The 140,449-nt window shown below is 47.9% G+C and overlaps 5 protein-coding genes and 9 non-coding genes across 17 annotated transcripts in view; 9 read left to right on the top strand and 5 right to left on the bottom strand.

Moving 5' to 3' along the window:
- The window catches only part of PFAS (phosphoribosylformylglycinamidine synthase), a 38,955-nt gene extending 19,078 nt beyond the window's left edge, over positions 1–19,877 (bottom strand). Inside the window, exons 1-15 of one of the 3 annotated variants that reach the window (XM_035135461.2) lie at positions 19,703–19,877; positions 15,260–15,407; positions 14,895–15,030; positions 13,813–13,918; positions 12,843–13,029; positions 11,335–11,440; positions 9,334–9,474; positions 7,880–8,004; positions 7,529–7,657; positions 5,573–5,704; positions 4,315–4,443; positions 2,507–2,580; positions 2,110–2,266; positions 843–904; positions 187–348 (exon numbers count right to left, since the gene is read on the bottom strand). In XM_035135461.2, coding sequence (XP_034991352.1) covers positions 187–348; positions 843–904; positions 2,110–2,266; positions 2,507–2,580; positions 4,315–4,443; positions 5,573–5,704; positions 7,529–7,657; positions 7,880–8,004; positions 9,334–9,474; positions 11,335–11,440; positions 12,843–13,029; positions 13,813–13,918; positions 14,895–15,030; positions 15,260–15,398 — 1,785 coding nt within the window. In that variant the 5' untranslated portion in view covers positions 15,399–15,407; positions 19,703–19,877. The other 2 variants (XM_035135460.2, XM_035135459.2) reach the window with 2 other exon arrangements.
- On the top strand, positions 18,613–18,684 carry TRNAQ-CUG (transfer RNA glutamine (anticodon CUG)). Its single transcript has one exon. It is a non-coding gene; the product is annotated as a tRNA-Gln (tRNA).
- A 4,159-nt stretch (positions 19,878–24,036) lies between the features above and the next one.
- LOC118095093 (uncharacterized) lies at positions 24,037–48,888 on the bottom strand. Its single transcript, XM_060281332.1, has 18 exons — positions 48,743–48,888; positions 48,220–48,278; positions 47,462–47,554; positions 40,544–40,671; positions 39,563–39,706; positions 38,279–38,353; positions 36,795–36,965; positions 35,335–35,431; positions 34,130–34,353; positions 33,245–33,398; positions 30,861–31,069; positions 29,169–29,286; positions 27,860–28,065; positions 27,633–27,750; positions 26,679–26,848; positions 25,863–25,960; positions 25,635–25,741; positions 24,037–24,173 (listed from the first exon to the last, which is right to left on the bottom strand). The coding sequence occupies exons 1-18, from the start codon at positions 48,886–48,888 to the stop codon at positions 24,079–24,081; spliced, it is 2,412 nt and encodes an 803-aa protein (XP_060137315.1). The 3' UTR covers positions 24,037–24,078.
- A 6,403-nt stretch (positions 48,889–55,291) lies between these two features.
- On the top strand, positions 55,292–66,079 carry RANGRF (RAN guanine nucleotide release factor). 2 transcript variants are annotated; one of them, XM_035135555.2, is made up of 6 exons: positions 55,292–55,343; positions 57,069–57,170; positions 58,206–58,322; positions 63,291–63,438; positions 64,382–64,476; positions 64,930–66,079. In XM_035135555.2, the coding sequence occupies exons 2-6, from the start codon at positions 57,079–57,081 to the stop codon at positions 65,057–65,059; spliced, it is 582 nt and encodes a 193-aa protein (XP_034991446.2). In that variant the 5' UTR covers positions 55,292–55,343; positions 57,069–57,078; the 3' UTR covers positions 65,060–66,079. The 2 variants fall into 2 exon arrangements, with proteins under 2 accessions (XP_034991446.2, XP_034991445.2); XM_035135554.2 differs by having other exon boundaries at positions 57,066–57,170.
- TRNAS-UGA (transfer RNA serine (anticodon UGA)) lies at positions 56,266–56,341 on the bottom strand. The gene has a single exon. It is a non-coding gene; the product is annotated as a tRNA-Ser (tRNA).
- On the top strand, positions 58,580–58,651 carry TRNAA-CGC (transfer RNA alanine (anticodon CGC)). The gene has a single exon. It is a non-coding gene; the product is annotated as a tRNA-Ala (tRNA).
- Positions 59,201–59,272, top strand: TRNAA-UGC (transfer RNA alanine (anticodon UGC)). Its single transcript has one exon. It is a non-coding gene; the product is annotated as a tRNA-Ala (tRNA).
- TRNAA-CGC (transfer RNA alanine (anticodon CGC)) lies at positions 60,381–60,452 on the top strand. The gene has a single exon. It is a non-coding gene; the product is annotated as a tRNA-Ala (tRNA).
- TRNAA-CGC (transfer RNA alanine (anticodon CGC)) lies at positions 61,777–61,848 on the top strand. The gene has a single exon. It is a non-coding gene; the product is annotated as a tRNA-Ala (tRNA).
- Positions 63,068–63,139, top strand: TRNAA-UGC (transfer RNA alanine (anticodon UGC)). Its single transcript has one exon. It is a non-coding gene; the product is annotated as a tRNA-Ala (tRNA).
- On the top strand, positions 64,123–64,195 carry TRNAK-UUU (transfer RNA lysine (anticodon UUU)). The gene has a single exon. It is a non-coding gene; the product is annotated as a tRNA-Lys (tRNA).
- A 905-nt stretch (positions 66,080–66,984) lies between the features above and the next one.
- On the bottom strand, positions 66,985–74,744 carry SLC25A35 (solute carrier family 25 member 35). Its single transcript, XM_035136835.2, has 5 exons — positions 74,367–74,744; positions 72,870–72,935; positions 70,752–70,904; positions 68,516–68,650; positions 66,985–67,167 (listed from the first exon to the last, which is right to left on the bottom strand). Exons 1-5 carry the CDS (start codon positions 74,739–74,741, stop codon positions 66,985–66,987), a joined length of 912 nt encoding a protein of 303 aa, XP_034992726.1. The 5' UTR covers positions 74,742–74,744.
- A 2,518-nt stretch (positions 74,745–77,262) lies between these two features.
- On the top strand, positions 77,263–77,336 carry TRNAI-AAU (transfer RNA isoleucine (anticodon AAU)). The gene has a single exon. It is a non-coding gene; the product is annotated as a tRNA-Ile (tRNA).
- Positions 77,337–80,980: 3,644 nt separating this feature from the next.
- On the bottom strand, positions 80,981–134,032 carry LOC118094779 (vigilin). The gene is made up of 28 exons (XM_035135448.2): positions 133,789–134,032; positions 112,922–113,001; positions 111,487–111,599; positions 110,096–110,244; positions 108,218–108,433; positions 107,782–107,988; positions 106,087–106,302; positions 104,711–104,917; positions 103,045–103,152; positions 102,189–102,293; positions 101,041–101,119; positions 100,728–100,867; positions 99,171–99,275; positions 96,580–96,693; positions 95,484–95,570; positions 94,594–94,725; positions 93,342–93,560; positions 91,697–91,918; positions 90,852–91,070; positions 89,957–90,095; positions 89,747–89,874; positions 87,886–87,990; positions 85,670–85,804; positions 85,362–85,505; positions 84,286–84,465; positions 83,981–84,097; positions 83,038–83,169; positions 80,981–82,759 (listed from the first exon to the last, which is right to left on the bottom strand). The coding sequence occupies exons 3-28, from the start codon at positions 111,560–111,562 to the stop codon at positions 82,667–82,669; spliced, it is 3,774 nt and encodes a 1,257-aa protein (XP_034991339.2). The 5' UTR covers positions 111,563–111,599; positions 112,922–113,001; positions 133,789–134,032; the 3' UTR covers positions 80,981–82,666.
- Positions 134,033–140,449: the final 6,417 nt, after the last annotated feature.

Raw genomic sequence — 140,449 nt, 5'->3', positions numbered from 1 at the left:
TGAGCCATCAAACCTCAGAAACAAACTTTTTCCAAAAGGTTTCCACAATTTTGGCCGCTAGTGTAGTTTATTGTTATGTCCAAATAACGCGCATGGTTTTCTGCACAGGCCTTCCCACATCAAGGCAGTCTGCATGGTTTGTTTCACCCAATCTCTCCACCCTTTCCCCTGCTCCTGCTGTCTTACCCGTCCATCGCCACTGATCTTGCCCACGAAGTCGACAGGGCACCTCTCACGGCGGGCAAGGCGTCGCAGGAAATCTGCATGGCGAGGGCGTAGCAAGAGGGCATTGGTTTCTTGGTACTCAGCACCCCAGATCTCCAGAACGCTCAGCGTGGGATCTCCTAGCTGGGAAAAGGAAGAGAGAGAGAAACTGAGTGACGAAGAACTGAATGAGAAGGCAGAGGGCCTTCTCGGCGGTGGCGCCCTCCCTTCAAATGTCAAGGAGATAAAGAACTACACAACTTTTAGGCAACCCTGTATCGGGAAGCTTGATGTTTTGCTATGTTTTTATACATGCTGTAAGAGTTCAAGGGCACATTCCAGCCAGGAAAAAACACTCAAGGAGGGTGCTAAGCGAGACGCACTGGGTGGGAAAGAGAGGAAGAGGATGCAGCCTAGACAAATACATCTGGAGGGCCACCTTTAGCCTTCAGGTCTGAGGTTCTCCATCCAGATGTAGATTTAATCTGGGATTTTTGTTTGAATGGGTTTGTTTTAAAATCTACTGCTCCCTGCTCTGTGCAGTTAGGAACAGGGAAACATCTATGGGGAAGTAATAAATAGATATAAAGGATGGTAGACAAGAAGACAAAGAGCTTGGTCATAAATGAGAAACAGACCTGGAAGCGGCTTGCGTAGATGACAGCCCCGGCTGGCTCGCTCAGTTCCTTCAGCACATTCCCTAAAACAGAAAGCAAAGAGTTTCTTTGGAGGCTTCGCACACACACACACACACACACCTAAATCCTTGGTGGTAGCAGCTACTATAATTCTTCCAAACTTATTATCACCCAGAGAAGCATCCGTCAATGGCCTACTGTTCGCACCCAGCTCAAAACATTCTTCTCATGTTCTTCAACGTTGGGTCTTCAGATACTGCTGGACTACAGCTGCCATCATCCCCTGATAGATCACACTAAAGATCAGGAATGATAGGAATTGTAGTCCAACAACACCTGCAGACCCAAGGTTGAAGAACACTGGCCTTGTCCATCCAGATAGAGTTTACCATCTCTACCTTTGGAGGTGGAGGGAATGGTTAACCACAGCCATTCATTCCCTGGGGGAACCCCTGATGGCCGAAAACTACCTTCTCATCTTCCATTTCCTCCTCCAAGAGCATCCAGGGAACAAAACCATTGCTATTCACAAATCGTTTACTGCCGCTTAGTTAATGTAATTTCTTTGTAACAATGTAAACATAAGAAGAGCCTGCTGGATCAGGCCAATAGCCCATCAAATCCAGCATCCTGTTCTCACAGTAGCCAACCAGAGATCTGTGGGAAACGAGAAAGCAGGATTTGAACCTAGGACCTCTTGCACCCAAAGCAAGAATCTTAGGGCCAATGAGCCAGTTACTGTACCAAGCAGGTATGGAATTCTTATAGTGAAGTTGGCTATGCTACAGGGGGTGGTTTGTCTTAAGGTCATCCCATAACCTTTGTGGTGAAATGGGACATTTAGGGATGTAGGGACACAGGAAACTGCCTTCTGCTGAGTCCGAACTTTGATCCATCTAGCTCGGTCACATCCTTGGTCTAGCTAGCTCAGAATTGTTGTGTCAACTCTCCAGGGTTTCAGGCAAAGGGACATCGCTAGTCCTACCTGGAGATGCCGGGGATTGAACTTGTGACCTTCTGCAATGCGAAGCAGGGGGTTTTACCTCTGAGCTACGGGCCTTCCCCAGTCCCCCAATATCACAAAGGAATATCCTGCCCAACCACATCTGGGCCACTAGAAGTTGTTCTGCTCTGCGTCCTGCAAGTTTCCCCTTCACCATAAGATCCAAACACTCTTCAGCCACCGTGTGGCCCAAATCAAACCACTCAGAGCACATATGGCTCAGCCCATAGCCACGTTCCCAAAAGCCTTCTCTGAGCCGCTCACCGTTGCCTCCAGCGCCTTGGTCGTGCAGGCTGCAGATGGGATTGCCTTCCCCGCTCTCCACGCAGCCTCGCAACACCCGGTTCATCTTCTGCTCCATTTCGGCGTCGCCACGTTGCACCGCCCCGAAATCCAGTTCACTGGCATTGTCCCCTTGCACCTGCACACAAAGGGAGCATTTGCAGGTGTGAAGGGCTTCGCGGAGGTAGCTTTGTCAGCAACGGGCAATCGCCAATTAAGAAGGCAGCCAAGGAATGAGGCCAATAAGCAGGGCCATCGTTGCCTACTGCCCAGGGCTCCTAAAAGGTACCTGCACCTCCGAACCTTCGCCTTAAGGCTTTGATAGGGAGATTCACCTTCACCTGCAAAGGTGAGGAGCAGAAGGCAACGCCCAACTTACCTGGATGGAGGAAGCAGCTCCTCCACCAACACCAATTCGATAGACGGGGCCTCCAACCTTCACAACGTTCATACCTAAGGAGGAAATGGGAACGTAAGTCGCAATTGTACAGTTGAAAAAAGGAAAGAATCTAATTTCAGGTCTAAATTCAAAATTCTGAGCATCTCAATTGTGATTTGTTTTCTTTTTCCTTTTCTTTTTTAAAGGCTCTAGTCCTCATGACTCCTTGGGAGCATCTGGTAAAATATCAGAGTACAAGTGATGGGAGGGTAGGATTTCCATGGGAGCAAATGCTTCAGCAGCTCTTTAACTTCCCCAAGCTCAGCAGAGGTAGCATAACACATTTTTGCAAAATAAGCAAGTACAGTACGGTACTCATTATTATGAGCCGACCCGGTTCCTGCAATCATCACCATCTGAGACCCTTCTCCATGTGCCCTATTCATGGGAGGTCCAAAGAACACAAGAACTGGACTTTTCAGTGATGCCCCCCCCCCAATTGGGGAACACTCTCCTCAAGGAGATACACCTGGCACCACCATCTTTAGCTGCTAGGCAAAAGCATTCCTTTGCCACCAGGCTTTTTGCTTTTAATGGTCAGTGGCCACCTTCAGCGGGTAGGAAGTTTATAATAATAATAAAAATCTTTAATACGGTCAAAGACTAGTGAGAGAATTATACAGTTCAGTTCATAGACTGGGTATCTACATAGTAAAATTGCAGTTAAAATGTTACAAATTTTAAAATTTTATAAAAGTTTGATATATGAATCTCAGCCACCTGTCGACGCTCCTGTTATTATCCTACGATAGATCAACTAGGTTATCTGTCACTGGTGTTTGCTGTTATGACGGCGTGTCTTATTCTTGTCACTATGTAGCAAAATTTTGCTAAGATCCTGGTAGTCTCTATGTCTTTGTCAGCTAAAAGGTGTCTGGTGTAGGCTTCCTCTGATCGGCCGGGCTGTTTCACTAGGAGCGGTTCGATCAGCTCTTTCCTCGTATCATGGTATAATTGGCAATATAAAAGGACATGCCCGATGGATTCAATCTCATTGTTATCACAGGGGCATAGCCTTTGGTCAATCAGAGTCTTGTTGTATCTACCAACTAATAAAGGTGAGGGGAGGGCATTAAAACGGGCCCTGGAGAATGCCCAGCAATGTTTGGGATTATCTAATGACTTGAGGTAATTTGCTAAGTGGATCCTTTGATGGTCATAAAGGTGCCTATAAATTGCTGAGAGTCGGGTAAGATCATTTTAGCTTTGCCTTTAAAAAATGTGAATGCGTTTTAAATGTTTATGCTGATTTTCAAATGAATGTGTTGTTTATTTCTTTTCGTAAGTCCCTTTGAGTTACGTCTTTTTTAAAAAAAGCAACTAACAAGTTCAATAAATACTACTACTAATAATAAGGTAAAGGTAAAGGGACCCCTGACCATTAGGTCCAGTCATGACTGACTGGGGTTGCGACGCTCATCTCGTGTTATTGGCCGAGGTAGCCAGTGTACAGCTTCCAGGTCATGTGGCCAGCATGACAAAGCTGCTTCTGGCAAACCAGAGCAGCACATGGAAACGCCGTTTACCTTCCCACTGTAGCGGTTCCTATTTATCTACTTGCACTTTGACGTGCTTTCGAACTGCTAGGTGGTAAATCCATCATTGCCAATCCATCGATGAATCACTTTTGCATGAGCAAAAGCAATAGCGCCAAAGGAATAAAGAGCATGTGTTTTAGATGCATTAAAGAAGTACGTGTGTCACAGCAAGCGCAATCTCCCAAACAGGGTAAATTAAATAAAAATTACCAGGCTGTGGGGCTTCCTTGCGGACGTGGGCATCTTCCATTGTTCCAATGCCACCACTGAACATGATGGGCTTGATCCACTCGTGCCGTTCGCCATTTGCCAGACGGAGACCGAAAGAGCGTGCAAAGCCTGGAAGACAGACAGGTGATGGGGGGGGGCGCTTTTCTCACATTTCCAAACACACAGCCTCAGGGCTGTCCTAAGCCTATCCAGGACTGTGGTTCAAGGAGCCCTCCGGCGCCCCCCCCCCGTTCCCATAGTTGCTGGGGCTGGATGAGCGGGCCGCACCCCCCTCTTTATTGGGGTGTGTGTGCGCGCAGAATACAGTGGAACCAGGAGTCCTGGCTCGGCTCCCCACACCCTCCGCCTTCTCTCTGCTCTGGCCCTTCCCGTCCAGCTTGGCTTCGCTGCCGCGCTGCGGTGCACGTTGCAGGAGCCGCTGGGGGTGCGCGCAACGAAAGGGGGAGGAGGAGGGCAGGGTGAAACGAAGGGAGAGCAGGGCCTGCCTCTCTTCCCCTGCGCGGCACCAGGTCCGCCAACTGGGACCAGCGCTCGCCTCTCCATCCCAGCTGGGTTGGAGGGCAGCTCCTCTGGCGGGGAAGAGGCAGAGGCTCCGGGCACGGCGCTGCTTTGGCATGGCGGGCGAGGGTGCTGCGTCCAGCCTCCGCCTCTTCCCCTGGCGCCCATGCCTCAGTGGCCACGTCAGGTGGAGGCTCCAGGCACAGCGCTGCTTTGGTGCAGCAGGCGAGGGTGCCATGTCCAGCCTCCGCCTCTTTCCAGGCACCAGGGAAGCCCTGCCCAGCAACGGCAGGAAAGTGAAAGTTGCTGAGGGGAGGGAGGGGCAGGGTCCCGAGCGCAGTGCCGGCATGTGCACAGTCGGCACAAAGACCGACAGGGCGTGCACAGATCGGGTTGCCTCCAAGCTCTCCTCCCCTTTTCTTTGCTTCTTGCAACTTTTTCTCTGCACGCCTGCCAGCCATATGGTTGACGGGGCGCAGCTGGCGGGTGTGCAGGAGGCCGCACAGCTCCCCCAGTTGCTGGGGCGCCCCTCAGCGCCCTGGCACAATGCACCAGTAAAACCAATGGGAAGGACGGCTCTGCACAGCCTTCCTCTTTCTCCCTCGCTTTGGCCTGTCAGCTGCCCTAAGTTGTCGCTAAAGGATGCCGTGGTATCAAAGAGAGAAACAAACAAACCAGCCGGACGCTGAACCTTGGAAGCAAGAAAGGGGCCAAATATCACCCACACCGCAAGTCTCACCTGCCAGGACAGGTTCCCCAAATTTGTTGCCGTAGTCTGAAGCGCCATCGCTGGCTCTGATGGCAACCTCCACAGGCGGGGCAAAGTTGTCCGGGTACAGCAGGGACGGATCTTCCCAGGGTAAAGTGTATCCTGCAGAGAGGAATGGGAAAAGAACAGGACAGATTTCTCCCATAGCCTAGGGCTGCTTCGAATCACCTTTGTGAATGTACACCTTTCTGCCTTGGCAGGGGCACTGGGTATAGGGGGCAGGAGGGCCTTCAGCCCCCCATACTGAGGGGGCCGCCATCCCCCGCTGCCCCCGGGTGAGCACTGGCTTGCTGGGCAGTGCAGAGGGCAATTTTTGCCCTCCATGATCTCCCACCACAATCACCAGACTGCCTTCCGGAAAGCCGCTCTGGCAATCCTCAAAGGGACAGAATGGATCACTCATGTAGTAAGCACAGCTCTACTGGTAAATAATAAATTACAGTGATGCCTCGCTAGACGAAATTAATTCGTTGCACGGGTCAATTCGTGTAACAAATTTTTCATCTAGCAAGTCCCAGTTTCCCATAGGAATGCATTTAAACTTAATCAATGCATTCCTATAGGCTCTGGGGGACTGGCGGCGGCATGCGACGAAGCTTCGGAGAAGGTCTCCAATGCCCCGTCTGATGCCAGCTGTGTGCAAGGCGGCGGGGGAGAAGCTCTCTTCTCCCAGCCACCGCCTTGCCTGCCTCCCCCGACATGGAGTGCAACTTTTGGAGCTGTACGCGGCGAGAGGCGGCGGCGGGGGAACAGCTTCTCCCGCGCTGCCTCCTGCCTGCCTCCCCCAACATGAGACGGCGCTTCGGAGACCTTCTCCGAAGTGCCGTCTCATGCCGCTGGTGCGCGGCGAGGCGGCGGGGGAGAGAAGCGCTTCTCCCGCCGCCACCTCCCGCCTGTCTTCCCCGGTGGTGCGGGGCGGGGCGGTGGCTTGCCCCCGCCTGTCTTCCCTGAGCCAAGGGGAAGACAGGCAGGGGCAGCCACCGCACCACTGCATTTCGGCTCTGTCCCCCCTGGCAAAGGAAGATTAGCTGTTAGCTTCCCGCGCTGACAGCTGATCTTCCTTTGCCGCTTTCTATGGCCGCGCTTCGTAAGACGAAACGGTGGTCATAGAAAATTTTGTCACCTTACAAATGCCTCTCGCAACGCAAAACTCTTTCGTCTAGCGAGCTTTTCATTGTGTGAGGCATTCGTAAAGCGATGCACCACTGTATTATTATTATTATTATTATTATTATTATTATTATTATTATTATTATTTATATGTCTCCTATCTGATTGGGTTACCCCAGCCATTCTGAGCGGCTCCCAACAATTTATAAAACCACAGTAAAACCTCAAACGTTAAAAAAAACCTTCCCCATACAGTGGTACCTCAGGTTACAAACGCTTCAGGTTACAAACTCCGCTAACCCAGAAATAGTACCTCAGGTTAAGAACTTTGCTTCAGGATGAGAACAGAAATCAAACTCCGGCGTTGCGGCAGCAGCAGGAGGCCCCGTTAGCTAAAGTGGTGCTTCAGGTTAAAAACAGTTTCAGGTTAAGAACGGACCTCCGGAACGAATTAAGTTCTTAACCCGAGGTACCACTGTACAGAGCTGTCTCCAGATGTCTTCTAAAAGTCAGACAGTTGTTTATTTCCTTGGCAACTGATGGGAGGGAGTTCCACAGAGAGGGCACCACTACAAAGAAGGCACTCTGTGTGGTTCGCTGTAACATCACTTCTCGCAATGCGAGAACCACCAGACCTTCAGAGCTGGACCTCAGGGTCCGAGCTGAACGATGGGGGTGGAGACTCAGAAGAGAGGGAGGAAGGAACCTGGGGCTGGGGGGGAGAAACCTGTAGAACACCCATCCATTTGTTGCGAAGCCAAACATCCTTCTGTGGCTCCCTTTTCAGTATGTTGGGCCCAAGCCACCACTACTCACCTGGGATGAGCAGATTGCCGAAACTGTAGCCAGCAGTGCCAGCGATATAGTGGGCCCCGCGGCCTGTGCACTGCACATCGCGGATCCGCCCGCCAGTCCCAGTGGTGGCACCGCTGAAGGGAGCAACGCCTGCAAGGAGAGTTGAAAAGCAACATCAAAAGCCACACAAATGCACTCCCTCCACGGAGCACCCAGACAGGTTATTCGTCGACTCCGTCAACGCAAGGGAGCCGGTCATTTTGTTCTGAGGCAGTAGCGGTCAAAAGGGGAGCCTGCCTGCCTGCGGAATTTGCAATGCACTTGAAATACACCCCTGCCCTCCAGACCAGACCCCCTTTCCCATCCACTCACCAGTAGGGAAGTTGTGGGTCTCGGCTGTGAAAATGACGTGCCGGGTGGACGTCCGCTTCTCAAAGGGGCTGGCGCGAGATGGGTCGCTGGGCCACATCGAGAGGACCTCCCTCCCTTGGATCGCACTGTGTTGGGAAGACAACACACACACACACACACTCAGCTTCAAGGAGCCACACGGCCTTGGTGTTACACCAAGTAAATTGGCAAAAATGTATAAATCTAAATCAAATGTTGGAAATGTAAAGAGAAAGAAGGTTCTTTTTATCATATGAGGTGGTCTTGTAGTAAGGTTAAAGCTTACTGGGAAATACTGTATATTCCTGCGTATAAGACTACTTTTTAACCCAGGAAAATCTTCTCAAAAGTTGGGGGTCGTCTTATACGCCGGGTCGTATTTCTTATACGGCGAGTATATCCCAAACTCTATATTTTAACTGGAAAAGTTGGGGGTTGTCTTATACACCCAGTCGTCTTATATGCCGGAATATATGGTAGTATATAATGACTTTAAAAAGATGTACAGAATAACTTTTTAAAAAAACAAAACAAAACCCAGAAGCTTTTCTTTTGGGAATTATAGGGACAGAACTACCTAAATAGTACAGAAATTTATGTATGTATGCTACTACAGCAGCAAGAATGTTATTTGCCCCAAAATGGAAAGAAGCAGAAGTCCCAGAAAAGGGAGAATGGATACAAAAACTTATGGAATATCCAGAAATGGCGAAACTTACCAGAAGAATAAGAAATCAAGATAACAAACTCTTTATAAAAGAATGGAAACGGTTCATTGAATCTTTTCAGATAAGTTGTAAACAGATAAAAACATTAGGAGGATTATTGTAATAAATTGCAGTTTTATAAGAGTATATATTTGCAGTAGATAATTAAATGAGTAAATTAAATGAATTTGGATATGCAGAAGGTATGAAAAAATAAATTTAAGGAAACGCAGAGAGGGGGAAAGAAGTCAAATTTTGAAATTTTGAAATGTTAAATGGATTGTAAAATTAATGAAATGAATAAATTTGAAAAGTATAAATAAAAACTAAAAAAGAAGCCACACAGCCACCAAAAGCCACACACGGGAAGGGACTCCCAGCTCCCATTGACCGTAGCCAACAAGGCCAAAAGCCAGGCGTGATGGGAGTTAAGAGTCTGCCCACCTCTGGAGTGACCAGAGTTCCCCAGCCAGGCCTTATGAGTTGGCTCAGAAGTGGTTGTGAACCTGCGTCCCTGCAGACAATTTGGGATGCCAACTCCCCTTGGCCTCAGCCAACAGTCGGGGATGGTGGTAGTTGTAGTTCAACCGCATCAAAGAGGGTCACAGATTCTCCACCTCTGTTCTAGGCCAGCCCCATTGCTTCTTCTCTGCTCCGACAGCGACAGAGGATGGAGGATGCCATTTTGCAGGCCACCCCCTTCTCCGGCTGGTTCCCGAGGATCCCCACCTGCTGTTGTCGCAGAACTTGATGACGTTGTTGGGGTTGCTCCGTTCCTGGGTCTTCATGATGGACTCGAAGAGGGACTCCTTCAGCTCCCGTCCATCCACCAGGAGACGCCCCTTGAAGAACCAGTGGCGACTGTGCTCGCTGCAGGAAGAAGAGGCGGGTTTAGGGAGACAGGAAGCTGCTGGGCGCCAGGTCAGGCTATTGTCCCATCTAGCCCAGCATGGCCTACAGCTTTGCAAGATCTCAACTAGATAAAGATCTTCCATGCCTACCATTTGCCTTTGGGGTCCTACTTGAGTGGCAGGGACTGAAGCATGTGCTCTGTTTGAGCCATGCTCTTATGATCCACTGTGATCAGGTTTGTTTTCTTCTACCTGCTACTGAACAGCACCTTAAGCTTTGGGAAAGGGGCTAAGAAAGCGATTTTAATGAACTTGTTAACGGTTCTTTGCAAAAAAAAAATCCCAGGTCAAACCAAAGATCGAGGGTCTGGAAACCAAGCCTTATGAGGAATGGCTGAGGGAGCTAGGCATGTTTAGCCTGGAAAAGAGAGGAGCAATGATAGCCATCTTCAAATATCTCAAGGGCTGTCATATGGAATATGGAGCAAGCTGCTTTTCTCCTGCTCTAGAGCAGGCATCCCTAACCTGCGGCCCTCCAGATGTTTTGGCCCATAACTCCCATGATCCCTAGCTAACAGGACCAGTGGTCAGGGATGATGGGAATTGTAGTCCAAAACATCTGGAGGGCTGAAGGTTGGGGATGCCTGCTCTAGAGGGTAGGACTCGAACCAATGGCTTCAAGTTCCAAGAAAGGAGATTCCAACTAAACATCAGGAAGAGCTTTCTGACAGTAAGAGCTGTTCAACAGTGGAACAGTCTCCCTCGGGAGGTTGTGCACTCTCCTTCTTTGGAGGCTTTTAAGCAGAGGTTGGAAGGTCATCTGCCATGGATGCTTTAGTTAAGATTCCTACATTGCAGGGGTTGAACTAGATGACCCTTGGGGTCCCTCCCAACTCTATAATTCTATGGTTGAGCATCCCGTTTCCCAGAGTGATGCCCATGGGAAGCTGAAATAAGCCCCTTCCTGTTATCATTCCCCATCAACTGTTCACCAATTGCTCCTCTGGACTTAAGAGGCAGCATAGAGCAGTGGCTTTCAACCGGTGTGCCTTGGCACCCTGGGGCGACTTGAATGACGGTCAGGGCTGCCGCAGGCAACACTGGCCTCTGTCCCTCTTTCCTTCCTTCCCTCCTCTGATGCGCTCTTGCATCTCTGCTTCCCAAAGGCTTGTACAGCTGCTTGTTCCAGCAGCCCTGGCTACAAGTACCACAGGCGAATGATGGCTCTGGGGCTGGCCAGGGGGTGCTAGTTGCCAGGAGCCGAGGTGGCCTCAGAGAAAGGCAAGCAAACAGGCAGGCAGGCAAGGGAGCCCAGCCAGCTAGTCCACCAGCCCTTGCTGTTGGGAATGGACAGACAAGTCCTAGGCGCTTGTGGGGCAGTGTGGGGAGAAGCTCAGAGACCAGGGGTGGTGGCAGCGGTTGCCTGGAGGACTCCCAAGCAGAGGGGAGAGGAGTGGAGGAGAGGCTTTGGGAACATGTCACAAGGGAGGATGTTCAAAAAAGGGTGAGAGGCTGCCAGCTCTGCAGGCAAGGATTGACATAATTGGGCTCCTGAGCCCCAGATGGGGGCCGCAGAAAGCATGCAGTTCATCAAGGGAGCCAGCCCCTGGCATAGGGTTATCCAAAACCTATTTGTTTGCTGTTGTTTTTAATGAAGTTACTATTGACCCAAAAAAGGCCTTCTTCCCCCACCCACAAGGCAGCTTGCAGTTTAAAAACTTTTACTTTATAAAAACTTTGCATACTCCTCACCAGGACATGGTGAAAATCTGCAGAACTCAATGCTGTAAGATAGCTGCCCTGTCCCCTGGGCCTCAAGCAGGGAGGCTTCTCCCAGTTCCCCACCTCACCCCTCTGCACCCCATAGCCAAGCAGACACCTGTTTGACTGAGCGAGATCAAAGCATTCCACGCTGGTGGGATTTCTCCCAAGTTTCTTGAAGAGGTCGGTGTAGAAGTCCAGATCCCAGGAATCGAAAGCCAGACCTGTAAGGCAGGGAAGCATCTATAGTTTATCCTAAACACATACACACAAACCCAGCCAAATAAAGAATATTGTTTCTCATAATCAAGGGAAGATTTCCACTTTCAGAGGTAGGGCCAGAATACTCTCTGACGGGGGCGAACACAACTTTATCACCTCCCTCAGAAGGTGGTGGACTCTCCTTCCTTGGAGGTTTTTAAGCAGAGGTTGGATGGCCATCTTTAGTTGAGATTCTTGCATTGCAGGAGGTTGGACTAGATGACCCTCGGGTCCCTCCCACAGCTCCAAAATTATACAAAACCCTTTAAGACCAGAAGGCTGAATCCCTCTAGATCTGTGTTTCCCAAACTTGGTTCTCCAGCTGTTTTTGGACTACAATTCCCATCATGCTTGACCACTGGGTCTTGCTAGCTAGGGATGATGGGAGTTATAGTCCAAAAACAGCTGGAGACCCAAGTTTCAGAAACACTGCTCTAAATCCATGTGGGTCTCTGCAGCTAAGTGAAAAGGAGAAAGGATCCGAGGAGCTATTTACCAATGCTGTGCTCACGCAAGCTCAGGTTAGACAATAATAAATTCAGAGTTAGCTTCCAGAAAGTGGCATTCATAGAATCATAGAGTTGGAAGAGACCACAAGGGCCATCCAGTCTAACCCCCTGCCAAGCAGGAAAAACCATCAAAGCATTCCTGACATATGGCCGTCAAGCCTCCGCTTAAAGACCTCCAAAGAAGGAGACTCCACCACACTCCTTGGCAGAAAATTCCACTGCCAAACAGCTCTTACTGTCAGGAAGTTCTTCCTAATGTTTAGGTGGAATCTTCTTTCTCGTAGTTTGAATCCATTGCTCCGTGTCCGCTTCTCTGGAGCAGCAGAAAACAACCTTTCTCCCTCCTCTATATGACATCCTTTTATATATTTGAACATATCACCCCTTAACCTTCTCTTCTCCAGGCTAAACATGCCCAGCTCCCTAAGCCATTCCTCATAAGGCATCATTTCCAGGCCTTTGACCATTTTGGTTGCCCTCTTCTGGACACGTTCCAGCTTGTCAGCATCCTTCTTGAACTGTGGTGCCCAGAACTGGACACAGTACTCCAGGTGAGGTCTGACCAGAGCAGAATACAGTGGTACTATTACTTCCCTTGATCTAGATGCTATACTCCTATTGATGCAGCCCAGAATTGCATTGGCTTTTTTAGCTGCTGCATCACACTGTTGACTCATGTCAAGTTTGTGGTCTACCAGGACTCCTAGATCCTTTTCACATGTACTGCTCTCAAGCCAGGTGTCACCCATTCAGAAGCATCACTGCCTGCAACTGTGGAGGCAGAGCATGGCTATTGGAAGCCATTGGAAGCCCTGCATCCTTATTCCAAGCCCTGCTTTGCCCTGCTGATTCATACCGAGCTGGTTGTTGGCCTTGACCAGAGCAGGTCTCCCTTCTCCCAAAATATCGACATGGAACACAGGCTCAGGGCGGGTGGCTATAGCAAAGCTGACGATGGGTTCTGGGTAACACTGTTCCGTCATCCGATCATACAGCGTGGATGCTAGGGAGGCCTCCTGGGATGCCGATGGCCGTTGCCCGCACTGAAAGAAATGGGTGTGGAAGCTATCGAGTTAAACATTTCCAAATCCCTATGGAGTTCTTGTGTATGTGCTGGCGTAACGAGTCTACAGGACTGCAAATCAGTGAAATGTTCCTAAGCGCCATCCTAGACTGGTGACTGGGAGTGGCCGCCATATAACACCGGTCCTGAAAGACCTACATTGGCTCCCAGTACTTTTCCGAGCACAATTCAAAGTGTTGGTGCTGACCTTTAAAGCCCTAAACGGCCTTGGCCCAGTATACCTGAAGGAGCGTCTCCACCCCCATCGTTCTGCCCGGACACTGAGGTCCAGCGCTGAGGGCATTCTGGCGGCTCCCTCATTGTGAGAAGCCAAGTTGCAGGGAACCAGGCAGAGGGCCTTCTCGGTGGTGGCGCCCGCCCTGTGGAACGCCCTCCCATCAGATGTCAAAGAGAAAAACAGCTACCAGATTTTTAGAAGACATCTGAAGGCAGCCCTGTTTAGGGAAGTTTTTAATGTTTGATGTTTTTATTGTGTTTTTAATATTCTATTGGGAGCCGCCCAATATTATCATCATCATCATTTTGGGATTGGGCAGCCAAGTGGATTAAGGATGAGTTTAATCCATCACCATGAGCAAGCTCAACCTCCAACAAAATATTGCAGCACACTATAAACATGCAACACCAGATGGCGCCAGAGAGCAGGAAATTTAAAAATGTGTTTTTCCATAGAGATTTTTTTCTTTTGTTAAAACGATTTAATAGCGGTTTTCTTCCTGTGTTTAGACCCACCCACAGTCACCTTGAAAAGGTATCGACGGGAACATTCAATTCGGTCAATCTTTTCTAGTCCGGCTGCCCAGCACACTGACACTGCATTTGTGGAAGACGCAGTTGAGAAGTTCAAACTACAAACATAAAACATTGGTTTCAGCAAAACCTGCTCCCTCCTTCGGCTGGTCTATTTTCACCTGGCTTGGGAGGTGAGGAACCTTGCCTGACTCCAGAGACAAGCCTGCTTCTGCAGTTTAGGATCCCTGCAGAACTTTGAGGTGTGTGGGGGGGGGCATTGTTAAAGCTCAATAGTCAGTTTGAATTATTAGCATACAGTTCACTTTTACTGTATATTTATTAATAGATGTTTCGTTAGCCTAGTCGTGTTTATAACTATTTAAATTTTCATATGGCTTATAACAGCAAACTATGTGAAATTATTTTGATGTGGCCTACAAATAAACAATGGTGTTGGTTAAGAAGCTTAAGTTAGCAAATGAAAGCTTTCATATAACATTTGATTCAGCTGTAAAGGCTGAGTTTCAGACATCACAACTAATCCATGGTTTGTCTGTTGTGATCAGCATTGGGGGAGGACACTCCTTCCTACCAACGCACTCTGATTTCCACCCTGTTTCTCAGTAACCAGTTTGCCCCGACATCAAAATCCACAAAACCATAGTTTGCCGCCAAACACAAATTGCAAACCATGGTTCTTAAACAAGAGTTTCCAGTTCTGGTTTGGAGGCAAACCACAGTGATATGTTGCCATCCCCCCTTCAGATTTCACAGCAAACTGTGGTTAGCGTGAACCAGGAAACGAAGAAGGGAACTGACTTGCTTGGAAGGTGGTGGACTCTCCTTCCTTGCAAGTTTTTCAGCAGAGGTTGGGTGGTAATCTGTCATGGATGCTTTGGTTGGGATTCCTGCATTGCAGGGGGTTGGACTAGATGACTCCTGGGGTCCCTTCTAACTCTGCAATTGTATGATTCTAAGCCTGAGGCCTGTTCATGATGCCTGAAACAGGTCAATACACACATTCTCTCTCTTCCCCCCCCCCTTGCCATTCCAGTAGGCAGAGTGGCTTTTCTTCCTCAGTTCAGGACGTACCGAGGGCCGATCTCTATCAGCAGATCGGAAGGAGTTGGGCTAAGGAAGGACTTGGTTGCGATGTTGCCGTGTTCGAAAGGGCAACTAAAGATCCACAGCAGCATCTCCGTCTCCTCAGAGTTTGGGGGTGTTCCTCCTGGCGAGGAAACAGAAGGGAGAAAAGATTATAGCTTCCCACAATGCAACAGGGCAATCACCCAACAGGCAACTGGCTCTGCGACAAGAAGGGATGGGGGGGCAGCCCCATGCTAAACCTCTACCTACTCAAAAGAGGGAAAAAAAGAATCAATATGCACACTTCCCTCCATACCTCCCCATTCGTTTCATATCAGAATCCAGACACAGTCCGTGTCCCATTTTCGTACCTGTCCAGTTGACGTTGAAACATACTTCCTTCTGCACCCCTTGGACGCCATTTCCCAAGATGGCTTCAGCCGAACGCAGAAGTGTGCCCATATCAGTGTCCGCCTCGCTGGGCCGCTGGTAGTAGTGTAGGACCCCCATGGCGGAGTCCTGCCAAGGAAAGAACAGAAAGCAACTGTGAGGGACTGCTTGGGATGGCGTTTTTGTAAGGGGCCTCCATTTTCCTTCTAAAAAAACACAAAATGAGATGGAAGGTTCCTTGGGGAAAGGAACCGAAGTCAGTGGCAGTAAAACTGCCTTTCATGTAGAAGGTTGAATACGAACATCAGGCTGAATGCCCATCTAGTCCACCACCCTGTTCTCACAGTGGCATGTGGGAAACCAGCAAGCAGGATCTGAGCACAAGAGGACTCTGGTTTCCAGAACGCGTATTCACAAGCACTGCTGTCCCCAACTGTGGCAACAGAGCACAGCCATTGCAGCTAGTAGCCATCGACACCCCTCTCCTCTGTAAAAGGTGCATCCCGGCAGGGTTGTGGCTCTGAAACCCTGGAGTCGCTACATAGAGCTAGATGGATGGAGGGTCTGACTCAGCTTCCTAGGTTGGTCTACCCAGGGAAAGGAAGGGTAGGCAAAGGGGGCAGATGCCACAGAATGGCAGGAAGTGACCCGTGGCAGGCAAAGGACCACAGTAACGGAGGAAGCAGGCCTTGCCAGGCATCGACTAGGCCTGCGATTCAAGGCACGAAAGGGTGGTCATCCGGATGTTGAACTCCACACCCCAGCCAGGAACCAGGGGTGGTGGGAACTGTAGCCCAACAACTTCTGGAGGGCCAGAGTTTGCCAATCCTCGGCATAAGACACTGAGCCAGATGCCAGGGGAATGAACATACAGACAAGAGCTTACCAGTGTGTGTCTGCCAACAGATGAAGAGGCTTTGGTGGCAGGACCAGCCCAAGACATTTTGGCGCCTGAGGCAAACCACAAAATGGCGCTCTCCTCACCAGGGAAGAAGGGTGAAGATGTCTATTGGGAACAAGGGTAGGACCAACAGCACCTCCTATTTACCAAGAGGCCGCTGAAGAGGCGGCGGCGGCAGCAGACAATACATTCCTTGGAGGACAGATCTGCTGCCCCTGTGGATCCTGCCGCCTGAGGCCGTTGCCTCACCTTGCCTCATGCGTGAGCCGGCCCTGAGTGGGCTGAATCAACCCAAGGGTTTCCCACCCACCCCCTTTTCTCAATGTCCCTCTCCACCCCAGAATCCACCTTGCTCTAATCACAGATGTCCCAAAGGCCAGCTCGCTGGAGCCAAATATGCCAGAGATAAGAAGAAGCAAATAGGTCAGTGGCCTCCGAATCACATGTCTTGCTTCATCGTCCAAGTTTTAAAAGGCTCAGGGAACATCCCCCAAATCTCCGCCTCTCAAACGGCAACTGAGAACAAAACGGCAAACCGCACACCGCGTGCAACCAGCAGAGATTGGCTCTGTGAACGTGGCTTGATCCTTTCTTCTTTTCACACCATCTAGCTAAAGTTAACTGGGACTTCATTGTCACTGCCATCAGAAGTCCTGACTAAAGTGTTGATGCTCTTACTGATGATTACCGGTAATAACGTTCTCATTAAAGCGCCAAGATGTTTTATGAAGTGCAAGAGGGGCAGTTCCCTGCCCCCAAAGACTCTACAGTCTAAAATTCAACTCAAAGGAGCCACTACAGGTAGGGAAATGGAGGCAAGGATAATCAAGGGAGGAGGATGCATTTAATTCAGGGGCATAGATTAAGGGTTGGTTAGTCTTGGCTAATTTCAAGCATAAAGCATAAAGCTATCTACTGTAAAGAGAAACACGGGGTTGGTGCTTAAGGGCCCCTGCAGACACCCTCTTTATTGTGCATTCACAATTATTTGTGCTCATTATGGTAACATTATGCACTCCCACTTTCAATACTGTTTGTGGCTGCAAAAGGTTCAGCACAGATATTATGCAGTTTCCCAACCTGCACATGCCCTGCAACTCCCTGCTAAAATCCTGTAACTGGAAAATAAACTTGTATACGATTTCAGCAAGAAATTGTCTTGCTCACATGTTCTGACTACAGCCACAACCTGCAGGTAGACACTGGTCACAAGCATTTGTGTGAAAGGGGGCACACGGGCCGATTTTTAAAAAGATCGTGTGCTACCCTCCCCCCCCCTTTTTAAAGTCGTGTTTGGATCACATGTTGCTCTCTACGCACGGGGCTGCGTTTGCATGCCTCTGTTCACCATCCCTTTCTCCAACCGAGGAATCATCACGTGTGGACAACCCACACGCGGGTTCGATATTATTTCTCACAGGGATGTGAAAATTAACATAAGCAGGAACAAAAATTAATAAATCTGTAGCACCTTGAAGATGAACCGTTGCAGAAGCCTGGAAGCTATCCCGGGAAGGATTGGATTCAGCCCTGCGAAGTGGAAACTCACCAACAACTTCCGCACACCACACATAGCTTCTGCTAGTTATACCCAACATGTCCGCAGCGGTCTAGAGTTCGAATCCCGCGCAGAAGCACTTCCTACCCCACCAGATCGTAGCGCGCGGCCGCGGAGCAAATGATTGATATCCACGCGCCCCTGGATCTCGCAAGGGGCCAGCCAGCCTTCCCCCTGGATTCCCCGCGTGCCATCGAGATAACGATTACCTGTGGGTCCCGCGGAGAGCCTCCTCTCTCACACGCTCTCTGAGCCCCACAACAACGCGATCTTCTACCCCGGCGGGCCCTTGACCACGGGGGGAAAAGAGGGGCGCCTGCCTTCCCTGCGCTGGGGGGGGAAGTTTCTTGCGCGCTGCCCCTTTGATGGGAGGAGAAAAGGGGGACGTTCCGCGGGGGAGGCGGCGACTCGAGGCAGCGCCCTCCCCATTGGCCGATCCCCCTGCCTCCCTTCTGCCTCCCTCCCTTCCGGCCTTGAATGGAGGCACGTGGGGGCAATGGCCAAACTTTGTTGCCGCGGGGGCGTAGGGGTAAGGAGGTAAACCCAGGAATTTTGACCCCCTTCCTCCGTACGATTTCCCCATAGAGAGTCACTAGCTCCACCCCTCACCTCGACATTTTGCCTCCTAAATGCAGTCCTTATCCCCAAATCACCTATTCTTGAGATCGGAGTCAGGAAGAGAACCCAGGAGTCCTAGCTCATTCTCCTCCCCTCCCGCGCTGAGAATGCGCTCTTCTCCTCGTGCCCCTTGTTGAGCGTCGTTCAGAAACTTTTTTTATCCTTTTCTTTCTCCAAACCACTTAACTTTCTGGGGGTTACGAGGTACCAGAGCCAGGTACCTAATTCACTTGTAACCAGGGAAAGTTCTTGTGTAAGGTTCCATGGTGTAATGGTTAGCACTTTGGACTCTGAATCCAGCGATCCGAGTTCAAATCTCGGTGGAACCTACTCCTTGGATTTTTTTGTGAAGACAAAGAAGCTTTGCAAGATCCCTTGTGGGCAGAACCCACGCTTGCAGGCAGAACGGGTTCACAATCCATCACTGGTTGTCCGAGATTTATTACGGTATGGATAGCTTCATTGAGGTCCAACAGCAATGGCAAGAGACTACAGAAGGCTGCTGCTGCCAGCCAGTGTAAGCAGTCCTGGCTTAGATGGACAAATATTCTGATGGCAATTTATTTCTGTTTCTTTAGATACAGACTAGCAGTATGCCCAGAGTAACTATATAACAGACTAAGCTACATTCGTAAAGATAAAGCGCTTTATAATGCGTTATAACACTGTAACACCAAATGGTTGTCTTTCGCCAATGGGATTTCCCTGTATGAAGTTTACAATGCGTTTAACCGATTCGCTTTTGTGTGTGTGTCTAGATTCAGCCTATAACTAGGGATATACACAAGTAGCTAAGTCTAATGCCAGGAGGGGCAAGCACAAAAAGAAAGGAAAATTCCAAAATCCTTATTAGGGTGACAGTTTCGTTAGAGCAACCAAAATCATAGGTCGGTTCCCGCGAAAACCTGCCCAGGGCACATCCAGAATACTGTATTGCTATTTTCTGGTGGGATTCAGCCACATACCAACAAATTAAGGTATTGCAGTTAAAGTCGATCAGGTGTGCTGGGTGATTTGCACAACGAACTACAGTGATATCCCCCCCTTCCAATTTCACAGCAAACAATGGTTAGTATGAACCAGGAAACACAGAAGGAAATTGACTCTCTTTCCTTTGATGTTTTTAAGCAGAGTTTGGGTAGCCATCTGTCATGGATGCTTCAGCTGAGATTCATACTTTACAGGGGGTTGGACTAGATTACCATACCCTCGGGCCCCTCCCAACTCTACAATTCTGATTCTAAGTTATTGCAGGATTTGGCTTCTGCTACACACGGTGCCTTTACTGTGCTCTTATTAGCCTGAGCTGTTGCTTTAATAAATAACATAAATGGGTGTTTTACTTACCCCTCTGCTCCGCTACTTAAATTGCCCAAGTTTAGGCTTTGCCACCTGCGGCTTCCTGTAGCTTGTGGAGCGCCTTCCCTTCTCAGCCCATTCTAAATTTATATGTGCAGATTTGTGATCAAAGTTCAGATTTGAGCCAGAGTGTGCATTTCAACATCCAACCACAGAGGCACTTTTAAAATTCTTTAGAAATATTGTTCCCTGCCACATCATGATCAGGTTTAAACTAGCTAAGACAAGACCCAAGTCTCCCAAAATTAATTGGGGTTGGGGGGGGGGAGATAATTGATCACTTTTACCTTTGTGGGGTTCAGTGACCCTCCCTCCCCAGGGTGGATAAGCAGATGCCCTCCTGTCATTGAACCTTTGATGTGTCAGTGATTAACAGTTCCCAAATCTATTATTAACCAGCTCCTGGTGAATACAGAAAAAGCCATATGGGATCAGACCACCAGTCTGGTTCAGCAGGCAGCAGAGTCTGGAGGCAGCAGCTCTGAAAACACTGTTCGTTAGCCACACCAAATAAATAAATAGTTACAGGTACACTGCCTCTGAACATGGCAGTTCCCTTTATCCATAATGGCTGATAGCTATGGATAGGTATGACTTGGGCAGAGTCCCAAGAGCCAGCTAGAGACGGCGGGGCACAATGGGCCATGCTGTTAACTAGAAGTTTGGTTGTTCTAGCCCATCCAGGGACAGCTGTGGGCAGGATTCCTGCATTGCCGGGGGTTGGGCTAGATGACCCCTGGGGTCCCTTCCAACTCTACAATTCTATTATTTGGGCCCTAGGCCTGAGTTTCTGCAACTAACTATAAAACCAGCCTTCGACAGTTAGGGTCCAATTCTCTCTATCCCAAGGCCTTCTGCCAGAATTGCTTGTTTCTTTTACCAACTGAAGGTCATCTTCCTTCCTTCCTGACAGACAGACAGACAGACAGACAAATAAATAAGGTACTGATGGGAAAATTACTACATTAGACAAATTCATGCAGCATAAAGCTGTCAGTGGCTACTAAGCTTGGTGGCTAGGTTTTACCTCTACTGCTTCTGAATACTTTTGCTTGTCTGCTTCCAGCAGGAAGGCACTGTGAGAATAGGATGCTGGACTAGATGGGTCACTGGATCTGGAGAAGTGGATTTGCATTCAGGTCCTGCTTGCTGGCTTCTTCTGGAGGCACCCGGTTGGCCGCTATGCAAATGGGACGCTGGGCCAGATTGGGGCACTGGCCTGAAACAGGCGGCTTCTTTTCATTCAGGACAAGCAAAAGGAAGAGATTCTAACAATGCAAACTTCAGCAGGTGGGGTTTATAAGCGCTGCTGGGGTGGGAGCCAACAGATCAGATTGGATGTAGGGAAACCTAATGGTGGAGAATGGTCGTTTCCTGTACTTTTCATTATCGTCATTATTGTTTATTGAAAAATTACAAGGACGCAGAGTAAGACACAAGAAAGAAGAAAGAAGAAATAGTACCAACATAGAAAACAAAACAGAGAGAGAAAAGATAGTGTACGTTACCAAAAGGGGGGGGTATTGTAGTTAACCTAATGTGGATTTCCATACTTGAAAGCTCCTGAGCTTGCTCAGCAAAAAGCCTTCCGCAGAGCAAATGTGGAGCTGCCGCCACCTCTCCTTTAGTTGCTCTGCTGACGTCATAGCAGCAGTGAAATACCTCATCCAAGGCCATGGGTGTGTGAGAGGGAAGGGGTGGGGACAGCATAACCCCCCCACACACACACACCATCCATTGGCCTCCTTTAAGAGCCCAAACAGGCCAAATCAAGTCACCATAAGCGTAAAGCTTTTTTTTTTTTTGGCAGTTCAGAGAGTGCGTTGCAGAGAGTTTGAGGACTCTGTGTCCCAGCCATGTGCAGATGATGACCTGATTGGCAGGCCAGCAGGAGTTTGGGGCTACGCCAGGGAGAGGGAATCTGCGGCTGCTTTCACATGTTGCTGGACTCCCAGCTCCCCCTCAGGGCCAGCCGGCATTGCCAACCACTGGGCTGGCTTTGCAGGCCTCCCCATTTGTCCCGCAAAGGTCTCTTTTCCCGAAGTCACATCCAATGCGATGCTGGGTAGCGACACGGCAGCAGGAAGCTGGAGTAAACATCCCACGCGTCAGTTCAATCCTGCTTAGGGCAGCATCTCTGCCCTTCCTCATGGGCCAACTTTGACAGGTGGGCAGGAGGACCACTCACCTGACATCATCCATCAACAGGTGTGTGGTCCTCTTGCCTGCAGGGATGGGACGGGAGAAAGACCTGGCCAAACAGGTTATGGGATTTGTAGTCCAGCAACATTCAGAGGTCCATCAGTCCAGACTGGGTTATGTGACAGTCTCCCTAGAGCAGAAGTAGCATGAAACAGCTTTGTATTCGACAACATTGCCCAAAGGCAATATGGAGGGCAGGCAAGTGAATCTGCTCAGCTGCCTTCAATTTTGCAGGTAGCCTGGCACCCAAGCTACCTGGGGCAGTTCCACACTGCCCCTTCCCTGTCTGGTAGATGGCAATATTTTTTCACTAGCCTGCTATGAAGCTAGGGGCTTGCATTTCCATGTTGCTAGCCTTCTGGCAAGCTAGTAAATAATTTTGTGGGTTCCTCATGTGGGCTTGTTTAGGATACTTGGAATACTGTGTCCAGTTCTGGGCACCACAGTTCAAGGATACTGACAAGCTGGAACATGTCCAGAGGAGGGCAACCAAAATGGTCAAAGGCATGGAAACAATGCCTTATGAGGAATGGCTTTGGGAGCTGGGTGTGTTTAGCCTGGAGAAGAGAAGGTTAAGGGGTGATATGATAGCCATGTTCAAATATAGAAAAGGATGAAGAGGGTGAAAGGTTGTTTTCTGCTGCTCCAGAGAAGCGGACATGGAGCAATGGATTCAAGCTACAAGAAAGAAGATTCCACCTAAACATTAGGAAGAACTTCCTGACAGTAAGAGCTGTTCGTCAGTGGAACTTGCTGCCAAGGAGTGTGGTGGAGTCTCCTTTGGAGGTCTTTAAGCGGAGGCTTGACAGCCATCTGTCAGGAATGCTTTGATGGTGTTTCCTGCTTGGCAGGGGGTTGGAGTGGATGGCCCTTGTGGTCTCTTCCAACTCTTATGATTCTAGGATTCTAGGATATGCAATTGATGCCACCCACCACTTCCCAGATGAGATCAAGTATAACCACACCTGTGGCTACTTAGCCTCAAGCGAGAGATTTTGGAGACGTATGTTGAAAGATTATGCCAAGGAAGTGGTGCAGATTTCCAAATCAATTTGTCTATTAGAACACACAAACATCCATACACGTAGCAGCTGTCTACTAGCAGGTCAGGAAGGAGCCTTTTCCCTGACATGCTGATTTTCTACATGCAGTGATTTAGTTTGCCGTCCCATAGTTGAGACCTATAGGCTACGGACTCATTGTTAAAACCATGTTTATGGAAGACAATCTTACTCGGCTACGAGTGATTGCCAAAGAAGATAGGCTATACTGAAAAACTCCAACTCATAAGTCGTTTGAAGCCTTTTATTTGTTTTCTCTTTTTGTTTTCAGAATATTGTTTTTAACAACCAATTAATCCAACAGGGAGGATCATGCCGATTGCAGCAGCTACCCCAAACAGAGCTATGGAGATGGCTTTTGCAGCTGCTCCTGCAACAAAGGAACAAGTAGTTAGCGTCTATTGAACTGACTCAGGGCCGCAGAGGCTCTTCCCTAACAATATAGCAAGTGGTCTTGTTATATTTGAAGTCAGACTATTTGTTCATCTACCCTAGTGTTGTCAAGGTCCGACTAGCAGTAGCTCATCGTAGGGCAGAAGATCTTTGCAATCACCACCTGCTCCTCAAAGCTTTAAATGGAGACAGAGACCAGCGATTGAACCTGCTTGGGACCATCGTGCATGCAAAGTGTGTTTCTCTACTACACCACTGAGTTCTGTTCCCTCCGTAATGAACTATCATGAAACACGAGCTCCCCAAAGTTGATACGCCACCAATTCCAGGTTGTAGTATTAGCATTTACTTTACATTTGGAGGTGACAATAGTGGTGGGGGTTTTGTAGTGTGTTTTTGTTCTATTTTTGAAGAAGCAGATTTTCAACATGCCCTGATTTTAAGTCAACCAGCTGCAGACAAGGCTGGTTCAAAATTTCAGCAGCCCATGGGACAAATGAGTGTCACCCGCAGCATAGAGCTCTAGCTGCCAGTTGGGAAGCTTGGTATCTGCCTGAATATACCTCCCCTCCCCTCCCCCCAATCCCACCTTCTTCTCTCCACATAGTCTGGATCCTTGGTATCTACCCAAAGTTACCAACCTCCCTCTCCTGCAACACAGTCCCTGCTGTGATATCTGGGCCAGTGAAGACCAGATTCTTATTCCTGTCAAAGTGGCATTCCACAGGTTGAGATGATGGTCGAGGCTTTACCTGATGACGAGCGGCCTGGTATCTGATTTGCAGACCTCTTCCGCTGATACGCTGAAAGACAGGCACACCCCAGTTGTTAGGAAGCAATCAAACATTACACAAAAGGAACACAAAATAGAGTTGTTCCTACACCCACCACCACAGATGTGATGTGTTAAGTCCACATTACGTTCTAGCATAACACTTTGGGGTCCTTAGAAATGGGACCAATATTTGAGCAAAAGCCATGCTTTCAAGAAGTGGGGAGGCAGAAAAGTTTTCCTATATCTTTGTTCCAGAGGAGATTTCTGGGAACTGAAAACGGCCCTTTTCAAGTCCAGGGGTGCCAAGTTGAATAAAATATGTGGGGGCAGGTACAGGGCTGTCCCTAGGTCCGGGCTGGGTGGCGCAAGGCACCAGGGCGCCTGGCCATCAGGGGCGGGCAAGGGGTGCCGAACGCTAGTGTCTGCCTCCGCGCGCCTCTGCTGTTGAGCGGCTTCAGGCAGCTCTCCGGAGGCGCACAGGGAGCACTGGCCTGGGGCCGCCTGAACAGCTGAGAGGTGCAGCGTGGTGGCCCCAGGCTCGCGCTCCCCGCATGCCTCCAGAGCTTTGCGCAGGGAGCAGGAGCCTGGGGCTGCCTCCTCCGCGCCTCTCAGTTTTTGAGTGGCTTCAGGCTGCTTTCCGGAGGCGCGCAGGGAGCGCGAGCCTGAGGCTGCCTCCTCCGCGCCTCTCAGCTCCCTGCGCGCCCCTCCTGCCCGCCTCACTCACAGGGGGCGCCAGAGGGATCTTGGCACCAGAGCGCCAGATATGGTTAAGACAGCCTGGGCGGGTAAGCCCCACCCTCCCACATAATCACAAGATACAGCACACACTCACCATTTGAATGGCAGTGTCCATCAGTTTTGGGGAGGCCCAGCCCTCTCAAATATTTTGGGGGGCGCGAAGGTACCTCAACCCTTAGGAGTTGGCCAAAGGCATCATCTAGTCAAGCATCTTGTTCTCTTTTCCAATTACATTTTATTAAGTTTCAACATGTACAATCAAAGCAATTTCAACTTTCATTTTTGTCGACTTCCCACCCTGTTTTCCATGGCGTTGTTGTTTCTCTTCTTCTGCCGCACCTTTCTGTCTATTAAATCATAACCACAGTATTATAATCCAGTTACTTCCTTGGCTCATTGCTGAAATCCTGCTCGTGAGTTCATCATACTATATACCAAGCATCCTGTTCTCACAGAGGCCACCCAGGTGCCCACAGGAAGCCCCAAAAGCAGGATGTGAGCACAGCAACATTCTCCCCAACTGCAATTCCCAGCAACGGGTTTTCAGAACTTCTGAGTCACTCTGACAGTGGAGGCCGGACACAGCCTTTGTAGCGAGTAGCAAATAGGCAGCCACATCCCTCCACGAATTTGCATTCGCTGGGATGCCACCGAGGTTCTTGCATTACAAGGGAGAAAAACTTCTCCCGGATAGGCAGTATGCATGCCTGATCTGGGAAGGAGATGCCAGCAGTGTGAGTGACCGGCTTACCTTTGGCTTCAAGAGCGTAGGGTCGAGGTGTTCCCTGCCCTCCCTGCAGTTGGCGGGCCCACACCCGGAGCACCTCATTGAGGGGGTAACGGCAGCGCAGGGTCAGCCTGGAGAGAAAAGCCAGACCTGTAGTCTTACACAAGCCATGTGGTCCATTCCAGCACCACCAGAAGACGAAGAAAAGGACAGCATCTCTCCTGGAACATTTTAACTACAGAGCCGCCTCACCTGTACTGGGAGTCCCTTGTTATAACTGGACTTGCTTCCGGAATCAACTCTCTCCTGAAGGTCACTTCGTTCTCATACACCAAGTAGCTACCGTCAAACTGAAGGGTGGAGAAGAAATTCAGTGCAAGGGGGTGGGGAGGCTCCGTAATTGGGGGAGGGGGCATTGTCTGTGATGGGGCAGCCCCCCAGTTGCAGAATTGTCTCTCTTACAGAGGTGTGTGTGGCCCCTTCATTATGTTGCTTCCACCTGAAGACACACCTCTTTACACCCTGGCCTCTTCACGCCTGACTGTAGATAAATACTTCCATTTATTTATTGAACTCTTATGCCACCTTTCCGCCAGCCAAGGTGGTTTACACTAAAACCACTCGACAAAACAAAGAATGACGAGAGTCCTCGCAGGCCAAATGGGAGCCAATGTGTTTTCCTTGGCCTGTGGCTCCTTTGCTTCTGCTACCCCTCAGGGGAATGCAGGCCTTTAGCAGCCCCAAAGAAGGTGCTAGAGAAGCTGCCCCAACAGTTATTAATAATACTGCTAATACTTTTACTGCTAAATTATTACTAAATACTATTTTGCTACTTAATTTATTACTCGCCCTCCACCAGTGGGTCCCAGGGCAGGTTACAAATTTAAAATTCAGAATTGAAAGCAGTTTATACAGATTACAGTGACAAGAATAGGGTTGGTCTTGAAAACACACATCTCAAGTGTCCCCAGCCCAGGTAAAGAAGTGTGTCTTCAGCATTTGCCCAAAGCTGTACAGTTCTGTCAGGAGCTGGTAGCATGGGTGCTCCCTGTCCTGAGAGCTACCTACCCTCCTTGTGGTGCCGCAAGAAGCCACTGGGAAAGAGAAGAGGGCCTTGGACTCATCAGCAGCCACTGGCCCACAATTCTTGTCCCGTAGGTGGGTTTTCCTGGGGTCCAAAGCTGGCTTTGTGTCCAGGCCGAGGACCGTGGCCATTATGGTTCCATTGGGGAGGCACACTGCAGGAAGAAAGAGAAAACACAGCAGGCTGCCTTTGACTGAATCAGACCATTGGGTCCATCTGACTTAGCATTGTCAACACTGACTGGCAGCAGCTCCCCAGAGTTTCAGGCAGGAGGCTCTCCTGGCCCTGCCTGGAGACGTCGGGGCTTGAACCTTGGTGCCTTCTGCACACAGAGGCAGATTTTGGGTAGCATGACCGGTTCCCCTGCACAACGGACAAGCGGGTGCCTTCCCACATGCTTCCCAAAGCCTAGTATGTGTTGGGCTTTGGCGAGGAGGCGTGAGGGCTCAAACAGGGTCCTAGAGTCCTCCTGTCTTCTCCTCAAAGCCTAGTTATCACTTGCCCAGCTTTGGGCTGGAGGAAGAAGGGCTCTAGGACCCTGCCAGAGCCTCGTGCCTCCTTCTCAAAGCCCAACACTTCCTTTACCTGGCTTTGAGAAGGTGACATGAGGACTGGCCTCACACAGGGCACCCTTTTACCAAGCATGGGTTAGAGATGGGTCAGCCAAAGTTGTTGAGCTTTCTGGGGAACATTCTGAGGGGCAGAACCCCGCTTCCTGCCCCAGCTGCATACAGAGCAGATACTCTACCAAGCTAAGATCCGTCTCCAAAATTATCGTTCGTCATATTCTACAAGAAATCTCTCCACTTTTGCCCCTGGCCCTGCCTGCTACAAGCCCACCCACCCCTTCCATCAGGGAATGTGCGCCTTGAGTTGAAATAGGTTGCCAAACAAGTCTTACTCCACACAAAACAGAACAGTCATGCCAAATTCCTTACCAAGCAGTTTTCCGGTGGGGAAAATACAACCAACGGGGAACGCTATCAGTGTCGCCGACGTCTTGTTATCCCTCAGGGTGAAGTCGAGTCGGGCAGTTAGTCCTTGGAGGGAAATATCCTGTGGCAACACACACACAAACTCACATCACACATACCTGATCGGGTCGGCTCCTGCGTCAACTCAAGGCCAAAAGTGGTGGCAGGAGCCTTCCCCAACTCAGGCCTACCTCGTACACCAAGCCAGATGCCAAAAAGGGCACTGAGAGGTAGTAGGAGCTGCCGTCATCCTGCACAGTGTAGTTCTGCGATGCGGCCAATTCGTTTGTCAGCTGCAAATTCCCCACGTACGGGACCCAGTAGTGATCCAAGTTTCCGCGGGTCATTACCAGTCCAATCCTCCCCGTCTCACAGAAGCCCTCGAAGGTCGGAAGAACTGAAGAATGGTGGGTGAGGAAGAGACCATCACCAAATATATCTTGCTACGTATACAGAAGACGTTAACAAGGCACATCCTCTCTCAAAACATGCAGTTTTGCAACAACTGAGATTTACTTGCAAGAGAGGCAATTTTCTCCACAGAGATTCCAGACTTAATTTTAATACATTTCATTAGGAATCTTTGTGGTCTCTTTCAGCGATACGCAACATGGACGCCCTCAACACGCTGTCAACGCCAGCTCTCGTGGTTCCTGACCATCATTCATGCCGGCCGAGGAGTGTCCAAAATCTAGAGAGCACCATGTTGGGTAACCCTAATCTATTACAGTCATACCTTGGGTTACAGATGCTTCAGGTTGCGCATTTTCGGGTTGCGCACTGTGCTGAACCCAGAAGTACCAGAACAGGTTATGGTACTTCCGGGTTTCAGCGCTCGTGCATGCGCAGAATCGCTAAATCGCACTTTGCGCATGCACAGAAGCGCCGAATCGTGACCTGCGCGTGCGCATATGCGGCACTGCAGGTTGCGAACGTGCCTCCCGCATGGATCACGTTCGCAACCCGAGCGTCCACTGTATAATGCTTGCAATTATGTTGTGCATTTTTTGGGCACACCTGCATGAAATAACTTAAGAGCAGTTCTGCAAAGTGAGGAGGCCAGAGGCCCCTATTCTTAAGTCAAGGACTTAAAACATACAGATGATAAGCACAAACTTAAAAACAAAAAGGTTTCCTAGGAGGGAACAAGGCTGTCACTATACATTTAAAGGCTCCCTCATAAAATCCTGGGAACTGTAGTTCCTTAAGGGTGCTGGGAAACGTAGTTCTGGGAGAGGGTGAGCTACAGTTCCAAATACTTTTTGGGAGGAAACCACATGCTTGAAATGTGCTTCAGACATATGGTGCGTACGCAGTCCAAATCTTTCCGAACTATTGCTGATTTCTAAGAATATCTCTACAGATATAATTTACACTTGATAGGCAATCATACTGGATTGACTGAGCAACACTGCATTTCTTCCCACATATATATATTTTAAAATGCTTTGAAAGACAGACACTTCATATCCCAATCCCACCCTACTCAAGTAGACTCACCAACATCAGGGACGTCGCATTCAATTACCCCAGGGTAGGTGAACGGCTTGCCCTTTGGGACCAGGTTGAATGTGTACTCTAACCGCAGGGTGTATCTTCTGATGTTGTCATACAGGTACTAGAGAAGAGAAGGGCCCGTTCACGGCACAATGAAAGCTGGAAGCCCCTCCACCCCAAATGTTACGAGTTTGAATCTCCCATCATTCTCTCCATCCAGCTTATTATCAGCATGACACTATTTTTTAAAACTGTGATGCACTCTACATGGGGCCACCTTCGAAGGGCGTTCTGAAACTTCAGGTGGCACAGAACAATGCAGCCAAAATATTGACCGGGACTAGTTTTATAGGGAGTATGGTCGTACCTCGGAAGTCAAACAGAATCCGTTCCAGAAGTCTGTTTGATTTCCAAAGCGCGGCTTCCAAAAGAACATTCGAAAACCAGAACAATCACTTCCGGTTTTTGATCGTTTGGGAGCCAAAACATTCAACTCCCAGGGCGTTCGGGAACCTAGGTACAACTGTATGTGACTTGCTTGCTACAGTAGCCTCACCAACTACTGGCCAGTTCCCACACACGATTCAGAGTGTGGGTTGTGAGCTCTACAAACACAATTTGAGAACAGGTTATTCAAAAGACCATGTTCTCCTATAGGAGCCTGCCTGGGTTTAAGCTGCTTGGGAGAAAGCCTTCTTTTTAATAAATAACAATATTGCCTCTCCCACCAACATCTAAGGCTCATTTGGCAGGAACTCAAGAGAGGACCCTCTCAGTGGCTATTCTGAGGGTCTGAAACTCCTTGCCATGAGAGGCTTTGCCAGCTCAGTCATAGGAAGTCGCCTTATACTGAGTCACACCATGGTCCCATCTAGCTCAATACTGTCTACACTGACTGGCAGTAGCTCTCAAGGGTTTCAGGGAGGGCCCTACCTGGAGATGCCAGAATTCGAACCAGGGACCTTCTACATGAAAAACAGTTACTCCGCCACTGACTTCAGCCTTTCCCCATGTCTTCTGCTACCAGGCAAATACATGTTTGTTTAAACCGGTCATTGGCCCATAACCCAACTTGTAAATATAATATAGTTGGTTTAACTTCTTTTTAAAAATAGTGGTTTTACCTGCTATGGTTACGGATAGCCAAATTACAATTGGGAAGGTCTCTTGTTTGCTTGTGTGATGGAGAAGTAAGAAATATAAGATATTCTAGAAAAAGGGTCCTCAGGGGCCAAAAGTGGCCCTCAGCAATCCCCATGCCACATCCTTCACAGGTCTTACACACCAAGGGCTTTTGTCTGGCTGGAATATCCCGTACTTAAAATTCTGCTTTCCTGGATAGAGGACAGGTGGGGGTATTAGAAAATAAGCAGCTATGCCAAGGCAAAGTTTACCTTCATCAAGATTGCTCAGAAGGAAAATGCTAAAGGACAAGAGCCCAGAGTAAATGTAAACAGGTCCTTGACTACCTTCCCTGCATGGAAGAACTTCTACGCCTTGCCTCAAAAGCCCAGCAAGCAGACACATTCTAGTCTTTCTGTTTCACAAGACCATAATTTCCCTGCTCAAGCTCTACTATGCAGCAAGGAGGACTAGTCTCTTATCACGGCCTCTGAAAACTACACTCCGCCCCGACCCCAGGTGCCTGTGCAACAGAAACAGTCCTTCAAAGCTGATCGCAAGTTAGGCCCCTACCTCCTGCTCCACCAGAGAGTCAGTGAAAGGGACCTGCAGGATGAAGACCCTCGTGTTGTTGGGGTTGGGGGCTTCACCCAGGCCGAAACCACGCCCTTTGAGCTCCGCGGGCGTTAAGGGCTTGCCGCCAACCGCGATGGTGACCAGCGCCAAGTCTGGGAGGAAGTTGCCTAGGCTGATGTCAAAGTAACCTCTCTCAGCGACTGTGTCTGGAAGAGAGATGGTGCATTGGATAGTAGATGGCGTCAGCTAAGGCAGAGACAAAAGCAGCCTTCAAAACTCCCATTCTCCTAGGCGCATTTTGCGACAGGGAATCTCATTCGCAAGAGCAGTTTCTGGGCTCTGGGCGCAGTGCTGTGCCTGAGATTTCAGATTAAAACTGCAGAGTGGAAGGAAAGGAGGACCTTTTTCTGCCTCCCCACTTCCAGCTACTTTCTGAAGACTGGAGAAGAGACCCTTTTAATAGTATCAGGAGGGGTGGTCAGGGGACGGACTAGACCAGGGATCCCCAAACTAAGGCCTGGGGGCCGGATGCGGCCCAATCGCCTTCTAAATCCGGCCCGTGGACGGTCCAGGAATCAGCATGTTTTTACATGAGTAGAAGGTCCTTCTATTTAAAATGCATCTCTGGGTTATTTGTGGGGCCTGCCTGGTGTTTTTAAATGAGTAGAATGTGTCCTTTTATTTAAAATGCATCTCTGGGTTATTTGTGGGGCATATGAATTCGTTCATTTCCCCCCCCCCCAAAAAAAATAGTCCGGCCACCCACAAGGTCTGAGGGACAGTCGACCGGCCCCCTGCTGAAAAAGTTTGCTGACCCCTGGACTAGACCATGTGAAAAATGAACGCAGTATTTTAGCTGCAGTTCATTCATTTTCAGCTTTGTATTCTTGTTATTTAAAAAAAGGGGCACCTAGACATTCCATTGTTGTGCCCATATAACCTAGGTTTAAGGTGTCATTTACCTCCTAGATTTCATATCTCGGTTTCTAACACTGGTCAAAATTGTCCCCCATGGCTCCACTTCCCTCAAGAGAATGGAAGTTTGCAAGGGCCTATGACCAATGGTAGCTAACATGGCTCCTTCAGATGTGTTTTACTCCCATCAGCATGGCCAGTCCTCAGAGCCAATAGGAGTTGAAGTCAGGATGGGCGCCATGTTGGCTGGGAATATTCTGGAAACCTTGCCAAGGCCCATTCTTTGTACCACAATGTTCAGTATTGGGGTTTCCTCCCTGAATATTCTACATATTGTAGGGTAGGAGAGCTGTAAAAAAAATTCACATCTGGCAACCAATGTGCCCCTTGGGTTTCAGATAGTACAGGGATAGATGAGTCTATAAACCCTGGTACACAAATTTTCACAGCAGCTATGGTGGCTCAATTACCAGAAGTAGTTACAGGTAGGTAGCCGTGTTGGTCTGAGTCGAAGCAAAATAAAAAAATTCCTTCAGTAGCACCTTAAAGACCAACTAAGTTTATATTTTGGTATGAGCTTTCGTGTGCATTTCGTGTGTGTATCTGAAGAAGTGTGCATGCACACGAAAGCTCATACCAAAATATAAACTTAGTTGGTCTTTAAGGTGCTACTGAAGGAAATTTTTTTATTTTACCAGAAGTATTTAGTGTTAACTCTAGAACTGTACACTCGATTCTGACCAAACTAAGCACCTCCCCGCAAGAGCGGTACCTATTTATCTACTTGCACTTTGACATGCTTTCGAACTGCTAGGCTGGCAGGAGCAGGGACTGAGCAATGGGAGCTCACCCCGTTGCGGGGATTCGAACCGCCAACCTTCTGATCGGCAAGCCCTAGGCTCTGTGGTTTAACCCACAGCGCCATCCGCATCCACGTTGTGAAATATACTGGCATTGTTTTCAGCTCTCCTACCCCACCAATAGGGTTGTAGTGTTTGTTGCCCCACTGGAATTAACGGGCCTATTTGAGCCACAGCCATTCATTTCAATGGGTTTACCCCGAGTAGGGCTAACATTGACTACAACCCCACAGGGCTTCAGAGCAGGGCTTACAAACATCATGTCTGCCCTCAGGCTTTTGCGGGTGCGAACAACATGGGCTCGAGTATAACCGCCCCGGCGCTGTCATGAGTGCGGATCATCACGAATGCACAATAAAAAGGACATCTGGAGGGGACCTCTAAAACTGCATTAAGTACGGATGGGTGCATTCGTTTTATGTGCTGCTTTTTTAAAAGACACACTAAAAAGTGGACAAGCAAAGGATCAGGAAGCAAAGAAGGACTAAGCCAACGTTCAGCTTGCTAGGACGCAAATAGGATTTCAGATGCAAATGTGATTTCTCTTGCCTAGACAGGGGTATATTTCAAGCTCTTAGAGGAAGGAACAACAAGGCCTGAGCTTACTGTCAACCAGCACAGGTACAAGAGGAGCAAACGGTGTGCGGATGGCCTTGAGGCTGCGGTGGCGTGTCCGGTCACTCTCGTCTCCCTGCCACCTGCGGTCCAACAGCAGCTTTACGCTGTAGGTGGTGCCATAGTGGTTGTCAATCACGTCGCTCTGGAAGCAAAAAGTGGGGGGGGGGGAGGAATGCTAAAAGCCTTGCAGCCAGGTCTCTGGGGAATGTTAATGCAAGATCTCTCAGGACTTGAGTGGCTTGGGAAGAAAGATCCCCGCCCCCATCTTCTTTGGCTGGCGAGGAAGGGTTGAAGGTCAGTGGTAGAGGATCTGCTCTTTGTGTAAAAGGCCACAGATTCAATCCCCAATGGCAGGTAGGACTGGAAATGTCTCCTGTTTGAAACGCTAGAGAAGATGCTGCCAGTCAGTGGGAGCAGTATTAAGCTAGATGGAACCTCGTACCAGCTCTGTATAAGCCTGCTTTCCTAACTTCCTATCTTCCTTCACTGCCCCAAGCTTCTTTAGAAGCAACCCTGGCATTAATCCCACCCACCCACCCTTGAGTCTATTAACCTCCCCCCTCACCATCTGCAGATAGTCTTGCAAAAAGCTGCAGGGACAGATTTCTGCCAGACATTAGGATAAACTTTCTATTGGCGACAGAAAGTATAAGAAACGGCGCAAGAGCAAAAAGAAGTCTTCCTTGGAGAGCAGCCAGATTCCCTTCGTTAGAAGAATATTAGCTAGGGCTGCGCCAATAATAATAATAAATTCTCCCATTTCTCAAAAGTTTATTTCTTCTGCAAAAGGGGAGATGCCAGGGATTGAACCTGTGACCTTCAGACGCTCTGCCACTGAGCTATAGCCCTTTGCAAAACACAGCAGATACTGACCTCCATGAGACCTCCTGGGGCCCCAATGGGCACTGTGATGCTGACGAATTTGGTGTCTGCCAGGAAGCTGTATCCATTTGTCAGGATGGTGGCTGCGTCAATCACACGCCCATCCAAGCCCATCTCAACAGCTTCATCCCTATAGAGATGTGGGAATCTCACCAGGGACGGCAAGATCCGGGGGGTTCCCCACCTTAAGGTGGTGGTGGTGAAAACGGGGAGATCTGCAAGAGACAAAGATTCCCCTTGTTATTGGCACTGCATCACATCATGAAGGGTTCGACAAAGACATGAGCCAAATTTGACAGATGGGAGGGACCTCTCAATCACCTGGTGTCACAGTGAGGTCAGGTGATTGGACGCTTAGAAGTCCCCCAAAACTGGGACTTCAAAGCACCCCATAGGGCTTCCAAAGAGCCCTGCATGATGCTTTAAAGCAGGGTTTCCCAAACTCAGATCTCCGGTTGCTTTTGGACTACAATTCCCATCATCCCTGACCACTGGTCCTGCTAGCTAGGGAGTTGTAGTCCAAAAACAGCTGGAGACCTGAGTTTAGGAAACACTGTCTGAGCCTGCTTTCTTCAGATCAGTTTGCCTTGGAGGAAATCGCTAGCATAGTCAGTCCTCCAGGCTGTGTGATCTTGTGGGGAATTTGCTCACACAGCTCACCCAACAGCCTTCAGCTCTACTATCCAAATGGATTTCACTGTCCCCGTATCCATTGCACCCATCTTTTGATGTAAAGGAGAGGTAAATTCTCCAGAATCGATGCCAGACGTTAAGAACAGGGACAAGTCTATTGAAAAAGAGTGCCGTCATTTTTAATCCGTTAAATCAGAGCTGGTTAATTTCTTTCAGCCCAAGGGTCGCATTCCCTCATGGATAGCCTTATGGGGGCCACATGGGGGGGGGAGCCAGAGACAGGACTCAGGAGGAGCAACAGGTATAACTGTGTTTTTTGAGACACACACACACAAAGAGGTTTACAGGCACATATCTATTTTCATAGTAGCAGGCAAACAAGAGGCATCACTGCTCAAGGATACTTCCCATCCTGGAAAAAAACACGAGGCAGCTAGTGAGAGGGGCATGACCTGCAAAGAGTCCCCCAAAAGCCAGGTAGGAAGGCCTGGCAGGCCAGATCCAGCCCCTGACTAAGCCCCAGCATTAAATGCCATAGGCAATGCAAAAGCAGAGAGACTCACTGATGGGACAGGCAAGAGCAGTGTCTACCATGAGGATCATCCAGGCCTGCTTGTAAAAGACTGTGGCCCGTGCCACCTCCACTTCCAGGCCCTCTACCTGCAGAAGGAATTGACAGTAAGGCTGTAACGTTAAAGCTCCAGCATTGAAACCTAGCAGGCCAGGCAGGCAGCGACACCATTAGGGAAGGACTTCATTTGTCATTGAAGGGACGCAGGTGGCACTGTGGGTTAAACCACAGAGCCTAGGGCTTGCCGATCAGAAGGTCGGTGGTTCAAATCCCCGCAACAGGGTGGGCTCCTGTTGTACGGTCCCAGCTTCTGCCAACCTAGCAGTTCGAAAGCACATCAAAGTGCAAGTAGATAAATAGGTACCACTACAGCGGGAAGGTAAACAGCGTTTCCGTGTGCTGCTCTGGTTCGCCAGAAGCGGCTTTGTCATGCTGGCCACATGACCTGGAAGCTGTACACCGGCTCCCTCGGCCAGTAAAGCGAGATGAGCACTGCAACCCCAGAGTCATCCGTGACTGGACCTAACGGTCAGAGGTCCCTTTACCTTTTTCATTTGTCATTATTATCTTCCTCATTCCCCAGTCCCAGGGTGGGTTACAGCATTAAAACCCAACATTCAAAATGGTTTAAAACAACCCTTGGCCCTCCAGATGCCAAGTTCTTAATTGGCAACACAGCTGGGGAACCTGCAGCCCTATGGACACAGCTGAACCGCAACTCCCATCAGCCCCAGCAAGCACAGCCAATAGCCAGGGATGAGGGGAGTTGTAGTCCAGCAACTTTTGGATGGCCACAGGCTCTACAGCCCAGATCTGATAATTGTATGGACTCACTTAAAAAACCCAAAATGATATATATATATATATATATATATATATATATATATATATATATATATAATTTTGTTTTAGAATTTAAAATACTCATTTTACATCCTTAAGATATCAATGACTTCCCTTCTCTTTCCATATTTCATTTTACATGCAAGTCCCGCCATATTTTACAAAAACGATTCAGTATTTGTTCATTCATTCACTATTCCATTATTGCACCCATCAAAAACTGTTGAATTTATCTTAATGCTGCCAGCGTTTTCAGCTGTATACAGTTATTTCCTATATATTCAATAAACACTTTCCAATCTTCTTTAAACGGATGTTCTTGTTTCGTTTTGTTGGGGGGACGGGACAAAGTGCTTTTGAGTACTTTCTGCACTCTTTTGCGAGTGCACCGCTGATGCAAGTTAAGTGGGAAATTATTTAACTAGGAACGTGCATTGCAGTGCCCCAGAGGGCAATGGTATCCGAGCTAGTCTGGTTCTTTTCACTAAGGAAAGCCATCCCCCTCCTGGCACCAAACACTGAGCACCACACCATAGTTAGGCCGTATGGTTGGTAGCCATTAATCCTTCCCAACACAGACACAGACGTTCTCTCTCTCTTTCTCCTTACCAGGGAGACTTCGGTCTGCTGGGTGCCGTAGGGAGTGCGGAAAAGGACGCGGGTAGCCGTGGTGTTGACGCCGTAGCCCAAGGCATGTGCCTCGGTGGCCATCATGTTCTGCAGGGAGCCATTCTGATAGTGGAAAGCCACCTGCCACACCTGGTTCACAGCTCCTTGGGCCTACAAAAGGCAAACCCATGAGGGGAGAGTTTGAACAGAGACTGGAGTTGTGAAGGGACAACGGGTCTCTAACACCCACACTCTAACTGTAGTTCCCACTGTTCTTTCAGAAAAAGCGGGATGAAAACCTCCAGTTTCACAAAAGATAGGGCTTGGCTTTAGGCTACCTCAGGGCACTTTATCTAAAGCCCCTCACCACCTTACCACCAGTGGTGTTTCCCTCTCATGGATCCCTTCTGCTCTGGTTAGCCTTTCCCTCAGGCAATTTCGTGGCTTTCTTGGCTTCACCGACCAGCCCTTAGTATGTCAGAAGTACTTTGAACTAGCTTCCTTTCCTGACCCCAGGGAAGCTTGGTTCCCTTCTTAGCCACACAACTGGAGGAACTGACACACTGCTGGAGTCAATTAGCGTTTTGGCACATTTTAAAACTTTATTTATTAACTTGAGAACATGGATTTCACTGGTAACTTATAGCGCATTCCTCTCATTATAGGACACAGACTTAATATAGCATTTCATCCCTCCAAACCTAACCTCCTCACTCCCCACACTCCCCTAACGGTTATCCCTCTTTTGTTTTTAAACACAGCCTAGTTCCACCTCCTGGAGAACTGCCTATCATTGGAGGGATGGTCCCAATGCACCGAGTTCTCAGCAAGCACTAATTCGCCACAGGAGTAAACCCACTTGCCTGCCCAATGACACACAGGGCCTCTAGGCTGGGGCAGGTAACCCAGCGAGGTCACTTTGGTGTTGCAAATGCAGCAGTTTGTCTTCACCCCCAGAGGCGCACTCCATTGTCTCTCGAGGCAGACGGGTGCCAGCCACAACTCCCATGAGGTCCAGCTAGCTTGACCAATGGTGAGGGATGATAGGACTTGTAGTCCAACGTCTCAAGGGTCCCCCTCATACCCAATGGGAGAGAGCCAATGCAGGACATTTTGGTGCCCAAGTCAGAAAATAAGATAGTGCCCTCTCCCCACAGAAGCTGAATATGGTTGACTGTTCTCATCTGGGCTGCAAAAAGGGCAGAGCCATTCACTGCCCCAGAGGGCACCAGAGCTGGATTAGAGGGCGCACGGCCAACAGCCTGGCACACACACACAGCTCTGTCCTCCAATACTTTGCAAACATTCTCCGCCTCTCAGCATCTGCTGCCTGAAAGAGCAGCTACCTCACTTGGTCTTAATGGTAGGGCTGACTCTGGACAACACTGGCCCATTATTTACGTCCCTGAAGAGATCCTTCTCCTTCTGCTTCCCTCTTATCAAGAATATCTTCTGCTGCCCCCTTTGTCCCTCAAAATCCTTACCACAGGCCACACTGCAATCCAGTCTTCATTCAGAGCCTCGCTAGCTGTTCCTGGGACTGCCCGTCGGACGGAGACCTGCAACAACAGCCCTGAGTTGATCCATAAAAGCATCCAGTCTAGTGCTCTCAGTGTGCAGTTTCCAAGAGCCACGACAGAGATGGTCAGTTTTGGAAGAGGTTTGGCAGCACCATTCTTCTCTAGATCTGAAAGATTGCCTTCGCTAACACATCCCCTGGCCTGCACTTTTATGAATAGCTATGACATGCCCATAAGCCCAACTGCAAGATCCAGCAGCTTAGCAGGCAGGAGACGAGACCTTCTCAGTGGTGGCCCCATATTCAGTGGTTGCTGATGCCCACTGGGACAAGTAGAGCAAAAAGCAGGGAGGCTAAGAAAAGGAGAAGCCAGAACCAATGATAGAAGAGCCAACCAATTCCAGTTTTCATAGAATTGTAGAGTTGGAAGGGGGTCTGAGAATCAGCTTGTCCAGCCCCCTGCAGTGCAAGAACATGCAGTTGTCCCATAAGGGGATCAAACCTGCAAACTTGGCATTATTAGCATCATGGTAACCAACAGAGCTATCCAGTTTCGTTCTCTGTGAGTTGTACAATGGCTGTACATACTAAGGAGCATGAACTTCCTCTCAAGTGATTTGCACAGTTACTTCGCTACAGTCTTTCAAAAAGGTCTTGAAACCTTTTTTTTTCTAGGTTGAAATGCTTTTTCTTAAAATGGCAGCAGGAAGCTCACAGCAGTATCTTGCAAGCCTGTGCATTGCGCTTAAGCAGCTGTTTTAAATGACTCTTTATTGAAATGCAATATACTGCATCTCTAATTACCTGATGCAAGAGCTTTGCCCTGGAAATACTTAAAACTATCAATAAAAATAGATAGGAGCAAGGGAGCCAGCTCAATAGCTTGCCACTCAAAACTGATCTTCACTCAATATTAATTCATCGGTTAATTTGTTAACCTGATCCTGCCTTTCTCCCTCTCTCCCTCTCTCTCCCCCCCCCTCTCTCCTAGAAAGATCCCCAGCATAGCCAAGGTAAAAAAATAGATAGATTTGCATGTTGTTAAGACAACTTCTAAATGTCCCAGTGGCTGTCCTTCCATCACCTTTCATGCCATCTCTCTTTCCTGATTGCTGGCAGTTGGGGCGTTTGTTGCCTCGCTGTGCATTTCTGACACCACCTCCCCAGGACACCCCTACGTTTTGGGGTTCCTGCCAAACATGCTTTGATAGGCTAAAAGGATGCAGGTTTTCCTTCCACCTCCACTCACCTCCATGTAGTTTTCCTCACAGACGATCTCGCGGGGGCTCCATGGGGCACCACGGGGGCAGTTCATAAAGACGTCGTAAGTGGCCGTCAAGTTCGCTGGGCTGGTTACCTCCACCTGGAGCTGAAGGCTGAACTCCTGGTCAAACTGGACAGAAAGGAAATCTCATTTTCTCCTCCACTTTTCAAGTTCGTCCCCTCAGTAGCATTCGCCTAGCCCTAGGCTGCATCCATACCATAACATTCAAAGCACTCCGATACCATTTTAAATGGCCACGGTTTAAATGACCAAAGAATTCTGGGAGCTGTAGTTTGTTAAGAATGCCGAGAGTTGTTAGGGAACGTCTCTCATCCCCTCAAAGTACTACAATTCCCAAAGTGGTTTAACAGTCAAAACCTCTTCACAGGAAACTCTGGGAATTGTAGCTCTGTGTGGGGAACTACAACTCTTGGAATTCTGTGGGTGAAACCGTGACTATTTAAAGTGGTATTCTAGTGATCAACTTGTATGGTGTGAATGTGGCCTAAAACTCTTGAACTTTTTATCACCATTGTGGGCACTGCCAGGTGTTTTTTATTGTTATTAAATGTCTGTGTTACAAACAGTACTATTTTTCTAGAGAAAGAGGTGTTGAAAAGTCAACATGAACACCTTTCTCTTAGAATGGCAATGGCACCCACCTGAGAAGTGCCAGAACCGAGTTCCTGCGAGTTCCCCATGAAAAAAGCGCTGGTTACAAAAGTAAATTTTACCTTTGCACAGTAGGCCCCAAAGACCCACACACTTGTTCCTCCATCTAGGAAGAAACATTGCAAAGTTTAAGCACATTTCAGCCAGGCAAGAATGCTCCTTAAATAGGGCTGATCTGTGGCGGTGCTCTGGGGAAAGTCCCAAGGGGCAGATAAAAGATTTAAGCATGCCGTTTTCCTTTTTAAACAAGTTTAAAAAGACGACATTGACAAGAAAGTGGACCCACCCACTTACCAAATTGCGGACTGAGCAGGCCAGAAAGGAAACTCTTATCTCAGGGTTGCCATACAAGTCGGTACCACTGGTGAAGCCACACTGAGAGGCAACATGGCCCGTCACGGGGATGCGCTGTCTCTGCTCATCTATGGACAAGAGGAAGCAGGTTAATCCTATCAGGTAAAAAAAATCAGGACACACACACAACACACAAACACCCTCCTAATAGACCTCCCTGCATCATGCTCAACTTTCTTTGAAGCAACTGGATCTTGATTACTCGCCTCAGCAGCGATGCATGAACAGAGTATCCTGTTTCAGGCATCCAACAGGGATGGGTAAACTTTTTGAGTCTGAGGGCAGCTTCCAGGGGCCACATGCGAGAGGTGGGCAGGGCCAGAGGTATAATAATAATAATAATAATAATAATTTATTATTTATACCCCGCCCATCTGGCTGGGTTTCCCCAGCCACTCTGGGCGACTTCCAACAGAAAAATAAAACACAATAATCTATTAAACATTAAAAGCCTCCCTGAACAGGGCTGCCTTCAGATGTCTTCTAAAAGTCTGGTAGTTGTTTTCCTCTTTGACATCTGTTGGGAGGGCGTTCCACAGGGCAGGCGCCACCACCGAGAAGGCCCTCTACCTAGTTCCCTGCAACTTGGCATCTCGCAACGAGGGAACTGCTAGAAGGCCCTTGGTGCTGGACCTCAGTGTCCGGGCAGAATGATGGAGGTGGAGACGCTCCTTCAGGTATACTGGACCGAGGCCATTTAGGTCTTTAAAGGTAAGCACCAACACTTTGAATTGTGCTCAGAAACGTACTGGGTGGATGGAAAAAAGAATGCACATTTTAGCTCTGAATGGTAGGTGAATTTCTACACACACACACACACACACACACACACACACACACACACACTTCTCTATGCTCCATCCAGGCAGGCAAGAGGCATTGTCAGAATTCAGCAACACGCCCCAGCCAGGCAATAAACACTCAAGGAGGGACAACAGAGGGGAGGGGGTTTGGGGAGAGTCCCAAGGGCCAGGCAGAGATGCCCAGGGAGCCACATCCAATTCCCTGAGCCTGAGGTTCCCAAGCCCCAGTTGAAACTGTTTTCAGCAAGAAAATTTGCACTGACAGTATTTCCTTTTCATAGAATCATAGAATCATAGAGTTGGAAGAGACCACAAGGGCCATCCAGTCCAACCCCCTGCCAAGCAGGAAACACCATCAAAGCATTCCTGCCAAGCATCCCTGCCAACTCCCTGCCAAGCAGGAAACACCATCAAAGCATTTTTCTTGAGCTGCCAAGCACCCGATTCAGTCTCTTGGCAATCCACGGGGCGGGGGGTGGGGGGCTGATTCCATATGACAGAAGTTACTCTAGTACCCCAAGATACCACTTACTTGTGATTTCCAGGGTTCAGTTTCAGCCACTAGTTAGCTTGGGGGGAAAGTAAAGAGTGCCTCTGAGCATGCGCAGACAACTCCTTTCCTACCACAGGGAAATCACAGCCAGCCTCTGTGTGCCTGGGATCAGGAGTGAACCTTTGACCACAGCCTTCCCTGATATTCACTCCAGATGTTTTGGACTACAACTCCCAACAGCCCATGCTGGCTCAGGCTGATGGCAATTGTAGTCTAAAGGACCCGAGGGCAGGATATCAAGGGACGGCTGCCTACCACTTCTCCCTTTCAAGATAAACACTCCATACTTGTGAGGGACAGGGGATATCGCGAAGTCCCTCCCCTCCTGAGTTCAAGCCCGTCCCCGAGCAAAGGGGAAAGCAGGGAGAGTTCCGATTCCAGTGGGGAAGCAGGAAGTCGTGTCCGAGGCTCAGGCAAGGTAGAGGAGCCAGGGTCCCAGGTGGGACAGGAAGGGGCAAGCAAGGGGGGAAGACCCATCCCCCCAACTCCAGAATTACGCAGGAAGAGGAGGGGCAAGAGGATGGGTCTGCCAAAGCTTTTGTGTTGGAGAAAGACGCGCCAAAAGCCATTAGGAGGTTCTGAAACCGACTGACCACATCACTCCGTGTAAATAGCAATGACTTGAGCACTGTAAATACGCAGCACCAATAAAAGAATAAAATGCAGAGCTGCGTAGCGTCGTTACTCTGAAGTAGTCCACTCCGGCCACCGTGACAGCAACCTCCTAATCATTTTTGGGCTACTTTGGAGTTGCCGGGATGAGCGTGTCAGAGGCGGAGAAGTGGCGGCAGATCGCTGAGCAAGCCCAGCTAGAACTGCAGCAGCTGTCGCTGCAGGCGCAGGGAGAATTGAAGGCAGCTAAAGAAGAGACTAAGAAGGTCCAGGACGACCGGCTACAACTTGCGGAACAGGTGAGAGAGCTTCAGGAAAAAGAGCAGCAATTAAGGGCGGTGGCGGTAGACCTCCAAAACAAGCTGGATGCAGAGAAAAACAAGGCGGGAGGGGCACCCCAAGTCCAAGTGCTGCCAGGAAGGAGAGCTGGGACCCTAGTTAGCAAGTTCAATGGAGACCCGAAGGAATTTCAGGGCTTTGAGACTGAGATTGTGTATGCTCTTGAGCTGCACCACGATGAGTTCCCTGATGATGAGCACAGAGTAGCGTTTATTGTGGAGCACCTTACCGGGGCAGCCAGGGAGTGGCTAAGACCGTTAATTGCAACAAGGAATCCTTGCATGAAGAATGTCAAACTATTTCTAGAAGGTTTGAAAACGATGTATTCGTCCGATAGTCATATGGACCAGACTAAGGAGGAACTTCATAATTTACGCCAAGGAAATATGACAGTTCGCGCGTATTGGGCGAAATTCACCATGCTGGTGCACAGATTGGGGTGGGAACTGGGGTCCCCCCCAATGCAAGCGGCGTTCTACTTGGGGTTGCATGAGGAGGTGAAGGATGAGCTCTCGAGAGGTCCAAAGCCCAGTAATATGGATCAGCTGAGCAAAGCGGCTCTGGCGGTGGGGGTGAGACAGGAATCCCGGTGGAGCGACAAGCAAGCAACGCGCGCAAAGCGGGCTTGGTTCCCACGGTCGCAGGAGAAGCCACTCCCCCAACAACCCTTTCAAGCCACGCCTGGGGCCAGTCAGGACCAGGAACCCATGCAGATTGATAGCGCGCGCGCGCTTTTCAAACCCCAGCGGCGCCAAGACGCAAGGAGGGAAGGGGTGGGAATTGCTTTCTCTGCAACTCCCCCCAGCATCTCGTCAGAGACTGCCCACATCGCAGGGAGTGGCAAGGAAAGGCGGGAACGGTTGTGCCCTCCCCCACTGACGCAGCACCACAGCAGGGAAACGGGAAAGCCTGGCTGCAGGAGACAAGGGGCAGCAGCCAGGCACAGTCAGCAGACAACAGCCCCAGCCCACCCACCCGCACAGAGAGGAGCAGAGCCAGCCCACCCCTCCCAGAGCAGGAGTGGTTCTAGAAGTGACGCTCACGCTTCCAAATGGCTATCCCCTTACAGTCCTCGCCCTAATTGACAGTGGGGCGTCAGCGAACTTCTTCTCGAGAAACTTTGCAGAAGAGCACCAGATCCAGCTTCTGCAGCTGGATTTTCCTCTGCACGTGGCAACCATTGACGGCAGAGAGCTGCTGGGAGGGGCCATCACTCATCAAACCCCCCCCATGAGAATGACGGTTGGAAGGCACTCAGAGACACTGGCATTCAACGTCACCACCATCTCAGACCCCCCCATAGTTTTGGGCATGAGCTGGCTGGCGCGCCACGACCCCTCCATAAGTTGGCATCAGAGATGCATCACATTTGGATCGGACTTTTGCCTAGAACATTGCATGCAGCACCAACCAGGGGAGGGGCCTCCGATAGCCACGGTGGCCACCATGCACGTCAAAGGGGGTGAAGCGATACCCAAACCGTACTGGGACCTGCAGGAGGTCTTCAGCGAAGCGGAGTCCGACCACCTGCCCCCACACAGGCCTTTTGACTGCCAGATCAACCTGGTGCCAGGGGCAACTATACCCCCAGCCAAGCTGTACGCCATGTCAGACCAGGAACTGGAGGATCTGCGCGCTTTCATCGACAAGAACCTCAAGCGGGGGTTCATCAGAGAAAGCAAGGCAGCAGGGGGCAGCCCGGTCTTCTGGGTGGACAAGAAAGACACGCAACAGCGCTGCCTGGTGGTGGATTTTAGACGGCTGAATTCGGTGACAGAACCAGTGGCTTTCCCCATGCCCAGAGTGGATGATCTCCTGACAGCGGCACGCAGGGGCCAGATTTTCACCAAGCTAGACCTGAGGGGGGCGTACAACTTGATCAGAATCCGGGAGGGCGATGAGTGGAAGACCACGATGTTCACGCCGCTGGGCTCTTTTGAATATCTGGTGATGCCCTTCGGGTTGCAAGGGGGCTCAGCATGCTTCCAGGCCTTCATGCACCACGTCCTGGGGTCCCTCCTCTTCAGGAAATGCTTGGTCTTTCTGGATGACATCCTTATTTACTCCAACGACCCAGTGCAGCACGTGAAGGACGTCAGGGAGGTGTTACAGCGCCTGAAGGAGAACCACCTGTATGTGAAGCTGGAGAAGTGCAAGTTTCACACCAAGGAGGTGGACTTCCTGGGCTACAAGCTGTCAGACAAGGGGCTAGCGATGGACAAGGACAAGGTGCAGGCCATCCTGGACTGGCACAGCCCCAGGACGCGCAAAGATGCCCAACGCCTACTAGGCTTCGCCAACTTCTACAGGAAGTTCATCAAGAACTTCTCTCGAGTTACGGCTCCCATCACTGACTGCCTGAGAGGCAAGCAGAAGTTCCGGTGGACACCAGAGGCGCAAGCAGCGTTCGAAAGCCTCAAGAGGGTGTTCGCCTCAGACCAGAACCTGTTCCACGTGGTTCAGGACGCGCCCCTACGCATTGAGACAGATGCCTCTGATAAAGCTGTGGGCGCCATTTTGTTGCAACTGGACGCCAACAGAGAGTGGAGACCCTGTGCCTTCTTCTCCAGGAAGTTGACCCAGCCAGAGCGGAACTACACAGTTTTTGATCGGGAACTTCTGGCGATCCACGCGGCGTTCCAGCACTGGAGACACTTCCTGGTGGGCGCCAAGCACCCCATCCAGGTGTGCACAGACCACAAGAACCTGGAGTTCTGGAGAACTGCCAGGGTGCTCAACCAGCGGCAGATACGGTGGGCAGAGTTCTTCTCGAACTTCAACTTCTCCATACACTACATCCCGGGAGAGCAGAACGTCAGGGCGGATGCCCTCTCCCGCAAGCCAGAGTACATGGAGGAGGAGGCGCCACCAGCCCCAAGGCACATTTTCCCCCCGTCGGCATGGTCCTGCGGAGCAGCAGTGGTGAGCGAGGCAGAACTCACAGCACTGACGGCAGCGGATGAATTTGCCAACCGCATCTTCAGAGAACTGAGAGGGGGGAGGGAGCAGGCAAAAGACTTTGCAGAACGCAGAGGGCTGCTTTTCTACAAGGGTGCACTGTACCTGCCCACCACCCAGCTCAGACGTACGGTCCTCAAACAGATGCACGACAACCCAACGGCGGGGCATTTTGGAAGGGACAAGACCACTCACCTAGTCATGAGACACTTCTGGTGGCCAGGGGTGAGGGAAGATGTTCGAGACTATGTACGGGGCTGTGACACCTGCCAGCGGGCAAAGGTGGTCAGAGCAGCGCCACCAGGGTTGCTGGAGCCCTTAGCCACGCCACACAGGCCGTGGGAAGTAGTGTCCATGGACTTCATCACAGACCTGCCGTCGTCCAGGGGCAAGACCGCAGTGTTGGTGGTGGTGGACCTCATGTCCAAAATGTGCCACTTTATACCGTGTGCCAGGGCAGTCTCTGCAGAAGAGACAGCCAAACTGTTTGTTGATCACGTTTTCAGACTGCATGGATTACCTTTAAGGGTTATTTCGGATCGTGGCCGCCAATTTGTTTCCAGGTTCTGGCGGCGGCTCATGAACCTCCTGCAGGTGGAGGTCAGCTTGTCGACGGCTAGACACCCGCAGACCAACGGACAAGCGGAGAGGGTCAACGCCATTCTGCAGCAGTACCTGAGATGCTACGTCAGCCAGAGGCAAACGGACTGGGTGGATCGCCTGCCTCTAGCAGAATTTGCCGACAACAATGCAGTGCACGTCTCCACAGGGGTGTCGCCCTTTAAGGCCAATTACGGGCGCGACCTCAGATCTTTCCCAGAGAGGGAGGGGGAGGAGGAGGAGGCACGGGAGAGCAGCTCACCATGGCGCTGGGAAGCGGAGTTTGGGGAACCAGAGGATGAGGTATGGGTGTCACCGAGATCCACCCAGTCAGAGGAAGGAGCAGATTGGCAGAACGTTTTTACCCCCACCAGCTCTGAAGCCACGGACTTTTTGGGATTCCCGTCCTCCCAGGCGGAAGGGGGGGGCTCGCAGGACTGGGGGGAGGTGTTCACACCAACGGGCTCGGAGAGCACTGAGTTCTTAGGCTTCCAGTCGTCACCGACACATGGGGGGGGCCTGGGGAGGGGTGAAGGAGAGCTTGGGAGGGGGGTGGATGTGAGGGACAGGGGATATCGCGAAGTCCCTCCCCTCCTGAGTTCAAGCCCGTCCCCGAGCAAAGGGGAAAGCAGGGAGAGTTCCGATTCCAGTGGGGAAGCAGGAAGTCGTGTCCGAGGCTCAGGCAAGGTAGAGGAGCCAGGGTCCCAGGTGGGACAGGAAGGGGCAAGCAAGGGGGGAAGACCCATCCCCCCAACTCCAGAATTACGCAGGAAGAGGAGGGGCAAGAGGATGGGTCTGCCAAAGCTTTTGTGTTGGAGAAAGACGCGCCAAAAGCCATTAGGAGGTTCTGAAACCGACTGACCACATCACTCCGTGTAAATAGCAATGACTTGAGCACTGTAAATACGCAGCACCAATAAAAGAATAAAATGCAGAGCTGCGTAGCGTCGTTACTCTGAAGTAGTCCACTCCGGCCACCGTGACAATACTTACTGAAGACGCTGTAATGCCACAAATTCTGGCCCAAGGCAGCCTTGTCCATCCATATCCAGAAATAACGGCCCCGACATTCTGTCCGCGCAGCACCTTCCAGGAAAGAAAATGTTTCTCTATCAAGGAAAGGCCAACAGACACTATATCCCAGCTGTCCTTCTGCCCCAGCAAGCAGGCAAACACACTCCTTCACATCCACTTTAGGAGTGGAGTTCTGGATCTGGTCAGTAGGCTGGATCCTGATCTCCCCCCACCCCCCACAGACCACTTTGACAAGGCCGCAGGTCTCTCATCTCTGCTTTAGACACTACCCCCGAGGCTGTACACACAGGAATCCAGTCGCAGACCAGCAGATCCGAGTGCCTATGGGTTGACAGAATAGTATCAAAGGGTACTGAATTCCACTGACTAATGCCAATTGTTGCATTAGGGAGCTGTGCTGTTCAAGAAACTCTGTTGGGGAGATGCCCGAAGTAGCTTTCTCCAAAATACAGCCTGTGTTTCTCAAACTTGGGTCCCCCGCTGTTGTTGGACTACAAGTCCCATCATCCCTGACCACTGGTTCTGCTAGCTAGCGGTGATGGGTTTTGTAGTCCAACAACAGCTGGGGACCCAAGTTTGAGAAACGCTGAATATTGAAGCCGATATTTGCACCCCACAAAGGAGATGGTAAGAATGAAAAACACTTGCCGACCCACCCACACCCTCCCTCTTTAGTTTTATTCTCAAGCGCATTGACAGAAAGACCTGGTGCTCACCTGGGGGGAAGGGTATCGACTCCACCGCTTGGGACAGAAACATACAAAGCAGGGCTAACCTAAATAAGGAAACCAAGAGACAGAAATTGAATCAGTTTGGCTTTTACACAGGAAAGAGGTTTTGAGAGCATCGCACACCACAGCCCCATTGGAGTAGTGAAGGGTGCAAAATTGGCAACTGATCTCTAGTTGTATGCATGTGTAGCCCCCTCTAACTTATGGAAAGATCCAAAGATCTCAGGACAGCAGAAGGCAAGATGACAAAATCCTATAAAACTGACTTCTCCCAACCTGGTGTCTTGCAGATGTTTTGGACTACAAGTTCCATCAGCAGCAGCCATACTGCTGCTTGTGGCTGATGGGAGTTGTAGTCCCAAGCAAAAATCACGCCTCCGGCTAGGAAACTTTCAGGTTTAAGGTTCAAAAAGGCATTCAAGCTTAAAGAAAGAAAGAAACCTTTAAAAAAAACAACAACCCAACAGTTTATTTCTAATGTTCCTTCTCTAGAGGAAGAGTTGAGCACAGTATTGAAAATGCCAGGTATCCAAATTTCAGAGTATTCAAAGAAGAGAAAGACTGTAAGCAACATTTTGAGATCTCAAGACCTGGACTAACATCAGAATCCCATGTTTGTACACACGACACCTTTAAAGCCCATTTGAAGCCCATTTCCCCCCTCAAATAATTCTGGGCACTGTAGTTTGTTGGGAATTGCAATACTAAGAGGCTAACTACAGTGCCCATAATTCTTTGAGGAAAGTAATGTGCTTTAAAGTTATCATGTGTACACAGCCTTAGAATAAAATCCCATTGAGAACGTCAGCTGTGATGGCAGGAGTTAGAAAGGGCAGGGAGGGAAATAGAGAACCGCGTAGATATGGGATATAAATACAACAATAAACTGAGTTCAGTAGGAATAATTCCCAATAGGATATACCGTAGATTTTGCAGCCTCAGAGACTTCTCTTTTATTGCCTTTATGAAGTGTACAGCTTGAAATGCGATTTGCTTGAAATGTCCCTCTTTGTATTGCAAATACAAGTCTTCACATGCACTCTGAATTTCCTGTGCAATTTCTATTTTTAAAGCTGCTAAAGAGTTAGATAACACGCCCGCCTCATAATGAAAAGCCCTCTCCAACAGAGTCAGCTGAAATCATATGACAAGCATGCATGTCAGTAGGAGGGTATATTTCATGATTTCAGCTTTGCTAAATAAAATGATTGATATGTGTGTTTCTTAGGAAGCTGTCTTATACTGAGTCAGACCATTGGTGCAGCTAGCTAGGTGTTGTCTACACCGATGTGGGGTTACCATACGTCCAGAATTTCCCATACATACACGGAATACTGTAGTTGGAAGCAGCGTCCGGGCGAAAATTGGCAAAATGTCTGGGCAAATCAGGACAAATGGCAACCCACTGCAGGGGGTTGAACTCGATGACCCTCATGGTTCCATCCAACTCTACGATTCTAAGATTCTATGACTCGGAAATGTAGCGCAAGAATGCTCTGATCCACAGTACAATGTTTTGTTACAGACCCCTTCTATGTCCCCCCACAACCCCACGTTGATTCAGTGACGCGATTGTTTACTTAACAAGTATGGCTGTCTCCAAGGAGGCACTAGAAAACTTGTGGGGTCAAGTGAGCCAGTTTTCAAATTGCACAGGAAACATATGAAGCTGCTGTATACAGAGTCAAAAGCTTAGTCCATCCAGCTCTGTAGCGTCCACTCTGACTGGCAGCGGCTCTCCAGGGTTTCAGGTAAGAGTCTCTCCTAAACCTACCTGGAGGTGCCCAGAATTGATGCTCTATCCCAGGGGTCCCCAAACTTACCCGGCTTTGGGCCGGATGCCTGCCGCGCTGATTGTGTGGTGGGCCGGAGGGTGGGGGAGTGCGCGCACAGGCGTGGGAGCATGTGGCTGTGCGTGCACATGCACAAAAGCTATTTCTGGCACACTCCCGACCTGGAAAACGCCGGAAATAGCTTGTGCGCATGTGCAGAAGCCTCCTCCGACCCGAAAGTACACCAGAAATGACGCTTGTGCATGCACACAAGCTATTTCCGTCGCTTTTCCGGGTTGGAAGTCGGCAGCCGCACCGCACCGCGCTGGTAAGAGCGGGCGGCAGCAGCGGGCGGAGGTGGTCTCCGGGGGCCGCATAAAAAAGCCTCAGGGGCCATATGTGGCCCCCGGGCCGTAGTCTGGGGACCCCTGCTCTATCCTTTCCTAATAAAAAGAAAGTGGCTTCCATTGGGCTCACACCCAAAACCCACATGTAAAACAGGCATGATATCCCACAAATTCCAGGGGGGACAGGAACTCTCCCCTAGTTAGGCAGTTAAAAGACTACATGAGCATAAAAAGATTGGGAGTTTTAGAAGACCCTCCACACTCCCTAACTACTGTCCTCCCCCTACCCATAGATCAAGTGCCGGTGGGGCAAAATGCTGTTACACCAGATAATTATTTACATAGCCTTTCTATTCTAGAACACAACCCGATTTTTTTTTACGATTAAGACCTCTCTTACAGAAAACAAACAACACTGCCCCCCCCATGCTGAAAGACATACTGTACTAAGAAAAATAAAATTGACTTACCCTGCGAAGGAAGGGGAAGACATGATTCTATTACTCTCTCCCCTAAGAGTTTCCCCTAGCAGCCTCCCACCCAAGCTGCCTCTCACTTGCAACAGGTGAGAACACTTTATATTGTTTCCTGGTTCCAAAGTGTGTATCTCACCTGCTCCTAGTCACACCATCAGGAGCTGTTAGGGAGGTTGTCCTAATTTCATACCTTTTGAGCTAAATGGACTAAATCGGGTCCTCCCTTAAAGAGGGCACGTGTTGCGGTGAGACCTGGCAACCAAACCCTGTGTTGTGGGTGGGTAGGATTGGATAGCCACAGCACCCAATTGGTAGGTCCCTTGATGCAGGGTTCAATCGGGTCAATGGGACGCAGGCTAAACGTATCAAGGGACCTATATATACCCATTGCACGTGACCCAGAACTTCCTCTTTCGGTGCATGCATCGAACACCCGCCCACCTCTCCCTACTGCTAGGGCTTGTGTGCTTGACCTTGCTATGCCGTCGTGTGGGACAGGGGCACGACAGGAATTTTCCCCACTTGGCTGATTGGCTGGTGCCATTTGGGTTTCGCCTGCCACGTAGCAAATCGTCACAACTTGTAAGGTTGCAGATAGGCTCTGCTTCAGGTGATAGGGATGGGGGAACACTCTCACCATCCCTATGTGAAGGGTTTTCCGTTAAAGGAATCCAGGGTCTCAATGGTGTGGTCAACCCTGTGAGGGGGTTGTGCCTGTGCCCGAGTCCAGGAGGACATCTGGGTGGTAGACATAGCATGTCCCAGGCTTTCCGCCTATCCAGGTGTTCACCCTAGGCTGACCTAGGCTAGTGCCCTGGGTCAGAGCAATGGTGCAGGGAGCTAGTCGAACCAGAGCCTATGCAACCACTCACTTGCTGTAATCAATAAAGTTGTGGCCTGAATTCTGCCAAAAAGCAAACCAAAATTTGAGTCTTGTCTGAATTTATTCAAGGGGGAGGTTTAAAGGTCTTAACACGCAACAGCATGCTGTGAATCAAGAGGAGATCTGTATGGATTTACATTTTTACATGTTGTGTAATTGGGAGAACAGCTTAGATGACTATTTTGGCTTTAAAGTGGTAAAAGTAATAATTGCCTTCTCCTCTTCCCACATTCTCTACTTCTTTTATTCTTCAGGAATTTACAAAACTTCTGCTTGTAGGCTTGTGACCTCTTCCTTTTCCTCTCCCCTGGCACCTCCTGCCCTGTGCCTTTCACAGACAGGAATTCAGCAGGTAGAGCATGGGCGTAGGCAGGGGGGCAGGAGAGGGCAGCTGCCCCCCCCTAGAAGCAAAAAAAATAATGTATTTTACAGACCATAACCAGCACTTTTCCCCTCCAAAAACTGAAGTGGAAAGGGCTTTGCTTTAGCAAGAGCAGCTAAGTCTCCGCTTGCTGGGGGGGGGGGACACAGCAGTAACAAAAACACATCAAATAAATAAAGCAAAGTGGCTACCAGCAAAGTAGTTAAGCAGTTAAGACAATGGAGCAGATTCGATAGCTGACCATTTCACCCTATTGTTCTTAAGTGGGAGTTGTTAATGAGCATTCAGGAGCATTAAGAGTTCTATTGGCGATTTAATGAGGGTGCAGACTCAGAGGATTCAATTTGACTAAGGTGGCTCTGCAAGGCTAAAAAGAAGTGAATAAGAAAGGGGGGCTGTAGCTTTGACAGACACAGTGATGTTTATAAAAAGCATTGGTGTTCCAGTCTGCCCCTCCTCCTGCATCTGTATACTGTAAATCAGGGGTGGCCACCTCCCAAGAGACTCTGATCTACTCAGAGTTTAAAACTGGGGGTGATCTACCCCCTTTTGGGGGGTTCAGGTCAAAGCTGTTGAGTTTTTTTTAAAGGAAGGGAAGCCCTGTTTTGGGGGGTTTAGGTCAAACTTGTTGAGCTTCTTTTAGGAGGGAGGGAGGCCCATTTTTGTTTAGGGCTTCAGGTCATAGTTCAACTTTTTTGAGGGAGGAGGAAAATTTTGGGTGAGCTTTTTTTAGGGGTGCCAGTGACCTACCAGTGATCTACCACAGACATCCAGTGATCTACTGGTAGATCACAATCTACCTGTTGGACATGCCTGCTGTAAATCAAGCAGAGAGAAAGCTGCTTACAAGGCTCCTGTATATGCAGTTCCAGCATCACAGCGTCACCCAGAGGCACCCACAAATATGAGTTATCCCTCTCTCTATTTCTTCCTTCCTTCCCTCCCTCTTCCATCCTTAATAAAATACGGGGGGGGCAGATAAGCCCCACATAGAAAGCCCATCAACATGGGGGGGATGACTCTTTCAAATACGGTATTTACCAGTAATTGGGGGGGGGGCACCTAGGCCTCTAGGAGTTGGATGCTATGCCTAGGAGTAGGACAATTCAAGAAAGCAGAATGATGCATATGCTATGGTAATATATCAATAGAATCATAGAATTGTAGTCGGAAGGGACCACAAGGGTCATCTAGTCCAACCCCCTGCAATGCAGGATTTTTTTCCTAAGGTGGGGCTTGAACCATGGTTGAAATATTATGCTGATATGCAGCAACGCCTCGGAGCCGTCGTGGCTGCAGCCGTGTCTTGCCTCGCCCTCGCCCGCCCTGCCACCCCCTCTCGCCTGCCCGCCCCTCCCGTCCTCTCCAGCCAAGCAGGGTAGCCGCCAACGCTACCAGCCCCAGAAGCACAAGGTGGCCGCTGCTGCCACCGCCACGATGTCATCAGTCCCGCTGGCCCTTTAGCCCCACCCACTTTGTGCCCCCTCCCCTTCCGTGCCTTGGCCCCGCCCCTGAACGACCATGGCTTGCCCCCCCCCCCCCCTAGTTTTGATCCTGGCTACGCCCCTGAGGTAGAGCTTTCCACCCGCATTGAGATGCAGCTCCAGGACAAGCTTCTGCTGCTGAATTTCTGTCTATTAAATGCATGGGAGCGCTTATGAAGAAAATAAGTTGGCTTGCAGAAGATAAAACAGTAACATCAAAAAAAGTTTACAGCTACTTCTAACGGATTTTATATTTATTGTAGCTTTTAAACTTTACTGTACTGACTATGGTGTTGAGCAGGATATAAATTGCTCCAATAAATCAGTAAGATGCTTAAAAAATATTAGGGTAGCAATAAAAAGCAATAAACTGCATAAAACATAAATAATTTCTTTAAAAAACAGCAAAAGGTAGTGTGGAAGTCCAATATTTGTTCTTTCCTTTTTCCTTTTTCCGTAAATTTACATATGTGCATTATGTGAAAAAAGTGGTATAATTTTGTTGAAATTGTAAAAATGGTTATGTCTTTGTTATGTGGAAAATGAATAAAAATTACTGTTGTTTTTTTAAAATATATTAGGGTAGAAAAAGCAGGCATCACCTCTGTCAGCAGGTCTGTGCCTTGAATAGTGGCAAGACAGTCAGACACCCAACAGGTGCAGTTTTCTTATCTCTGTGATGGCAAAAAAGCAGCTTCCGCTTGACACTTCTATATAGCGCAGGCAATAAATATTAATTAATTTATGTATGGTGCTTTTCAAATGTGCTTCAGCTTATAATTGCAACCTGGTTTATAATATAAAACCAGAGGGTAAAAATACCAGCAACACAGAGCATCTTTAAAACAGCAACAATTTAAAAGTTAAATGACCCATCACAATAAAAATTACAATAGCCAGGTGGAAAAACAAAAAAGAAAAAGAAAAAAGGGCAGGGAACCTGCTTCTTTAATAGTTGTGCATTCCAACAGGTGACATGCTACATTTACTAAAATTCCAGCTTCTGCATAACTGTATTAAAGGTGGAGTAACCCTTGCCATTTTTTTTAAAAAAATCACCCCCAAACCATTCAGGTAAGCCAAAGACGCCACATTGTGTGTAGCTACTGGAGTGGGGTGGGGAATGATATGGAAATGAAATTATTCCTGGAATTTTATAATCATGGATATGATTCTATGATATAGAATTATGTTTAATACACCAAAGTAATCGCCTCCCCGTTAAATACGCAGAGCAATCCTCTATGTGGCTACTCAGAAGTTAGTCCCATTGACCTAGGTAAAAGGGTAGGGCATTGCAGCCACAGTTTTATCAAAGTTAAAGATTTTTAAATGAAATAGTAAAAAAGGGAAAGTATCGTAAGAGATAGGATTGGGTAGGAAATGTGTCAGCTTCTGAGTCGCACAGAACGTTTCTCAAGCAGGCACAAGGGGAAGCTCATTCATTCGCTGCTACGCGTATCATTCACCGCCTTTCAAAGCGTCACTGGAGTTAGGCGGGGGCTTAGATTGCTAGAGCCAGTCGCTCGAAACCAGTCGGCTACATCGACCTACGCAATTGGACGGGGCATACGTCAGTCACACTACCTTCTGCGGACGTCACAATCGAATGCACGGAGCGAAGGCGCGGCAGAGTCCAATCCGTAGTTTCTGATTGGTTGGTATGCCTGCAAAACCTTCCGCCTTTGGGCGGGCAATTCATTCGCAGGGTACGATTTAAAGGGGAAGCAGCGACCGGAGCCCTTGAAACGAACGTGACTCAAAGGTGAGCCTGGCCCAGGGAGAGTGGGCCATCCCAATAATCAAGCTGGGAGCCTTTCAATATATATATATATATATCAAAGGAATAGTTCTTCTCCCGGCCCCGTGCAGATTTACAGGAATTCCCTCTTTTCCATGACGTAGCTAAGAAGCGACCTATGGTCCACGGAAGCTTGCGCCGTATTAAAGTTGTCACTCTTCCAGGTGCCACTGGACTCTTCGTCGTTTGTCCCCATCGGCCCGCCTTGCCCATCTCTTCTCCCGTTTAATATAAGCACCTTCTAGATCAGACCAAAAGGCCATCTAGCCCCAGACTCATGTTTCCAACTGGGGGTGGTCAGATGATTCTGGACACGATTAAAAGCAACAGCCCTCCCACCACCTTTCAGGAGTAGCTAGAGTGGTGCCCGCCACATTGTTCAGTTCCAGCCCCAGCCAGCGTGGCTAATTGTAAGGGGTGATAGTCTGCACGGGGTGGTAGTCTCACAAGTGGTAGTCTCACAAGCTCTGGAGGGCACCACATTGACCACCCGTTTTGGAGGATCAAAAAGCTACTAGTTAATACCGTAGACCCTCTGGCTTCCCTCCAGACTCAGGGGTACCCTGCTTCTGAACCTGGAGGGTCCATTAACTCTTCAACCTTGGTTCTCCAGATGTTTGCTTAGCCAATGACTAATTGGTGGTGTAATTGGAGTTGTAGTTCAGCAACATCTGGGTACCCAAGGTTGAAGAAGTGGTTTTAAAAAACCCGCCCATGATGAATTTGTCCAACCCTCTTTTCAAGCTGTCGGAGTTGAGGGCCACACCTTTGTTTATCTTGATGCCATCTTCATGTTCTTAGCAGCATCCTTGTGCTCTTTACATGGTCACATCACTTAGCTCAGAGCTGTCTACATTGCCTGGCAATGGTTCTCCAGGGTTTCACCTGGAAATACCAGGGATTGAACCTGGGACATTCTGCGTTCAAAGCAGATGCTCAGCCACTGAGCCACAGACATTCCCCAAAGTATGGCCCTTCCCTGTATACTCGTATACTCTTTGTAGGCTGTAGGTTGTGTGTGTAAAAGAGCGAGAATATGTAAGAAGTGTATCCATGGCTGTCGGCATATACAATGTTTAAGAACTGGTGCTTGAGTTTGATTTTTCTTCCTCTTCCCCCCATTTCTCCTTTTCCTTGTGTGTCGCGTCACCATACACCTTTTGTCCTTCATATGCTGAAGAGGCACCTCTTTATATCCTGGCCTTGGATGCCTGAGTTATATATTAGAGTAGAAATTGGAGTTCTTGGTAAAGTCCAGAAGTAAAGCAAACATACTTGGTACACTTAGACCTGAGAAACCTCGCTGATGAAGAATCATCGAAACAGGGCCTTGTCCTGATGTTGATATTTACTGGAAGTTATCCTGAATAAAACTTTGTGAAGATTTTTTAAAATTATCCTTTCTGGTCCGAGTTCTTGTAATTTTTCGTTTACTTCTGAGTTATATATTAGGACTCGCCTCTTCCTGTGACGGTGATTTGTTTTAAACTGTTTTTAATATTGTTGTTCTGCGACCTGGGATCTTGTGCTGAAGGGCAGGCAAGAAATCAAATAATTAAATTTTATCTGAAGAAATTAAGCAATTCTTTTTGCCAGGGTATTGGAGGTGATGGCACCTGTATGTTCAGATTCAAATTCCTTCCAAAAATCAGTGCACTCACATGAATCTTTCCCCCACTTTCCTAGCAGGCTGAAGGCCATGGACAATGAGGTGGGTCCACAGCCGCAAGGCCACCCGCTCTTTGGTGGAGCCTTTTCTGCTTTCCTCCCTCCCGGAAGTCTGGATATCAGGTATGCCAAACCCTGGGGGCAGCAGTTTGGTTGAGGGTATCCTCACACCTAAGTTCTTCCAGCAGGGAGTGAACTACTAGAGTTCCCCCATGCTTTGCCCCTAAGCTAAGAAAAGAGGGTGATACCGTAGACTCGCAGGCATGTCAAACCTGCAGCCCTCCAGATGTTTTGGCCTACAACTCCCATGATCCCTAGCTAGCAGGACCAGTGGTTGGGGAAGATGGGAATTGTAGTCCAAAACATCTGGAGGGCCGCAGGTTTGACATGCCTGCATTCCCTTGCATTTTTTAAAAAATACAATACACAATTAGCTTGTGGATTTAATAGGCCTAAGAGATTGTGCTAACTTATAGCTCATATGTTTCCCCCTTCCCTTGCCATCCTATTAATTAAAAAAAGGATTGGACACGATCATGTAAGATGATGATGGTGATTTTATTTATACCCTGCCCATTTGGCTGGGTTTCCCCAGCCACTCTGGGCAGCTTACAGCATATATAAAACATAGTGAAACATCAAGCATAAAAAAGGGCTGCCTTTCAGATGTCTTCTAAACATTGTATTGTTCTTTATCTCCTTCACATCTGAAGGAGAGGTGTTCCACAACCGAGGAAGGCCCTCTGCCTTGATGGGCTTATCAATGGCTGTCAGGCATGATTATGATAAATAGAGCATCCATAAGCAGGCGCAGTATACCTCAAATTACCAGGTGCTGGAAGGAAGTGGCAAAGTGTGGCTGTTATCATTGGGGTCTGTTTGGGGCCATCTGGTTAGGCTCTGTTGGAGCAGTCCTTTATCTTCTTGACATCCACAGGGAGGGCACTACAACCAAGAAGGCCTTCCGCCTGATTCTCTTTAACTTCGCTTCTCGCAGTGAGGGAACCAGCAGAAGACCCTCGGAGGAGGACCTCAGTGTCCAGGCTGAGCGATGGGGAAGCCTCATAAAGGGTGCTGATACCTTTAGCCCACCTGCCCAACCTTAGCAAAGTCAATCTTACTTGATTCTCCCATCTTATCCAACTTTTTCCCTTGCAGTGAGATGCGCCAGGTCCCCGACAACCAGGAAGTCTTTGTTCACCCCAGCACAGATCAGAGTGTCATCGTAGAACTTCTGGAGTACCAGGCAGATGTCCCCGATGAAAATGCTGCCAGGTTTGTGATGAGAATTGCAGTCCTTTTGTTGCGAAACGGAGTAAAGTTTTGCAGGAAGAACCCTAATCCTAAACTGACTAACTGAGATTTAAATACACACTTCACCTGCTCAGAGAAATCTATCTTATCATCACACAGGAATCGCTTCCCAGGAACCGCCTCAAAGCAATTTTGCAATAATAAATGCAATAATATGTCAGGCAGATCACCATGCAAGGCCACTCTTAGCCTGCAGTAACAGAGCAAAAACAGGAGAAGGGGATGTAGCTCAGTGGGAGAGCGTGTGCTTCGCATGTACGAGGTCCTGGGTTCAACCCCCAGCATCTCCAGATTTTTTGAGGAGGGAAGAAACATCTGTTCTCCAGCACATCTTTCCTGAAGTGTGCTGCTTTTTCTTTTTTAAAATCCCTTTTTAAGACTTCACTAGGGGTGTGTGGTTTGATTCTTCCCATCCCTGCTTTTAACGTGCTGTTTTAGGAATGCTAAAATATTTCACTTGCTTTTCCGCCCTGCACCTTTGGATGGTTATTAAGGCAGGACAAAAATGGAGGTTGTCCATGGCATCTTATGGTCTTCTAGAGATTTATTTGAACTGGGGGAAAGAAGAGAATGATTGTGAAATCATTCCCCACCAGCAGGGAAGTATAGGTCACATCTACCCCATAGATCTAAAGCACTCTAATGCCACTTTAATTGTGGCTTCCTCCCAAGGAATCCTGGGACCGCTAGTTTGTTGAGAACTACAGTTCTGGGAACTGTAGCTCTGCGAAGGGTATCCTAACGACACCTTAGCGCCCTTAACAGACCAATAATGAGAAAAGTGACCACGTGGTGGCACAGATCAACCAACCTGAGAATGGTCAGCATGTGGTGAGCCAGGGGATGTAGCTCAGTGGTAGAGCGCATGCTTTGCATGTATGAGGTCCTGGGTTCGATCCCCAGCATCTCCACTTTTTGTTACTCCTTGCTGTGCAGGGAATAATAATAATAATAATAATAATAATAATAATAATAATAATAATAATTTATTATTTATACCCCGCCCATCTGTCTGGGTTTCCCCAGCCACTCTGGGCGGCTTCCAACAGGATATTAAAAACACAGTAAAAGATCAAACAAAAACTTCCCTAAACAGGGCTGCCTTCAGGTGTCTTCTAAAAGTCAAATAGTTGTTTATTTCTTTGACATCTCCACAGGTTCCACAGGTAGGTGCAACTACCGAGAAGGCCCTCTGCCTGGTTCTCTGTAACTTTGCTTCTCGTAGTGAGGGAACCGCTAGAAGGCCCTCAGCACTGGACACAACGATGGGGGTGGAGGCGCTCCTTCGGGTATTCTGGGCTGAGGCCATTTAGGGCTTTAAAGGTCATCACCAACACTTTGAATTGTGCCCGGAAACGTACTAGTAGCCAATGTACATCTTTCAGGATCAGTGGTATATGGTCTCGGCATGCACTCCCAGGCACCAGTCTAGCTGCTGCATTCTGGATTAGTTGTAGTTTCCGGGTCACCTTCAAAGGTAGTCCCAAGTAGAGCACATTGCAGTAGTCCAAGGGAAATGACTGAGGGAGATCAGCCTAACAAAGGGAACTGGTCTGACAGGTTCAGCAGCTGCTTATGCTGGATTCCAAACCTCACCAGCTACAGAATCACAGGCCTGGAAGTGACCCACAGATATCATCCAGGCTCTTCCCTATCCTTTAACACCACACACACACACACACACACACACACATCTATCTATCTATCTATCTATCTATCTATCTATCTATCTATCTATCTATCTATCATCTATCTATCTATCATCTATCTATTGCCTGCATTGCAGGGGGTTGGACTAGATGACCCATGAGGTCCCTTCCAACTCTACAATTCTATGATTCCGACAATAGGTATGTTTTGACAAGTGACAGGTTTTAAACTATACTTTCCTTTTTAATGCAAGTTGCTTAAATCCCCCCCCCCTTTTCCTCACCTAGTTGGCAGCAATGTGCTGTCAAAGGTTTTCTTTCATTTGCATTAGTGGTAGATATTTTAGTGAAGACACTGCAGGCCCAGGAAGGGGATGTAGCTCAGTGGTAGAGCGCATGCTTCGCATGTATGAGGTCCTGGGTTCAATCCCCAGCATCTCCAGGGTGGTTCTTTTCCCCCCCATTGCATCCACTGCGACTGGAACACAGGAATGTTCTTCTTTTTTTTTAAGAAGACACTCTTAATACTATTTTTTTTATAAAAAAAATGCTTTAGCACATACACACATGGGGTTAGTGAAAATCAAGTAAATAAATAAAAACATTTAACTAAAAGTAGAAATTGTAGAAAGGTTTTGACGGATTTTTCTGAGCACTTGGGGTCCAAAGAAAGTAATTTTGCTGAGACATTTCATTCTGAAACTGCTAGGCAGAGCCAGACAGAGGATGATGACAGGTGAGTGTTCTGTCCGCACCCCACCCCCGTCCCCCAAAACATATATCCTGGCTATTCCCATGCATACACAGTTAGCACCCCCTTGTTCTTTCTCTGCACCCCTGGAATGGGGGCCATTAAGACAGGACAGAAAGCGATCTGATTTTTAACTGCTTCTAGCCACTATGTGCTGCCTTCAAATTGCAGAGTTAAGAAAGGATTTACAGTGCGGTCCTCGGCAGGTTTTCCAGGGTGTACGCTGGACCGCATTCAGGGGTGCTTTTCCCCAGAGGAAGTGTCCCAGCCTTAAACGTTGTGTGCGAGGAGAAAAGCCTAAAACACATAGAAGGAGATGTGATCCTTGGAGCTGCCCTAGAGGTCCTTAATGCTAGAATTGAACACATTACACCACCAGCCAGGATAGAGGTTCTTTCTCTGCTTCCGCAGATCATGGAGGCTCTGTCTAAACCACGGATCGGCTCGCCGATCAGAAGGTCGGTGGTTCGAATCCCCGCGATGGGGCGAGCTCCTGTTGCTCGGTACCAGCTCCTGCCCACCTAGCAGTTCGAAAGCACATCAAAGTGCAAGTGGATAAATAGGTTTATAGGTAAATGGCATTTCCGTGTGCTGCTCTGGTTCGCCAGAAGCGGCTTAGCCACATGACCTGGAAGCTGTCTGCAGACAAACACCAGCTCCCTCGGCCTATAGAGCGAGATGAGCGCCACAACCCCAGAGTCGTCCGCAACGACCTAACAGCCAGGGGTACCTTTAACTTTACCTTTAAGAGGGTAAATGAATGTCAAGCATAAATGAGTTTCTGGATCTGTTTGGGGTGTGTGTGTCCCACTGCCTAGGTAGGTAGGTAGGCAGACAGCTAAATATGCTCCTTCTGCTTGGATAAGAGACAGATGCTAATTTCTAGCTTCCTGTTTTAATGTAGCCTGAGGCTTGATGATCCCTTCCTCACCCAGCTAGCAACAATGGGTTCTCAGAGACACATTTAGTTTGTTGAACAATAGATGCTTTGGTGGAGGCCTCATAGACCCAGGAAGGGGATGTAGCTCAGTGGTAGAGCGCGTGCTTCGCATGTATGAGGTCCTGGGTTCAATCCCCAGCATCTCCACCTTCTTTCCTTTTTAAAAACTGTTCCCCCCCCCAAACAATTACAAATACAGAAAACTATAAGCATGGTCTTCTCTAGACACCCCCCCCCCCAAATTATCCAGATTGCAGTGCGGAGGGGGGGGGGAAGACACACAAAATGGTTGGCAGCGTACAAATGAAGCAGTTAGCTATGACAAAGTCCCAGGTTTGTGGGCCGTCTTTGTCTCACGGGCATAGAAAAGTACGTCTTTAGTTTTAGGGGCTTTCCTCCTACTATTTGGGGGTTTGCAGAGTTCTTAACATGGGGTACAAAGAGGATGTTGGTTGGACTAGAAGATGGCCCTTTGGATCTCCTTTCAGCTCCGCAGTTCTATGATTTTATGCCTTCAAGCTTGCACGTTCTGCTAAGTGTTTTACAAAAACCCCAAGATCAAATCAACTGGGTGGATATGACGTAGCCTTAAAAAACACACACATACACCAGGATTTGTTTTGAGTACTAGAATTGAGCTGAGCTCACAGTCCCTTCACAGAATAATCCCATTCCTGGTTATTCTTCCTTCTTTTCAAGAGAAACCTAATCTGAAAAGATGGGTGCCATTTGTTCCTGCCCTTTTAAAACTATTGGGAGTCAGGCATCCTTGCTGATCTGTGGCAAGCCACCCTGCTCCCTACTCCTGTTCTAGATAACATCTAAAGAGACAGAATGAAGAAGAGCAACCCCCCCCCCATTTTAAATGTGTGGACATTTAACGTTCAGGGGCCAGTGGAAGAATATTTCAGGCTTCCAGTTTTCAATTGCTGTTCTTCAGTGAAGGACCTTTAAAAGGGAGACTCCACTGTGAAACAGCTGAATTAGAACTTAACAGGAAGTTTGATTTTCATAATATAGGCATGAATTGAGACAATGGTCTCACTATAAGTATTAACCATCTTAGGGTGACTGTTTTATTACCAAAATGGCTGCTGTGGTGGGTGGTACTTTGCGTACATTTAATCTTTAATTGGATTGTTACAGATTGTTCTTTCTGCATTTTATCGCCCTTGGAGCGCCACTGCTTAGAACTCTTCCCTCTACACCCATTAGGACAACAACACACTGTTTCTATATTATGAAAGACTTAACAATTTAGTTTGTTTCTGTGCAATTTTTTCATTTCCCCTTGACTATCTTGTGTAAGGTGAGGAACAAATGGAACAAACCATGAGAGACCTCCCAGCCTGTAACAACAGGAAGTGGGGATGTAGCTCAGTGGGAGAGCGCATGCTTTGCATGTATGAGGCCCTGGGTTCGATCCCCAGCATCTCCAGTTTTGCTGAATCTTTCCTGGGAAATGCTGGATGGAGTGTGAGGCTTGATCTCTCGGCTTATCTATAAGATACTGTACGTCACCTGTTGGTCTCTTTCCATGACTAAGACTGGTTTTCACATCTTCCCCCCCCCTCCCCTTTACCAACCAGATATCACTTTGAGGACATAGCTGGTCCTTCTGCCAGTGCTGAGATTTTGAGCCAGGAAGCGTTTGCCCCCCACCTCCTGGCTCTGGAAGGCTGCAGCAGTGCCTGGGGCCTCACCGCCCGCCAGCTGGTGGCAAAGTTCGATGAGGAGGTGGGTATCAGGGCTGCCTGAATAGAACTTATCAGGAACTTTGATTCTATCAGTATAGACCTAAATAGGGACAGGGGTTTCCCACCCCAATGCAGGCATAAATTACCCTAGCAGTGTTGCCTGGTTATCAGTTGGGAATTTTTCTCCCCAAGGATTGCTCAAGTTTTCTCCAAGGTCTGCTCAGGGGGGCAGAGAGGTTGCCTTATTTATTTATAAAAATATATCCTGCTTTGTCATTGTGGGGGGCGTGGTGGACCAAAGTGGCTTACAGCAAGAGTATTTATATATAATAAACAAAAAGCACACAACAAGTTAAAATTAAATGCCTGCTGAATTTTTTTCCCTATGCCATCCAACTTATGTAGGCAATCAAAAAACATAGTTGATGAACTATGTTTTTAAATTGCCTACATAAATTCTATGGCATGGAAAAAAATTCCAGCAGGCAGTCAATGGTTAAAAAAAGAAGGTGTCTGCTTAGAACTCTTTTTGGAAGAGGGACTCCAAACTTAGTTTCCTCCTCTTTTCCCTTTCTCTTTCTTTCTCACTAGAGGTGGGATAAGGAACTTGTGGCTTTCCAGACACTGCAAGACTCCCATCCCTGATCACTTGCCACGCTGGCTGTGGCTGATGGGAGTCCAAACAGCAGCTGGAAGGCCACAGGTTCCCTGTCCCTCACCCAGAGCCTAGGTAGCTCAGTTGGTAGAGCATCAGACTTTTAATCTGAGGGTCCAGGGTTCAAGTCCCTGCTTGGGCGTTACCCATTTTTTGTGGCTGAGTTCAATCCCCAGCGCTGCCAGATAAGGCTAGGATTCGGAAGGACCAGTTTTTAAAAGCCGGGAGAGAGGGCCTTCTCTTTTCAACCTTCCTCTGAAGGATGCTAGGTGATCAGAAAACAGAAGGCCGTTCCCAAGGGCTTTGATGACTCCCTTTTCGCTTACAGGCCAAGAACGAGGTGACACTACATTTGGTCTTGCTGCGCCTGCCCCAGTACGAGACAGACCTGCTTCTTACCTTCAACAACCCCACCTATATCCAGTGAGTATGCAGACTGAGGACCACATTCACTTCTCCCTCTTCTTCATCCAGGCAAGCAAGGACACATTGACCAGCCGGGCAGAAATACTCGAGGAGGGTGTGACTGGGGAAGAGTCTCAAGAGCCAGAAACAGAGGCTGGGAGGGCAATATTTGGCTCCAAGGAGGGCTGAAGTTCTGCACCCCTGCTTTAAAACAGATAAGAGCCCTGCTAGGCAGGCTCCTGGTGCAGGGCTTTTTAACATCTTAAAGGTGCCAGTCCTCATGGAGGAATTCTGCATTGCTTCTTGAACACACGGGCACAGCAGGAAGGAAAACACTTTGCAGAGATGGTGGTAAAGAGGCAGAGGCTGGCTCTGTGTGTGTGTGTGAGAGAGTGAGTGAGAGAGAGAGAGAGAGAATTTGGAGTACTCCTAGAGTAACACACCCCCTTCCCTTTTTTCCTCCGGTGCCAGCCCTCTAAGCAGCAGCGCAGCCCCAGGAACAGAGGTTCCAGCTTCTCCTTCTCATCCTCCGTGGACAGTGGAGCATTTCCACACCTTCGTACGCAGCGTGCAGCTTCTCAACCCCGGCATCTTCGGTTAGGACACCTGCAGGATGCAGCCGCGTACCATCTGTTCTGCAATCCCAGAATCGTTTTGGGTGAAGTCTCTTAAGGAGGCTACTTCTGGTTAAATGTCTGGATCATCCATCTGCTGCTTCGGCTCTCTGGACATGGATTCCAATTGCCCAAGGGACATTTGCATGGCAGAGGGCGGTTTCGTGGCACCTCCGCTCCCAGAAGGTGGTTTCAGGTCTCCCCCCTGCCTTTGGACGTTATTGGCCTGCTGTGCTTCCGTTTGCCTTTGGAAGGGGGTCTATTCCTCTCAGCTCCAACTATGTATCCCACCCAGTTCAGGGAGGGAAGCTGGACTTGTCCTTCCAGGTTGCTGCACCTGTTTGCCAGTGTATCAACCACCTTATCCAACCTGCCTTTTGAATCTCCTGCAACAAGGGCGTTTTGGTGTATCAGTCCGTTAGAACAAAATTCAGAGTCAATTAAAAAAACAAAACAAGATGCCTTTTATTTGGACCAACCAATGTTTATAATATGGGGGTATAAGCTTTTAGAGTCATACATAGTAAATTATTGGGTTTGAGGATCAAAAGCAGATGTTTATGAGATGTTGCTTTTATTTTTTCTTTCCTACACATCCTCACCCCCCTGTTGTCGATATTTCAACTAAGGTGGTTCGTTCAGGCTTCTTTAGGTTATTTATTGCCCTGTGCTAGAGTGTCAAGTTGCACAGGGGCATGCTGGGAAAAGCCATCCTTTGAAAATGTATAAAAAAAGATATACTTCTAAGTCTTGCATTAAAAACCCAGTCATATATAGTGCTAACTGGAATTCATAGGTCCATTTATTTTAGGAATGATGCATATGGATTGCAAATAAATGTTACTCCAATGATAACTGGAATAAAGACCTTGCCACCTCTTCTTCCTGGGGCTGCAGCTATTAGAGCATGAGATGAGCTAGATTTACACACCCTGCCACGCCATTAGCCATGCTTGCTGGAGCTGATGGGAGCTGTAGTTCAGCAACATCTGGCGGGCCAAAGGTTTTCCACACCTGTGGTAAAAGCACCTTTTCTTAGCGTTTGTGTGGTTTGTTGCGATACTACGTGGTTTAGTCACAATCGTGATAAAACCCTGGATCTCCTACATCTTTGGACAGCTGTCACTCTCCCTCCCCCCCCCCCAGCAGATTTGAGAGGGTGGAATCAAAAAGTAACATGAATTGCCATCTCCCGAGAATTGAATTTTAATTCTAGCTGAGACTGGGAGTAGTGGAAGGAGAAATATTGCACTCTAGCGCCACCCAGGGGCTGGCCTACTGCAACTGGATTCTCATGGACACAGGAGGCCTACCTACTACAATGGTTGCTATGGAAACGCCTTTGTGAGGCTCGGCAGGCCTCTTTATCTAAAATGTGGGGCTGGCCTCTTCAGCCACAAATCTTTCTTTGATTGCTTCTTGCTTGGGGCTGTGGGGGGCAGCTGGCCAAGGACTTAGCAGACCATAATAAGCAACTCGCAGCAGGCTACCTTCAGCTTGGCTGGCTGGCCTGTAGAGAGAGGGGGCTGCTTTGGGTGCAAAAATCCTAAAACATGCTCTCCATCCACTCGCCTCACACAATCGAGGTCTCCTCGGTTGATAAGCTATGGCCGCAAGCAATACTATTTGGGGAAGGGTTTTGTGGGCATATATGTATGTACATATATATATATATTTATATGTATGTATATAAAGCATCTTCCCAAATGTGCAGCCAGCAAGAGACAGAAAGGTCCAACAGGTGAGAACAATCATTTCAGGCGGGCAAAATCATCTGCCGCGTGATGGGTTGCAGTGCTCACCACGGCCCGGAGCCACGGTCAGAAACATCGCAGGAGGACGACCCTGGCCTAAGTTGCAGATGCGAGGGGAGTTCAAGCAGGCAGCCGGCAAGAGGCCGCCGCAGCTGACATCATCGCTTCTGCTGTGTCCAGCCTCTGTAGGACTGGCGCAGCCGGTCCCAAAAGAGGAGGCTCAGGATGGTGTGAGGGCCGATACGGAAATAGGAAGCACCTAGGCCTTTGTAGATCCCAAAGAAACCTTCCGAACGGATGATTTTGGAGAGGCAATCAAAAAGGCCCTTGTACAACAGGCCCTGCAGCAGAGAGAGAGAGAAGAAAATCAAGCTGTGTTTTTATTCCCCCCCCCCTTTCTTATAAAACTCACTGAGGTCTCAATCCAGACTTCAGCTTGTGGTCTCCCACTTTCCCCCGGGGAAACCCAATTTTTACAGCTGTATTGCAGGAAACATCAATTGGGGTTCTCAACCACCCACCCACCCAAAAAGGATTTTGGGAACTGTAGTTTGTGGAAGTTGCTTGGAATCGTAGCTCTGCAAGAGGTAAGCTATAGTTCCCGAGATTCTTTGGGTGAAGCCTTGTGCTTTAAAGGTACGGTTTGGATGTTACCGTAGTGGCACTTTCAAAGAAACGTTGGGCAGCAGGAAACTGATCAAGACAACAGCCAGGGTTGTTTTTAAAGGCAAAGAGTATTGGAGATGGAAGGCATTGATTGTGTATAGATAACAGGCAAATATTGGTAGTTTACAATATCAGAAAGGGGGATTTTCAAACAAGACACTGGGTTATCAGAAGCTTGTTTATCTAAATTCAGATGGATTTGGTTTACGAATTCAGAAGGGGAGAACTTTCACACTACTTTTGAGAGGCTGGACTTCAGTTTCTGATGAGTGAATGTTTGAAACGCTCAGTTGGTTAGCGCTCCATGCTAATGACACCAAAACTCTGGATTTGATCCCTGTATAGGCTGTGAATTCTTTTAGGAAGGGTTGCAGCTCAGTGGTAGAACATCTGCTTTGCAAGCAGAAGGTTTCAGGTTTCATGTGGGGGCTAAGAATGTCCCCAGTCTAAAACCCTGGAAATCAGCGATGACAATATCAATGGTTTTATTCGAGATACAGTCAGCTTCCTAAAACATGTAACTATGCACATTTCCCCACAGAGGGATTTACTTCCGAGTAAACATGCATAGGATTGGCCTGCAAACTTATTTTCGCTTCAGGGAAATCCAGTTTTTCAATCTTGCTGGTAATCTTACTAATTCTAAAATGTCAAGGAAAGCTTGCTCTGTGTGTGTGTGTGTGTGTGTTTCAATTTAACACAAGGTTTGTGTAGTGCCCTAGGGCTATTGGGGATCAGCTGGGACATCTGAGATGGACAGAGAATGAGTGGGGTGAGTTAGTAGTGGATCTGGGTGCAAGCTGGGATCAAGACCAAGTTAGTTGCACTTAGGTCCCATTGAAATCAATGGGACAGGTGACTCACGACACACACTTAATCCCCATTAATTTCAATGGTGCATAAGTGCAACTAATTTAACCTGGATCCTTCCCATGGTCTCCATCTTCGCCTTTGTCCACCCTGCCCCTAAAACATACCAATAGCTCATGCTTTCTCACCCTGTTTCTCCCAAGCCATGCTTACCTCACCTCGGGGTCCTACAGGCTGATTGTAGAGGCGGGTGCTGGCCACATCAAAGGGTGTCATGGCGACAGCCACAGTGACACTGCTCGTCATTCCAGCACTCAATGCCAGCAGCCAACTGTCCTTAGGGAAGATCTGGGGATGGGAGATGGGAAGGATATGGGGTGAGTGATCAAGAAGGAGAAGGTGGAAGGGCCACAGCTCAGAGGCAGAGCTCTTGGCAAGCAGGAGGTCCCAGAATCAATCCCTGGCATCTCCAGCTAAGAAAGTCACTTGTGTGAAACTCTGGTGACACACTGCTAGTCAGTGAAGACCAGAGGTGAGGAACCCTGCAAACAGGCCAGATGTGGCCCACCAGGCCATTTCCACAAAACTGTGCCAACCTGCCATTATATGTGATGACAAGTGTGTGGCAGGTAGAGATGTGGGCTGATTGGATGCTCATGCAGCTGGTCCCTCCCTGCAGTACGGACGATTGAGCTCTCCATACATCTGCTGATGGGCAAATAGTTCAGCCCTGCTTAGCTGCTATCTCCACCATGTTGGCCAACTCTGGGCATGTCTACCATGTGTCAATCACTTGACATCATACAATAAGAGCTGTTCAATGGTGGAGGTGGTGGGAGGTGGTGGACTCTCCTTTTTAATCTTTTAAGCAGAGTTTAGTTGGCCATCTGTCACAGATGCTTTAGTTGAGATACTTGCATTGCAGTGGATTCGATTAGTTTACCCTCCTGATTCTATGCTGCCCACCCACTTGTCAAAGTTGGCCCATGTGATGGGGGTAGAAGGGGGATATAAATATCTGGCCCACCAAGACCAAAAGGTAGTGGTGAGCTACATGGACCAATGGTCTGACCAATGTGGTCATGAGCTCTAGAAGCAGGACTAGTGCAGGGACCATCGGCCAAATGCTTTATGGGTTTACAGGCCATAAGCTCAGGGATTTAAACGGAGCAGAGAATGAGCATTCTGAGAACCACATACTATTATTTTGAAACTAGCTGGCCCTGCCACACATTGCTGTGGCTCAGTCTGTTAAATGGAGGCTCAGAGTCCTCCTTCAGACTCCCCTCACCTTCAGAGTCCCCCTGTTTTACGTTTGTTCTGTTTACACAGGCGTATCCCTGTGATTCCCCCCACCCTGTGCCGATTCATGACGTATCCCACCCCCTCCTCCCCCCACCCCCGGCTTATCCCTGTGGTTCCCCCCACCATGTCCCAACCCATGATGTATCACGACCCCTCCTCCCCCCACCCCTGGCTCATCCCTGTGACTGCTCCCACCGTGTCCTGACCTATCCCGTCTCCTCCCCCCCAACCCCCACCCAGACGACTCAGTACCTCCATTCAGCCTAGTCTGTAAAGGCTTCGGCCTAGTATGTAAATGGGAGCCGAGGTGCTGTTGAGAGGGAAGGTTTTATAGGTGCAGTACCAGTGTAGCCGCAGCTAGAGGGAGCTGGTTTGCAACCTGGTTCTTTTCCCAGCATGCACTTTCATCTGATTTGTGAGTTCTGGAACACGTGGTTTTAGGGTTTTTACCTGGCCCAGGTGTGACATCTGTCTTTAAAAACAGTATGGGCTTGCTCTCACATTCGCATGCGGCATTGTTTCAAAGTTTGAATGCAATCAGTCAAGCGGTTTTGGTGAAACGTGGATAAAACGGACATGGCCAGTTTACATTTATATATATATAGATGAAACATGCACACCCTTTGGATCTGAGCACCAAGTGCAAAGTACCTGGTGGCATCTCAAAAGCAGAGAAAAACTTCCAGTAGATGAGGGGGGAAGAGTTTCAGCATCTTACTCTGCTCTTTGGCACCAGAGATATTTTTCTTCCCCACAACAGGCAAAAGTAGAATAAATTTACACAAAGCAATCACACAGATGCACATTTCTTTTGTCTGCATTACGTATTCAGTTTGCTGGGGGGTGTTGGTGGTGTTGGTTATAAGATTTGAATTAATTAATTATCTTTAAAATGGGCAGCAGCACACACACAATCCTGCCCTCAGCCGTCTTGAACGCAATAGAGAATCCACTTGCAACCTGCTCTCCCGACACAAATCAAGCCCTACTCGCAATGCAAACACAATTAAGCCCTCTGGGAAAGGTTAGCAGGTTGACATCAAATCCCACCAGCACCATTGCAATCCAAACCCAGGATGCTGTTGCAATTGCTATGGTAACACACAAAAGCCCAGTCACCTCTACATCTCTGCACCTTCTTTACCTCAAGTCGGCTAAAGAATTCTTTGGAAGAAGAGAAGGTAGCAAGTTGTGTCGAAGAGCCAACCATGACACGAGGTGCAGATGAGAGGGACCCGCGCCACAGTCCAAGCACGCCATGCTCTTTGTGGATCATGGCCAGAGCATGAAGCATCCCCTGAGCATGGGAAGAGAGAGAAATCGAGAACCAAATGTCCCCCTGAAACATCATTGGTCAGTTAGGACTGAAACGTGAAGCCAGTTAGATTGTATAAAGAGCTTGCTACATCAGGCCAACATCCTGTTCTTACCAGGCGCCCTGGGGAATCAATCGAAAATATTGTGATATATTGCAACGGGAGATGCAATTAATTGGGCACCCGGTTTAATGATTCACAATACAAGGTCTCGTACTGTTGGACTCCAACTCCCATCAGCCCAACATGGCCAGTGGTTAAGTATGATGGGAACTTGAGCCTAACATCCGGAGGCCCAGAAGCTCCCACCACTGGCCAAGACATTCCCAGCATGGGAATATAGAGACTTATTCTGTTACACTTGTAAGGTTGAAGGAACGCCATCCATTTAAAATACATGACTCCCCTCCCCCCCCCAAAATCCCGGGAACTGTAGTTTAAAGGTGCTAGGAATTGTAGTTCTACGGGGGTAAACTACACTTCTCAGGAGAAATCATGTCCTTGAAATGTCCCTTAAATGTATGGCGGGCACACAGTCTACTGTAAGTGGCTTAGACATTCCATTGTTGAGTGTGTAATGCAGGGTTTCTCAAACTTGGGTCTCCAGCTGTTTTTGGAATACAATTCCCATCATCCCTGACCACTGGTCCTACTAGCTAGGGAAGATGGGAGTTGTTGTCCAAAGCCAGCTGGAGACCCAAGTTTGGGAAACTCTGGTGTTAACGCAACCCCATCCTGCAATACACTTTTTTGCCATTAGGGGGCAGCCATCCTAGAACAATACACAGGTGGGCAACCTGTGGCATTCCACATTTTTGGGCACCAACCCCCATCATCCCATGTCCATATAGTAAATGGCCAAGAACTATAGGAGCTGGGAGTTCAGCAACATATAAAGAGAGGGCTACAGGTTCCCCACCCGTTTTCACATGCCTACCTGAAGTGTGTGGATGTGAAAAGAGAACAAAACCTTGCCTCTTTGGAACCCAGCCATCCTCTGTGGCCATGGAGTACATTTCATCAACAGGTGTTGTTGGCTGTTCCTGGTAGTGACCCCCCACGGGGAGGCCTGGATGCTGGGCAACCCTGAGGGTTGCCGGGGTAATAATATCTTTTCATGGGAGGTATTGTCCCCTTGGTACAAGCAAGTTGGGAGTTCCTAAAGGGCCAGCATGCCTGCCTAGGCCCCTGAAAACTATCATCAATGCTTTTAAGGGCACGCCTTGGCTCAGGAGCAGAGCTCTGCATGCAGAAGGTTCCATGTTCAATCCAGGAAAGCCACTGCAAGCCAGTGTAGACCAGGGGTCAGCAAACTTTTTCAGCAGGGGGCCGGTCCACTGTCCCTCAGACCTTGTGGGTGGCCAGACTTGAAAAAAATATGAATGAATTCCTATGCCCCACAAATAACCCAGAGATGCATTTTAAATAAAAGGACACATTCTACTCATGTAAAAACATGCTGATTCCCAGACTGTCTGCGGGCCGGATTTAGAAGGTGATTGGGCCACATCCGGCCCCCGGGCCTTAGTTTGGGGACCCCTGGTGTAGACAATGCTCAGCTAGATAATAGAATAGAATAGAATAGAATAGAATAGAATAGAATAGTAATTTATTCACCAAGTACTTACATACTGGGAATTTGCTTTGGCTAATTTTACAATGTAAACGTACTTTATACAAAATATCTGTTAAATATCTGTGTGAGGATCGGAGTGTGCAGAACACTCTTTCAAGCAAAGAGGATCCACTCCGACTGCACCTGGAGCTTTTGCCTTCTGTCCCTGTAGTGACTTCAGAACAGGTTGAGGTGGTTGTTGGTGCCTCTGGCGCCGAGTGAATTGCTCTAGTGGATAATGCTTGACTTTGCTATAAAACTGATTCAGGTCAGTTGATGGACCAGCAGTTTGACTCTGGACAATGTAAAAGACCGAGCGAGCCCCACATACCTGGTGCTGGTATTGGTGCCCTACAGCGATCTCAGCAGCGGACTGAGCCTGGATATGGGTCTTCACCTGCAGTGGAAATGGAAGAAACATCTCGTCATAACATAAGGGAACTATTAATAAAAATGACAATATGCCTCCCTACAGAGAATGCCATCTCCGAAAACCAGAAACGACAGGGCAGGGAAGTGTTTCTCAGGTGGAACTTTGTTCCATGAACCAGGGCATTCAAACGCCTACATTCAAGGCTGTCTAAAATTTCCAAGTACAGGAAAACAGAGTGCATTACTTAACACTTACACAAACACAGGCTGGACTGTAGCATCTTGCGATTGGCCAGTGTTGGCAGGGAGGAGGATGCAGGAATGTATGGACCGCAATGTCCAGAGAGTCAACATCTGACACTGTGTGACAGATAATGACAGTGTTTTGATCTCAGGGACTTTAAGACCAGTTGGTTGTAAACGAAAGAAAAATAACAGCTCCGTGTGTCTGTCCCTCTCTGTGTTTTAAATGCTGAGGACTAGTGTGGCGTATGTAGCAGAAAAAGGAGGGTCTTTTCAGCCTAAAAGCACCACATCCCCTCTTGGCCAAATCCCCAAGGGAGTAATTGGAAAGTCATTTTTGACAAGACTGTCAATGAACTTAAATTGGCTTTAAGACCAGTGAGACAAATCAAGATGTACGTCTTGAAGGGAAACTGGGACTTTTCCTATGAATTATTGCGTCAACAGAAAACCATAGAAGAACTTCAAGATGGGACTCAGTGATAAAAAATATATACCAGTATATTCATGCCATACCAGCAACAGAGGCTGCTGGTCCATTAGAGCAAATCGGGCACTGTGCCACCAACTCCACTGGCCTATTATTCCTTACAACCAGCCCAAGGGGTGGCATTGCCCACCAGCTTCCTCCTGAGTCTCAGTGTTGCTTTTGGGGGCTCAGCAAGGGGAGAAAACTAGAATCAGTGGGCTCTGCTTGCCATTGGTTGTGGTGGTGCACCTACTACTGGTCTCCCTGCCTTGCACCCTACCAGTCCCCAAGGGGCAGCAGTCACCACTGCACATCAGGACAGACACATGCAAAGTTTCATGCATCACCCAGTTCTACACAGCACACAAATCTGACTTTCTTGCAATTCAGATTGCAGAATTCTGGATTTGGGAGGATGGAATTCCACCCACCTACCTACAGGGGCGGAGGAAGCCACTTGGGCTCCCAGGGGCGTGCACCTGGGGGGCGGGGCGCCAGGACCCTCCGGCCGTGGTTGCTGCCGCAAGCACAGGACCTCAGCACTATCCCTGCACGGCGCTGGAGCAACGCTGCTCAGCTTGGGAGTCGTGGGGGGGGGGGGTGCACCGAGTGTCACCCCCCCTCTAGGGTGGCACCCGGAGCGGCCCGTCCCCATCGCAACCCCCCTTGCTACGCCAGTGCCTACCCAACGGCTTGCAACCCCCCATCCATCCCTGTACCGATTCCCCACGCTTTGAGACCCACCATATAGATGGGGCTGCTCACGGTGGCGCTGACCACCCCGGACAATGCCCCAGCCACGGTGGTGCGCAGCAGGCTGATGCTCCCGTCGGAGGCGCGAATGTAGCCCGCCGTGTCGGCGATCCCGTAGAGGCCCAAGCGGAGTCCGTTAAAGCCAAACTGGTAAAACAAGGCGGGCAAGAGGCCCCGCTGGAGAGCTGACAGGCCGTCCACCCGTCCAATGGTGTAGAAGGCGTGGAAGACGTTGCGGTAATGGCGGGTGTAGGTCCCTGGAGCACGGAGTTCTCCTTGCAGCTGCATGCGGGTCTTCACCACCTCCAGCGGGTTGGTAAACACGCAAGCCCCGCAGGCTGCCACCCCACTGAGGAGGAAGTCCATTGTTGGGGAGCAGGGGGAGAAAGAAATATGGTTGGGGTGGGTGAGGGGAAGGCAGGCGATACGGGTTTTCTATGGAAGAAGACCAGGTGTTATAAGGAGTTGGGGGAGGGGGACAAGGGACCTGGATGGGTTAGGGGGATATACTCCCCCCCAAAAAAACACTGGAGCTTGGTTATAGGTCTCTAGAAGGCCAAAACAGCACTAGTGCTGGCATTAGCAGATGAGAAATGGAGGGAAACAGAAGCTGTGAAGGGTGGAGTAGAGACATTTATGGAAGGGTCAGCTTTGAGCAAGGAGGAAACAGGCAATCTAAAAGGTCCCAGAAACTGTCAGGCACTAAGGGTTCAGAAGGTGTGGGAGGCAGCAGGGTGACTGACGAATTTAGATTTTCCTTTTTTTCCAGGTTGGGGGCCAGGTGGGGAAAAATGATATTCAAGGAACTGGGAAATTAAGGGCTGGAGGAAACAGGTACTGTTTTGAGAGGTGTGAAGCTAGAATTTGAAAGGGGTCCAAATAGGGGCATAATTTGGGCTGGTGAGGCTAGCAGGGGAAAATATTATTTTAAAAGCAGCTGATCAGTGACCAACGGATCCCAGGCTATTTGGGATCCAGTCTCTGGCGAGGATTCTGCTGCACAGGGGGTTCTTTTTTGAGGTGGGGGGTAAAGAGAATATGGTGATGGATGGAGAGAAAGGAGCAGGACTTCTCCTGCACCACTAATGGGAGCCGGGATGGAGGACTGCAGAGAAGCCAGGGACTGGTGTTGGGGGGTAACCTTCCAGGGAAATCACAAAATTAAGGACAGGGTGGGGTACATTGGGTGAGAAATCTGGGGAAATGTGGGGTGGGGGGGGTCTGCTGTCAGATGGGAAGCGGGATCCCCGGTTCCTCACGTGGCCAGTGCGCAAAGGCGGCGCTCCCACCAAACATCTTCGCCCTTCGCCCGCCTCCTCTCCATCTAAGCCAGTGCCGGCTTTGCCGGGAGGTAATACCCGCAGCGGCAGGGATGGGCCACGCCCCCAACCGGCGCAGTTGTCCAACGGCCAGCCACTTCCCACGACGTCGCTCCTCTGGTGCACCAATCGGGGAAGCGATACCTGACGCGCCCCCTCCTTTTCCCTTTTCTGCACAGCCGTGGTGGGCGGGGCCTGTTTAGCCCAGCCTGACCTGAGCGCTCCAAGGGCTTATGAATGAAAACCTGGCGGGTTAAACCAGGACAGGCGGGAGGGAAAATGCGATTGGGGGGGAGGCGGGGGGGGTGTATGTCTTTCCGCGATAGTAGAAGCTACTGTGCCGAACTCAATTTCTGCAGAAGCGATGCGGGTATGAGGACAGACTGACTTGCTCCGGAGTCAGCCCAATGCTGCGTCCAATGGGCCTTAATAAACCGAATTATTCTTATTAGCGAGTAGGCTCAGACCCTTAAATAAAAAATGCCAAGACTTTCATTGGGGCGAATGACGGTGCAAGAGGGCTGAATGCTGCAAACAGCCCGAGTGTGCACCCAAGTGCGTCGCTTTCAAGGGCATTGGTGGGCGTGAGTAATTAAACTGGATTAAGTTTACAAGGCGCGCTTGCATAGAGCACATGCCCTTTGGAGTTCCGGAGCGATGGACAGGAAATGCCGGGGCCTGAATCCCCGTGGCGGAAAGGTGGAACCGAGATCCGCCAGGGTTAGCCAACGTGGTGCCCTCCAGATGGTTTGGACCACACTTCCCATCATCCTTGGCGGGTGGCCATGCTGGCTGGGACTGATGGGAGTTGCAGTTTAACGAACCCTCTGGCTGGTGGCACCGCATTGGCTACCTTTGCTATCGCTCTCCCGGAGATTCCCCGAGGCCTGGGCGAAATGCAAAATGCGCACACATGCAAAGCATTTAAAAGCAGGGATGGGGAACCCGCGCAGCTCTTGGCATTGCTGAACTACAACTCCCATCATCCCTGATCATTGGCCATGGGGCCCGGGACTGATGGGAATTGGGGTTTATCCACAGATGGAGGATCCGCAGGTCCTAGAGATGTTCTACTACTCGATGCATTGCTGCCTGCAGAGCCGACTTGAGCGCCTTCCACCGCACGGGGCCTGGAGGCACGGGTGGCAGGAACCAACTTGCGGACACCTCGCTCAGAGAAGCGTGTGTCCCACCACGGACTTGAGCGTAACAAGAAACGAAAGAAATCCCTAGAGACTTACGCCGCCTAGTAAGAAACGTGACTGTTTCATAGATGACGGCAGGATCTGAACTCTGTTTCACTCTAGATCAGGCATCCCCAAACTGCGGCCCTCCAGATGTTTTGGCCTACAACTCCCATGATCTCTAGCTAACAGGACCAGTGGTCAGGGATAATGGGGATTGTAGTCCAAAACATCTGGAGGGCCGAAGTTTGGGGATGCCTGCTCTAGATCCTCGTTCGTTGGAAACATTTATCATCTTTATTCTAAATGCGAGGTCTGATCCAATTTGTCATTTTTGGGTACCGCGCGCACAATTCCCCACCCACTTTCCGAAACTCATCGGCCGGCCGGTTAGCTCAGTTGGTTAGAGCGTGGTGCTAATAACGCCAAGGTCGCGGGTTCGATCCCCGTACGGGCCAAGGAATGTTTTTTGGGAAGACTATTAGCTCTCTCAGAGCACATATCTACGGTATCCTTGAATGCAGAATTTCGCAGGTTCACTTTCCAGATTGGGCTGGAACAGTAGTACGGTAGAGGGTCGCTGCCCGCTACTCGGACTAGTCTTTGGAAGGAAGTGGATCCTGTTTTGCTTAGGACAGCGATCCATTCTGGCAGTGTACAGTATTACCAACCCAGCTGCTGCTTTGCTAAACAAATGGCAAAAAAACGGGCTTAGCCCGGCTGCTTTAAACAAATCCCTTGGCATCAGTTATATTAAGTTCTTCCTTGCATGCTTGGTTCCCAAACTTTCAAGGGAGTGGCAGGTTTGGTCATAATTTAGTTTTTCTCCTGGATAAATTTTTAAATGGAAAATCCCACTAAGGTTTCTGTGCATTCCTACCTTTTGCAGAACAGAACTAGCAGCTTTTAGGTACTGCATGTAGTAAATGTCTGTTCTGAGAACATCGAAAAAAAGAACTGTTGGAATCTACAGTTGGCCATTGTATGCTTGGAAATAGAATCGGCTAGACATGGTAATTGGGATTAATCTTGATGAAAGAGGATATTGGGAGACATTTAATGAATAGGTAAATTAGTCAGACACACACTGAAAAATGGTTATATGCAACCACATATTATGATGAGGGCTGAAGAGCCAAATAATTTTGATTAGTTCAGGATGACGACAGTGAGTTGCATCTATTACAATTGCTGTGATCCTTTGAGCGGCGAGTAAAAATCATGTGTGGATTAAAAAACACTGGTTTGGGTGTAGCTCTTTGCTGCCTCCTCGTTTTTGAGGCTGTCCCTGTGTGCATTTGTATTTCAATAAAGGCTTCTCTTTTCACTTGGAGCCTGCATCCTTTGCCTTTGGGTTTCTGTGAGGGTAACCTCCATTCTAGGAAGCCTCTTTTAAACTTCTCCAGCACTAGCATTCTGGGCTTGCTTCTCCCCAAACAATGCAGGTGGCTTGATCCGGTTGGGCCAAGATTTCCTCTGGGGGGAAGGGGTTTGCTTTGCATGCAAAAGTTCCCAGGGTCAATTCCCATAATATCCAGGCAGGGATGGGAGAGACCTTGCTCGAAAACCCTGGAGAGTTGCTGATCCTGAGATAGATGGACCAAGAATCCAGCTTCCTATGTTCCAGAAGCGGAACTCAATGTTTCTTTTTGGCTTCCACTCACGGGGTGTCAAAAGATGAACAATTAATGATTCACAAAAAACTCACTAGGTGTGCTCCCAGGTAAAATACTTTTATTGACCTTTTCCCCAATTTGCTTGTGGGAGGGAGGTTAGGCAACATGTCAAAGTGAGTGTTATCCCCACCCGTTCCAGAGATTTCCCCATCTCTTCTCTTGTTGCATGAAGTGTGCTTTGCTGGGGAAAGAAGATTGGTTGCACAAGACCTCTCAATAAAATACAACCTGAATTTGCTGGGATGTGACTAAAACCCACCCCAAAATAGTGTGCGGCTGGAAGTGCCCCGAGTCAGTGATATGGTTTGTTTCCTCCCAGCTCAGCAGCAGCAGAGTTCAGGGCATTTGGGCAATTCACAATAGAACTTGCTTGTCCGCAGGAAGCCATCGTTGTATTCTCACAAGCCGGGCCACTGTCCAACTCTGCTCTCATTCACCACATGACCAGAGTAGCTGGATCCTAGATTACGAAACTAGAATCTTAACCAGCATTTGTACATAGAAAAATGGTGGCGGCAGCAGCAGCAGCAGCTCCTGATAGGCACCTGTCAATCTAGCATGCCACTGTGGCCGTTCTTTGAGAGTTTCTGCAGGCTGGTGAAACCAACCAGTTAGCCTTGATAATATTAGCATCACCCTAATATTGATATTATTAGCAGCACTGACTGCTTTATGTACCCCACTGTGACTAAGCGGTATATAAATTGCTAATATATATGCCGTTTTTTTAGTTATAGCCACAGCAACCAAACAAAGCTATTTACACATCTCTGCTGCAATGAATTGGAAAACAAAGAATGTTATTCATCTCTTTTCTCATCCTAAACACAGCTGTGTTTTCACAGCCACAGGTGCCTAAATGAGATTTCTCCCCCAATTTCTAGGCAATTTTAAGCACCCAAAAGACAGGCAAGCAAGGGTTCAAGGGACAACTCTCGCCCCAAGCCTGTTGCCGGAAGTTTTGATCTGCTGTAGGACACCTGTGTCCAGTGAACCATGCAGTGTTTGAATGCCCGCAGATAAAGCTTTGCTAAGCCACCATCTCAATTCATGGTATTGTGTTACTTGCTGCATTCCGAGTTGTACAGCGGCGGTCCCTTACGACTGTAAACATACAGATCCAAATAACTGGTGGTGGTGATAGCAGCAGTGAAAGGGAGATCTCCAATTTCATAGTAATTATGTGGAGAAGAAAAAAACAATTGTGGATCTGAAAGGCTCCAATATTTACTGATCCTGTAATTGCAACCTAGTATATATTATACGGCTGTATGTAGAATGCCTGCAATGGTTCTGTAGCCCAACAAAGACGGCTTGGGAGAGACAATTGGAAGTTGAACTGAAAGGTCAGCAATAAGCTGAAAAGGTATTTCTTCACCAGGGATGGCTTGTATTTCTAAAACAGTAGATCTGGGGAGAAGTTAAGCAGAGTGGATATTGCATAAGGCTCTTATTGACCTCTGTCTTGTCTCACTTCCGCAGGCCGACATGGTTCCCATACACACCTGACTTAGGAAACGAAGCGCAACGCAGATCCCCCCTCCCAATTCTCAAAATGATGGGAAACTGAAAAGCCAGTGAGATGTGATGATCTCACCTAGCTAAAGGGTAAAGAATGGGCAGCTGTAAATGAAAAGCCTGAATTGCAAAGCTATTTGCATTCTGTGCTTCGGGGCAAGTGAAAGTTATAAAGGGAGAGAGGGGGCAGTGATGGCAGCTAATGGCGTTGACTAGTGGCGTTGACTGTATTCACTATAGGCATGCAAATGGGTAAGCTAAAGGTAAAGGGACCCCTGACCATTAGGTCCAGTCATGACCAACTCTGGGGTTGCGGCGCTCATCTTGCGTTATTGGCCGAGGGAGCCGGCGTACAGCATCCAGGTCATGTGGCCAGCATGACAAAGCAGCACACAGAAACGCCGTTTACCTTCCCACTGGAGCAGTACCTATTTATCTACTTGCACTTGGACGTGCTTTCGAACTGCCAGGTTGGCACGAGCTGGGGCCAAGCAAAGGGAGTCGTTGGTAGTCTCCTCCAATTACTAGAACTCGCTTGCAAGCAAAGCAAGGATTTCTACATTAGATTAACAGAGGTTCCCCCCCCCCCCAGCTCAGGTTGGTGCCATCCCACAAACCACATACAGGCGTGGGCTCTTGCAAGTTTGTTATGTGCTAAGGGCTTTGTGGGTTTGCTGTCAAAGGGTTGTGAAGCTCACATGGTGGTTTGGAATAGTCCAGTCCGTACACCAAAGGAAAAGCAAATTACCAAGTTAGGGCTCATCTCCTAGCCTCAAGTTCTCTCCTCTGCTGCAATTGGTCGAGTTCTCAGCCTCCTCTAAAAACTCATCCAGATGTTCCTTTTGCCCATCCTTTGGGACCTGCATCCTCCCCAGGGCCGCCAATCATATAACTTTCTCACGCCGAAATTGCCGCTCGGTTTTTCGCTCCATTTTTATTTGGAATTAGAAAAGTCCACAGTCACCATCATGTGACCTACAGAGTTTGCATATTTCCTTAAACATTAAGTTCCTTTCCCCCCTTTTATGTTTTTTTATTCTTTTCTTTTAAGGCCAATAGTGTTCTCTGCCATTTTTATTTTTGTTAAATTTTCTTTATTTCTCCCCAGAAACCCTGCCTTCAAAAAGAAACAAAACAAAAACTTGGTTACGTTGCTCCACTATAGCTTTTCTCTTATTTTTTTGCCTTGTCATGTTGACACAGCAAAAAAAAAGAAGAGGGGACAGGGGTTAGTTGGATTGGTGGAGCCACTAAGCTCACTCGCATCTCCACCACACACACACACACACACACACACACACACACACACACACACTCACGCAGACACACACAGTCCAGAAGTCACAGTTTAAAAACCTGGAGAAATTGGATGTGGACTAGAAACTGAATGAGAAAGAGAAGAGAAGAGGAAAGAGCTTGGCTCTTAAACTTTCTCTTTTGTTCAATGTTGCATATTTTTCCCCTAATGTTTCAAAGCAAGTGCATCTTGAGGAAGACACGAGGGAGGGGAAAGAGGAAAAAGCAAGAGAAAAGAAGGGAGGTTGAAAATGGAAAGAGAAGAAAAGGAGCAAGTCATAATAGACTTGACACCAGCTTTTGCCAACCTCGGCTGGCGCTCCTTTCCCCCCCGATGTTTCAGCCAGCAGCTCCCACCTAGGTCAGAGCTGCTGTCCCGAACATCTGGAGGGAGCCAGGTTGGCAAGGCTAGTCTAGACTGTGCTATGAGATGAGAAAGATTGGGTGTGGAAAGTGGGGGGTGGGAGAGGAGACAGAAGACTGCCGAGTGCCAAAGTTTCTAAAGTGCTCCCTGCTTCTAAAGAGTTCCTTCTGGTCACAGGAGCTGGAAGTCTCCTTCCAGAGAGCCACAAGTTCATGCACAGATCCACGGGGTGATTCCCACAAACCTGTCTCTATGGTGCAGCTCAAATCTTAATGGTTTGTCGCCTGGGAGAGGGGCTATTTGCAAGCTTGGAGGAGAAGCAATTAACAGGCAGGCTGGCTGGCTAGGGGGAAGGGGGATGCGATCAAGTTAGGGGTGGCAGTACGAGAGACCTGCCTGTCGTTTGAATCCCCCTAAAACATTCAGCCCTGCCCTTTGGTTCAGGTGTGTGTGGACCGTACAAGTATCCTACACCTGGGAGGACAGAGTCAGAGACAGGGAAGAAAGGGGGTCCTTGCCTCCTCCTTTTTCAGCCGGGAGGGGGAAGTAGGGGTGTTACAGCCAAATTTGGCATGGAGAGAGAGAGAGAGAGAGAGAGAGAGAGAGAGAGAGAGAGAGAGAGAGAGGGAGAGAGAGAGGGAAACAAGTTAGCCACATGAGACTCGTTTCCACTTGTGTGCTTACAACCTGGCCTGCTTTGGCTCGACGAGAAGGAAAAGGGGGCCGCGGGGAAGTGGAAAGAGGGCTGGCTATGGCTTTTGATCAGTTAATGGATTGCACAGAGTCACGGAAAGAGAGGGTGCAGGCGGAGGAGGAAGAATCTGCCACATCCCGACAGCAAGAGGAGTTGATGGCGCGAGAAAGCCACCACGATGCCCAAGGAAGGTGGGAGCCGTGCTTGGCTGGCAGTGCGTCGCCGCCGCCTCCCGCCGCCTCAGAACTTCTTGGGGCCCCAGACTGACGTCTGCTTGGGGACCACGCCGGTGCCGAAGATGGGAAACTCTTCAGCGCTGCTCACATCTGGGGCCTGAAAGGGGAGAGGGGGAAGATGTATTTCCTGTTCTAAATGGGTAGCGCATGCCACAAAGACCCTTTGCTTTTTGAGTAAGCTGGTTCCGCTTTTAAAAGGAACCCAAGGCACTAGACCTCATGGGTCTCGAGTGAAAGGCTGAACAGATTGGGGATTTTAGACCAAGCAGCGTTCTGGCTTTCGTAGTCCCTTCTTCACATGCACTGCTTCTTAATATTGGCCAAAGCGGCAGCTTCTAAGGCAGACTCTGCGGCGATGATGGACCCAAGCCATACCTTGTTCCCAGACGCGTTCCAGGGGGCATCGCGCACCACAAAGCCCTTGGCTGGGCCCCGGGGCTCCTCTTCCAAGCGGGACGGAGGCTTCATATACGCAGCCATGGCTTCGGTCTCCACCACGTCCATCATCTGTAAGGAGAAGCCCCCTCTGTTAAAATTGGATGGTGCTAGTGGAGTCTCATGGTCAACTCGAGGGCCTCTCAGGATGCAAGACAGATTTTAAAAAACTGGAATAAGGAGCAGTAGCTGACCTCACCCCCTCAAACCACCAACCAAACCCACACGCTACTTGTGCCAATTTTGCACAAGTAAGGCAAAGCCTCAGGCACTTCAAAGCACCTCGCAGGGCTCTTTTTGCAAATCCTCCTGGGACTTCAAAGCACCCAGTCACCTGACATCATTGTTTTATTTATCATTATTTTCCTTAATTTTTATTAAAGCTTGAAAGAACAAAGAAAGAACAGTATGGAAATATCAAGCATTTCTTAAACAGAAAAATTAAAGAAAAGGAAAAAGGAAAGGAAAAAACTTCCGATTCTCCGTCTATCAGCTTTAAAAACTTGCGTAAAATTCTTACTTCCTAGTAACATTCAACTCTCCTACTTTCCATAAACCAACTTTCAGCTCCCTCCCCAAGTCTTCATACCCCGATACCACAAGTTCATTTGTGCAGAAAACCCATAAGAGGTTTTCAATCATTAATAAATGTCGACAGTGATTATTTTCCAATTAAGCAACATCAGCTCTGCCAAAAACCTGACATCATGACATCAAGGTGACCTGACAGGTGGGCAGCCCTGGCCACTAGTCCAATTTGGCCCACGCACCCACTATACAGCAAGAATCTCGCTCATGCTGTCTCTCGGTCGTGTATATATAGAAGCTCCCCCACCCATCAAGCTGCTTGAGCACCCCTCCCAGCCATCTCCCTCCTTCTCACATATTCCTCTTCCAAGTTGAGCATATGGTCTATAGCGTCGTCCACGTTTTCGGGCAGCCCTGTGACCGTGACTCTGTCAGGGTCACTGGAACCCGGTTGAGGGAAGCGGATGTCGACCTGCCGGGACGAGAAAGACGAAGTCACAAGATTGCACAGTCCAAAGGGCATCGACTGGACGAGCAAGAGCCTGGCCGTCACAATTTTGCTTGCCCACCATTGTTAGTGGGGGAAACTGCAGCAGGGTCAGGCAGCTTCCGCCCCTCAAACAGAGAGAGAGAACAGCCACTGGCAACCCTCCCCCTTACCCGAAACTCCTCCATAAGCTTGCGGATGGCTTTGCCCCTCCCGCCAATGATACGGGCGTGAACCCGGTGATCCAAGCGGACATCTTCGCTGACCATCTCCTCGAGGTCGGCCACAATTTTCAAGATGGCGTCCCGGGCCCCCTCGGCATTCTTCTCGTAGCCGGTGATCGTGATGAGGTCCTGGACCCGGGCGGGGGAAGGAGAGAGACCGAGACAAAAAGTCAGCGGGACTTTTAGAGAAGCCTCGCCACTACAGATTGAGGGGGCCGGCAGGTAACCCCACAAATGGGCATCACTTTGACCAAATAGGTTTTCTGCAAAGTTAGGCACATGGAAATCTGATTCTAGGTGAGGCTATTATTCATTTATCAAACTTCTTGGCCACTTGATACTTCCGGAGGTCTCCAAGCAACTTACATTTGAAAAGAGAAAGATAAAAATATATTATTACAGTGGTACCTCGGTTTTCCAGCATCTCGGAAGCCAAACGTTTCGTTTCTCGAATGCCGAAAACCCGGAAGTAATTGCTTCCGTTTTCAAATGCGCCTTGGAAGTCGAACGGCTTCCACTGCATGTTTTTCCATTTTCTTCCATAGACTCTGTCCACCGCCTTTTGTGCCTCGGTTGTCGAACGTTTCGGAAGTCGAACAGTCTTCCGGAACGGATTACGTTCGAAAACTGAGGTACCACTGTACCATAAAGGTTAAAGGACATACAAAGCGTTAAGATTTTCAAAATGCTCCTTTTACATGTATTGTGGAAGGAGGGCTTATTGTGTCGCCTTTCGTTTTCATTTTTATTACGTATTTTGTGTTTTTCATATTGTGATTGTAGGTTGTGAGCTGCCCCGAGATCTACGGGTATGGGGCGGTAAATAAATTTAATAAATAGAAATAAAATAATTTAAAAAAACAAAACAAATTGCAACTGTGCTTATAAGCGAGCATAGACAAGTTTTATGAACATTTGTGCCTTTTCACTGCGGTGGAGCATTACGGAGCCACTCTCCCGGTCCCATAATCCCCCTGGGTAGAGGGGACCAGCGACACACAGCAAAAGAAAGGAGAGAGACTCACCTGATTCTCATCCCCCTTATCCGGGAACTGGATGGTGACGTCATGGTCCTTCCGGATCTGGGAAATGACCGCCCCTTTTTTGCCAATGATCTTTGGGTGGTATTTGGGTTCCACGCTCACCGTCAGCTTGAAGCCACGCAACGCCTGGGGAAGAGAGGGGGAGGGAAGCTGGGAGTTACTGGTTGGCCTCAGGAGCCCATCCCTCAGTACTCAAGCTCAGTCAAGCTCTGGCAGGTGGAAGTGGTGCAGCTGGGAAGCCAGTGGGTTGGGCCTGTTTATGTCTTGAGGCGCTGGGCTCTGGCAGTTACCCTGTCTTCCTGCTCTGCCTGCAGCTCCTTGACCCTCTCCAGGAGGCCGGCCCTGGCCCGTTCCACATTGGAGACCAAGCCTGTGATCTTGATGAAGTCCGACTGCTGCTCAGGCTGGGGCACCGAGATGTTCACCTGAGGAAAGGGAGAAGCGTCGCTGTCTTTAAAGGCGGTGCCGGCTGCAAACCTGTCAGGGCAGGGGACCTACGGCCTAGTGTCATTCCCTACCTTTCCTTCAGATAAATTTATAACCCAGCCCAAACATGAACACTTAAAACTGTGTGTATACAGAACATTTAAATCAATTGCTAATATGCAAATATAATGCGGCGTATCTCAAAGGCTCCCAATTAGGCTTTCGAAGTGTTCCAAGTTAGATGCAATGTTGCAAAGGCCTGTTCTCAGGGTGGTTATGAAAGTCCCTCCCTCAGGTGCTCCACAGAGTCCTTTCCTACAAACTACTTTCTGCTGTGGCTACTGGAGAAAGCAGCAGTCCTCTCCCTTCGCATTATTTCTCAAGTACAATTACACCAAACATGAGTGAATGATATATATAAATATATGCATGCCTTGGGATAAAACAGGCAGCTAAACACACCTATAATTAAGGAGCATAATCCTTAGAACAAATAGCCTTTACAAACACACAGTTCCTACAGTTCTAGTTTCCTGGTCTAGCTTAACTGCCCAACAAGTTTTATTCTTTAAAAGATCATTTACTTAAATAAACTGCACAGAAAATGCAGCAAGGTGGAAGACAACATTAAAAAAAACCCAACAACATAAGAACACCACCATGAACAGCTTGGTTTTGTTTTTTTTAAGCCCACATCCCAAAGGTCTGCCTGGACAGCAGTTTTGAAAAGATGCCCTAAAGGAGGCAGAGAGGTGCCCTGTCAGACGTCTCTTTGGCAAGGTGTGCCCCAAGGCAGGGTCTGCCACACTAAAGGCTCAGTCCTGGTTCAATGCTGGCCAAACCTCAGGGGTACAGTGAGGGGCCTCTCAAAAAAAAAGAGGCACCTAGGTTTAACTTTCTAGTGTTGGGTAACTTGGTAAATTACAGGCGATTAATGAGCCAACAGGTGGCGCTGGGGTCTAAACCACTGAGCCTCTTGGGCTTGCCAATCAGAAGGTCAGCGGTTCGAATCCCTGCGACAGGGTGAGCTCCCAGCGGGTTGCTCGGTCCCAGCTCCTGCCAACCTAGCAGTTCGAAAGCACGCCAAAGAGTGCAAGTAGATCAATAGGTACTGCTCCAGCGGGAAGGTAAACGGCGTTTCCGTGCACTGCTCTGGTTTCTGTGTTCCGTTGCACCAGAAGTGGCGTAGTCATGCTGGCCACATGACCTGGCCTGTAAAGCGAGATGAGCGCTGCAACCCCATTGTGACTGGACTTAACCGTCAGGGCTCCTTTACCGTTTTTTATGGAGCCAACTAATTTTTTTTAAGCTCTTAAACCACCCAACAGTCCTCTTTAAATAAGTGCTCAGCAAACTACGTATGTACCTTGGAAAAGCCACTTGCTGTGAATTGGGCCCAACCAAAATTTCCCCCAAAAGGGCTTTCTACATACAACGTTTGCTTGCAGTGCCCTCTTGTGGGCAGTGCCCTCTCAGAAAACAACAGGACAGCATTGTTGGCGACAGACACAAACCCACATTTTGCAGTGCACTTGTGTCTTCATCCCTTCCCCTCCTGTTCTCATACTTCCTTAGCTGTGGCAGGGTTAAACGTAGATGTGCTGCTACCGTGGGAACCTGGTCTGTCACAAGGAAGCCCAGGGCTGTCACATGGAAGGCAGAACAAGCTTGTTTTCTCCTGCTTTGGAGGGTAGGACTTCAAGTTACAAGGAAGGAGATTCAGACTCAACTTTCTGACAGTAAGAGCTTTCTGACAGTGGAACAGACTCCCTCGGGAGCTGGTGCATGCGCCGTCCTTGGAAATTTTGAAGCAGAGGTTGGATGGCCACCGTCTTGGATGCTTTTGCTGAGATTCCTGCATTGCAGGGGGTTGGACTGGATGACCCTTGGGGTCCCTTCCGCTCTACAATTCTGTGAGTCTATGATTTGGCCCCCTAGCCAATCTGGTTGCTGACCGCTGAAGCTTCCTACACCATCGACAGCGAACCCAGAACACATGCACAGCATTTAAAGGAAAAGGTATGTCAAAGCCAACGCTGAGGCCACACGCACGGCTGCAAGGGGGACCACGTGTTCCTACCTCGTACTCCTCCATCATCTTGCGAATGCCGGCCCCCTTCTGCCCAATGACGTAGCGATGGAGGTCAAAGGGGACCTCCACGTCCACTGTGATGGGAACCAGAGCCTGGAAAGATAAAAAGAGTAAGGATGTATGCAGGGAGCTTCAGAGTTGTTTTGGTCCTCCGTGTCTATAGAGGCCTCTTTTTATTTTATTTGCTTCTTTTTATTAAATTTATATACCGCTCTATACCCGGAGGTCTCAGGGCGGTATAAAATCAAAATGGGCAAATTACTATTTTGGTGCATAGAATTGGGGACCAGAAGCGCAAAACCAACTGAGCAAGGCTAGAGAAATACATGCAGACTCACACCCCTGGATTAGGGCCCATCCCACCTCTACGGGGTTGCCAAAAACACTTTTGCGCCTGCCCATGTATTAGGTAGGGAACATGCCTTGCGATCTCACTCCCTAAGAACTGCGGAGGGCAGGAACCAAAAGGGCGACAAGCACAAGGGATTCGGAGGCCAGTTTTTGGGAATCGCAGGTGGGCAGAGTGAGCGCTGTTGCTCTTCCACCCAGCTTGCAGTCTTCCTAGAGACATTGGGTCGGCCGCTGTGAGAACAGGACGCTGGACTAGGTCGGCCACGGGCCTGACCCCAACAAGGCTCTGCTTGTGTTCTTACGGCACCCAAGTTTTATCCATGACCGAGCAAGGAAATCCAAATCAAAACATTCCCTATGGGCAGGTGCCCTGACAGGGCATCTAAAGAAAAATCAGGTTCCCAATATTTTGCCTATATATATATGTGTGTGTGTGTGTGTGTGTGTGTGTGTGTGTGTAATTTTCTGTTTTACAATTTTGAATACTCATTTAAACATCTTTATATACCGGTATCATTAATTTCCCTTCTTCTCTTTCCATGGGGTTCATTTTGCATACCATAAATCCCTGCATATTTTACATAAACTAAACCATTCAGTATTCCATTATTACATCCATCCAAACTTATTTACACTGTTGAATTCATCTTAATTCTGCCAACGTTTTCAAGTGTGCACAATTCCCCCCCCCCATATATTCAAGAAACAATTTCTAATCTTCTTTAGACGTATGTTCTTCTTGTTCTCTTACTCGATATGTTAAGTCTGTAAACTGTGCATATTCCATCACTTTAAGTTGCCATTCTTCTTTAGTTGGAACCTTGCTCGTTTTCAATTTTGGGGCTAACAAAACATGGGCCACAGTAGTGGCATACATAAATAACCTTTTTTGACACCTGGGAATTTCCATCTGAATTATACCCGACAAAAAGGACTCTGGTTTTTCTTTGGGAAAAGTACTTTAAAACATTTTTTGATTCCTTATAGATTATTTCTCAATACTTTTACCCTTTTACTGGTCCACCACATATGAAAAAAAAACGTTCCCTCAACCTCCTTGCATCTCAAGCACTTATATGATTCAGTCTTATACATCTTAACAACTCAGAGTTAAATACCATCTGTAAGTCATTTTCAAGTAGTTCTACTACTTGAAATCTTTTGCCTCTTTCCTCCACTCCCTCCTCAATGATGCATATGCAACTAGAACCATTTGGTCAAGCTTGACAAAATCCTCCCCTGGCATGAGCCTACCTGGGCCTGTATTCTCAACATTGCCCAAGCTCATGCACCTTGCAGCTATTGCTGGACTGTGACCCCCCCTCCCCATCACCCTTGACCATTGGGCTATGCTGGTCAGGAGCGATGAAGAGCTTCAGTCCAAAGCATCAGGAGGGCAGCAGCTTGGAGATAGCTGTCTTAGGACTTAGGTCAACATCAGAGAGGGCCTTTTCTGCATTGCCTATACTCGCCCAGGACAGAGAGAGAAGATTCCTACCAGCAGAGCTGCCCGCGCCGCCTCGCATTTCTCCTTGCGCCCTGAGATAAGGATGATGTCACATTTGCGGGGGGCAGAGTCCAGCTCGGGGCTGATGTCGCCGTTTTCCTGAGACTGTGCTTCTGAACCTAGTGGGGGTGGGGAGAAAACCAGGTGAAAATATTTCCCTGCATGGAATCTCCCCTCCCCTCTACCTGCAATCCCCTCTACCTGAATTGTCATCTCGCTCTGGGAACTTGATCAGCACGTCGTGGTCCCGAGTGATCTGCTGCACCTTGTAACCTTTGGCTCCCATGACGACCCGGTGGAAGCGCTGCGGGATGACGCACTCGAGGACCACCTGGGCTTCCTGGAGAAGAGATGGGAAGCAAAAAAAGAAAAAAGAAAAAAAGTGGGACGGGGCGAGCAAGGCGAGTTAAGGTCGTGGGGAAGGGGCATCGGGGCTAAGCAAGCTTGCGGCGACTTTGAAGCCAACAGAGGGGAAAGGGAATTTCCATCCTGCAAGGTCATGAGGTGGGGAGGCACGTTTGGTCCCCGGGATCATCAACCTGCAGCTTAAGTTATTGTTCTCATCTTAAAAGGGAATTGCAACATGACACATGTTGGAAAGAGGAGGCTATTATTATTAATTGAATTTATGTACTGCCCTATACCTGGGGGTATAAATCAAGATATAAAAGCACAAAATACCTAATAAAAATTAAAACAACCATCCAATACCCCCCCCCAAAAAAACACATTTTAAAAGGGCATAGGATGTAAATCGGATCAACCAAAGGCCTGGCTAAAAAGGAAAGTTTTTGCCTGGTGCCTAAATGTGTATAATGAAGGCGCCAGGCAAACTTCCCTGGAGAGAGCATTCCACAAATGGGGAGTTGCTGAAAAGAAGGCCCCTTCTTGTGTTACCACCCTCTGCACCTCTCGAGGAGGGGGCACACGGAGAGCCTCAGATGATCTCAGGGTCTGGGTAGGTTCATATGGAAAGAGGTGGTCCTTGAAGTATTGCGGTCTTGAGCTGTTTAAGGCTTTATAGGTCAAAACTAGCACTTTGAGTTGGTCTTTCCAAATGCTCTCTCTGACCCAGACTCGGGAAACGGAGGCCTACCAGGTCACTGATAATCTCCAGGATGCGTCTCTTGGCAGCTTCCACGCAGTCCTTCGCTCCCTTGAGCATCACACGGTCGCTCTGGACGCCCGTCCGGGGGAAGCTCACCGCAACCCCGCCGTACTCTTCCGCAATCTCCCGCAGCACGTGCCCCCGGCGTGCCACAAAGTGGCGGTGGTACTTTGGGTCGACCATCATGGAATCCTCAATGACGTTATCCTGGGGGGCAGGAAGAGGAGGTGGGGGGAAAGGGCCCTGTAGCCTCCCCTTCCATGGCTACAGTCTCTCCCCCAAATCATGGCCAATGCGGAAAAAAGGGACGCTATCCAGCTTTGCGCAATCTTACTCTCCAAAGGTTTGGGCTCTTTCTGGAAGACTAGTAGTCCTTTGGCAAGGAGATTGGTGGCAATGAGCTTTATGGAGGTTTCCGGGTGGAAGTCAGCCTAGTATTGCTGCTCACATTTATTGATTCACATCCTGCATTTTTCTCCAAGGTGGCGGGCATGGTTCTCCCCCTCCTCATTTAAACCCCACAATAACCCTGAGAGGCACGTCAGGCCGAGAGGCAGCCCAGGGTCACCCCAGGAAGCTTTGTGGCCCAGTGGGGGTTGAACCCTGATCTTCCAGGTCCAGCTCCAACACTAACCACTATGCTGCACTGTGCCGCTGAATGCTATCAACTTGATAGCTGATTAGCGGCTGGTGGGTAAGCAATTGCTAGGCTGCCGTTCACCCAAACCAATTCTAGGGGTGCTATATGCTGGGCATGCATAAAACCATCCAAACCAGATGCAAATGCAACGAAACAGCCGAGCATCCACACACATATATCTATATATATGTACCAGGTTGCAAATGAGGCTTTCCAGCTCGTGCTGGGCTTGCCGCACCGCATCTTCCTTCCCCACGATGGCGATGATCTCCTGGTCCTTGTCGTCGGGGCTGGGGAAGATGATGCGGACACCGGTGCGGTCCCTCACTCTCCGGATGTTGGCGCCCCCTCTCCCGATCAGGAATTTGTGGTACTCTGGCTTGGCGTGCAGCTCTGCCGAGTGGTTGTTGATTTGCTGCGGGTGGAGAGGGCAGAGGGTGGACAGCTGAAAGCTTGCCAAGAAGCAGGGATGTAAAAGCCCTTCCAGGCTGGTGGATTCCCCCTGGGGCATGGCGCCTTGCTCTGTGGCACAAATAAATACGCCCGCCTCCTAAACCGAACCGTGAAACTCGCTGCCAAGGGACAGTTTTCTGTGTAGCCAATCCAGCCCGTGGAATCGGCATGCTATATATTCATTAAAAAAACATTTCCATGCACAAAAAGTCTGTGTGAGGATGTTAATGTTTTATATTAATTCTGAATTCGGGTTTTTGTTTTAGAATGATTGCAGATTTAAGTCATCTGGAGACCTCGGCAACACGGGACTGATCAGTCTAATCGATAAAAATGACAAACCACCTCTCATGTCGAATCTCAAGGTGGTGTACAACTATGTTACAATACAAATAAAAACATTAGAAGTGTGGGAAGGAACGCAAAAACTAGGGCAGAGTTTAAATTATACTGCTAGCTGCAGCAGCCTCAAGCACAAACCACCTCGAAAAGGGGGAGGAGGGGTGTTTTGTCTCATAGGAATTATAGGCAAGATAAGCCACAAAAGAACTCCTAAAATGCATTTCCACTAACTGCAGCTAGGACAGATAGTTGTGAATTGTTTTTTTAGCTGCTCTGTGTGGATGTTGCGTCGCCAAAAAATACTGCACAAGCACTTCGTGTGATGGACTGCAGTTTTAAATTCCTGCTGTTTTCCTAGGGATTATTTCCATGTCTTTGATTTATTACATTGATATTCCAGTCCTCCTTCCTTCCATTAAGGAACCACAAACCAGATTATTATTTTTTTGCGGGGTGTGTGTGTGTGTGTAAGCCGGACATACTTAGCTTCAAACCATGCTTTTGCCTTTGAAATCATGCCTTCATAGGCTAGTAATTTAGGAAAGCAAATGGAGCTGGAATATGGAGTTTTAAGGCCACATTCACACACTATTTAAAGCGCTATTATGCCACTTTAAAGAGTTGTGGATTCTCCCCCCCCCCAAAAAAAGCCGGAAATTGGAGTTTGAGACTTGTTATAGGAGACCCATCTTCCCCTTTCTCCAAGTGGTTTGAGAGCTGTACCTCTGGGAGGGGAACAGGGATCTAGCCGAGATTCTTGCATTGCAGGGGGTTGGACTCCCAACTCCACAATTCTACAATTCTAACAGCTCTCAGCACCTTTAACAAGTTCCCAGGATTCCTTTTTTGGGTGGGGAGAGAGCCATGACTGATAATTGTGCTTTTAAAAGTGTGCCGAGGATGCGGCCCATGGCTCAAAGGAAAACGGGGAGGTGTGAAGGATGCTCTCTGTTATCGTAGCAACTTGACTGCCAAAGGAACAGCTGTTTTCTCCCCACGCTCTCCGACTGATAACACCAGGCAAACTCCGATTCACTTGGTACCTTCTCCTCCGCGATCTGCAGCAGCTGCCGTTTCGCTTTCTCCACCTCCTCTCCGGGCCCTCGGATGGTGACCTTGTCGCTGCCCGACCCCTCAGAAGGGAAGTGGATGTGCACCCCGCCACACTCCTCCATGATGGAGCGGACTAGCCGCCCCTTAGCCCCAATTAGGGAGTTATGCAGCTTGGCTGGTATAGACACATCCACTTCTTTTATGTTAGCCTGGGAGGGAAGGGGTGGGTGGTAGAAAGAGACAGAAACAGAGAGACAAGGGCTACAAAACCCTTTCTCCAAGGCCAAAGTTATATCCTGCCTTTAAGGTTCAAGGCGAGCAAACAATTAAGATACAATAAACTGCTGAACTTGCATCCAACGGCAGAAGCGAGGGACTAAAATATCTGGAAACAGGGGTGTCCCAAGAGCAGCCCCACATACAACATGCTACAGATTGCCTTTGGCCCAATCCAGACAGTCGTCACCATAAACCGTGGCTTATTGTGGAAAGAACAAGTCTAGCCTTTCCCTAGGCACCGAATCTCCCCGCTTCCACTGCCATGGCTACAAGGAAAACAATTGAAGCTTTTACTTCCACTTGTTAATGTGGAAGCTTTTGGTTCCAATTTTCTATTCATTGCAGCCAGACCTAAAACTGTGGTTAATCCTATCTATGGTTTATTGAAACAAGGTGGCTTCATCAAACCATGGTTAGATGTTGCCTTGGTTTCAAACAAACCAGAGTTAAGATTAACCGGTCTGTTAAGGTTTGGATGACATACCAAGCCACGGTTAATCTAAAACGGAAGCTGAGAGCTCCTGCGCTCCTCTCCAAGGCGATGAAAGAGCGTGAATGCACCCCTGAGGGGCTAGGCTCACTCCTGTCACAATAAACTGTGGTTTGATAGTGTGACTTCCAACTGCAGCCGTTGTGTTACAGACTGGAACATGTCCAAGCCGTTTCCTTGGGATCTGGAAAGACTAAAACAGGGGTCAGCAACCTTTTTCAGCTGTGGGTTGGTCCAGACCATGTGGTGGGCCAGACTATATTTTGGAGGAAAAAAATGAACGAATTCCTATGCCCCACAAATAACCCAGAGGTGCATTTTAAATAAAAGGACACATTCTACTCATGTAAAAACACGCCGATTCCTGGACCGTCCGTGGGCCGGATTGAGAAGGCGATTGGGCCGCATCTGGCCCACGGACCTGAGGTTGCCTACCCCTGGACTAAAAGGAGGAAACTGCTTCACACACCCACCAGCTCCCTCTGGATGGCCAGGATGCGGTCCCGGGCACACTCGCAGTTGGCCTTCTTCCCAGTGATCAGGATCACCTCAGAGTTGCTGTTTTCTGTGGGGAGGTCAATCTTGGTATTGGTTTCCTCTCGAATCTATTGTGAAGAGATAACATCAAACCCAGACCCCTCAAGGCTAGGCTGCTGTAAGGGACTCTACAAGGAGCAGGCCTTGGCAATGGCTTGGAAGAGGGAGGCAGGCAGGTGGGCAGGTAAAAGGTAAAGGACCCCTGGATGGTCAAGTCCAGTCAAAGGCGACTATGGGGTTGCGGCGCTCATCTCGCTTTCAGGCCAAGGGAGCCAGCATTTGTCCACAGACAGCTTTCCGCGCCATGTGGCCAGCATGACTAAACCGCTTCTGGCGCAACAGAACACCGTGACGGAAACCAGAGCGCACAGAAACGCCATTGACTTTCCCACCACAGCGGTACCTATTTATCTACTTGCACTGGTGTGATTTCGAACTGCTAGGTTGGCAGGAGCTGGGACAGGGCAACGGGAGCTCACCCCGTCACAGAGATTCGAATCGCCAACCTTCTGATCAGCAAACTCAAGAGGCTTAGTGGTTTAGACCACAGCGCCACCCACAGTGACTAGGTAAGCAGGCCGCTGTCCAGCAGCAGCAGTTGGTTAGGACCCCTCTCAGACCAAAGCTTCAGAGGTTTGCATTGGTTCTTTACAACATCAGAGGTGTCAGGCCAACATGCTGGAATTGACTCTCCGATTCTTAAGTGGCTTGGACCTTTATCCACAGAAACTACTTCTTTCCTCAGAAAGCGAGACACTCCACCACCCAAAGCCCAGTTCTTGGGGGAGGGGAGGAAATCAGGAGAAGACACCCCCCCCACTTTTACCTTTTTGATGTTGGCGCCTCCTTTCCCAATAATGTTCTTGTGGAACTGCTTGAAGATAGGGACTGGAATAGAAAAACTGTTTTCAACCTAAGGCGAAGAAGAAGAAGAAAATCCAGGAAGTTAAATATGGTGCCTGGGGGAGTGAGACAGAGAATGCTGGAGGAGAGGTATGGAACCACTGATAGAGACATTCAGAAGCATCTTGAGATGGCAGAGATAGAGCTGTGACAGAAAGGATCCTGGGTACAAGGGCAAAGTCAGAGGACAAAGCCACCAAGCTTCTGGCAATTCTCCTGGAGAAAGAATGGAAGAAGTAAAAATGGAAGGGGCTTTTCTTTTTAAATTAGGGCGGGAAATCGTGGGCAACAGGAAACGAGAGCGGAAGATATGGAAATGGGTATGAATTAATGAATATACAATAACTAAATAATTATGGATTATTATTCCTATAAGGAACGAGACAGTCTTCTCAGTAGCGGCACCCTGTTTAATGGAACACCCTCCAAACTGAAATATGTCAACCTTCCACATTAGCTATATTTAGATATGTTTTAACCTATTTATTTGTCCAGGCCTTTGGAACCTGATGCAGATACTGACTGGAGTTCAGACCTAGTTTGGCTGTTTTCATAATGGTGGTATGCTTTTATTCTGTTTTATTAAGTATATTTTATATGATTACTGTTGCGTGTTGCATCGGAAGCTGCCCTGTGCTCTAACCTGGAGGAAGAACAGGGCGTATAAACTACTAAATAATAAAATAATAAAAATAAAATAAGTTTCCTTGTATCCAACCAAGCTTCCTTCACCTGCCAGTCTTCTCAGGCCATCACTGTGGTACCCCCTTTTCGACCACATGAGGTGGTACATCCCGAGGCCACCTGCCTGGGCAAAGAAGCACACCTGGCGGAGCAGCAACACTTCAGCAAGACATTGGTTGTGGCAGCAGCAAACAGACACCCTTCCCCTCCTCCCCAAATAGCCCAGTTCTTGGGTGAAAGGGTGGGTTTCAGCCCATGGGATTCCGTCATGTTGAGCGGGGGGGGAGCCAAGCAGAGGCCCTGTTTATCTGCAAGCCTAACCGGGTGGGACTCACCAGCTCCGCAATGACTTTCTGGAGGTACTTGGCGCACTTTTCCACTTCGTTCTTGGGCCCACGTAGCTGCACGATGTCGCTCTTCTGAGAGGGGTCTGGGAAGTTGATGATAACCTGTAGGGGTGGAGCAGTTATCAGTACGCAGAGTCGCAGGGGTAGGCACCTAGAGTCCCCTTCTTTCGTGGGGAGGGATTAAACGAGCACAGAGTTAAAAAGGCAAGTTTCTAAGCTGATATGCAACTCTGGAGATCGTGCAGGGTAAGGCTATCAGCAGCTACAAGTTACGATAGCCAGGTTCCCCTATGGGGTTGCTTTGCATCTTTAACTCGCCTTTCCCTCTTTCCATGCACAACAATGAGTTATAACAAAGGGCGCCGAGTCCTCACCCTCTGGCTTTCAAGGAGGTATTGGCTTGCCCATACTTCTCTACTGTCAAACCTCGTTCTGCGTCCGCCTCCGCTTGCGTCCGCTTCAGCGAACGTCCGTGGCAAACCTGGAAGTACCGGAACGAGTTACTTCCGGGTTTGCCTGCCGCTCGCACATGCGCAGAAGCACTAAATCGTGCATGCACAGACACGGCGCTTTGATGTGCGTCATTTTTGGGTTGCGGCGGGGCCTCCGGAACAGATCCCCACCGTAACCTGAGGTTCCACTGTATTTCGTTCAAAAAATTTTTTTTATTAAATTTTCAGTTTTACAATTTTGAATACTCATTTAAACAGCCTTATAATATCGATGACTTCCCTTCTTCTCTTTCCAAGTTCATTTTGCACAACATAAATCCCTGCATATTTTATATAAACTAAACCGTTCAGTATTCCATTATTACATCCACCAAAACTTATTTACATTGTTGAATTTATCTTAATGCTGCCCAAATTTTCAAATATACACAATTTTCCTCCATATGTATTCAATAAACATTTTCCAATCTTCTTTAAATATATGTTCTTCTTGTTCTCTTATTCTATATGTTAATGCGCAAGGTATACCATTGGTTTCCCATAAGTTGCCAATCTTCTTTAGTTGGGTCTTTGTTCGTTTTCCATTTTTGGGCTAACAAAACACGAGCCGCAGTAGCATAGGTGCCAAGTTCTGGATTGAAAAATCTGGGATCAGCAGCGCCGCGGCACCGGAAGTCGCTTCTACACACTTCCGGAAGTGCGTAGAAGCGACTTCCGGTGCCGGCGCAGTACCAGAAGTACATGGCCGCCGGCAGGAGCTCCGTAATGCGAGGGAATAAGGGGTATTTTGCCATTCGGGACACCTGCGGGAAACGGTAAGAAAACAGGGATTTCCCAGGGAAAACGGGGTACTTGGCAGCTATGCGCAGTAATGGCATACGTAAATAACCTTTTCCAACACCTGGAAATTTCCATCTGGGTTATTCCCAATGAAAAGGACTCTTTTTTTGGGGGGGGGAGTCCTTTAAACATTTTTTTTCAGTTCATTATTTTGTTCTGAAGGACTAGTAACTTGAATTTAAAAAGCAAAATGAAATGAAGACAAGAGATTCTCAGGAATTACGAATTTTGCCTCTCACACACACTTTGCTTGCATCGCTAACTTATGATAAGGTTTCAGAAACACAGAAGGGCCAGCACAGGCTCAGGTTTTAGCCCCAACCTGTTGTCAGATAAGAGATGCAGGACATTCAGTGCTCGAGACTACCAGAACCACAAAGCAGAACATTATTTACCATGTGCCAAAAGAATAGGTGCTGCAGAGAAAAAGCATCAGCCCCCCACCCAAAAAAACCCAACAAGCTCTCAGCAACTCTTCTTTATCTGTAAGCCGCCTTGAGTTCCCTCAGATAAAAAGGAGGGGTAAAAATTGTCACTTTGCATTTCTTAGTGCAGAAAGTATTGATCTTTCCTATCCTAGTTAATTCAAGAGGATTCTGGAAGCTTCTCTGTGTGAAAGAAATAAGCAGAAGGTTCATGATGTTTGGGTTATTCCTTCAGAGAAGCTGAGTACAGTTTGCTTAAACTGGTTCTCTTATCTTTTTCTGTCAAGGTCATGCTGACTTTAAAAGTAGGGCCAGAAGGAGCCTGGGTTTCACTTTCTCTTTTCCTTCTGGTGTGGAGTTCTATATATAGCATTAATGTTTTAGACTTATTATAAGTTGCTGTATGTTCAAGTTAAGTCTGCTGCAACTGGATTTCTTATGGACAGTGCCAATCCTGAATGTATCGGATTTGTGACCATTATGCTCATTTGCCTTCAGTAGCAGTAAAGCTCGGCTGAATGAAATACTAATTGCCTCTGGTCCATTTTCTGGGAATCCTGCAACGTGTTTAAGTTTTCACTCTGCTAACTATGCATTGGAATCTACTCAGAATCAATACTGAGTAGACTCCCATGACAAAAATATACCGTATTTTTCGCTCCATAGGACGCACCTGACCAAAGGACGCACCTAGTTTTTAGCGGAGGAAAACAGGAAAAAAATTTTTTTTTGCTTTCTTTAATTGTCCTAGGCGCAGCTCTGGCTCTTGCAAGGGCTCTGGCCCTTCCTTTTTGGGAGGGAAAAAGTGCGTCTTATGGAGCGAAAAATACGGTATATAAATATAGCAATTTTTCTTTCCTACCTCAGGGAACTTGTCACGGATCTCCTTAATTTTCTCGCCTTTCTGCCCAATGATGGTCCGGTGGAAGCGCTGCTCGATTATGAGGTCCTTCGTGCGTTCGTTTTCCTAGGACAGAAGCCCACACAACCAGTCAGCTGCATCCACCCCAAGAGAGACTCCTTCCTGCGCAATGGGGCTGCTACAAGCACTGCCCCTTATACAAAAGATTCTCAGAGGGAATCCACAAAGGAGCACCCAGAGTCCCACCTCCTTTATCTGCCGTTCCCCCCCCCCCTTTCTTTTATTCGATACATTTCTATCACACCCTTCCTTCAAGGAGCTTCAAGGTGGAATACATGGTTCTCCGCCCTCCCCGTTCCATCCTCACAATGACCCTGCGAGGTAGGGTTCAGGTTGAGAGGAGGTGGCTGGCCTGAGGTCACCTAGTGAAATTCACGGCCGAGTGGAAATTCGAACCCTGCTCTCCCAGCTTCCTAAGCCCAACTTTCCAACCAATGCATCTCACTATGTGCTGCTCTAACTCTACAGAAGGCCGAATATTTCCACTTTAAGAGGCTCTGGTTTGCATGGAGCCAGATCACTGGTCAAATTTAGTCTAATCTTGCCTGCTTTGGCAGAAGCTGACAATCAGCACTGACAATCAGTGAGGGTTTGGTGGTGGTGGTGGGGTGATGCCTGGCTGGAAATTTACCAACAGGGCCTTTTCAGTGGTAGCTCCACATTTGTGGAACACCCTCCTTGATGAGAAGCGTCTGCCTCCCTCCTTAAGGGACTCCCAGAAGGAATCTAAAAGCATCCCTCTTGACCCAGGCGTTTGATGTCTGAAAGTCACTGTTCATGGCATCTCTTCGGGCTGAGAGTATATTTTAGAACAATTTTTAGAATGCTCTTTAAAATAAAATAAACAAATAGAATAATTGCCACACACAGGAAGAACAAGGATAGAGTTTGAGTGCCTCACTTGTCGTTTTATAAATCATTTAATGTGTTAACATGAATAGATGTTATTAATGTTGCAGTTGTTGTATAAAGATTATTTTGACTGGAATGTAATAGAAATTAGTAAGATTTTGGAACGCAGAAATAAAGAAAACCATCAAACCATAAATTCTAGCATGCAGGGGGGGAAAGGACCTAAATTATATAATTTGGTATCTGAACGATTGGTATTTTAACTGTAGTATAATTTGGCATTGTTAATAATGAGGCTATTATTGGAATGTAATTGAAAACTAAAATTATTATCAAAATAAAATAAAATAAATAAAAATAAATATAGATGTGTTTGCTGGCCTGGGCTCCTTTGGGAAGAGGACGGGATACAAATTGAAAGAATAAATACTGAGTTATTAGCCCTCCATCTCCGCCCCGCACCACATAAGATCTCATTCACCCCTGTAACCCCTCCAACCTCACCCCCTCCCACTGCCATGCATTTCCCATTCCAATCTCCCCTTCCCTCTTCCCGATTGGCTCCTGCTTCTTCTTCTTCCACCCCAACTCCAGCTTGGGAAGGCTAAGCGAGAGACGAGGGGTGAAGATGCTGGCCTCCCTTACCATGCGGGCAGCCATCTCCAGCAGCTCCTTGCGGGCCAGCTGAACCCCTTGTGGGTCTCCCTCAATCCGGATCAGGTTGCTCTTCTCATTGTCGGGCGGGATGCGGACGGAGACTTTGTGCTGTTCCTTGATGCGGTTGACTGGCAGCACACAGAAGGGAAGAGAGGCGGGATCAGAGACACGGAGGTCAGCACCAAAGCTTTGCAAGCATTGCCTGGCAAGTATCCTCAATTGTCACAGAGCCGCCACCCGCCGCAAATTCTCCAAGACAGGACAAATTGCCCAGCACTTCTGTTGGCACACCAGGACTCACTGTTGGCTCCATTCTTCCCTATCAGGTGACGATGGAACCGCTGATCGATGAGCACTTCGGTGTAGTCCATTCGGCCGAGCTGCAAAGGAATATTTTTGGGAGGGCAGGAGGGAAAGAGAAGATGGTGAGCTCGCCTCGTGGCCGCCGCCCAGAGTGGCTCTGTTGCAATTCTACTGTGCCCTCTGGAGATATGGACTCCCTTGCAGAAAAGCATTGATGCTATTTCTGCCCAGTCTACTCTCAGCATTCTCCTGACCCGTCTTGCCAGGAATGGTTTTATCTGCTTTTATAACTGTACTGTTGGAACCCACCTTGGGACCTTGTGGAGAAAATAATAGATAGAAAATAATAATCTAATTATATTCCCAATGCTTCTTAACAGATTTGGTTTCCATCTCATATGTTAACGGGGGGCATCTTATTTATCCCCACCCTGCGGAATGCCCTCCCATCAGATGTCAAGGAAAGAAACAACTATCTGACTTTCAGACGACATCTGAAGGCAGCCCTGTTTAGGGAAGCTTTTAATGTTTGATGTTTAATTGTGTTTTTAATATTCTGTTGGGAGCCGCCCAGAGTGGAAACCCAGCCAGATGGGCAGGGTATAAATAAATTTCCATTATCATTATCCTCTTAGCTCTCAATATACCAAGCCCCACCCTATGCTAGGGGGCTCCTGCGAGAGTGAACTTTTTCACAAGATGGTGGGCGAATATACTGAACCCAATAATCCAGGAATTTGATGACAAACCAGCAGAGTCATACCTTGCACTTACCCTACAAGATAATGACCCCCATGGAACTCTGCAAGTAGCAAGGTTCTTAATCTCAGTCCTCTCTCATAAGAGACGGACTGGAATGCTGTATGATTATTGAAAGTTCTACATATAATTTTATTCTATTTTCTTTCGGCAATTATATATATATCTGTGTGCATCCAAATGGCTGTGGTGTAAATTCTTACAGATGTTTATGTTTTTCTGATATATGGTTTGTGTTTTATGTTTCGATGGATTTTTGATTGTGTGGGCTTATAGCCGCAATAAATTTGAATCTGAATCTGAATCAAGATGGTGGGATTTCAGTTTGTACTCCTGCAACTGGGCCAGCAACAGACAACTCTGCGGCAAGAAGCCGCAGCGGCTTACCAGATCCCGAATAATCTCCTGGATCTGCATCTGAGCCAGCTCCACCTCTTCAGTGGGTCCTTCCAGCGTGATCTTCTCGTCGCCGTCTGTGAATTCGATGTGAACCTAAAAACGGACAAGCAATCAAACTCTGATATGCCTGACTGGGGGGGGGGGGAGGACCCAAGTATCCCTCCCAGAAGGCATCTCTTAGGTTGGCAAACTCCCACTCTCCTGCAGCGATTAGTCGTTGCGTCCAGGCGACTGCCTCACGATGCTAAAATACAAGCTGAATAGTTGGAGTTCGGGAAAGGCAAAAAGGAAGAAGGTCTTCACACAACACGTAGTTGACCTATGGAACACTGCAGTGTTGGCCACCAACTTGGACAGCTTTTACAAAGGGGATTAGACAAATATCCCCCATGAAAGACTAGCAATAGCTTACTAGCCGTGATGGCTATATACTACCTTTAGTATTAGAAGCACCCTCTGAGTATCAGCTGCTGGGCAACCCAAGGGGGAGAGCAATGTACATTTACAACCTGATTTTGGGCTTCCCGGAGGTGTGTCGATGGACCCTGGGAGTAACAGGACGATGGGCTATGTAGGCCTTTGGCTTGATACAGCAGGATTCTCCTTATAATCTTACGTCTTGCTCCTTGAGGCCATCAGCACGCCACAGATAATTGTCCCTGGTCTAATGGGCAGGACATGTAGTAAAAAACATGTGGACTAGTAACTTGCAGGCTCATTTGCTAGCTGCCCCTTCTATCCGTCAAGGAGGCATGTTGGGAAACCCAAACCAAACGGAAACACGGCGAAAAGGACAGGTGGTTTCATCCCAATTACTCTAGTCTGTTGCATAAGCAACACTTGCCTTCGGAAGCTGCTGGGTGATCCTGCCAATGTTCTGTCCTTTCTTTCCAATTATAAAACGATGTAACCAGGCTGGGGCGGTTACTTCAGCTACCATCACACTCTTCGCCTGGCGGGGTGAGAGAAGAGGCAGAGTTTTGTGGTCAAATCACAGTTTCCTTTGAGAACAGATTGGCATGCTGGGTTTTTTCTCCCCCTTTTAAACACATAGCCTCTCCAGATGTCAACACGGGCACTGCTGTTCTAGCGCAGCAATGACTGCGTTCCGTCTCTAGGTGCCGCCACGGTACCGTTTCAAACATCCATCTCAAGTCGCAATGCTTAGCATCCCCTGGAGAACAGGGTTCGAATCCCCATTGAGCCGTGAAGCTCACTGGGTGACCTTGGGCCATTTGCCATCTCTTAGCCTAAGCTACCTCACAGGGTTGTTGTGAGGATGAAACGGGGGGGGGGGGGAGAAACCATGTACACCACCTTGAGCTACTTGGAAGAAAAAAGTGGTATATAAAGGTAATAATACTCAGCTCAGAAAGGACCATCTCTCCCTATCCAAACCAATCCGGACCATGAGCTTGTCATCTGGGGCCCTTCTTTATGTTACCACCCATCAAACTCCCGAGAGGTTTGATGGGTGGTAACATGAGAATGGGCCTTTCCTGTGGTGGCTCTCCGATTGTAGAATGATCTTCCCAGAGAGACTCGCCTGGCGCCATCTTACATGCCTTTAGGCGCCTGGAAAAACTTTCCTCTTTACCCAGACCTTTGGCCATTAAATAATCTATGGGTTGTTAAAGCTGTGAGGGGGTGGGTGGGGGACTGTTATTACGATTTTGTTATGACTGTTATCACACTTTTTATTACGTTCTTATTATCAATGCTCCATAAAATGTGTTTTTAATGTTGTACATTGCCCTGGGATCTTTGGATAAAGGGCTGTATAATAACTGAATAAAAACTAAATACAGTCGTGACTTGGTTCTCGAACGGAATCTGTTCCGGAAGTCCGTTCGACTTCCAAAGCATTCGCAAACCAAGGCACGGCTTCCGACTGGCTGCAGAAAGCTCCTGCAGCAACTGGAAGCCGCATCGAATGTTCGGCTTCCAAAAATAGTTGGCAAACTGGAGCACTCACTTCCAGGTTTGCGGCATTCAGGAGCCAAAACGTTTGAGAACTAAGCTGTTCAAAAACCAAGGTACGACTGTGAATAAATCCCAACACAGGTCTAAAACCTGTGATAAAAGAGAGACCAGGTGCAGCCTCTTAAACTGCACCATTATTTTTCTTTTCCTCTGCTAAGAAAAAGCTTATTTTGGACAGTGACCTGGGGGGTGGGGTGGGGGGGAGAGGCAGAGAACCTCCTAAGAGAAGATTAATCTCTACAGTTGTGTAAGACAATTCCCACTAGGTGCTTTTTAAGATCTACATGGTTGCAAGGAACGAAACAAAAAAATCTGATTACATAAACTTGCTTTAAAAGAAATGGTATAGCCTTTTTTAAAAAACAACAGCAATAAAACTGCCAAGCCACTACAGATGCTCCTTCTTGAACATCCTTAGTAGTGCAGTCCACCCACCCTTGGTGTTCAGGTGGCCCACATTGAGAACCTGGTCCAAACTGCGCATAAAGAAGACCAGGCGGTCCAACGCAGATGCTGGAGCCCTTTACCTTGGCGTAGACCTGAGTCAGAGCGGGACCCAGCTTGTCGGGCTCCCCCCGGAGGATGATTGTTTCCGAGCTGCTTTCCAGGGGCGGCATCTCCACCGAGACTCCGGTGGCTTCCAGGATCTCCTGCAGGGTGTTGCCTTTGGGGCCGATGATGTACTTGTGCTGGGACTTCTTCACCTCCACCGAGATCGTGGTTGTCTTGCGCTTCTGAGAGAGGGGAGGGGGAGCAGCTGCTGCTTCACAGCATGGAAATGGGCAAAGCCGCCAAAAGCCTCCCAGCACGCCCAGAGAAAGACAGCTACTACCGGACCTTCCCTGCTCATCCAGCCAAACCAAGTTCGGGCCACTGACCACACTGCACTCAGGAATAGGGCTGCAGCATTTATCTCGCAAATGGGGTGGTGGCAGCCCTGCAGGTGCTGTGTAGAGACTCCAGCACCAATCAACGCCAGCCGACATGGACCAGCGATGATGGGTGCTGCAGCCCAGAAACATCAGAAGGACCATGAAGAGTCTCTCCCCCCCCCCCATCGTTCAGCCCGGACACCTGAGGTCCACCTCCGAGGGCCTTCCAGCGGTTCCCTCTCTGCAAGAAGTGAGGTTACAAGGGAACCAGGCCTTCTTGGTAGTGGAGCATGCCCTGTGGAATGCCCTCCCATCAGATGTCAAGGAAATAAACAAACAACTATCTAACTTTCAGAAGACATCTGAAGGCAGCCCTGTTTAAGCAAGTTTTTAATGTCTGATGTTTTTTCGTGCTTTTAATATTCTTTTGGGAGCCACCCAGAGTAGCTGGGGAAACCCAGCCAGATCGGCGGGATATAAATAATAAAATTATTATTATTACTATTATCATGGGCTCCCTGTCCCTACTTCATTCTGTTAAATGGCTCACGTGAAGTCATAAACATTCTGGTGTCCCTGATTAACGAGGGGGCAGATTTTTCTCCTGCATCTTGCAAGTGCCATTTTCAAAGGTGCATTCCCTCCAGTCAACAGGGAGGAAATGCTTTTAAGAGGATTTTTGCTGCAACACACATGCACGCTCTCCAAAAAAGCAACGATTCTTTTTTCTGCTTTTAGAAATCTAGCTGCTCCTTTGCAAATTTCAGCCACCCATTTCAGGTAGGAAGTGCATGTACAAGTCGCCACTGATTTCTTTAGAACAGGTTTTTGCCATCTTGGTGCCCGCTAGGTGTCTTGGCCTGTGACTCCCATCCGCCCCAGGCAGCGCCGGGACCACCTGCACTCAAAGGGGCTGCTTGTAGCTGATGCCCCTTTCTTGCAGAAACTGCCAGCTAAAACACTACAGCTTTGGTGCTTCCGTCAAAGTGCCATTAATGCCCCCTCTTGCGGGGACAGGCAAACCCACCCACCTTATCCTCGTAGATCTTGCGGATGCGGAGGAGAGCCTGGGCCACTGGCTCCTTCTCGCCAGTGATGATGATCTCGTCTTTGTTGACGCTGGGCGGTGGGATGTTGATGCGAGCCCCGGTCTCCTGCATGATCTCCTGGACCACCTTGTTGAAGGCTCCAGCAATGAAAGGGTGGAAGGCCTTCTCCAGGTTCAAGCGCTCCACGGCCCGCTTATCCTGGAACACAAGGGGAAACCTGCTGACCCACCTGAAGAGGAGCAACCTCTGCTGGATCGCAGGTTGCCCCGGCCTGGTATATCCAAAACCTGTGGATCAAGTCTCAGTTCTTCACTATTCAGCCCCTCTCCTGGAAATAACGGGGAGGCGAATTGCTCACCGTATGCTTTCCCCTTCCGGTCAATCACCCAAGACTGATTTATTTCCCTGCTATGAGCTTACTTTTGAAGAAGGGAGCTGGGATACATGGAGCTCTTGTCATTAAATGCAGACAAGGCCAGTACACAGAGCCCGGAGAGCAGCCTTGGCTGAATCACACGAAAAGCTAATCTATTCTACTTAGGCATTCTGAATAAACGGTATTGTATATCAACCTGAAAACTGTGGGATGTATCATTACCGAAGCAGTCAAATGCAACATTTCCTGTTGCCCAGAGTGGACACAGAGACAACTGTTGCTCCAGACAGGGAAGACTTCCTGTCATACCTGCTCTGGAGCATTCTCCCCCTATATGTGACCAGGTAGATGGGTGTGACCCTGGCAGACCCTATAAAAGGGCTAGTCACGCAGCCATCTTCCTCTCTTGCTCTTTCCTAACAGAGCATGAAAGCCACATGGTAGAAAGTCTGAGGCCAAGCTCAGACTTATTTTCTCTATAAATGTAACTGTAACCACAAGATAAAGCCTGTCTTTGAAATACTACTGTGGACTGAATGTAAGTAAGCTTTACTCTTATTTTTAATCAAGACTGTCGTGTTATTATTAATCCAGAGGGAAACAAAAGGGGAAACTTACCAGGAACAAGCCAGACTGGATTGCTTAGCTCAAATGATTCTAACAAAACCATCAGCTAGCTTCCAGCATTGTGCACAGGATTGTGCTCTGCTGCTTGCTCACTAACGTGAGGAGGGATATTTAATCAATATATGCTCTCCTACTTTCCTCAACATTCCCACAAAAATAAAAGCAAATAGCTCAGAATCCTGGTTCTCACAGTGGCCAACCGGATACCTGTGGGAAGCTTACAAGCAGGGCCAGAATGCAGCAACGCTCTCCCTGCTTGCAACCACAAGGAATGGGTATCTCCGAGGCAAACTGTCTCTGACAGCCAAGGAGAAAAATAGCCATTGTGGCTAGAACCCCTTCCCAGCCTTCCCAAAATACCCCATTGAAGTTGGTATCCCAGATTTGGCAAAAAAAAAACCCGGCTGCACCATATTGTGCCCTGCATAAAACCCCTCCACGTTGTGTCTAGAGCCGCAAAAATTCCATATCTTTTGTTGGGCGGCTTGCTCTAGCCGTGGAATGCAGCGTGCCAGAGTCCACTGCAAAAACCTGCTTGCTGCTTTTAAAACGAAGAGGAGAAGCCGTGAGGCTGGCTGCCAGAAGTCTCTTGCGCAACTGCTTCCCACTCCCGCTACCTTCCGCCTTTGGAGGAAAAGGGTGGGGAGTCACGACCCCACCCCTCCCCGGCTCACCTGCTCCGCGGAGATGAGCAAGATCTCGTGCCGTGCCTTCTCAATGCCTTCTTTGGTGCCCGTGATCTTGATCTGGTTGCTGGGGTCCTCAGGCCGCGGGATGTTGATCTTGGTGGCCGTCTTCAGCTCGAGCTCCTGCAGTTTCTCGCCGTTCTTGCCGATCACAAAGCGATGGTGTTCCTTGGGGATTGTGACAGTAGCTGAAGCCTGCGGAAAAAGGGGAGAAGACAGCGGCATTGCTGGTTTTCCAAATGAAGTTTTAACAAGGGCTGCTTGATATAGAAACACAGGGAGCTGCCTTATTCATTTGTTACATTTATATCCCACACTTCATCAAAAGAACTCAGGGAAATTCTGAGAATAACCGCTTGCAGGAAAGCAAGAGTCACTGGGGTAGAAGTGGACACACTTTGGGGTGGAAAGGCTTTGCACGCACCTGGGTCTGAAGCCGAGCGACTATTTCCTTCCGAGCTTTCATGACGGAATCCAGTTTGCCGGTCACCATGATTGACAGGCCCTGGTCCTTGGCCAAGGAGAGCTCAATATGAGCCCCGGTCTTCTGCATGATGTCCACGCACACCTTGGCCTCGTCACCTTCTCCGAATTGGCTGTTGTCCTTGTAGCGTCGCTCTTCCAGGGGGACGTGAAACACCTGCCAAGGGAGGAACACCTCAGGGGCAGTGTCCACATGCCACAAAATGTCTATTTCCAAATGCAGCAGCAGTTCACGCTGGACTGCACCAAAAGGCCCATCCAGGAAAGAATCCCGCTTCCCTTGGTGCCCACCAGGTGTTTCCTTGTAATAAGCCCACAGACTAGGCACAAACGCACCAACTGTAACCCCATTGTCCTCTTGCACATGGCATGGCACAGAGCCTCAGAACATGGGAGGTCCTGTTTAGCTCTCAGCCCACCAATGGCTATTTGCAAACATCTATCCTGCGTGAGAGCCAGTGTGGTGCAGCGGTTAAGAGTGTTGGACTAGAACGTGGGAGGCCAGGGTTCAAATCCCCGCTTGGCTGTGAAGCTCACTGAGTGTCGCTGGGCCAGTCACTCCCTCTCAGCCTAACCTACCTTGCAGGGCGGTTGTGGGGATTAAAAGGAGGGTCAGTCCACTTTAAGCTCCACAGAGAAGGCAAGATATAAAGGCAATATATAAATGTGTGCAATCCGCTTTCAAAGCCACGTGTTAATTTACGTGTAGCATGGAACAGTTTCTCCATTTCCAATCTACATAACTGGGTGGATGAGAAGATCGTAACACTCCCCATCCCCACTGGATGGCCCATCTAATTTTTTTGTTTATACTTCTCACGTTTATAAAATTTCACTTATTTTACAATCATTTTGACATTTCAAAGCTTGACTTCCTTTCCCATCTTTCTGCGGTTCCTTAAATTAATTTTTAATATATTCTGCATATTCAAATTAACTTGATTTGCTCATTTACTCATCTTCTTTAAATATGTACTCTTATGAAGCTGCAGGTTATTATAATAGTCCTGCCAATGTTCTTATCTGTTTACAATTTATCTGTAAATATTCAATAAACCATTTCCATTCTTTTATTTAAAAAAATGTTATCTTGATTTCTTATTCTTCCGGTAAGCTTCGCCATTTCTGCATACTGTATTCCATAAGTTTTATGTATCCATTCTTCCTTTGCTGGGACACCAAAAGGCCCATCTAGTCCTGCATTCTCGTTATCGCAGCGGCCAACCAGTTGCTTCTGGGAAGCCTACAAGGAGCTATCAAGAGTTGGAAGGAACCACGAGGGTCATCTAGTCCAACCTCCTGCAAGTGGGGGCCTAAGTGGGGCTCAAACCCACAACCCTGAGATTAAGTGTCTCATGCTTTATCAACTGAGCTATCAAGCAAGATAGGAGCACAACAGCACCCTCCTCCTCCTCCTCTCTGAACAACTGGCGCCCAGAGGCCTCAGATACTGGAGGAGAGACAGAGCAACTATGTCAATGCTCTCCTAATAAAAGAAGGATAAAAGAAGGATGCATGGAGGCTTTTTCGCACAGTCGCTGCCAATCCTTTGCCAAGACACTGGTTTTGAGCGAGGCAACACAAGTACTGTACTTCAGTTCAGCTTTACTGCTTCCAAGTTCATAACTATCTTTCTAGGTCTGCTGATTATTTTGGCTACGCATCCAGCAATGAGATAAACACTTCACAATTATCATCCCCCATAGGGAAGCCCCTCTCTCTCTCTCCCTTGCACACACACACACACACACAAGGTATTCTGCGAAGACACGCCAGCAGCTGAAGTGGAACTCTTTGTGCCCTGCCTCTGCAGACTCACCTGGGTGATGACAGAGGATTTGATAGGCCGGATTTTGTTCCATACTCCCGTAAGCTCACTGGACTTTTCCCCCGGGGCTCCCTTTTCTGGGAGTGGCGGAAAGGCTTCCAAGTAAGTGGGGATGTAGGCCTCATCCTCTGGGACACCACCTGCCCAGCAGACAAACATAGAAAGACAGCAAGATCACACACAAGGGTGGGTGGGTGGGTGGGAATCCTGGTTTAGAGAAGGGATTTTGCAGGCAACAGAGAAGACATACCCATCCTTTGGTTCAAATTACTTCATGGACTAGCGACCACTTAATCAGATGCATCTATTCTATATTTTGGAAAGTTGTCCGTTCACTGTGCATTTGAACCCAGCAACAGAAGAGGCGGCATCTCAAGATGCTGTGAAGGTGAGGATGTTATTTTCAAAACAGCCCAACTTATTGCCTAACGGCGGTTCTTCAGGGGTCAAACTGAAAAACAGCCTGCAGAGATCTTGCCAGATGTATCTCCCGTTCACATGAATTAGCAAATGGGAAATACTATCTAACAAATATTATCTCCTAAGGCTGTTTTCTCCATGTGACCCCCCACCCCCACCCCCAAAAAGGCAGCATTGGGATGCTTTGAAAATAAAAGCCTCATTTTCACAGCATCTTAAGACACAGGTTCATTTGGGGGTTCATTTGGTTTTTGTGGGGGTGGGGAGGGGGCTTTTCTGTGATGCATTTGGACACCAAACCTTGCATGATGATTCCCGAGATCAATGAGCGGGTTTTCTATGCTTGGATGCAATCATACACGACTTTTAATCAATAAGGCAGATGGAACCTTTCAAAACTGCACTGATTTTTGGGTTTACTAGAATTCCCGAGCAATGCCTGCAAGTGAAGTATAAACCTCAGTTGGCAGGAGAAAATGCACACAGAGGTGTAGAGTAAAACAAAAATTAAGCAGCGAGAACAGGGGAATGAAATGCAAAGCAGATTGTGACCATCATGCCACAAGCTTGAAATATATTATGTAAAATTACAAGCCAATGTTGCTGATAGCACAAAGCACCCTGCCATTGGTTAGCCAATATGGCACTTGTAGTGGGATAAGAAGCCGTTGTTTTGATTCAATTCACAGGTGATAGAACCAAACTTTTGACAAGCTTCAATAGAGCAACTTGACCCTAGAATCTTCCCTTCCAAATGACAACTTTAGGGCCGGTAACAAAAGCATCCCAGGGTGAAAGTTTCTTCTACCAGTGTCTTCTACCTTTCCAAAGTTATTAGTTCCACCAACAGATCCCACTCTAGATTCTACCCCGCCTTACCCATCATCGAACACACATCTCTTTTATTGCGTGAGCAGCAACCTCACAACACACCCACACCAAAAGATTCCTGCCCATCTCACCTCGTGTTTCTTCATCCCTCAGCCCGCTGCGGTGCTCAGCAAAGCTTTCGGGTGTTAACACTGCTACCGAGCTCATAGCTTCAAACCCAGATTTGCGCGATTCCGGTATTCCACTGTTGGAGTGATGAAAGAGAGAGAAAGTTAGGTCGGGAGTTGGTGAAACTATTTTGACTCCTTTATAAAGAGTGACCACATCACTTAAGTCAGCCTCCCAATAACTTGATGCCCTCCAGGTGCTCTGACAGCTGGGGCCGATCAGAACTGTAGCCCAAAACATCTGAATGGGCCCAAGATTGTGCAGAGGTTGCTCTAAGTCAGGCATCCCCAAACTGCGGTCCTCCAGATGTTTTGGCCTACAACTCCCATGATGCCTAGCTAACAGGACCAGTGGTTGGGGAAGATGGGAATTGTAGTCCAGAACATTTGGAAGGCCGGTTTGGGGATGCCTGCCTTAGAGCAACCATGTATCCAATGTTCTTGGACTTCCCAATACCAAATGAGCCATGCCTGAACAATAAACTCATCAACCCAAGGCTCACTACCAACACCACTGTTTAAATTCAGGTAGATGACCAGAGAAAGGTGGGGGTTTTGAGTTGTGCTGGCCCATTTGTGGTGCCACTCAGGCATCAGGCAAAAACATATTTTTTTTGCTTGTGCAGGATGCATTGGAATTTGAAATGCTGTGTCTAGCCTTGCCAAGTGTCAGATGTTGTTGCATCAAAGCAACCAACAAGAACAGTCAAGCAAAGTATTATGGGTCCCCTTGTCCCTCCACTCAGATTGGTAGTGGAGAAGCGATGAAGGAAGCTAGTTTTAAATGAAACTCAGAATACGTGATCTGTTTCAGGTTTGAGGGAGGATGCAACCTCAGCTCCTATTTTCTTCCACTTCTCCAATGCAATCACCACAGTAATATTAAGGCATGAGAAACAGGCACCATATATTTTCAATTGTTTTTGAATTCTTGGGCGTTTGCCTGAGCTGCATTAATCACTTGCTGGATGGCTTATTTCTGCTTTACTTACATATTATTCCATTTTTGGATAGGATGACATGTCGTTCGCTAATTTTTAATTGTTGTGCTCAAACTTGTTAATATAAATATTTCTATATTAAAGCGGTTTATGGCAAAAAATATATAAACTCCTACAATAAAACCTTAAAATAGTTTTAAAAAATCAATTAACTATTGTGGAAGGATATATTCTTAATTGCCTGTGTAGGCCTGGAATAGCTTTCAGCAGGTTTTTTAGTGTTGTTGGAAAAGCGGCACACAAATGCTAAATCAAAACAAATACATTGCCCACCCCATGGCACAGATGGAAAGGATGCCCCCATGCTTTCCACCTTGGGAGGGGCTCCCAGCGATCCCGGGTCCCCCCGCTGCACCTCACTCTTCCCTTTTGCTAGATGCGGGGATCAGGAGACTCACCTGCAAAATGGTCAAGTGCCAGAAGGGTCCGTCCTGAACGAGGCTACCTGTGGCGCTTCAGCGTGACGGCTGCTTTGGTCCTGAAAGAAGGATTAAGCGCTGTCAGGAGGACCCACTTACGAGCAGGGCGAGGGGAGCCCCTTCCGCCTGAGCTTGGAAGAAACTCTTCAGCATAGCCCTGTGCCGAAACGCAAGGTAATCCCTGCATATTGTGACCGGCTGTAAGCGGTATGAAAATGAAATTAATACTAACACTAATAAATTTTACCATTAAAAATGGCACCTAGACATTCCATTGTGGCAACTGTAACCCAGGTTTAAGGTGTCATTTGGCAATTAGCTTATATAACTGAGGTTCTAAGACAGTGGAGAGAGAGAGAGAGAGAGAGAGAGAGAGAGAGAGAGAGAGAGAGAGAGAAAGGGATATCTGCTCCATTTTGGGACAGTGGGTTATTTATTATTATTATTATTATTATTATTATTATTATTATTATTATTATTATTTTTAATGAAATCACTTATGTTTTTTAAAATTTAAAAATTTAAAAATTATAATATAAAATAAAAATATAAAAATATAAAAATTATAACAATCCAAATGCTTATTCATATATAGAGATTACTCTAAATCTCGAGACTTCCCCCCACCCCCTCCATGGATCCTATTGTCAGCATTTACAACTGTGTATTATTCTATATTCTCTATCAATCCATATGGCCCATAATATTTGTTACACTGCAATGGTCTCTTAAATAATAGATTATAATTTTTTCCCATTCTTTTTTTGAAGTTTTTGTCCTCTTGGTTCCTGAGCTTTCCAGTTAGCTTTGCCTTTTTCGGCGTAGTCCCAACAGCTTAGCTTGCCATTCCTCCCTGGTAGGGACTCTTTCCTCTTTCCCTCCCCTCCCTGGGCTAGAAGCATCCGTGCAGCTGTTGTCGCGTACATAAAAAGTCTTTTCTGGTCCCATTTCGGAATGGTTTGTGTTTCATAACTATAATTCTTTTGCCTGTGCATATAAATCTACTGTCCTGGGACTTTCTGGCGAAAGGCAGTTGAGGAAACCTTATAAGTAAATAAATGTCAAAGAATACGACCGAGCTCAGGTTAGGAGGCACCTACTGGCAAACGATTAGGCCTGTGGTTTAAGAAAATAAAAAGCGGGCCTGCTGCGCCAGCCCAATGTCTCATCTAGCCCAGCACCCAGTCGTCATCTTCCCTTCCTGAACTTGCAGCAAAGGTGTTTCTCGTGCCCTCAGCTTCCCTACCCCCATTAAGGAAGCGAGGCAGCAGCAGCAGAGCTAAGCTCTATGGGGAGGATTTGAGAGAAATCCTCTTAAGGCAACTGTAAAGGAAGGAAGAACCTTCTTGCACTTGGCAGGGGCTGCTATCACCTCTGTGTCAAAGCTGCATCCAGTATAGCAAAGGTTGGTGGAGAGAGAGAGGAAGAGGGAGAGGGAGAGGGAGAGAGAGAGAGAATTCCCCCCTCGGTACACGGCCTCTGAACTCCTAATCCCCAAACAGTCTTAAAGCAGCACAGCTGAATATTCTGGCCCCCGCACCCACACCCACCCGTGATTGCCTCTCACGACCCTTGACTACCTTTTAGGGAGCTGAATATCACTAAATAAAGGAATTTCATTCTATTTTTTTATTATTCCAAAAAGCAGGAGCCATGCGATGCCAGCCTTCCCAGGATTTCTGCATTTCACTATGCAGAATTCACACTTACATTTGGTATTATCTTGTTTCCAAAAGTCAAGAAGAAATAAAGAGACAGATCATGCTAGATCGCTAACCTTTCTTTTTCTTTTATCCTTTGTAGCTCTAATTTTATCGTATTATGGTAAAAGCTCAATTAAAAAAAAAGATTTATCAACTAACAGAAGCAGGTATATTTAACACATTTCCCCCTCTGGGTTGCACCCGCTGCTACTGCTACTCATCACACTTATAAGAAGCTGCCTTACAGAGGGTTGGACAATTGCTCCATCTAGCTAAATATTGTCTACACTGACTAGCAGCAGCATCTTTAGCAAGGGATCTTTTCCAGACCCACATGGAAAGGCGAGCAATTGAAATTGGGACCTCTTGCATGCAAAGCATGGGCTCTACTATAGAGCTATGCTATTGGTACAGCCTCAGAGGAATAGAATTGTGGAGTTGGAAAGGACCCCAAGGGTCGTCTAATCTGATGCCTGCAATGCAGGAATCTTTTGCCCAACGGGCCCACTAATACTAATACCCTCTTTTCCTCCAAAAGGAGCTACGGCTCAGTGGTGGAGCACCTGCTCTGCACACAGAAAGCCCCACGCTCATCCCTGATGGCATCTCCAGTTTAAAAGAATCAGGGGCAAGCCCACTTTCTATTTCCGAGACCTTGGAGAGCCACTGCCAGGCAGTGGACAAGCTAACCCAGGCCTCCCCAGACTTCGGCCTTCCAGGTGTTTTGGACTACAATTCCCATCTTCCCTGACCACTGGTCCTGTTAGCTAGGGATCATGGGAGTTGTAGGCCAAAACATCTGGAGGGCTGCAGTTTGGGGATGCTTGAGCTAACCAGAAAGGCAGCTTTCCAGTGTCCAAAAAGTGCACCCGTTATTTCGATGGATGCAATGAATGCATTTTGGCACAGCTTGAGTACTGTACAGCAAAGTTCAAAAGAACACACAACGGGAAGGATAACTGCACCACAATCAGCACATGGGTCCACGAACTATGGATCAAAATTCATAGAGGGCAACATCCCTATTCCAGCGTTGCCTGCCTGCCTCTGCCTTCCGGTCTCTCCGATACCCAAATTCCCCTCCAGGGACACAGCGATCAACCCCACAGATCTGCCTAAGTTAAGCTGTTCGTGTGGGGAGAGGCAGTCCAATCCCGACAAAGACGGGTGGGCAATACCTTGCTACCTCAGCACTGCCATGTTCCATGAGAACTGGTCCTTGTTTGCCACTCGCCCCCCTGTTGCCATGCCTCCCCTCTCCCCACCCCCACCCCAAGCTCCCGGCTCTGCACCGCACGGTGACCGAGTTGCAACCTCTTCTCCTTGATGCAATCCGACAGGACTGTGGCCTCTGGCCATCAATAAATAAAGAAGGGAGAGAGAAAGAGCTAAAGATGTAAACAAGAAAAGCTGCATGAGAGGCAGGGGAAACCCAGCGCTGAATTGCAGGAGCCTGGCCTCCCAAGATGAAAAGAGGACACCTCCGGAATCTACAGAACCAACAGCTTCTTCTTTTAAAGAAAAGTCAATGCATGGCTCTAGCCCTCAAGGTGTTAAGGAGACACATGCATCTGAAAGCAAGGGAAATTTCCCCTAGCAGGTCAGGGGGACATAGGAAGCTGCCTAATGTGGAGGCAGACCACTAGGCCCATCTTACTCAGTGCTGCCTACACTGACTGGCAGCAGCTCTCCAGGATTTCAAGTGGGGGTTTCGAGGAACCCTACCTGGGCATGCCAGGGGCCTGAAGCTGGGAGCTTCTGCTTGCAAGTGGTGTTAGAAATTAGCCAGGTGTGTTTTGCGACTGGCGCAGGTCCAATTGCAACTACTTGGAGATTTCTGTATGACATGCTAGCAACTGACATCTCCACCTGGCTGGCCCCTCCAGCTTTCTTAAGCAGGTAAGCAGAAGAGTTTATTGCATTTATACCCCCACTTTTTCCTGCAAGGATTACATGTTCCTACCCCCACAGTTAATCCCTACAACAACCCTGTGAGTTAGGCCCAAGATCACCCAGTGAGCCCCATGACCGAGTGGGGATTTGAACCCTGATCTCCCAAGTCCCAGTCTGACACTCTAACCCAGAGATTTCCAAACTTTTCATGTTGATCACGCTTTTTAGACATGCATCATTTTGTGACACAGTAATTCAGTTTTACTAGCAAACCAGAGATTAAACTAACCCCTTATAAAAGCATGGGGAGCATTTGCGCGACACACCTACACACTGCAGATGACACACTAATGTGTTGTGTGACACACAGTTTGGAAAGCTCTGCTCTAACTGCTACACCACACTGGCTCCCTAGAGTCCTTCTGCTATGGGGCAGCTCTATAAATTAAGTAGGTAAAGAAATGTGGGGAAAACAGACCGGGTTTGTTTTATCCTGGATTGTTTTATTTGATGCTGTAGTGTGTTGTAAGCCGCTTTTAGAGTTTTTTCCCTTTAAAATATATAAAGTGGTATAGAAATGAAATTAACAAATTTCACCATAAAAGGCACCTAGATATACCGTTGTGGCAACCATAACCTAGGTTTAAGGTGCCACCTGCCAATTAGCTTATATATCTGAGCTTCTAACATGACCTACAAGGCAGATGCTCTACCACTGAGCTGTGGGGCCATTCATACAGCCGTTCTCTCTGCCTTGTGAAATGAGACCGGAGCGACGAGGCTGAGTCACAAGCTGACAGGCGACAAGCAGAAAGTTCACCAGGTTGAAAAGAGTGACACCATATGGGAGAGGAAGCTTTCCAAGTTCCCTGTCCCAAGTGCTTACTGTCTGCAGAAAGTGGAACACCACTGGACAGGAAACGTCACCTGCGTGTTGATTCATGTGTGTGTGTGGTGGGAAAGGAGGGGAGGACAGACACATCACCAGTAGCAAGAGTTCTGAATGAGGCATCTGAAAAGAGATTGTGCGCCCTGCCAGCACAAGGCAGAAAAGAGAGGTGTTTGCAGGCAAGGTAGAGCACAGCTGCTTCTCTGCAGGCTTATTTTGCCTCTGGTTGAACTTTTCAACCTCCAGTTTCTTGTCCTGCCATCTTGCCTCTCTTACTCCTTTGCACAAAAAGAAAAATAATGCAAGTCTGGTTCTCAAAGTGTACCAAACTAAACATTTATCCAAGCTTCCCATTTCCTGCGCTAGCTGGCCAAATTCTCTGCCAGAGTGAAGGAGCAGCGCATAAAGGCAGCAGGAACAAGCTGGGCCGGCTCTGCTCCAGTTTGATTACAGAAGTTCGCTGGGCTCTGGCTTTTAGCCTGGCCTCCAAAGCAGCACAACTTTATTCATCGGAAAAATCTCTCGTTTACCCGGCTGGCAGCACAAGCAGAGCTGAGCAAACACCAGGAAGGCCAAGAGGATGGCGAGGGCCAAAAGCAGCCATCAGCCACAGAACAAAGAGAGATGCAGGCCAAGCAAGCAGTTGCTCTCTCTCTTTTTTTGGACTCCAAAAAGAACTGCAGCCAATCAAGGCTGTGTCAGCGCTTGAGGATAAGCACAAGCCTCTGGCCAGAATGGGGAACCTCCCCCCAAATTGTTTGCATGCTCCAGTACTCATGAAATTTGGAAGAGCCTCGGGTGGGGGGAACAGGGGACAGGAGAGAGCCTTTCTGAGGTCTTGGCCGGCAAATGGGGCAGGAGAAGGCACATAGCAAAAACTATGGCATTCACTCCTACAAGATGTATAGCTACCAACCTGGAAACATTAGACAAGTTCAGGGATGGGAAGTCCATCTTGTTGCCATGGTTATTTTTGACCTCCATAGTCCAAGACAGGATGATTCTGAATGCCAGCTGCTGGGGGGTGGCAGGGAAGGAAAGCACAGTTGTCCTGCTTGTGGGCATCCAATGGGCACCAGCTGGCCTTCACTAGGGACCTAACCTTTAGCATGGCAGGCCCTGCCAGCAGTGTTTCAGCAGGAACCACCCCCACCTTCTTTCAGACACCTTCTGAAAATGAGATTGTTTAGACAGGCCTTTGCAATATGAGTTCTCTCTTCTTCACCAACTGGCATTTACTGACAAGTTTTTAGAGATGCTTTTTGTGGAGTTTATTCACTGTGTGCCACATTATCACCTTGACGTATTTTAATGGAGGTGTGGATTACAAATACGTAAATAAAATTTGGCTGGCTGCTGTGGGAACAGGATGCTGGGTTACGCGGGCCTTTGACCTGATCCAGTAGGCCTCACCTTACGTTCTTCAGACATTAAGCTTGCAAACTGAGAATGCCAACTGCCTCCCCATCCATCCCAGACTCCTGGCATACGGTGATAACAAATGGAGCTGGCGCTCTGAGTTATATGAAGGAAACTGTGCGGACTGTAGGTTGCCTCAGAAGCAGAAGTTTTAATAATGCCCAGTACTGGCAGCCAGGCCTGCCTTCCTCCCTAAAAGGAGCCATGAACAGCGATTCTCACCCAGACTACAGGGCCAGTCTCTGTATTCCAAGATCCAAAATGTCTTTTGAGGAAAGCACCCTCGGGGGGGGGGGGCTGTGCTGCTAACTCTGGAGCAAATGCCTTGGGATCTCATTAACTCCAGCTGAAAGTTTCAGAGTTTTTCTCGGCCCAATCCCATTGCGCAGATGCGTTCAGGAGTGTTTCTCAATCATTAAGCGCCCTACTGGCTAAAGCCGTTGATATGAGAAGGCATGAGAATGGGTTTCACTTTTGCCAAACCCTAGTCAGCTGCTCAGCGCCAACTGGGCTGGCATACAGTTCCTTCCCCTGTTTTTTATTCCAGTTGTGCAAAAATCTTTTTTGGAGGGACCTTGGGGGTGAGCAGGCTCTGAGCAGTGGCTGTTCATACCCAAGCTGTCTTCCATAACCATGAGGACCAGAGCAATTATACATATGGTACCCTCTCCTACGACTCATGGTTACAGAAGACTGTCTGCATACCAATAGCCACTGCTGAGGTCCTGCATGCTTAGGAAGCAGAGGGTGCAATAACACTGCAGAAGCTAAGCAAGTCTAGGTCCGGTCAGTGTTTAGATGGGAGGCTCCCTAGGAACCCTATGTACAGTCTTGAGATCCATGGTGGAAGAAACGATAGCTGTGTACTTTCCAGGCAGGTTTGACCGCAGCAGCTTCATTTTAAAAGCGGACCGTTACACAGAGCATTATATTCAGAGGCATACTACCTCTGACCGTGGAGAGAAACATAGCCGTTGTGGCCAGGGTTCGAAATTAGCAGAGCACCAGGTGCATTTCGAGCCTAAAAAATTCTCCATTTGCAAGCACCTCTAAAAGTCTGGGTGCCATTTTTTGCACCTGGCTGACACTCAAGGATCACTGAAATGTATGTGCTTTGAAACCTCAAAGTATATGTTAAGGATAGACAATATGTTAAGGAGTTTAGCAATAAAGAGCAGAGTGTTATGAAAACTGAAGTATGGTACCAATATTTTTTTATTGTAAACACCAAATTAAACATGCATTCACAATTTGTTAAAAATGTGATATTAACAATATGCTTATCAAAATAATAAAAAGTGTTGCCGATCTCCCCAAATGGAGACTAGACATTCTGTTTTGGCGCCCACAACCCAGGTCCCAGGAGCCATTTGGTTCCTAGCTTTTCTATCCCAGTTTCTAACACTGATGGTGGCTGGTAGCAATTGATCACCATATCCTCCATCAGCTGGGGTGCTCTTTTCAAGCCGTCCCTCGCTACATCCAATTCCAGTTTTAATTAGGTGTTGTGTGAAAAAGTATTTTATTTTATCTGTCCTAAATCTTCAACTTCATTGGGTGGTCCAAGTATTATGAGAAAGTGAGGAAATACATATCCCTTCCCACTTTCTATAAACCATGCTATGCCAGATGTCTTGTGCAAATTGGTTGGCAACAGTAAGATACAGGCAAAATGATTGATAGGTCCCAGCTACCAAGCAAGTTGAGGCGGGCTTAAGAAGTGAAAAGGAAGCAACCCTATGCGGTTATTGCTCCCCAACGTCACTGACTGAGGACACAGCAAGACACTGGACTATACAGGAATAGGTTGAGCACTGGCAACCAGTTGCCTTTCTGACCTGGAAGCAAGGGAAGGGAACCAATGGCCCTTCAGATGCCGTTGGACTCCAAATCCCATCAGCCCAAGCCAGCATAGCCCAATGATCAGGGATGATGGGAGCTGTAGTTCGGCAGCAACTGGAGGGGAAGAGGTTCTCCATCCCTGGCCTACAGCAAGCCTTCTGACCACGACCAAAGATACCTTCATCGGGGTTGCCAGGCAACAGCACATTGGCCACATCTCAACTACCGCAAGCCAGGAAAAAGAGAAGGAGTGGCTGAGGAAGGCATTATGTGGGATCTTGGGGGGGGGGCATTGCTGAGATGACAACAAGAAGTATACTTATCACAGGGCAATTTTTAGTCTTTGATCTGAAGTTTTGGGGCTGCTGCTTCCTTCATAGGGTCTTCAAGGAGGAAATGTCGAGGAAATGTTACAAACTGGGGGCACAGCTATGACTTCATATGATTGACTCCCATCCTTGTTACCATCAGTCTACTAAGGCTGAAAGTGACAGACTAAGCATGCTGAGTTTTCTGGGAAGGGAGGGAGGCTGAAAAAAATAGACAATTGCACAGGTTTCCCTACATAAGGTTGGGGAGGGGGGTCGAAAGCCTTTGGAATCCCATGATAGGAATTCTTAGGAAAGGGGTTGAAAACAGATTTGACAGCATCATTTCCCCAAGCCCGCCACAAAAGACAGTGGCAAGTCCACTCACACATTCATAAAAAGGGATACTGTAGAGCTGGAAAATGCACAGCAGGGGTGGGGAGTGGGGTTTCGGTCTGGAGGCCACCTTTCCTCAAGGAGAACGTTCAGGTGTGACCTTTCCCTTTATACAGTAAAAGTCAGACACGTATAGCCACATCCCCACCCCACTCATTCCTTCTGAAACTCCACCAGACAAGCGAGGGGCAGTTTAACTGCCTGACCCATTCCAGCCAGGAAAAAGGACTCAAGGAACACAGAGCAGAGTGGGAAGAACCCCAGGGGCCAGGTAGAAAGGGCCTGGAGGGCCACATCTGAACTCCGAGCTCCAAGGTTCCACACATCTGATGTACAGTGGTACCTCGGTTTACGAACTTAATCCGTGCCAGAACCCCATTCTTAAACCAAGGCGTGATTTCCCATAGAAAGTAATGGAAAATGGATAAATCTGTTCCAGATGAAAAACAACCCCAAAACAGCAATTTAATGAATTTTACTATCTAATGAGACCATTGATCCATAAAATGAAGGCAATAATCAATGTACTGTACTGTAAAATAAATAAGACAGTATTGTAGATTACAAAAAATAAATTATTTTTTCTTATGTGCACTGATAATACAGTATATTCCTGCGTATAAGACTACTTTTTAACCCAGGAAAATCTTCTCAAAAGTCGGGGGTCGTCTTATACGCCGGGTCGTATTTCTTATACGGCGAGTATATCTCAAACTCTATATTTTAACTGGAAAAGTTGGGGGTCATCTTATACGCCCAGTCGTCTTGTACGCCGGAATCTACGGTAGTCATTGTTTGGATGGGGGACCTTTATCCATTTCTGCAGTCACACAATCAGTAGCTGAACTGGGTGCCACACCTTCACAAAAACAAGTCACAAAAACGAAGTAACAAGCCACAGTCATAAGTCAGTCCCATAAAACTAAGAAAAAGTCAACAGTAAAAAAAGAAAAAGCCACACAAACAAAAACACAACAAAATAGCAAAAACAAAAGCTCCAAATAACACCTGTGTTGTGTGGGTGCTCGGGACTCAACAGCTGACAGACTCAACAGAAAGTCTCAAATTAGCAGCAGGAGACTCAATTTACAAATGGAACACACTCAACAGGAAGCGGAACATGTTCTGCTTCCAAGGCAAAGTTCACAAACCAAAACACCTACTTCCAGGTTTGCAGCGTTCTTATTCCAAGTTGTTCATAAACTAAGCTGTTCTTAAACCAAGGTACCACTGAACAGGAAAGGGCAACCAATATCACCAGCGGGGAGCGGGCTGAGGTACCTTTCCTACGACGAGAGGCTAAAAGGGGAATTGGTGTGTTGAATTAGGCTTCCAGCGTGGCCAACATTGGCTTTCCCCAACCAGGTGTTTTCCAGATGTTGTCTGACTCCCATCACCCCCAGTCAGCATGGTCTGGGACAGGGGTGCCCAAACTAAAAGGCCCGGGGGCCAGATGCGGCCCAATTACCTTCTAAATCCGGCCCACAGACAGTCCAGGAATCAGCATGTTTTTACATGAGTAGAATGTGTCCTTTTATTTAAAATGCATCTCTGGGTTATTTGTGGGGCATAGGAATTCGCTCATATTTTTTCCCAAAATATAGTCCGGCCCCCCCCCAAGGTCTGAAGGACAGTGGACCGGCCCCCTGCTGAAAAAGTTTGCTGACCCCTGGTCTGGGATGACAGGTATCACAGTCGAAAAACATCTCAAGGTTAGGGAAACCTGGCTTACACCATTCTAAAATGAATGTTGTGGAATTACTAGTTGCCGAACACGGCCCCAGGTCCAAATCTCTGCTTTTGGATACCTTCAAGCGGCGGCAAGCATAGCCAGAGGAACAAAAGGACTGAAATGCAGGCGTTGTTTTGCAGCCCCATCACCTGCGATTGTTCATTCAGACTTCTCAAGAGCCTTTAATTGGGCTCCGCAGCGACTCTCTGGGTCTCGGAGGGCCACGCAGGTGCAGGTGCTAAAAGCGGCTCCTGTTTTCATATCAGTGGGAGTTGCCATTTCCCCCTTGAGTTGAGACAGAGAGCGCGCTTGGCGAAAAGCGAGAGGTTGTGGAGGTGGGGAGGGAATAATGCTTTTATTTCGTCTTAACACATTTGCTGGTGTATGTAAAGCCACACCCATTGTACTCTGAGCGCTATCATCCAATGATTATGCATTGTCTCTGCCCAGAATTCAATATTTCTCCCCATCACTCATAAGCATGTGCCAGTGGAAGAGCTGACCCCCTTTCCTAGCCAGGTAGCAGAGATGTTGAAGCAGGGAGCCAGCAACCTGCACAGCCTTGCAGCTGATATCACACAGGTAGAAAGAAAGAGGGAGACAGAAGGAAAATGCCTTTCCTTTAAAGGCCACACTTTTGCATGCAGAAGGTCCCATGCTCAACACTCAACATATCCAGGATGGACAGGGAAGAACCCCTCATCTGGCTGAAATTCTGGAGAACATCTGTCCATCGCTGTAAGCAATACTGAGCTACACAGACCATTTGCCCAACTTCCTAGAAGGTAGAGCATCAGTCTTGCACAAGGAAGGCCCCCGGTTCAGTCCCTGGAATCTCCACCACCAGACAGTGAAGGCAATACTCAACTAGCAAGATCTAGGGTCTGACTTGGTAGTTTCCTCTGTTCCTAGAAAATGGGTCCCCAGCCAAATTTGGGGCTTGGCTTCTATGACTGCCACCACCCCACTCCAAAATTACCGAGGGAATGCAGCCCTCGACAGAGAAGATTCCCCCACCCTGCTGTTAAAGCATGTTGAGGAACATAGTCTGAAAGCAGTAGACGGCACCCAGCATTTGATGCGAAGTGGCCCAACTCAGTATCGAAACCAAGATTTGACTGCCCTAGAGGGGACTTTGAGTGAGATGCTGCTTTTCCCTACAACAGGGATGGGGAGACTGTGGCCTTCCAGGTGTTGCTGGACTCCAGCTCCCATCAGCCCCAGTCAAGCATGCTGGGATTGGCAATTCAGAAGCAATCTGGATAGCATTACTTTCTGGTTAGTGGGGAACAGTAGTCCACTGCAGCCAAACCATGGTTTCCACTTCACTCACCAAACCATGGTTTTTCATCCACGAGGTAAGGTTATCTGTCACCGACACTTTCTGAATCGGGCTCTAGATGATTTAGAAATGTGACCACAGGAAGTACGATGCAGTGGCTGACTTAACCGCATCACCTCTCGAAGCTGCTACTTAAACTTAACTGTTTTTTGCCCCTCAGCAAATGTCATTTGACGACAGCTCTACCACCCACATCTATTCCCACTAAATCAGGTGAGCGCTGCTTCTCATCCCCTGTAAAGATGTGACATCTAAACTAATATTTTCATTGTGTATTGTCAGGGTGGATTTGATTTAAATCAAACTGATTTAAATCACGATTTAAATCACGATTTAAATCACTAGTCAGTAAGGCTTGATTTAAATCATAGTTGATTTAAATCATAAAGACTAATTCTTGCTGGTATAACTTTATTATGCAAGTAGGTGAAGATTTTTAGAATAACAACTTTTCATATTAGTTTTTTTTATCCCCAGTTTAATAGGTTAATCATTCATATTTGGACAACTTTACTGTTGTACTTAGGAAGGAGAAAAATAATCATTACCTTAATAATAACAATTTAAATAGATTTATTCAACTGAAACAATAACATTTCAGCAAATGTTATTTGCTTAAACAAACATCCATGTTTGTTAACTAATTGGCTAAACAAAAACAATATATATATATTTTAAGAAACTTAGACTGTCAGCCCAGCCTACACATGAAAAACTTACTGTCCACTCCAAACAATCAGAAAAATATTGTTTCTATTCTATTCACTGAACTTCTTGAAACTTAGCACTGAAGGGGTTGTTTCTGTATTCATAGGTTTGTAGAACAATAGGATTAAGGTCTTTTTCTCAACTCTGTTCATGTTATAACATTTTTGCTGTGAAGAAGAGGCATGTGATCTCTGTTGAGTCAAATTCAGTTTTGAGAACTGCAAAAGTAAACCAAGCACCTGTGATAATATCTTGTAGGCAGAGAAACTGCCCAATAATCTTACAAAAACCTCTGGAAGAGGTGAATGGATTAATGGAATTTATTTACCCCAAAAATTAAACATATACAACCTTATACTACATAATTAAAAAACTAATTTTTATTTCATGATGGAATAACCTTTGGATGGTAATATGTTTTCCTCAAAAAGCATTTTATTTTAAAAAAATCCAATTTAAATCAAAAAAATTGATTTAAATCAAAAAAATCCGATTTAAATCAAAAAAATCCAATTTTTTTGATTTTTTTAAAAAAATCATTGATTTTTATCCACCCAGTGTATTGTGCACTGTTAAGAGGTGTGCGGAGAGAGAATTCACCTGATGTTTCTGCACACTGCAAAAGCAAGGAAGGTTCGGATGTTCCGTGGCTGCACCAAGCGTAAGCAATTGGCCCTGCAGACTGATTGGGAGGCCAAAAGGAACCAAAACCATCTTAGAAAACAAATTGCTACACCCTAGTCAGCAGGAGGTGGAAGCCAGGAATTGAGATGGGGCCGGACTAGTTAGCTACTGGGGCAAACAAATAAGCAGCAGAAATGACAGCTGTCACTGTGTGCTATAAAAACTATGTTGGATTTTGTATGCAATGTTCAAGGAGCTGGGCCACACAGATGGCCATCCTGTGACCTAGTCGGCATAGCCAGCCTTCACAGCAGGGATGTACAGCATGGCTGGGCAGTGACTAGGAGGCCAGATGACCACATATTGCCAAACTATTCCAGGAGACCTCTATAGATTTACTAAGAAGCTTGTCCAGGCTTCCCTAGTGGCCAAGAAACAATCCTGGAAAAAGAGAACTCCCCTGTGTATTTTGGGGGGACTAAATTTAAAGAAAATGAGGTGTGATGGCCCAAAGTTGTTAACCTTTTATTAGGGGGAATTGCATGCACGCCATCACCCCAGCAGGGCTGTTGCTGGGGGTTGGCAAAGTGGGCAGCTGCTCCCCTTATGCCACTGTGGGCAGAAAAGTCCTTAAAACGTGGACCACCAACCAGCTGGCTGGCAGGCACACAGCTTCCCCCCCCCCCACTATCCGTGTATAGGACGACCCCAGTTTTTTGACATGATTTGAGTCACAAAGCCTCAACTAATACACGGAAAAATACAGTAAGCTAGATTTAAAAGCCTAGAAAAATAAGGATAGGCACTAAGCAGGCATCCCTATGGAGAACATTCCACAATTGTGGTGCCACCACTGTGCAGACTCTACCAACACATGAGAACAGATGAGTCTGCAGGATCAGTTCATCGGCTCATCTAGGCCAGCATCCTGTTCTCACAGTAGCCAACAAGATGTCTGTGGGAAGCCTACAAACAGGATATGAGTACATGAACAGTTATGTTTTCCAGCAACTGGTATTCAAAAGCATTGCTGCCTCCCAACTGTGGAGGCAGAGAACAGCTATCGTGACTAGTGGTAGCAATTGATAGTCTTATCCTCCATGAATTTGTCTAATCTTCTTTAAAAGACATCTAGGTTTTGGAGGGGATGCCAGGAAACTGGGAATTATATTCACATGTGGTGGGGGTGTAAATATGTACAAATTCTTTTGGTAAAGGATGTTTAAGGAGATAATAGAAATCACTGGGTTAAAGCTGACCAAAAGTCCAGAGATAGCATTATCATCAATTTACAATGGGGTGGAAGGTTCACAAGCTATGAAGGACTTTGCTCACAAATTTATTGACAGCTGCACGAATTATGATAGCTAGGAAGTGGAAGGGGCAAGCATAATATAAAATGGAAGAATGGTATAAAGAGGTGTGGGATACAGATATCAATGATAAATTAACATGTGCCATTACGGTTAGATGGTGAATATGCAGGAGAAATGATTGAGGAGATATGGAGGGTGTTTGTAGAATTTGTACTGTTAAACTGGAAAGGGGTCAAACCATCGCAAGAGATGTTGAAATTTTTGGAGGTTGGAGAGCTACAATGGCATGGTCCTGAGGGTGGGGTGCACATTTTTATTCTTATTTATGTATGATTATTACTTTGCCAAAATAAAATAAAGACATCTAGGTTGTTGCCCATCTTTGCCTCCTGTGGGAGGGAGTTCCATAGTTTAGCTATGTGCTGCGTGAAGAAGAATTCTCTTTTGTCTGTCCTAAATCTTCCAAAATTCAACTTTGTTGGATGTTGACAAAATCTCGCATTGTGAGAGGGGGAGAAAAACTTTTTCCTATCCATCTTTTCCATGCCATGCATAATTTTATAAACTTCTGCCATGTTACCTCTTAACTTTCCTTTCCCTGAACTAAAAAAAGGCCCCTACACCGCGACCTGTCCTCACTCCATCCCCTTGATCATTTCAGTTGCCCCTTTTCTAACGCTACCATATCCTTTTTGGGATGAGGAAACTCATCTCCACCTCCTCATGACATACGTGTGGGCCAGACATTGTGCAAACCAACTCCCCCCCCCAACCTCATGCATTCCAGATGTTATGAGATTCAAGTCCCTACAGTCCCAAGCAAGCATAGCTGGTGGTCAGGATTCGGAATGATGGGGAGTGGTGCCCTAAAATGTTGGGGAGGGCACCAGCTTGGGAAAGGCTCCTGTGAGCAAAAGCAGAACAAGCAGATTAACATCTTTTGTGGGGAAGGCAAAGCATCTTAGGATAAGACAGGTATTTGGATTCAGTGGCCCAGAAGCCTGCATTCCCCCCGAAAATGCTCCTCAACGCTCATGCACAAAAATCAGCATGCCTACCCACAATGGCCTGAAAGAGATGCCAGCAGTTAGCTGGCAGGTGTCAATGCTGCCAGAAGAACCTATTTATCCAAAGCCTCAGAACAATTCTCTGCACACTAGTCTATGGGCACAGTCCGGTTCAGGCTATAGAAACACCATATGTCTCTAAGTCACTCTTTCCAAAAAAATCTATAGTTTACTCCACACATTAACTTTGGCAGTAAAATACTTCACTTTGGTACTGTTTGCACAGCTGTCTTGCTAAGGATTCCAGTCTGGCTATTCCCTCTTTGCTTTGACCTCATGCCAAGGGCAGGGGGGACGGGGACAACAGCCCCTTCAGACAGTTATTTTCTTACATTTTTATCCCACTTTTTTCCATCATGGAACCCAAAATGGTGTAAATCTCTCTTCCAGGCACTGACCAGGCCTAGACCTGCTTAGCATCAACAAAGCAGTGGTTTCAATTGTCTTGAGTATGCATGGCCCTCCATGGAGGGGCCTGAATCCCAGTTTACATCAAGCAGCAGATTCCAAGTTCCTAGTCCATAGGGATGTTCCATTTTAAGCTTGAAATGGAGGGAAGACTAGTAAAAATTCAAGGTAGAGTGGTGGAGTTATCAGAATTTTAACTGTAGAGCAGGCCCCATGCTCCACAACTAGCAGAAAGTATTTGTTATGCAATAGAGCTTTCAAATCCCCAAACAGAAGATATATACAGTGGTACCTCTACTTACGAATTTAATGCATTCCGAACCCACATTCGTAAGTTGAAAAAAATTGTATGTCAAATAACATAAGAATGCATTGGGAGAAAAAATCTGTAAGTCGAAGCAACCCTATCTAAAAATCCGTAAGTAGAAAAAATCCTATCTAAACCGCATCCAGGATGGCGGATGGAGCTCCATTCGTAAGTAGAAACATTCGTAAGTAGAGGTACCACTGTAGCTCTGAAAGCGGAGGATACATCTTTGGGAAAGGGTACTCAATCCATTGCAACCAACACTCTAATGCTCATTGATGGGAGTTGTACTGCAAAACATCTGGAGAGCACCAGGTTGAGGAAGGCTGGCCTAAGACTGCCAACAAGGAGGATTCCCCCCCCCCAGCTCATCTAGCTCCCCTGGTTCCTACCCCCACAGAGAGGCAACCTCGCTTTATAAGGCACTCAGAATTCCCATCGACAAATTATAAGTACACTATCACAATCTCATGTAACCCTATTAAACAAAAATGAGTGGTAGCATCTTCAAGGAGGTCTGAGCAAAGGTAACAAGTCCAGCAGCTGCCACAGCAAATATATAATATTGCCTAAGAAGAGGGATCTCCTCCCCACCCACCCACGATCCCCAAGAGGACACTTTGCAAGAGTTGCCCATGGATACAAACCCAAGAGCTTTCTGAAGCAGACACAAGGTCCCTCCAGTTCAGCATCCTGCTCTCACAGGGGCCAACCAGATGCCTATGGGTCTCCCATGAACAAGGCAGGAACACTCTACGCCTTCTCCTGCAGTTGCTCCTCAGCAACTGGTATTCAGGTTCATGCTGCCTCTTGGTCCTGGAGGCTGTATGACTAGTAACCACTGACTGCCTTTTCCTCTGTAAATCTGTCCAATTCCCCTTTAAAGGCATCCAAGTTCAGTGGCCATCACAACCTCTTGCAGGAGCAAAATTTCATGGTTTAACTGCGCACTGCATGAAGTGGTACTTTCTTCTTGACTGCCCCGGATCTTCCAACATTCAGCTTCAATGTGGGTCCCTGAGTTCCAGAATAATGAGAGAAAGAAGTTTCCCCACCTGCTTCCTCCTAGACCAGGCATCCTCAAACCTCGGCCCTCCAGATGTTTTGGAGTACAATTCCCATCTTCCCTGACCACTGGTCCTGTTAGCTAGGTATCATAGGAGTTGTAGGCCAAAACATCTGGAGGGTCGCAGTTTGGGGATGCCTGATCTATACTTTAATCCAGGTAGCATTTCCCAAGCTGATAATTCATGAGCATGGCTCAAGATTCCAATAAACACTTTTAAAAAATCCCATGCCCACAGTTCCTTCTTCCCATGATATTCAGGGCTCTGAATATCCACCCCATACATTCAAATCACTCATGCCACGTTAACAGCCATGAAGGATCACAGGAACTGTAATTTAACAAACTACAGACCCCATAACCCTCCTAACTGTTAAAGTGGTACACCATCTCTCTGCAATTTAAGTGAAGGTGAAGAGCCATTTGGCCTTTCTTCTCCCAAGAGAGCATCTCTCCCTGCCTTGTTTTTCCACCACTAGATCTCAGGGGAGGATTCCGCAAGCTCCAGCCACCGATTACACTGGGCTGGAGAGCCTGTTCCAGTTCTAGCATCTCCCACAAGTGGTTTCCACCTCTGCAGCTACCCTCCATCCCAGAGGCCTGTGGAGTGGAGGGAGAGCAGGAGGTGTGGCAGAACACACAAGAAGACTTAACATCTGACTGCCAAAAAAAAACCCAGAAACCCCGACACACTACCATGGCCATCTTTGAATCACTTCTAAGGATCTATGATCTCCACCAAGCTCTGCATATCAGAGCGAAAAGACCTGCTTTTGTTTCACAATAACGCCCATCCTCAAACAAGCAGACTCATATGCCAGCCCCAGCACATCTCAACTGGTACAGCAGTTATGGTTGTTCCTGTACCAAGAGTCTGAGGTGGTACAGGAGTCCTGAAGGTGTACAGGAATTTGTGACTTCAAGACTGGACTACTGCAATACTCTCTATGTGGGGCTTCCCTTGAGCTGGACCCAGAAGCTGCAGCTAAGTGCAGAATGCTGCAGCGTGGTAGTTGAGAGGAGTGAGTCCCTGTCTGCATAGAACACCAAAGCCCTTAAAAGGTAAATCCTTTAATAGCTTGGGACCACTTTACTTGCAGGGTTGCCATGACCAAGATATAACCACTTTTCTGCTTCAATCTGCAAAACTGTCACTGCTGCATAATACTTGGTTGTGCATTTGTAAGTAATTTATCTTTAAGTGTAGCAGCACATACACTTTGGAACTCCCTGCCAATTGACACCAGACCAACACCTTCCCTCTACTCTTCTTGGCACCTGCTTAAACGTTTTTGTTTAGGCATGCCTGTCTAGACATTAAGTTACATGTACTTTCTTTTCAGCTGCTGTTGATGTTAACTATCTTCCGAATGTTGTTCAATAATGTTTTTAACTACAGTATTTATTGAAAATTGTAGTATCTCATTTAATATTTTTGTAAACCATTTCTACTCTTTTGAAAAAATGTATAAATCTTCTTAAATAGCATATAGATATAAGTTAATGGGAATGAAGACTTAAGATCACCTCACTCAAGAGGCACCTCATCCTGTATGACTGAGAAGCCAAACTCGAAACCAGTGCTGCACATTTCAGAACTCAAGCTTGTCTTAATAGTCTTTGTGTCTCCAGCATTTTGCAAGTCCCTCCACACTCAGGTGAATTTCTAGGTCCCACCAAGGTTTTTATTTCCACACACACTAGCTTTTGCCCCAGAGAGATAGACAACTTAATAGCTGCATATGAAATCGGAGTAAGAATTATAGCAATCAATAGTCAATCTTGACCTGAATTGGTTACAAACTATAGTAACCAACACTAAGAGTAGACCAAAGCCATCCTCTGAGTAACTGCAGAACTGTTAAGGCAACAGGCATCAAATTTAGTAGTTATCGTAACAGTTAAAGGGAGAGAGTTTGGCTTGGCACCATTCTCTTCCATGCATTCTCCAAGACTGTTTATTCCCCCACTCTTCTAGTCCTCTTGACGGGAGCAGATAAAGTCTGTCACCACAATAGCAAAGAGGGATGGGGAACCTCAAGCCCAGGGGCTGAACGCAGTTCTCCAGGCTTTCATCAGGACTCTAGTACAAGCCACACCCACTCACCAACTACGCTCTGTGCCTTTCTTGTGCACTTCTGCCTGGCTTGAATGAGTCCTCAAATTGTGACAATGCTTGGATGCATGCAAATGCTGAAACCTCTGGCTTTAGTGTAGCTTGAACGTAGCCCATTGCATGCCAATGTATGGTAAAAGATGAAGAAATGGGCCTCCAGGTGCATGTTAGGGTTAAAAATGGGTGCTGGGCCTGAGAAGGCTGAAGATACCTGCATTATGTTGAAGGATAAGGCCACAAAAAAGCTTATTCATCCTCTTAGGGAAGTCCCCACATTCCAACTGTGCAGTCAGCATCTTATTCCCCGTTTTATCTATTCTTGTTTCAAAGCCACTCTCTCACAACAGTCTTCAAGGGACACACTGCTTTAGGGCCCCATGCCACTATTTTAACAGCCATATCTGAAATGCCCTATCATAGCTCTCTACTGCCACAATCCATTTCCCACATCTTAAAAAAAAAACACCCTTCTTTTTGCAGAGTCAACCTGAGCCCACATTATATTTGTTTCTTCCCAATGGTGCCCTGAACCCCTCACCATTAATTGACTGCTATCTCACACATGCTTCTCTCAGCATCCCACCGTACCCCTGTATCTGCTGTTATTGCTCTCAGGTGAAGAACCCCCTCACCCAACAAAAGATACCCCAATATCGCTGCCTACCCTGTTTCCATCACCCTAATCTCCACTTGCCTGCAGCAGCTTACACATATCAGACCTCCCTTTAACAATCAAATTCCCCCCACTCACCTTTCACCCAGGGGCATCTGTAGAAATGTTATAGGGGCCGGGGACCAAAACAAAAGACTGAAAGGGGGGCAGGGTAGTTTCTCACACAGACAAAAATTAGCGGAATTGCGCTTTTACGTTTTGCCTCATACTCCAAGGGTCAACAAATGCTGGAAACTTCCAATATTTTTTTAAAAAATAAAGAATCCTGGGAATTACAGCTCATCCACAGCAAACTGCCCTCCCCTTCGCTGCAGCTAGCCATGCCAGCACCTCTGTGCATCCCAATCTCCTCCGAGCCCTTGCTGCTTAAGACACCCCCATAATTTCTCTGTAGGTCTCTCTGATCAAGCCTTCCCATTCTCCAGGACCCCCATTCAAACACCACAGCCCCTTCTCCTTTTCCTTTAATCCCCACTACACCTCAGTCATCCCATACTATCCTCTATATCCCTTCAACCCCACCTGCTCGACAGACCCGCACACTCTCCCATCCCATTTTAACGCCCTTCAAACACCTCCGAACCTCCCTGGTGGGCATCGCTACCACCCCACACCCCTTTAGTCCCCTCTCTGGTGGAGACACCTAAAGCAGAGCCCCCGCTTTCTTTTCACCGCCAGCGCCACGCCATCATTGGCCCCCTACACCGTTTCAAGGCACCCCACCGCCCGCCCACCCCACATCGCTTCAAGCCTCTCTGCTGCTCATCCCTGTATCAGACCCCAGATACCATCCCCACCACACCTCTGCAATTTCCCTTCCACCTGCTCTTGCTGAAGACCACATATAACGAGCATCCCCACATCTCTCTCTCTCTCTCTTTTTGCAAGGGAGCCCCCCACCCAGACTCACCCCCACCCCAAAATCCCTGGGTGCCCTGCGTGCTCCCTGCAGCCTCGCTCCCCTCGCAGTGCATCCCTCGGCTCTCTGCGGCCAGGCCCCGGCGGAGGGACCAGGCTCTTCCCCCGCGCCGCCTCACCTGCGCTGCTGCTGCTGTGGCGGCGGCGCCGGCGAGTCCCGCTGCTGGAGGCTCAGCGTGGCGGTGGCTGCGGCGGCCGCCGCCGAGGCCGGGAAGAGAAGGGGAAGGAGAAAGAGAAGAAGCCGCGAGGAGGAGGCGGGTGGTGGAGGCTGCTCCGACTCCTCCACCGCCGGCGCCGCTGCTGCTGCTCTTGCCGCAGCCTCCGCCCCCTGCCGCTTCCCGGCGCCGACTGACAAGGAGCGCGGCTCGGACACGCCTCCCCGTCCCCGCCCTCCGAGCCTCCTTAAATAGTGCACCGCCTCCTCTCCCCGCCCACTTCGCCGCCGGAGCCAATCCGCGGTCACGGCGGCGCGAGGACGGTCCACCCCTGCCCGCGGCTCGGGCCCCAGCGCGCAGGCGCATGCGAGCCTAGGGTTGAATGTAGGCATGCGCCGGTATAGAGAGAGCGCGCGCTCCCGGCTCCTCTTCGCGCGCCCTTCCCTCTCTCCCCCCTCCACGGAGGAAAGTTGGCGCGCAGACTTGACTTCCGGCGTTTTGCGGTTCAGAAGGCAGCCATATGCGGGGCAGGAAGCACGTGGCGGCCGCTAGAGAGGCTGTTATGTGCGGGGACAGCTGATTACGAGCCTAAATAGTTTCTGAGAGGAGGTGCTACGGGGTCTATTTTGAATCTTTTGAAAGTTTGTGGGGGTGGGGGAGCCGCTCTAGCCCTACGGTTGGCTTTGCCATGGTAGCACAGCGTGCTCAATTGGGAACCAGAAGTAGGAACTTGACACACATGCTCTTTCGTCACTGTGCCTTCTGTGTAGTGTTGGGAGCCGCTTTGAACACAATTTTCTTCGGTGCACAAATTTAAGGGGCCGGGCCTACCATGATGGAGTGAAGTGGTTGCTTCGGGCAGCTGGTTTTGGGGTTAGGAAACGACAGCAAACCGCTAGCCATTTGATCTATTGATATTATTGGCATTATTTTCCAAAAAAACTTGGTCGGCTTTCAGCACCAGCTCCTGCATTCTCCCTGATATTTAGGATCAAATATTAAATGCATCTTATTATTAACCCTGCCAGATGGTGCAAGGCACTGAATTACTGTGTTAGCTCCTTTGCACAATTTTTTTTCTACCTGGCCATGCTCAATTGTTTTTCATTCTTTCTTTGAAGTGGTGGAATATTTTATTACTGTAGTTCAGTTATACGTTTAAGAAAGAAAGAAATCCAGTCTGTCCTCTGGCAAAAATAATCTCACCTAGGCTATGTTTTGTCCAGCCACACATTTTATTATCTTGCCCAAGACTGGCCTCTGATTCCGTGAATTCAATAGGTCTGGAAAGTTTCTCTTTTCATTCCTCTCCTCCCCTCTGAATGCAAAAAGACAGAAACCATTTTTTCCCCTGGAGGACAATATATTACATACCAAGTTATCTGAAGGTCTGTTTGCACTCATACAAACCTACTGGATCCCTAAGATTACCACCGAAGGCCCTGTTTTCTGGCCTGTCATTTGTTAATATCAGATTGGCAGGAACTTTTTGGTGATGGCACCAAAATTGCATGTTTCCATCATGGGCAAAATCTACACCCCATCTCTTCCCATTGTCATACAAATTTTTAAAATCCTTCCTATTTCCTCAGACATGTTATAATTGATTTTATTCTTTTCATAGGCTCTCAGATGAGATATTTATTGCAATGCATTTTTAAAAGTGTTTCATGTTGCACAATATAAAATTGTTTTCTTTTACCCTTTTCTGAGAAATGCCTTGGGAGTGGGATACTATTTTGACTAAAATGAATGTTTTGTGCTGTATGCAGAACTAAACCCCACTAGGTATGATTTTCACACTGACCACCCAGCTGCCCTGAGGAAGCTCATAAGCAAGACAAAATGATAAGAGCTGCTGCTTTGTTCCTCCCATCAGGAAATCATAGCTATGCTGTTTGTAAGGCTTCTTGCTCTAATCATAGCCAACTGGTCCTTAAAAGAAAGCCTATTATGCTAGCAGCCATAACCAAATCCGATGGCAGTGAGTTTCACAGAACCTGCATTGAGTGGCAGGGGTCATCCTTTGACGTAATCATGAGAAAGGTAATGCCCAGATGTTGGAGAGGGTGATACATTCAGGCTAATGATGGCTTCCTATCATCCTTATCACTCCTAGAACAATCTTGCAGCATTGCTTGTGCTCCAGAAAAATTTCTAGTGATTCACATTTCTTAATGGAACACAGTGACACCTAGAGGCTCTAACACAACACTGCAACAAGGGGGGAAATCAGCAGCTGAATTAGAGGGAGCAGCATAGCTGCCAAGTTATCCCTTTTTTTAAGGGATTTTCCCTTATGCTGAATAGGCTTCCTCGCGAGAAAAGGGAAAACTTGGCAGCTATGGGGAGCAGTCACCAAGCTGGAGAAATCTCTAAAATCTGTTTGTTTGTTTGTTTTCAAATAAAGGGGTGGCCACAGCTCAGACATAATGCAAACAAGTCATGTGATGTGTTGGTGGCCTCACTGAGCAGGTGGGAAACTAGGGAATGAGGAAATGCAATGAGGAAGTTTCTTAGGAAGATGACAATGCTGGAGATTAAGAAAAGGAAGAGGAGAAAACCTTGAGGGTTTTCATCAAGGAAAAGTGTTAATGTAAATGAGGACAGTCTGACAGACTGGCAAATATAACCTCAGCTCTTTAGGCTGGCCCCGGAAAAGACTATTACAAGTTTGTTTATTTTGATTTGATTCAATTTATGAATTGCCTTTCTGCAAAATATCTCCAAAGCGATTTCACAGTAAAAACAACAAAATGATTCCCCCCCACACACATATATACAAATTGTTTTTTTTAATCCATGTAGGAACACAATTAAAAACCATTTCAAATTATAGAATAATAGAGTTGGAAGAGACCACAAGGGCCATCCAGTCCAACCCCCTGCCAAGCAGGAAACACCATCAAAGCATTCTTGACATATGCCTGTAAGCCTCTGCTTAAAGACTTCCAAAGAAGGAGACACCACCACACTCCTTGGTAGCAAATTCCACTGCTGAACAGCTCTTACTGTCAGGAAGTTCTTCCTAATGTTTATTATATTAGTTGCTTTTTCTTGCACAAGGCAACTCAAAGTAACTTACTGTGGTACCTTGGTTGACGAACAAATTGGTTCCCAAATTCCGAAAACCTGGAAGTAAGTGTTTCAGTTTTCGACGTTTTTCGAAAGCCGAACATCTGATGCTGCTGTCGACTATTGCTTCCAGGGCACCTGCACCAATTGGAAGCCGCGCCTTGTTTTTTGAATGTTTTGGGAATCGAATGGACTTCTGGAATGGATTATGTTCGAGAACCAAGGTTCCATTGTATATGTTACAACATTTTTTTAAAAAAAGCTTTTTCACAGCATTTTTTATATCTGTATGGTCTGAAGCTCAACATAAAAAAACCCAATATCATGGCCACTGGTCCCATCACCTCCTGGAAAATAGAAGGGGAAGAAATGGAGGCAGTGAGAGATTTTACTTTATTGGGCTCCATGATCACTGCAGATGGTGCCAGCAGTCACAAAATTAAAAGACACCTGCTTCTTGGGAGAAAAGCGATGGCAAACCTAGACAGCATCTTAAAAAGCAGAGACATCACCTTGCCGACAAAGGTCCGTATAGTTAAAGCTATGGTTTTCCCAGTAGTGATGTATGGAAGTGAGAGCTGGACCATAAAGAAGGCTGATTGCCGAATAATTGATGCTTTTGAATTATGGTGCTGGAGGAGACTCTTGAGAGTCCCATAGACTGCAAGAAGATCAAACCTATCCATTCTTAAGGAAATCAGCCCTGAGTGCTCACTGGAAGGACAGATCCAGAAGCTGAGGCTCCAATACTTTGGCCACCTCATGAGAAGAGAAGACTCCCTAGAAAAGTCCCTGATGCTGGGAAAGATGGAGGGCACTAGGAGAAGGGGACGACAGAAGATGAGAAGGTTGGACAGTGTTCTCGAAGCTACCAACATGAGTCTGACCAAACTGCGGGAGGCAGGGGAAGACAGGAGTGCCTGGCGTGCTCTGGTCCATGGGGTCACGAAGAGTCGGACACAACTAAACAACAACAACAGATTCAGCCTCTGGCTGTATACATTTAAAGCGTGCACACCTACAGATCCTAGGGATGGTCGTTTGCTAAGGGTGCTGGGAATTGCAGTTTTTTTGAGGGATAAACCTCAATTTTCAGGATTCGTGGTGGAGGAGGTGAGGTGTACCGTAAATGTACGGTATGTACACAGCTTTATTCTTAAGCATGAGCAGGGTTTGACTCAGCCCCATCTGCTCTCCATCATAAAAGAACTGTACCCAAGACTTGGCAGCCTGAAGGTGGAATCCAGTTTGGCGTATGGCTCACGAGTCGCTTGGTCACCTAACGGGGCCTGTAATTAAACTTTAGCCCTGGGGGGGAGTTGGGAGTTGCCTGATAGCAGCCTGTTACATAACCCTATTACATACACAACAGGGCCTGGGAATCCCGAGCCAGGAATGAGATAATGACTGTTGACGCTGCTGTGTCGCCTCTGTAGGCCTAGGAGGACTGAAGGGAAGACTTCCAAATGAAGGGGCAAATGCACAAATGCACATTACACACTCACACACCCTGTTGTTCACTGTCTATTAGGGCCTGAGGCAGCCTTTCTAACTTTCATTTCGTTTCCATTATTCTTATTCTTATTTATGTATTCATGTATTTACACAGCGGCACGACAAGACCAGTCACCAACCCTTGTGAGGATAAGAAAGTAGATAGATAGATAGATAGATAGATAGATAGATAGATAGATAGATAGAATACAATGAAATAAAACTGAAAAACCAAAAAACGTGGGTGGTTTAAATAGGCCTGAAAACTGCCACATCCCCATGGCATCCAAACAATGCCTGTTTCCTTCTTCCTCCTCCTCTTCTTCTTCCTCTTCTTCTTCTTCTTTTTTTTTCAGGGTCCCTTATTTGTTCCCGCCCATTACTGTTCGCTGCTCCTGCATTCCTATTTTCGCTTCCTCACATTCCCTTTGCCCTCCAGGGAGTTGCTCCCTTTTTTATTTCGTGCATATTTTTAAATTTCCTTATACTGTATATTGCATATAAAACGGAGAGAACAATTACAGCAGCAGATGGAAGCGAACACATGAAAAAGAAAGCCATAAAACAGGCAGGGAGGGTAAGAGTTGCTCGCTTTATGGCTCTTCGGAGTTCGGCATCCTCACCAGGAACACGGCAACTTAAATCTTTGAGCGGGCAGAAAGGTGAATCGTGGCTGTAGCATTCTGTACTAAGTGCAGCTTTCGGATCATTTGTGGGGGAAGTCCAACATAGAGCAACTGGAATTGGGCAGAGCAGAGAAGGTAGATTGTTCAAGACTGGCAGGACCCTGGGGATATAGGGCCACTAGGCCCAGCCCCAAAGCCAAATGTTGCCCCAAGCAAGGAGCATCAGGAGGAATCTAGTCCCCACCTCTCCTTTTAATGTGAACCACTAATTTAATATTTCCTGAACCAGTATGCAGCTGAAAAAACGGCTCTCTTTCCAAAAGTCACTCTTCTTTGAATTTCACAACGCTGTTCTCCCACCTAAGAATGCATACAAAAATGCTTATTGTAGTGAAAAATGAAAGCAAAAATATTAGTACAAATACATTGTACAAAGATCGCATTCTTTTAGGTGGAAATTCTCATGCCAATTTACTTTTTCCTAGTATATTCATCTACTAGGCAGAATGGCATATAAAAATGCATATATGAGAACCTGAAATGAAACTGTATATGAATGTTCATATATAATTTATTTACCGGTAAAAGTCACAAATATGGAAACAGGGCAAACCAAATTTAGGACTGAAAAAAATGAGAAACAGAAACTGACAGGTTTGCCCATCAGTCTTCATCACTCTCTGCCTCAATTTCATAGATTTGTAGAGTTGGAAAGAGACCCCAAGGGTCATCTAGTCCAACTGCCTGCAATGCAGGAATCTGAGCTATAACATCCATGACAGATTGCCATCCAACCTCTGCTTAAAAACCTCCAAGGAAGGAGAGTCCACAATCTTCCGAGGGAGTCCTTTTCCGCTGCCGAAAAGCTCTTACTTTGGAACATGTTTTATTTTTCACTTATATTTAGAGCCCACATTGTGATTCTGTTTCATTCCTGATTTATTCTTGTTGTACAAGAGATTAAGTCTGCATGCATAGATCTGATTGCGAGCATTCTCTCTCTCATCCACACACCCACACACATGTACACCCACACCCAGCTTGTTCAACAGACGCCGATGCTGCCAATTTTTCCTGTGCATTAAGAAGAAAACATAGTTAACCCAGCAGGACACAGTTCCCAGCTTTTACGAGTGAAGATGAACTGTTTGTTTTAATCCTTTTTTACTGTTGCATTTCTGCACCGCTAATGCTGTTGCCCTGGGGGATCGCCTAAGGCTGCATAGACGCCATACATTTAAAGCCCATAACCTCCCCTAAAGAATTCTGGGAACTGTAGTTTGTTAAGTGTGCCGGTCACTGTAGCTCGGTGAAAGGTAAACTACAGCTCCCAGGATTCTCTGGGGGAAGCAATATGCTTTAAATGTGTATGCAGCTCATGTCCCTAAACCCATTGCTGTGTGCAACCGGCAAATATTGCTGACGCAGGA

Source organism: Zootoca vivipara, chromosome 13 (genome assembly GCF_963506605.1).
Source record: "Zootoca vivipara chromosome 13, rZooViv1.1, whole genome shotgun sequence".
Classification (NCBI taxonomy): Eukaryota; Metazoa; Chordata; class Lepidosauria; order Squamata; family Lacertidae; genus Zootoca; species Zootoca vivipara.
This window is presented reverse-complemented; position numbering and strand designations above follow the sequence as displayed.

Excerpts from the sequence above, each read along its gene's own strand:
- LOC118095093 (XM_060281332.1), bottom strand. The coding sequence starts at position 48,888 with ATGGGCTTCAAATGGGCTTTAAAGGTGTCGTGTGTACAAACATGGGAT. Across the intron at positions 39,707-40,543 it reads CCTGCTCAGTCCGCAATTTG|TTTGACCAGGAGTTCAGCCT; the intron begins GTAAGTGGGTGG and ends CTTTCTGTCCAG. Across the intron at positions 31,070-33,244 it reads TGTACCTGTGCTGGTTGACA|ACACAGTCGCTGAGAGAGGT; the intron begins GTAAGCTCAGGC and ends TCTCTCTTCCAG.
- RANGRF (XM_035135555.2), top strand. The coding sequence starts at position 57,079 with ATGGACAATGAGGTGGGTCCACAGCCGCAAGGCCACCCGCTCTTTGGT. Across the intron at positions 57,171-58,205 it reads CCCGGAAGTCTGGATATCAG|TGAGATGCGCCAGGTCCCCG; the intron begins GTATGCCAAACC and ends TTTCCCTTGCAG. Across the intron at positions 64,477-64,929 it reads AACAACCCCACCTATATCCA|CCCTCTAAGCAGCAGCGCAG; the intron begins GTGAGTATGCAG and ends CTCCGGTGCCAG.
- SLC25A35 (XM_035136835.2), bottom strand. The coding sequence starts at position 74,741 with ATGGACTTCCTCCTCAGTGGGGTGGCAGCCTGCGGGGCTTGCGTGTTT. Across the intron at positions 70,905-72,869 it reads GGCACCAATACCAGCACCAG|GGGATGCTTCATGCTCTGGC; the intron begins GTATGTGGGGCT and ends TCCCATGCTCAG. Across the intron at positions 67,168-68,515 it reads CTGTAGGACCCCGAGGTGAG|GGCCTGTTGTACAAGGGCCT; the intron begins GTAAGCATGGCT and ends TCTCTGCTGCAG.
- LOC118094779 (XM_035135448.2), bottom strand. The coding sequence starts at position 111,562 with ATGAGCTCGGTAGCAGTGTTAACACCCGAAAGCTTTGCTGAGCACCGC. Across the intron at positions 87,991-89,746 it reads CGGCGCGGGCAGCTCTGCTG|GCTCTGGTTCCCATCACAGT; the intron begins GTAGGAATCTTC and ends TTATCTTTCCAG. Across the intron at positions 84,098-84,285 it reads AGCTTATGGAGGAGTTTCGG|GTCGACATCCGCTTCCCTCA; the intron begins GTAAGGGGGAGG and ends TCGTCCCGGCAG.